This window comes from Theropithecus gelada, chromosome 16 (genome assembly GCF_003255815.1).
Source record: "Theropithecus gelada isolate Dixy chromosome 16, Tgel_1.0, whole genome shotgun sequence".
Classification (NCBI taxonomy): Eukaryota; Metazoa; Chordata; class Mammalia; order Primates; family Cercopithecidae; genus Theropithecus; species Theropithecus gelada.
This window is the reverse complement of record NC_037684.1, coordinates 63,490,753-63,622,894: the sequence shown is the minus strand read 5'-3', so window position 1 is coordinate 63,622,894 and position 132,142 is coordinate 63,490,753. Positions and strand designations below refer to the sequence as shown.

The window sequence follows — 132,142 nt, the reverse complement described above, 5'->3', positions numbered from 1 at the left end:
GAATGCAGTTGGGCACTAGGGAGAGAGGTCACCGTGGACCAGAAGCCCAGAGTTCAGGTGTTGGGCCTGGGGGGTGGGGTGGGTGTATTCTTTACCTGCCTGCCCCTGGGCCGCTTCAGCTTCCCTCATCTTTGCCAGTCGTAGCCTGAAGGGAAGGGAATTAAGACATAAACGACATTATCCTTGGCCGGGCGGGGTGGCTCACGCCTGTAATCCCAACACTTTGGGAGGCCGAGGCAGGTGGATCACGAAGTCAGGAGATCGAGACCGTCCTGGCCAACATGGTGAAACCCTGTCTCTACTAAAAATACAAAAAATTAGCCGGGTGTGGTGGCGGGCGCCTGTAGTCTTAGCTACTCGGGAGGCTGAGGCAGGAGAATCGCTTGAACCCGGGAGGCGGAGGTTGCAGTGAGCCGAGATCGCAACACTGCACTCTAACATGGGCGACAGAGTGAGACTCTGTCTCAAAAAAAAAAGTCGTCTAAAAAAAAAAAAACGACACTATCCTCACCTCCCCCCCCCAACTTCCCATTCTTTGAGCTGGGTTGCGTTCGTTCATCTGCCCACCCGGGGTCACGTCTAGTGCTAAAAAGATGCCTGATGGCAATGTTGATGGGCGAATGACGCCTCTCAGGGTGGGCCAAGCATCCTCGCACCCTGCCCGCCCTCCCGCCTGCCTTCTACTCCACGCCTCAATGCACACTTGGCGCAGCCTTTCTTGAGCCTGGCCCAGGCGCTGGCCCAGCCCTTCCCCAGGCCCCACCGGGCAGGCTCCTGTTTCTGCATCAGCCCCGCCCGCCCGAAAGTGGGCGGGGGGTGGTGGGGCTCCAGCGCCAGCCAGCCCCTCCCCTTCAGGCATTCTCACAGGGTGACGATGTCAGCGTTGGCTGTTTCCATGGCGATGGTCAGAGGGTCCCTGCCTTCAGAGTCTCGAGCCCCCAGATCAGCCCCCCGTTTCAGGAACAGGCAGGCGAGCCTGGAGAGAAGAGCCAGGGTCAGCCGGCCACCCAACTCCTCCCAGCCTTCCTCCCCATGGCTGTCATCCCTACCCTGTGTGGCCAAGAATGGTTGCGTGGTGCAGCGGGCCCCGGCCTGTACTGTCTGCTTGGTTCACATTCGCCCCGTTCTGGAGGAGAAACTCACAGGCCAGAAGAGAATTCTGCATGGAGAAATCGAGAAGGGGGGTTGAGGGTGGCATCCCTAGTGGTGGATTTCAAGATGTCTTAGGATGGCGCCAGTTCAGAGAATGGGAGGGTGGGGTGTGTTAATCAGGAGTGTAGAAGGGGTTATAGCTAACTCAGGCTTGACTCTAGCTCTTTGCATGTATTCACATATAAATCTGTAGTACAAGCTTATGAGGCATGTTACTATTTTACAGATGAGACTGAGATTGTTAAAAGTCTCCTGTAAGGGGTGAGAGCCTGGGTTCAAACTCAGGTTCTCTGCCTCCAAATCACACACTCTTAGCAGCCAGTCTCTGTTGCTGATGTCTCTCTATGGGTGGAGACCCTAGGGAACAGGTGGTGGGAAGAGGAGATAAGGGCAGGGCCTAGAGTCAGGAGTACATGTCAGAGCCCTAGGATGGGGTGGGGAGGTCGGCAGGGCTCTCACAGCAGCTGTGGCCTGGATCAGCGGCGTGGCATTCTCTTGGCCCCCATTGACCCAGTTGACATCAGCTCCGTGGGCAAGGGCATCGGCCATGGTGGGAAGAGATGGAGGATGCCCAGACGCTCGAAACAGCAAGGCCCCGGGGTGCAGGCTTCCCAGGTCCTCAGAGGGGGGCTCTGTTTGGGGGATTTGGTTCTTTTAGGGGGAAGCAGCTCCGAGTCTGGGAAGAAAACCCTCAGCACAGTGCCCGGATGCTGTAACGGCACATGTCTCTTCTAAATGGTGGGGAGCTTGGGACTGTGGAGGGAATAGAGTGTGCAGGCGTGGGTATGTGTAAGTGTGAGTATGCATGTGTACAAGTCCCTAGGGTGTGGGGGAGAGACGGCATCACCACCTCATCCAGTCCAACCACCCCAACTGCTGGGATGACACAGGTGAGCTGACTGCCTGACACTCGGCCTCAGCTCTCAACCCCTGCCGCTCCAGCCTAACCCACCCCCCCTTTTCTCATGCTGCTGGCACCCCTTACCCTACCTGCCCACACCCAGCCCCACATTCCTTCCCATTCTTCATGTCACACTCCACTGTAACCCCTGAAACGACAGTCTGGTCCCTCTGATATTCTCCAGGGGAGGGCCTGGGCTTCACACTCTGTGCCTCCCTGCGGGACCCAGCACGGTGCCAAGTACACAGCAGGTGCTCAGTGAATGCCCAACCAACCCTATACCTGGCTTGGATCTCAAGCTCCCTGGCCGGGGCCTGATGGAAGGCTTTGGGGGCACAGGAGGCTGCCCCCTTGGGGGCCCCCGGCCACCTCTTCGCCCTCGAATCTCAGGCAGCTTGGTCAGGAACTTCTTCTCCACATATTTAGCATGAATCCAGGCCTCCTTCTCCTGCCTGTGGGAGGGGAGAAGCACGCAGTCTTCCCTCCTCTTGCCCCAGGTATCCCTCATTCCCCTGGGAGGCTAAACCCCAAGATTACCGGGAGCAGCTGGGCCCTGGTTTCTTCACTGCCATGGCCTCCACGCGGGCCTCATAGATCTGGTTGATGACGACATTTCCCAGCTCACACATGAGCTTCGGGAGGCCCAGGCAGAGGCAGAGACAGGTAAGGTGGGGGTGAGTGATTCTTCAGGGGTCACGCCCCTGCACCCCCATGTCCTTGCCCTGCCCCAAGTTCTTGTCCCCAATCTTCACAATACCCCAAGTTACCTTCACTAGTTCTGGCTCCCATGAGTCAAGGGTCAGAGACCGGACTTTGGAGAAGTGAACACCAAGGCTCCTGGAGGGCCAGAGGGGAGGGTCAGGCCCTATGCGGGGCAGTGGCCTGGGCAGCTGCTGCTGCTCCTGAAGACACTGGGAGGCAAGGCTGGCATAGGGGCCCATGCGGAGGTGCTGGCCCAGGAAGCAGGGCAGCTGCGGCCATGTAGCCTTGACCTGGCCCTGGCAGGACCCTGCCTCGTCACTGATTCCTTCTTCCTTAGGTTTCATTTCAAGGCTTCAGCCACCTCCCTTCTCTAGTGACACTGTGGCCTGGACAACCTCTCCCATGTCACCTCTCTTCCACCACACTGAGGCGGGGGGCAAGGGCCTTAGACACTTGCTAAGGCCTCATGACTGTTTCTCTGCCCAGTCTTCATTGGCTCCCCCACCCTCAGCAGCCTTGACCCCACACTTCTTCCAACCAAGCCAACAAATTCTGGGTATCCCCCAATTCTGGCCAGACTAGGACACAGAGAGGCCAGGCCCACCTAGGTCCAACTGGCACCCCACAGGCTTGGGCCCAGGCCTGGTACCCAGTGACAAAGCCAGAAGCTAAGAGAGGAAGCCAGGACAGGGAAGGAAGAGGGGCCGGTGTGATGAGCTCTCTAGTGGAGCCGCACTGCGGCCCGAAGGAGTGGGGCTCCCGCCTGGGCCTCATGGAGTAACCTGTGGATACCGGAACACTGAATGCAGAGGGTGACACCAAGGTTGATGCTGGCCCACTCTGGGGCTGGCTCCCGGCAGTCGCAGCACTGGGCATTGCCATCCACACTCTGGACCTGTGCCACCACGTGCCCGGCTCCCCCAGGCTCCCTTCCCCTGGCCATTCCACCGCAGCCCAGGGTGGCAGCAGAGCCTATGGCCAGGTGTCCCGAGCCCTGGAGAAGAGAAGAGAAGAAAGGGTGGCCTAGGGTAAGGGGTGCCCCATCTCCATGGGCAGCCTGGCTCCGCACCCCCAGGTTAATTTACCTGGCCTGGACCCCGGGGGCTGTCATCAAGGCGAGCCTGACTAAAGGCAGAAGCGATGCTGCTCTGCACAGCACTGACCCACAGCTGCAGGAGGCGCTCTGAGTCAGCCTGGAGGAGGCAGGACCTAGGTAGGAGGGTGAGGGAGATGGCAGAGGGGTCTGAGGCCTGGGAAGCAAAGTGGCAGGATGAGCAGGATTCAGCCAGTGTTCAACCAGTTCCAGTTGCATTGAAAGACTTCTGTACCAGTTGGTAATAGTCTCCTGAATATCCCCCATCACCCTGTACCCTCTTCCACAATGGCCCCCCAGTACAGCCACCAAAGGATTAAATTAAGGTCTGGAGCTGCATGGGGGGGCCTCCATTGTCGTGGGCCCTGCCTTTCAGATTGGCAACTGTTTAGATATATTAGAGTATCACCCCTGGGGATTGCACTCACTTGCTGGTGGACACCACTTCAAAGCAGAACCGCCTTTCTGAGTCAGGACAGAGTTTCACTGTGCAAAGACGAAGGTCATCCACCACCACAGTCACAGGGTCCTGGCAGGATAAGGTGATAAGGGGGCAGATGTCCAGCTGCAGGCAAGGGCTGAGTCTCCCTGGGGCCCAGGCATCCAGGACCCAGGCCCACTCACCTTGTACTTCTTCTGGTAAACCAGTTGGTTGCTCTGAATGGTGAACCAGCGTCTGTAAGAGAAGGAAATCATTATAGACATGGGCAGCTTTAGGATGAGGGACGGAAGAGAGGCTGTGCTCTTTGCCCATGAGGATCTTACTGAGAGGAGAGACACCTGGGCTGACTGTTCCACGAGACATTCCAGAGAAGGGTGGACAGTTGTGCAGCCTGGAACATCTAAAGGATGCTATTTAGTCATATCTTGGACAACCTAGATTTCATATAGTTATGAAGACAACTTTCCAGCAGATGGCAGTAAAATTATTTTTCTAATAAAATGTCTATTGCTACAATTTAAAAAATACTATTTAGGCTGGGCTCACACCTGTAGTCCTAGCACTTTGGGAGGCCGATGAGGGCGGTGGATCACCCAAGGTCAGGAGTTTGAGACCACCCTGACCAATATGGTGGAACTCCATCTCTACTAAAATTACAAAAATTAGCCGGGCATGGTGGCAGGCGCCTGTAATCCCACCTACTTGGGAGGCTGAGGCAGGAGAATTGCTTGAACCCAGGAAGCGTAGGTTGCAGTGAGCCGAGATCGCACCACTGCACTCCAGGCTGGGCAACAGAGCCAGGCTCTGTCAAAAAGAAAAGAGAAAAGAAAAGAAAGAATCTTGGGGGCCAGGTACAGTGGCTCACGCCTGTAATCCCAGCAATTTGGGAGGCCAAGGCGGGCGCATTGCTTGATGTCAGGAGTTTGTGACCAGCCTGGGCAACATGCTGAAACCCTGTCTCTATCAAAAATACAAAAATTAGCCAGGCATGGTGGCGCACACCTGTGGTCCCAGCTATTTAGGATGCTGAGGAGGGAGGATCACTTGAACTCAGGGGGCGGAGGTTGCAGTGAGCCAAGACTGCACCACTGCACTCCAGCCTGGGCAACAGAGTGACACCCCATCTCAAAAAACAGAAAAAAAAAAAAGTATCTTGGCCGGGCGCGGTGGCTCAAGCCTGTAATCCCAGCACTTTGGGAGGCCGAGGCGGGTGGATCATGAGGTCAGGAGATCGAGACCATCCTGGCTAACATGGTGAAACCCCGTCTCTACTAAAAAAATACAAAAAACTAGCCGGGCGTGGTGGCGGGCGCCTGTAGTCCCAGCTACTCGGAGGCTGAGGCAGGAGAATGGCGTGAACCTGGGAGGCGGAGCTTGCAGTGAGCCGAGATCGTGCCACTGCACTCCAGCCGGGGTGACACAGCGCGAGACTCCGTCTCAAAAAAAAAAAAAGTGTCTTGGGGAAGCGGCTCCATTCTCTTATGTGCACAGAGATCCCATATGGGCTAGCAGTGGCCCTCGAAGGGGAAGGAGTCAAGTCACAGCATGCTGCCATCCTGTTCCAAACCCTATAGCGGCTCCCAATTGCCCTCAGAGTAGACCCCAAATCCCTACAAAAATCTACATGGCCCTATAATGACTCGTGCCCCCATTAGCTCCAGTTTCATCTCCTACACATCCTCCTCCCTCACTCTGTCCAGACCCAGGGCCACCACCCTGCTCTTCCAACTCCCCAGCTGTCTCAGGGCCTTGACACTGGCTCTTCCTTCTGTCTAGAACTTTCTTCCCCCAGATATCCTTCAAGTCTTTGTTCAAAAGTTACCTTCTCATGAAGCCCACACTGCCCAGATATTTAGAACTGCAACCCCTACCCAGCTCCCCACATTCCTTGCTTTATTATCTTTCTCCTATAGCACTATCACTTTCTAACATAGCCCGTAATTTACTGACTAGGTTTATCGTCTGCCTTTGCTGATGGAATGTAAACTCTACTAAGGCAGGGGGGTTCGTCCGTTTTTCCTTGCAGTGCTTAGCGTGCTATTACCACTCGAAAATACATAATTGGGTGGGGTAGGCTGATTGGGGTGTCCTCTCCTCACCTGCTCCAGGTCTTAAATGCGTTGCTGGCCCGTTTGAAGAGATGTCCTTCCATCACCAGGCCACCGGGCCCCTCTCTTAAGCTTGGTTCTGGCTCCTCCCCACCCAGCTCCTGGAGGCACAAGAGGATCAAAGGGCAACTGAGATGGGCAGAGACCAAGGCCATAGGCATCTGCCTCCTGCCCACAGCCCTAGCCCTCACTTTTTGCTTGTTGAAATATTTTTTAAAATTTATTTTTAGAGACAGGGTCTTGTTCTTTCACCCAGGCTTAAGTGCAGTCGTGTGATCATAGCTACTGCAGTCTTGAACTCTTGGGCTCAAGTGATCCTCCCGCCTCAGCCTCCTGAGTAGCTAGGACTACAGGTGCATGCCACCACACCAGCTAATTTTAAATTTTTCTGTAGAGATGGAGTTTCACTATGATGCCTAGGCTAATCTTGAACTCCAGGCCTCAAGCGATCCTCCCACCTCAGCCTCCCAACATGTTGGGATGACGGTCGTGGGCCACCGCACCTGCCCCCTCACCTTCTGTTTCAGCAGCACGTGTCTCTGCTCCATGTCCCTCTTCTCTCGTGCGGAATTCAAGACCAGCTGGTGCAACTGGGCACAGGAAGGGCATCTCAGATGCCCAAGGCCCCCCAGTTAGGAGTCCCTAAGCTCCCTCCACCACCTGCTGTGCCCTGGGGGCCCCACCTGGGCGCCCAGCTCCTTTCGATACTGGGACAGCCGGCTCAGCTCCTCGTGGCCCTGCTGGAAATGGGTAGCCTGGGCTTCCACCAAACGCAGCACCTGGGGGACAAGGTGGGCAGTGGGTGGGCTGAGGAAGAACCCCTCTCCCCTTTCCCTTGTGCTGGCAGCAGGCTCCTCTCCACCCTGCCCTCACCCCCGCCACAACTCACAAACTCCATGATGTCAAACTTCCTCTTGTCCTCAATCACATTGATCTGAGGACGTAAAAAGACCCCAGGTTAGTCTTGAAAACACAGCACCCCTTCCCACTGCACAGTGGGGACCCCCCAGCCTCGAGGTGACACCTGAGGCTCTGGTACCCCAGGAAGACAGGTTGGGGCAGGCACCTGCAGGGCATAATCCAGAGCCCGTCCCCGGTAGCCAGCTCGCGCCGTCCTCAAAGCAGCTCCTGCCTCTTCTGCCTCCTGGGCCCGGCGCCTGGGAACCTCCGCGTTGTGGGTCAGGGCAGCCTCCAGGCTCTCAGCCCCCCGCCAGAAATCCCGGCGAGCCTCTCGGAAACCCCGAAGACCTCTGAGGATGGGAAGATGACACAGAATCGCAGCTAACACCCACCTGCCCCAGCAGAGCATTCCCAGGGTAAAGCCCTCATGTCCTTTCAGTTAGTCTCTGCATGTGGGAAACCCAAGGAGATCCCTGGGATGGAAGTCAGGACACCAGAAACCCCCAATCTCACAACTCCACCACTGGGGTGGAGCCACCGCGCCCAGCCTAATTTTTGTATTTCTTTTTTTTTTTTTTTTTTTTTTTGAGACGGAGTCTAGCTCTGTCGCCCAGGCTGGAGTGCAGTGGCCGGATCTCAGCTCACTGCAAGCTCCGCCTCCCGGGTTCACGCCATTCTCCTGCCTCAGCCTCCCGAGTAGCTGGGACTACAGGCGCCTACCACCTCGCCCGGCTAGTTTTTTGTATTTTTTAGTGGAGACGGGGTTTCACCATGTTAGCCCATGTTGGGATGGTCTCGATCTCCTGACCTCGTGATCCGCCCGTCTCGGCCTCCCAAAGTGCTGGGATTACAGGCTTGAGCCACCGCGCCCGGCCAATTTTTGTATTTCTTGTGGAGACAGAGTGTCACCATGTTGGCTAGGTTGGTGTCGAACTCCTGGGCTCAAGCAATCCTCCCAAAGTGTTGGGATTACAGGCGTGAGCCACTGCGCCCGGCCCCATCTCACTCTTTGACCAGGGTCTGGATCTGCTGCTGCAGTGTGTGTTGGGTGGCATCTAGAAGCTCCTGAGGGAAGAAGTTGGTAGGTTGGGGTCAGGACCACAGACGACCTGGCCACCACCCCCGCAATCCCTACCTTCCCCTACTTACCGCATGGCTGTCCAGCTTGTGGTTCAGGCTCACGGTGAATTTTTCCAGACACTCCTAGGCAAGCAGAGGCATAGAAAGAGTACCAGGCATGGGGTGGCAGCGCCCTCCCGACTCGAGACCCAGCCTGCTATGGCTATCTAGGATGACAGCCCAGCCCCGCTCTGGCCTGGAACCTGCAGACCCCAGGCCAGCCCTCCTCTTCCACGGCATCACCTCCTCACCCCAGACCCCTTCCCACCCAGATGCAGACCCTCCGTATACCGCCATCATGGGTTCTGGTGGACCCAGGTGGGCCAGGTCACAAATGCCAACAATGAAGGCACGGCTGGCAGCAAGGTAATGGCGCCCACTTTCCAGGAGACCAGTGCCCAGTTTCAGGAGCTGGGAAAGAAGGAGAGTAACAGGGAGCTGTGCAGTCATCCCCACACCAGGTGACGCCCCCACACCTGCCCCACTTCCTCTCCCCTTGCCCAGAGCGGCGCTCCCCTATTCCTGTCTGGCCTCACCATCCTCCAGGCTCATCCAGCTCTCCCTGTATCTAACACACACCTGCTGTGTTCTCATCGCTGCCTCTGCTCCCACTGCCTTGGGCCTGAAACCAAATTCCTGCCCATTCCTCTCAGCCTGTCGCCAACACATCTGTCAGCCTTACCTCCAAAACATCCTTCCCTGTCCCCTCGCACACATCTCTTCCTGCCCTGCCTACCTGCTTAGATCCAGAGCTCCCTGGAGATTCCAGCCTCCTGCATGGTCTGGATGCTCTAAGTGGTTGCTATTAAATTCTACAGTATTGGCCGGGCATGGTGGCTCACACTTGTAATCCCAGCCCTTTGTGGGGCCACGGCAGGCCAGTCGCTTGAGCTCAGGAATTCAAGACCAGCCTGGGCAACATGGTGAAACCCCATCTCTACTAAAAATACAAAAATTAGCCAGTCATGGTGGCACGTGCCTGTAATCCCACGTGCCTGTAATCCCAGCTACTTGGGAGGCTAAGGCAGGAGGACTGCTTGAACCCAGAAAGCTGAGGCTGTAGTGAGCCGAGATGGCACCACGTGCCTGTAATCCCAGTTACCTGGGGAGCTAAGGCAGGAGGACTGCCTGAATCCAGGAGGTCAAGGCTGCAGTGAGCCAAGATGGCACCACTGCACTCCAGCCTGGGTGACAGAGCAAGACTCTGTCTCTAAATAAATAAATAAATAAATAAATAAATAAATAAATAAAATCTATAGTATTTACTGCTAGGAGTTGTCCCATTCTGTGCTCACTGCACGTTCCCTCATAAATATTAATCCGTCATCCAGACCACAGGTCAGGACCAAGAGGAAATGCTGGGGTACTCCTGGGGCTCATCCTATCTGGTCCCTTTGACTGACAAACAAAGAGACTTGATAGTCCAGGTGAGGTGGCTCAGACCTGTAATCCCAACACTTTGGAAGGTTGAGGTGGGTGGATTACCTGAGATCAGGAGTTGGACATCAGCCTGACCAACATAGTGAACCCCATCTCTTTTTATTTTTCTATTTTTGAGACGGAGTTTCACTCTTGTTGCCCAAGCTGGAGTACAGTGGCACGATCTCAGCTCACCACAACCTCCGCCTCCTGGGTTCAAGCAATTCTCCTGCCTCGGCCTCCCGAGTAGCTGGGATTACAGGTGCCTGCCACCACACCCGGCTAATTTTTTGTATTTTTAGTAGAGATGTGGTTTCACCATGTTGACCAGGCTGGTCTCCAACTCCTGACTTCAGGTGATCCACCTGCCTTGGCCTCCCAAAGTGCTGGGATTACAGGTGTGAGTCACCGTACCTGGACTGACCAAGATCAAATCTTACCATATATCACCATGGGTTGTTTGTGACAAGGGACAAGGATGTTCGCAAATCACTGTGTGAATCTGAGGACTCTGTCTAGTTTTTTCCTTACCGTCTCAGCCCCTCCCCCTTAGATGAGTAAGAAACTTTCATAAGACTGGACTAGTGACAAACTGGGACATCTGTACAATAGAACAGTACTCAGCAATAAAAAGGAATGAACTGTTAATACGTGCAACAACTTGGATAAACTTCAAGAGCATTAATCTTTTAAAAAATTCGTATTATTTTTAGAGTTGGGATCTCTGTCGCCCAGGCTGGAGTGCAGTGGTGGGATCACAGCTCACTGCAGCCTTGAACTCCTGGGTTCAAGGGATCCTCCAACCTTAGCTTCCTGAGTAGCTGAGACTACAGGCACACACCACCACACCTGGCTAATTTAAAAACAAAACAAAGCATTTTTTAGAGACAAGGATCTTGCTATGTTGCCCAGGCTGGTCTCAAGCTTCTGGCCTCAAACAACCCTCCTACCTTGACCTCCTGAGTAGTTGGGATGACAGGCATGAGCCACCACACCTGGCAGGAGCATTATTCTGAGTGGGGGAAAAAAGCCAAATCTCAAAGGGTCACATACTGTATGATTCTATTTATGGAACATTCTGGAAATTACAAAAGTAGAGAGATGGAGAACAAATCAGTGGTTGCTACAGATTGAAGCAGTGTGGGAAGGGTATCGGGTATCACTGTAAAGGAATTCTTTGTGTCCATTTGTATGTGGTGATGGTTAAAGGAATCCATACACGTGATAAAGTGCCGTAGAATTATACACAAAAACGCAAAAAAAGAGCATATGCAAAATGTAAAATCGAAGTAGGATCTATAGAGTTTATTTATTTATTTAGAGATAGAGTCTCGCTCTATCGCCCAGGCTGGAGTGCAGTGGCGCGATCTCGGCTCACGGCAACCTCCACCTCCTGGGTTCAAGCAATTCTCCTGCCTCAGCCTCCTAAATTGCTGGGATTACAAGTGCGTGCCACCACACCCGGCTAATTTTTGTATTTTTAGTAGAGATGGGATTTTACCATGTTGGTCAGGCTGGTCTGCAACTCCTGACCTCGTGATCCACCTGCCTCAGCCTCCCAAAGTGCTGGGATTACAGGCGTGAGCCACTGCGCTTGGCTAGAGTTTACTGGGTTTTTTTTGTTTGTTTTTGTTTTTTGAGACGTAGTCTCACTCTGTAGCCCAGGTTGGAGTGTACGATCTCAGCTCACTGCAAGCTCCGCCTCCCGGGTTCATGCCATTCTCCCACTTCAGCCTCCCGAGTAGCTGGGACTACAGGCGCCCACTACCACACCTGGATTATTTTTTGTATTTATAGTAGAGACGGGATTTCACGGCGTTAGCCAAGGATAGTCTCGATCTCCTGACCTCGTGATCCGCCTGCCTCAGCCTCCCAAAGTGCTGGGATTACAGGCATGAGCCACTGCGCCTGGCAGAGTTTATTGTTAATTGTAATGTGACAATATTAATTTCCTGGTTTTAATAATGTACTAAAGATGTCACCACTGGGGAAACTGGGTGATGAGTACATGAGACCTCTCCTTACTAGTCTCCTGAGTCGATGATTTACTCACAATAAAAAATTCACGGCCGGGCGCGGTGGCTCAAGCCTGTAATCCCAGCACTTTGGGAGGCCGAGACGGGCGGATCACGAGGTCAGGAGATCGAGACCATCCTGGCTAACACGGTGAAACCCTGTCTCTACTAAACACATACAAAAAACTAGCCGGGCGAGGTGGCGGGCGCCTGTAGTCCCAGCTACTCGGGAGGCTGAGGCAGGAGAATGGCGGGAACCCGGGAGGCGGAGCTTGCAGTGAGCTGAGACCCGGCCACAGCACTCCAGCCTGGGTGACAGAGCAAGACTCCGTCTCAAAAAAAAAAAAAAAAAAAAAAAAAAAATTCAGGCCAGGTGTGGTGGCTCACACGTGTAATTCTAGCACTTTGGGAGGCTGAGGTGGGAGGATTACTTGAGTCCAGGAGTTCCAGACCAGCCTAGGTAACATAGGGAGACACCATCTCTACAAAAAAATAAAATTTAAAAAAAGCCAGGCATGGTGGCATGTGCCTGTAGCACAGCTACTGGGGAGGTTGAGGAGGGAGGATCACTTGAGCCCAGGAGTTCAAGCATCTGGGACTACAGCTGTGGCCACCCCATCCAGTCCGTTGTTTAATATCATTATTTGTAGACCGGGTGTGGTGGCTCGCGCCTGTAATCCCAGCACTTTGGGAGGCTGAGACAGGTAGATCATTTGAGGTCAGGAGTTCAAGACCAGCTTAGCCAACATGGTGAGACCCCATCTCTACTAAAAATTAAAAAAAAAAAAAAAAATTAGCAGGGTGTGGTGGTGCATGCCTGTAATCCCGGCTGCTTGGGAGGCTGAGGTGGGAGAATCACTTGAACCTGGAAGGCGGAGGTTCCAGTGAGCTGAGATCACACCACTGCACTCCAGCCTGGGCAACAGAGCAAGACTCCGTCTCAAATAAATAAAAATAAAATTATTATTTGTAGAGATGAGGTTTCACCATGTTGTCCATAAAACAATGTTGCCCACCAAATTTGTGACAATTTGGTACACAGCAATAGCAAACTAACGCATAGCATGCAAATACATAATGTGTCAGAGGTAAATGTTGCAGAGAAAAGTAAAGCGAAGTAAGGGGAATGAGAGAGCATTTGTGTGTGTATCTGTGTGAACATGCTGTTTGATACAGTGCTCAGGGGACACCTTACTGTCTTGAATTGAAACATTTCACTGGTTTGTCTTCCAGTCAGCCTTTGGGCTCCATGGGAGCAGAAATGATCTTGCCCTCCCTGAATGCCCAGGGCCTGGCACAATGCAGGAGGAGCTCAAAAGCTGAACAAGGAAGTCCAAAAGTAAGTCTTTTTTTTTTTAAGACAGAGTCTCGCTCTGTCGCCTAGCCTGAAGTGCAGTGGTGCGATCTTGGCTCACTGCAACCTCCGCCTCCCAGGTTCAAGCGATTCCTCTGCCTCAGCCTCCTGAGTAGCTGGAACTACAGATGGGCGCCACCACACCTGGCTGATTTTTGCATTTTTAGTAGAGATGGGGCTTCACCATGTTGGCCAGGCTGGTCTTGAACTCCTGACCTCAGGCGATCCATTCGCCTTGGCTTCCCAAAGGGCTGGGATTACAGGCATGAGCTACCACGCCCAGCCCAGAAGTAAGTCTTGTTTTCCAAGATCCTGAGCTTCTTGAGGGTACAGAACCACCTTTTTTGCTTCTCTGGAGTCTCCAAAATATTTCCCCTACACAGTATTCAATAATCCCTGGAATGCATTCTCTGTCTCCAGCTTTCTCCCTGGCCCTACCCCTCTCAACCTAATCCACTCCAGGGTCACCTCTCCATGTCAGGGTCACCTTTTCCAGACGGGTCTCCAAGTCTGACACGTCGGCTTCCACCATTTCAATAGAGGCTCTGGGAAAGAGGGGGTCATGGGAACAGAGCTTGGGTCGGTCTGGTCTGTCTGCCTCATCAGGCGGGATGGAGCCGCAGGGCGGTGGGTATGGAGGAGAAAGCTGCAGAGTTGAGTGGCTCGCCCCCCACCCGCCCACTTGTGCTCTGCCCGCTCTGCAGTCTGGGAGCTACCACAGCCCAGGCCAGAGCAGGAAGGGTAGAAGGAGGGTGGATGTGGCCAGGGCAGGAAGTTGCTAACCGCCCCAGAGCAGGTGCTGGGGGAAGGGCAGGGGTCCCACTGAGAGGCCAGAGGGAATGCCAGCTCTAGGGCTGAGGGAAACTGCAGAAGCCAGAAGGAGCATGCAGGGCCGGAGAGCATTGGAGTACCCTGCTTTGATAGCTGGGGTACCACTTTGGCCCACAGGCTCGCTCCTGCCTCTTGGAGGCCTGCTCCCTGGAAGGAGATCTGGCCTGGGGAAAGGTGTGTGTGTGCTGGGGGTGTTAGACTTTTCCCTCCTTAGCCCCCAGACCAGTTCACACTTACCGGAAACGGGGTGAGTCCTTGAGACACTCCTCGAAATCCAGCTTGACCGTCATCTCAGCTTGCCTGCTGTGGGGCCAGCGGGCCCTGGAGGCTGGACGCCTGGGGATGCAGGTGGAGGCACTTTCTGTCCCAGGAGGTGGAGATGATGGGGAAGGAGAAGAGGGACCTCCACGGGGAAGGGCCTGGGGGGCACAATTCTTTCCCCAAGGGGAAAGAGGTGTCCTAGGAGGAGCTCTCGCCCCACACTTCCAGGCAGTGCTGGGAGGGGCAGGGGTGGGGCCTGGGCGGAGGATGGGGGCCTGAGATCAGAGAAGCCACAGCCCCGCCCTCAGAGGCGATCTGCCAGCTCCTTCCTCTTGGGGCCCTAGCCTCTGTTTCTTTCTCTCTTCTTGGTTGAGTCTTGGGGGCCTGGCAGATCTAGGTTCAAATCCTGGCTCTGTCACTTAGAGGTTGTGTGCCCCTGGACGAGCTCTCTGATTCCTCAGTTTTCTCATCTGGAAGATGGGAATGATAGCCCCTTCCTCCAGGGCTGTATGAAGTGAGGAAAGTGATAGCAGTAAATTCATGCTGGCCGGGCGCGGTGGCTCAAGCCTGTAATCCCAGCACTTTGGGAGGCCGAGACGGGCGGATCACGAGGTCAGGAGATCGAGACCATCCTGGCTAACACGGTGAAACCCCGTCTCTACTAAAAAATACAAAAAACTAGCCGGGCGAGGTGGCGGGCGCCTGTAGTCCCAGCTACGCGGGAGGCTGAGGCAGGAGAATGGCGGGAACCCAGGAGGCGGAGCTTGCAGTGAGCTGAGATCCGGCCACAGCAGTCCAGCCTGGGCGACAGAGCCAGACTCCGTCTCAAAAAAAAAAAAAATTAATGCTTTACTAGATTGATTAATTGATTAATTAATTAATTATTGAGACGGAGTCTCCCTCCGTCACCCAGGCTGGAGTGCAGTGGCGCGATCTCGGCTCACTGCAACCTCCATCTCCTGGGTTCATGCCATTCTCCTGCCTCAGCCTCCGGAGTAGCTGGGACTACAGGCACCCGCCACCACGCCTGGCTAATTTTTTGTATTTTTAGTAGAGACGGGGTTTCACCGAGTTAGCCAGGATGGTCTCGATCTCCTGACCTTGTGATCCGCCTGCCTCGGCCTCCCAAAGTGCTGGGATTACAGGCGTAAGCCACTGTGCCCAGCTGGTTCACTAAATTAATTGCATCAGTCATTATCATCCTGCAGCAGCTTGGGCCTTCTCGTGATGCTAGGCTCCTGTGGAGTCCAGTGCCCCGGACTGCTCCCAGCTTTCTTCACTCTGCCCTCATATTCATAGCTCCTGTGTGTGAACTCCCCTTCCTCCTCCCCTCTCCTCAACGACTGAGCAGGCCCAGCCTGAGCACCCGATTCACAGCTCCCAGACCCTTGCTCTTCTGCTCTTGATCGTCCACTCATAGGGTGGCCAGGAAGGGAAGGTTGCCCCCACTCTGCCCCAAACCAGCCCGTTTCCATTGTTTGCTTTCTTTTTCTTGAGTCCATCGAAGTCCCAGGGTTTCATCTGGAGAGAAGAGTTTGAGTTCATGGCTTTCTTGCAGCAGGCATGGGATCTTGTTCATGTGACCCTGAATCCCCTAGAACCTCCCCACTCAGCTCCTCTACCTCCCTGGCCAGTGCGAGCATCCCCTTGCCTCTGCCCAGGCTTAGTCTGTCAGGCTGTGCTTGTTCTGGCTTGAGGGGTTGGGTTGCTCCACTCTCCCTTTCTGAACTCCCTGGGCTTTGCCAGCTCAGCCCCCTAGCCACCAGCTGGATACCATTTGAGACTCACTGTCTTGGAAGGACAGAGAAATACTTGGAGTGGGGTGGCGTGGCAGAGAGGAGTTAAGGAGGAGGCATGGAGCCAGTGGGTGGTGCCAAGCTGGAGGGGGTCTCAACCCCTTCTGAGTCTCCCTGGTTCCTCTCCTGTCCAATGTGGACCTTGGACTCGAGGCTGTTCAGGGCCTCTCCTTCCACCTGTTGCCGATGTACTGGCCTCAAATAATTGGAGAGCTGGGAGATGGGAGCTGGCCAAGAGACAGTCCCACAGAGATAGCGGCCTGGTGCCCTCAACAGGCTGCAATGGTGTCACTGTCACCATCAGGGAGCTCTCTGTGGCCTTGTGATCCCTAAAGGGGCCTCCCATGTGGTCCAGTAGGTGGACCTCAGTGCTTACAGCCTTCTCAATCACCTAGGTCAAGCTTGTGGAGCCTAGAATCAGGGATCAAGGCCAGGGTACCTATCAGGTTGTGGGTTCCCAGCCCTCCTGCCCCCTAGGCTGGCCTGCCCAGGCTCTCACCATCCTGATGCTCATCTTCCATGTCCTCCACAAGCTCTGGGTGGGAGCAGGACCTCAGGTATAGTCCTTTGCCATAGTACTCCTTGTGCTGCAGAGCAATCTCCTGCCCCAATATGATGGTGGCCACAGCTGGTGGGGGGAGGCACTGATTTCTGTAGGTGGAGGAATCTGAGGAATCAACCAAATGAATCCAAGTCTTCCGGCCATCTGGTATATCCGTGCCTCCCAGGTGTCTGTCATGGGCCCTCACCACAGGGGAGAAGCTCAGGCCCCAGATCCTCATCTCACTGGCTTCTCTTACCCTTCCCATTTGAGAAAAACTTCAGTGACCGCTCCACCTCCCCGTATGGTTGTCTCGGACTTTTGTTTATTTTTTATTTATTTTTTGAGACAAGATCTTGCTATGTTACTCAGGCTGGAGGGTGGTAGTGCCATCATCGCTCATGGCAGCCTCAAACTCCTGGGCTCAGACTATATTCTCCCACCTTAGCCTCCCCGGTAGTCTGGACTACAGGTGCACGCCACCACGCCTGGCTAGTTAAAAACAATTTTTTTTTTTTTTTTTTGTAGAGACGAGGTCTCCCTATGTTGCCCAGGCTGGTTTTTGAATTCCTGGCCTCGGCTGGGCGCGGTGGCTCAAGCCTGTAATCCCAGCACTTTGGGAGGCCGAGACGGGCGGATCATGAGGTCAGGAGATCGAGACCATCCTGGCTAACACGGTGAAACCCCATCTCTACTAAAATACAAAAAAAATTAGCCGGGCGAGGTGGCGGGCGCCTGTACTCCCAGCTACTAGGGAGGCTGAGGCAGGAGAATGGCGTGAACCCGGGAGGCAGGGCTTGCAGTGAGCTGAGATCCGGCCACTGCACTCCAGCCTGGGCAACAGAGCCAGACTCCGTCTCAAAAAAAAAAAAAAAAAAAAAAAAGAATTCCTGGCCTCAAGCAATCCTCCCAAAGTGCTGGGATTAGGGAAGTGAACCACCCGGCCTGGCCAACAAACCAGCCCCCACTCAGACTTTCTGTTCCTCAACAGCCAATAATCTCGGGGGGCTATCCTGAATGGGGTCCTTTCTCCAGCTGCCCTCTTTCTTCCCTGGGGTCACTTCCCAGCATTACCTCCCTGTCAGGCAGCAGAGTCTTCGGCTGATGGCCACTGAGGAAGACAGACTGTGGTAGAGAAGTGAGGAACGGGCTTCTCTGGAATACAACCCCCTCTAGTCCCTGGAGCCCTCCCGTCGCTAACCCTGAGCTTCAAGGATGTGCTTCTGGGTGACCAGGCCTGGCTCATCTTTGGCTCCTCTGGCTGGTTCTCCTGCCCAGCCTCTCTGCACAGGCCTGGGCTCTGGGTCCAGTATCACACCTTGACTGCCACCGCTGATACTGATACCACCATTGCTGTCCCCTTCATCCTCCAAGGGCCAGTTTTTCTCAGCCTTGAGAAACTTCCCTTTGTCATAGTGTGCCTTGCGGCACTTGTCAAAGTCACTGGAGTCTGTGACCGTGGTGAAAGCCTGGCTTTCCCACCGCACTCTTGCCAAAGACTCGCTCCACCTCCCCCTTTCCATTCAATCCCCAACCCTTCATCTCACGTTGTGGGAGAAGGATTACCTAGGTGCCGAGGCAAGAGGCTGAAGGCACAAACTGTTTCAGTATAATAAAGAAAATAGTTAGAATAAGAATAGTCATAACACAAATTAGATATAGAGATGATCATGGACAATTATCAGTCATTATTATAAACATTATTAATCATTAGCTTTTAATATTACTCTTTGTTGCATTACTAATATAACCTAGGAATAACCGGCGGGTGTAGGGTCAGGTGCTAAAGGGACATTGTGAGAAATGACCTAGAAGGCAAGAGGTGAGCCTTCTGTCACGCCCGCATAAGGGCCGCTTGAGGGCTCCTTGGTCAAGCGGTAATGCCAGTGCCTGGGAAGACACCCATTACTTAGCAGACTGCGAAAGGGAGTGTCCTTTCCTTGGAGGAGTCAGGGAACACTCTGCTCCACCAGCTTCTTGTGGGAGGCTGGATATTATCCAGGCCTGCCCGCAGTCATCCGGAGGCCTAAACCCCTCCCTGTGGTGCTGTGCTTCAATGGTCATGCTCCTTGTCCGCTTTCATGTTCCTCCCGTACTCCTGGTTCCTCTTTGAAGTTTGTAGTAGATAGTGGTAGAAGAAATAGTGGAAGTCTTAAAGTCTTTGATCTTATAAGTGCATAGAAGAAAACGCTGACGTATGTTGCCTTCTCTGTCTCTACTTCGGCTACCTAAAAGGAAGGGCCCCCCCCCCCGTCCTGTGATCACGTGACTTGCTTCACCTTGTCAATCACTTAGAAGATTCACCCTCCTTACCCTGCCTGTAATAAATATCAGCGCGCCCAGCCATTCGGGGCCACTGTTGGTCTCTGCGTCTTGATGGTAGTGGTCCCCCAGGCCCAGCTGCTTTCTCTTTATCTCTTTGTCTTGTGTCTTAATTTATTACAATCTCTCATCTTCGCACACAGGGAGAACACTTGCTAAGCTCCGTAGGGCTGGACCCTACATCATGTGTCTTGGAAAAGTTGTCTGCAGGCCCCGAGCTCCTGTCAGCACAGTCCTGGCAGAACCTGGGGCAGATACTGTGCGTCATGGCAATCCTGAAGGGGTAGGAGACTAGTGGGGGCATTGAGAGAAGAAAATAGCAATGGGGACAGGTGGTAAACGAGGCCAAATTGGCGGACCCCCGCCCCCATCCAGGCCTGATGGAAATTGTAGCAACTCCCATTGTGGGTGTCAAAAAGCAGACCAGCTGCAGACCTGAATTCAGGGCTGAAGGGAGGAAAGAGGCCCCACACCCCGGCTGCTCTCTGGCAGGACTCTCACCTCTCTGCCAGCACTCCAGGATTCACTGAGCAGGAGGAACCAGCAGAGAGGTCCTCAAAACTGTCCTGCAGCCTGCAGAGGAGGGGGAAGCAGCGCTGGGAGGTGGGGGGTCAGGCAGTATCCAGTCCCTAAAGCTCTCTCTGCCTCCTCCACCTGTCCCCTCCTTTAAACAGAGAAGAATCTCTGGACTGAAGGGTTTGGGCTGAGGGCTTAGCCCCTGTGGTAAGGACTGTTGGGCTCATCCACTGTCATAAATCCATAGTCCTTGTCAGCAGGGAGGTAGGTGGCCAGGATATTCATCTAATCCCAATGCTGAGGCTTCCTTCTGGGGCTGGACCTTCTAGTGACCCCCCTCCTTATAGGCCTCCCTCATTTTCCCAGTCATTCAAAACAGTTGTTTGTTTTTTGTTTTTGTTTTTGAGACAGAGTCTCACTCTGTTGACCAGGCTGGAGTGCAGTGGCACAATCACTGCTCACTACAACCTCGGCCTCGTGGGTTCAAGTGATTCTCCTGTCTCAGCCTCCTGAGTAGCTGGGATTACAGGCACACACCACCACGCCTGGCTAATTTTTGTATTTTTAGTAGAAATGGGGTTTCACTATTTGGTCAGGCTGGTCTCGAACTCCTGAGCTTGTGATCTGCCTGCCTCGGCCTCCCAAAGTGCTGGGATTACAGGCGTAAGCTACCGTGCGTGGCCTTCAAAAGAGTTTTTGTTGTTGTTTTTTGAGATGGAGTCTTGCTCTGTCTCCCAGGCTGGAGTGCAATGGTGTGATCTCAGCTCATCGCAACCTCCGCCTCCCCGGTTCAACTCATTCTCCTGCTTTAGCCTTCCAGGTAGCTGGGATTACAGGCGCCTGCCACCACGCCCGGCTAATTTTTGTATTTTTAGTAGGGATGGGGTTTCACCACGTTGGCCAGGCTGGTCTCAAACTCCTGACCTCAGATGATCTGCCCGCCTTGGTCTCCCAAAGTGCTAGGATTACAGGCGTGAGTCACCACACCGGGCCTCAAAACAGTTTTCTTATACCCTCTTTTTTTTTTTTTTTTTTTTTTTAATTTTTATTTTTTTTTTATTTTTTTATTTTTTTTGAGACGGAGTCTCGCGCTGTGTCACCCAGGCTGGAGTGCAGTGGCGCGATCTCGGCTCACTACAAGCTCCGCCTCCCAGGTTCACGCCATTCTCCTGCCTCAGCCTCCGAGTAGCTGGGACTACAGGCGCCCGCCACCTCGCCCGGCTAGTTTTTTGTATTTTTAGTAGAGACGGGGTTTCACCATGTTAGCCAGGATGGTCTCGATCTCCTGACCTCGTGATCCACCCGCCTCGGCCTCCCAAAGTGCTGGGATTACAGGCTTGAGCCACCGCGCCCGGCTTATACCCTCTTGTTGAGGCTGGGGATGGGGTCAGACTTAACGATAATCACAGTCCTGTGCAGCCAGGGTTTATGGGGCACCTGCTCCTCTCCCGAAGGCCTGGAAACTCGGACTTCCGACTCAACTGCCCTCACCTACTCTAACTCTTCGTTCTTAAGGCTCTGCCCCTTTCCTTCCGGCTCTGATCCTCCAGTGTCCTGAACCCTCCCGACTCTGGGCTGCCTGCCCACAGAGCTGGGCTCCTTACTTCTCCACATTGGGGGATTTTTGCATCAAGTTGGAGCTGTTCTTTCGTAGGATGCTCCGGGGCCGGTCCTGTTGGGAGTTTTGGGGGTTCAAGCAAGTTGATCCAGAGGGCGGACTGCACCCGGGACTGTTTACCTCTTGCCCTATAGGCCCCCCAGGCCCAGGGCTGGAAGCCCTGGATACACTGGTTTGAGGCTCGGGGATGTTGAATCCACCAGGGTTTGTGCCAGACCCAAGGCTGTGGCTCGCAACCTCCCCTAGGTGCTGACTGGGCCTGGAACCAAGGACCACTATCCCCCCGGAGGGCCAGCTTGAACCAGTACCGCGAGATACGGAGACCCTGGAGTGCACGCGGGGCCCAGAACCGTGAAACAGGACTACTCCGGAGGGCTGCCCAGCGCCTGCCTCGGCTCCTGTGACCGCTGCGGGAACTCCTGTGGCTACCCCTCCAGGGGCAATCCCGGTTGAGGCCGCCACCCGCCCCTAAGGACTCCAGTTTCTCCATAGCCCCACCTGGGGGCCGCTCTCAGCGATCCTGCCCCGCCTACCGGCTCCACGTAGCCCCGCCCCTGGCCCCGCCCCCACCGCTGCCGGCGGGGGATGCTGGGGCTCAGTCCCGGGTCCACCTCTCCCCTGCTCCCGAGCTGCGGCGAGCGGAATCAAGGCTATATAGAGACTCAGGCTGGGGGTCCCTCCGCTCGCCCCTTTCTTTTGTGTCCCACCCAAAGACTTTCTTTGTCTGGGCAATTTGTTCCCGCCCTTCTCCATCACCACCCTCATCCAAACCAGCCAATCCCAGTGAGGGGACCAGGCCAGGGGGCAAGAAGCCTCGATTGTGACGTCACGGTCCTCAAGCCTGAGCGTGAGCGTCGGGGAGGTGGGCTGGGGGCTTGTGACTAGCTCTAGGGGAGATCTTTTGGGGTCGTCAGCGCTGTCGCTTGAAACTGCCTGTCGGGGCTTCTCTAGACTCTTTGTGGCCTTAACATGGAATAGTTTGGTTGAGTTGGAGTTAAGGCTGGGCTTGACTTAATCATCAACGAGCTTCCCCCATCCCCGCCAGTCGGCTCGCTCAGCCAATCAGGAGAGGTGTGAGGCAAAGTGGAAGGATTGCGGCGCTGTCACAAGACACTTCGGTCTCAGTGGGGTGGCGGGCAGAGACTTTCACTTAGACTTTCACTACCGCTTCTCTGGGTCCTCCAGACTCGGCTCACGCTGCTTTGGAGCGTGCATCCCGAGGGGAGATAACCCCCCCCTCTTGCCGTAAAATGAGTGCTTCAAGGTGCCACCTCCCCCTAGCGAGGGCAGGGTGGTCGGTGCCGCTGTCGCAAAGCAGAAAGTGTTTGGGCTCCTGTACCCCACCGTCGTAAAGATGCCTGCGGTGGGCGTGTCTTCCTCCCACTGTCGCAAAAGCTCCCTGCCCAAGTCTTCGTACCCCTCGGAGCCAGTCCATCACCTCGCTATGCCGTAAAGCGAGGCTCCCGACCCCGTCGTCCTTCTCACCGTGGTGGTCCCCAGCTCCTAGCACGGGCTGCTTCATTGCCCGGCAGTGCCGTAAAGCATACCTGGCCTCAGCCCCTGGTCGTATCCCTCAGAGTGTCTGCCCGCCGCGGTTGCCACGGTGCCGCCAAGCGCGGCTGTCGCGCTGCCCCGGTGTCAGCGGAGATGGCGGCGGGGTCGGGTGGGAGTGGGGGCTCTGGGGGAGGCCCCGGACCGGGGCCGGGCGGGGGTGGGGGACCTAGCGGGAGCGGCTCAGGACCGGGGTCCAACGGGGGTCTGGGCAGCGGCGGGGAGCTGCACCCGCGCACTGGGCGCTTGGTGAGCCTGTCGGCCTGTGGGCGTACAGCGCGGCGGCAGCAGCCGGGCCAGGAGTTTAACCACGGGCTGGTGTTGAGCCGAGAACCCTTGCGCGATGGACGCATCTTCACCGTCCGCATCGACCGCAAGGTGCAGCGCTGGTACCGCGGAACCGAGATGTGGAGGGTGGTGGGAGGGGACTAGAGGGAGACGGGGTAGGACAGCCAGGATAGCCCACATCGCCGGGCACCGAGAGGGAACAGAAAGAACATAGAGCACCAGGGGGCGGACAGGAAGACAGCGTGAAGCAGAAACATTCAGTTTGAAGAAGACATTAAGAGCTTGAGTGTTTTCAAGATCCAGAACCAGGGAAGGGACACGAGGGCTAACCCACTAAAATGGCTGGGAACAGACCTCCTGGTACAATTTCTTGGGCATGGAGGATGGAGAGATGTCAGAGATGTGATGACAAGTGAAGAAAGATACCAAGGAACGAACAAACCTAATCCCAGCTCTTTGGGAGTCCGAGGCAGGCGGATCACTAGAGTCAGGGGTTCGAGACCAGTCTGGCGAACGTGGTGAAACCCCGTCTTTACTAAAAATACAAAAATTAGCCAGGCTTGGTGGCGCGCGCCTGTAATCCCAGCTACTCAGGAGTCTGAGGCAGGAGAATGGCTTGAACCCGAGAGGCAGAGGTTGCAGTGAGCCGAGATCATGCCACTGCACTCCAGCCTGGGCAACAGAGTGAGTGAGACAGTCTAAAAAAAAAAAAAGAACAAACCACTGAATGACACACTCACAGGCTGTGCCAGAAAGATAGGTGAGGAGAAGTAATCCAGGGTGAGGGAGGTGTGTGTGATTCAGTGAAGAGGTCAGGCTCACAGAAAAAGAACTTGGGAGGAGGTTAAATCTGGGTAGAGCCTGATCCTTGGAGAGAATTAGGCCAGGGGAAGGGAATGAATGATACACAAGAGCAAGAAGTGTGGGTATAGGAAGTAGGTGAATTTGGATGGTTGGAGAGCCATAGAGACTAGGGAAGTTAGAGGAGGCAGGAGACTGGAACCAAGGAATTCGTGCTTGGCTTGGAAAGGAGTGGTGTAGTAAACACTGAGTAGAGAGCAGAGTTGCTAAAGGAAAGCCCAAATAATTTCCGAGACAGAGTCCAGAAAATCACTGTCTGTATCTGTGGATTAGTGTTCCAAGAGACAAAAAGCCAGCTAGCTGTCTGAGAGGTGGGAAGATATGGTGGCCTGTGGAATGGAGGGTGGCCCATTCTAAGTCTCTGTCCAATACCCCTATCCCAGGTCAACTCCTGGAGTGGCTCCATTGAGATTGGGGTGACAGCGCTGGACCCCAGTGTGCTGGACTTTCCAAGCAGTGCCACGGGGCTGAAGGGGGGCTCGTGGGTAGTATCGGGCTGCTCTGTGCTGAGAGATGGACGCTCTGTGTTGGAGGAGTATGGTCAGGACCTGGACCAGCTTGGCGAAGGGGACCGCGTGGGTGTGGAGCGCACAGTTGCTGGGGAGCTTCGGCTCTGGGTGAATGGGCGGGATTGCGGTGTGGCCGCCACAGGCCTGCCCCCTCGTGTCTGGGCCGTTGTGGACCTTTATGGCAAGTGCACCCAGATCACCGTGCTACCCCCTGAGCCAGGTTTCAGCCCCCCTACTCCCATCCCCACACCTCCCCTTGAGCCCCTGGCCCCCACTGAAGACTCTGCCTTGGCTGAACAGGGTACCTCTGCTGATGAAGGTGAGAACACGGCTAGGGCAGTGGTGGTGGGGTGGGGACAGAATGGGGGAAATACAGTGACAAGACAGGCTGGGTGTGGGCAGGGCCACCCTGATCCCCAAGTCTGTTGAATGGGAAAGCAGGAGCTAGAGGATGGGGGGGTCTCCTGGCTATGGGCCCTGAAGCAGGGACTGAACCCTTATTCCCCTCCCATCCCACCTGGTCCCCAGCCTTCATGGTGTCCCCAGCGCAGGCCCGGCCGGAGACGTTTCCTAACAGCCTTGAGTCGCATAATGGTGAGGGCTTTGGGAAGGCCCTGGGAAGGGGAGTGGGAAGTGAGGTGGACAAGGGAGGGCCCTCAGGAGAAGGGGCAGGGAGAGAGGCACCTGGTCTGGGGGTATAGAGCCTCATCTCAACTTCCCAGCTTTCTTTTTCCATCCTGCTGCTGTAGACTTTGCCAGCATGGAGCTGTCTGAGGTGGTGAGCAACACCATCCTGTCTGCCTACAATGGAGGGCTTCTGAATGTGAACCTGAGCTCCCCGCCAGCAGGGGAAGGCCTGGGGTCTAGCGGTGCTGCCACCTCGCCCATTCTCACTTCCAACGATGCCCTGCTCTTTCATGAAAAGTGCGGAACCCTCATCAAACTCAGCAACAATAATAAGACGGCTGAGCGCCGGCGGCCCCTGGACGAATTCAACAATGGGGTTGTCATGACCAACCGCCCACTTCGGGACAATGAGATGTTTGAGGTGTGCAAAGTCCTGTGGTCTGGTTGGCGCCTTACCCCTGGGAGCTAAAGATGGAGCTCGACCATTGGCGCTAGGAGGGTGGGCCCTGGGGAAGAACCAAGGGCTGAAGGTCTCTTTCTGCATTTACATTCCCTGCTTCTCCCTTCTGTCCCTCAATGCCAGATCCGTATCGATAAGCTTGTTGATAAGTGGTCAGGCTCCATTGAGATTGGGGTCACCACCCACAACCCCAACAGTTTGGAGTACCCAGCCACCATGACCAACCTCCAGTCAGGTACCAGCCCTGGGCAGGGGCGGGGGTGCAGGCCTGGTGTTGCTGAGGGGAAGGAAGCCCCGTACTTGAACCTGCGTGTCCACCATCACCCAGGCACCATCATGATGAGCGGCTGTGGGATCCTGACCAATGGCAAGGGCACCCGCCGGGAGTACTGCGAATTCAGTCTGGATGAGCTGCAGGTGAGGGTGGCACACAGATCCTTGGACCACTTTCCAGCAGAGCCACAGGTACTCTGTGACCCTGCCAGGGCACCAAGCAGGGTCTCCTGTATGACCTAGAGCCAGTCCCTGTGTCTTCTACCTAAAGGTTCCTTCTGAGAAGGCAGAGTTGCCCAAGAGTTCAGCACTCAGATTTTGGAGTCAGATGGTTGAATTCCTCTTACTGTTTTCCCATTTGTAGTGGCGAACCGAGGCAAGAAGCTTATCCTCTTTCATTGCTCCCCCAGCCCCTGCAATCTCTAAAATGAGCCTACAAGTAGTACTCATTCCATAGGCTGAGACTTGTAGAAGCTGATGTCTGTGAGGTGGTTTAACTCAGTGCCTGACTCACGTGGAGCATTGAGGAAATGTAGAAACTGTCATGTCTGGAAAACAAGGACCCAGGACCTGTCCTCCAGGATGGTCTGAGACTGGCGAATGCCTTCTGGAGTTGTTCCTGTGTGGAGTGGGGTGCTCGGCAGGCCTCGGGACTCCTCTGAACTATTCGTCTTCTTTGAGTAGGAGGGTGACCACATTGGCCTCACAAGGAAGTCCAACTCTGCCCTGCACTTCTTCATTAATGGTATCGATCAGGGTAAGGGTCGCTCAGAGAGGGCCTCTGGGCTGGGGCTTTCGGTGAGGCTGGGACTGGGGGCTGTACTTCATCCTCCTGCTTCTCTTTGGTGCTTGGTCTCCGTGTTTGACTTTCTCCCCTCATTCTCCCTGCCCACTCCCACACCCCCGAACCTTCCTGCAACAGGAGTGGCAACCCCCTTGACGCCCCCAGTGGTGTATGGCGTGGTGGACTTGTACGGGATGGCTGTGAAGGTGACCATCGTCCACAATAACAACCACAGTGACCGTCTCCGCCGCAACAACGCCATCCTGCGGGCACTGTCCCCCGAGGGCGCTCTCCGCCGTGCTGCCCCTGCCGCTCAGGCAGAACCTGAGCGCCTGCTCTTCCACCCCAACTGTGGGCAGAAGGCAGCCATCACCCACGAGGGACGCACTGCCCTGAGGCCCCAGTATGGCCCATGGGGTGGGGAGAAGCCTGAAGAAGGGGTTCTAATGGGAGGGGGGCAGGGCACGGAAGTAGAAGGCAGAGGGAGCCTGGCGGGGGCAGCCTGGCGGCGGGGGAGGTTGAGGTTGAGTTCTTTGGCTTGGGGCCGCGAATGTTGGCAGGCATTGCTGGGCTAAGCCTTGGCACGTTGAGGGCGTGTGTTGGGGATCTGACTCTCCACTTTCTGTTCCCTCAGTGCCACCGATGACTTCAATCACGGCGTGGTGCTGAGCAGCAGAGCCCTGCGGGACGGAGAGGTGTTCCAGGTGCGCATCGACAAGATGGTGGACAAATGGGCTGGCTCCATTGAAATTGGTGTCACCACCCACAACCCTGCCTACCTCCAGTTGCCCTCCACCATGACCAACTTGCGCTCTGGTGAGCTCCCAGGAAGGGCAGGGCCAGGACAGGGTTTTGGGGGGAAGCTGTCCCCAAAGCCCTGGCACTTGTTCTCCAGCTTCTTTTTCACGTGTCACTCTTGTGACCACTCATTCAGTGGCTAGAGAGTGCCCCGTGGGCAGGGCTGTGGCTGTCTTGGAAGCTGCAGAGTTTTCTTGTCCTGCTCAGGGAAGAAAGCTAGTCGTCAAAGAAAAGGCAAGATGGGCTGTGGGCTCAGGAGTTCTGTGGGGGCTGCTATGGAAAGGAGAGGAGCCCTTCCTTTCCCTTCATGTCCTCTACTGCTCCTTGTCCTCCCAGGGACCTGGATGATGACTGGGAATGGGGTGATGCACAATGGGACGACCATCCTGGATGAATACGGGCACAACCTGGACCGCCTCAAGGTGGGAAAGTGGGTGCGCTGCCTGGCGGCCGCAGCAGGCATCACAAACACCACAGGGCTGATGCAGGACCAGCCCCGGCAGGAACTCTGCCTGACTCCTCACTCCAGCACCCCCTTCTTCCAAGGCAGGGGACACGGTGGGCGTGGTACGGCGGGAGGACGGGACTCTCCACTTCTTTGTCAATGGGATGACTCAGGGCCCTGCTGCCTGGAACGTGCCCCCGGGCGTCTATGCTGTCGTCGATCTCTATGGCCAGGCGGCCCAGGCCACCATTGTGGACGACGTGGGTGAGGGCCGGGCTAGGCTGGGGCCGGGGGTTAGGGTGGCCTTGGGAGGTCTGAGAGACACTTAGAGATCTAATGGGTGATGATGTCCACTTTTACAGAGGTGTCTCCAGTTCCTGAATCACTTCCTGAGGGGAATAACCAGGTGTCTCCAAGCTCTCCATCCTCAGGGGCAGGGGGCTCTGACCTGCGCTTCCACCAGCTGCACGGCAGTAACGCAGTCATCACCAATGGGGGCCGCACTGCCCTCCGCCACAACTGTCGCAGCGAGTTTAATGACGCCATCGTCATCTCCAACCGGTCAGTCTCTCAACTTTCATGTCCCCACCTTCCTCCTGCCCAGCCTCAGCCACCCAAGTGGAGCCTCTCTGATCACCAGTCTCCCTGGCAGGGCCCTGCGGGATGGAGAGCTGTTTGAAATTGTCATTCAGAAGATGGTGGACCGCTGGTCAGGCTCCATTGAGGCTGGTGAGGGGCGTCTGTGTGTGTTGGGGGCCGTTGGATGTCTGTGCCTTGGGGGATTGGCCTTGACTTACCTCTGCCTCCTCCCAGGAGTGACTGCTATTCGGCCTGAAGACCTGGAATTCCCCAACACCATGACAGACATTGACTATGACACATGGATGCTGAGGTTGGGCTTCCTGCTTTGGGGGCCAGCTTGGGGCTGGGTGGAGCTGGCTGGGATCAGGGGAGCAAGGTTTTGGCCTATGGTGGCTGTGGGCAGTGACCTAGGGGATCTGCCTGTCCCCTCTCTTGGATTCTGGGAAGCCCTGCTCAGGCCCACAGGGGCTCAGGCCTCCTTCATCTTAGGTAGTTCTTGCTTTTCCCTGAGGGGATCCCAGAGACAAAGGAGATAGGACTGGGCCTTACACCCAGATCAAGACCCCAGCCCAAGGCATTGGAAGGTTCTGACAGGCAGGGAGTGGGCGGGGGCCAATGTGAAGTTGAAGCTGGCAGGCTGACTCACCCCTTCTGCCATCCCCCCAGTGGTACAGCCATCATGCAAGACGGTAACACGATGCGCAACAATTACGGGTGTGACCTGGATGCGCTGGGCACAGGTGCACGCATTGGCATGATGCGAACTGCCAAGGGCGATCTGCACTACTTCATCAATGGCCAGGACCAAGGCGCTGCCTGCTCGGGCCTGCCTCCGGGTAAAGGTGACTATGTGGCTTTCAGCCTGCCACCCTCAGCCCAGACCACCTGGCTGTCAGGCTTCTGACTTTCCCTCTCCTCCCCAGAGGTGTATGCAGTAGTTGACCTCTATGGCCAGTGTGTCCAAGTGTCCATCACCAATGCCACCGGCCCCATGGACAACAGCCTGGCGACCAGCAACACCGCCACCGAGAAGTCCTTCCCACTGCACTCCCCAGGTGTGGCAGCCGGGCGGGGGCTGGATGGGTTCTGCTTGCCTGCTGTGCACCTGAGGAGTAGGGCTTCCAGGTTACAGCAGCTGTGCAAAGACGGTTGGCTGGGGTAGCTGCCGCCTCAAGGGAAGGGACAGCCCACGGTGGCAAGCAGCCAGTAAGGGGGAGGTTACACCTGGTACTTAGAGCCTGGACACTTCCCTGCCACCAAGGGGCCAGGACACCATAAACTGAGCATGCCAGGTTTGGAAATGAGTCTTGCTGTGGTGAAAAGAGGTATCAGGGCTGGGCGCGGTAGCTCATGCCTATAATCCCAGCACTTTGGGAGATCAAGGCGGGTGGATCGCTCCAGCACAAGAGTTTGAAACCAGCCTGGGAAACACGGCGAAACCCCGTCTGTACCAAAAATACAAAATTTAGGCAGTTGTGGCGGCGTGCACCTGTGGTCCCAGCTACTTGGGAGGCTGAGGTGGGAGGATCGCTGGATCCCAGGAAGTCGAGGCTGCAGTGAGCCGTGATTGTGCTACTGCACTCCAGCCTGAGTGACAGAGCGAGACCATGCCTCAAAAAAAAAAAAAAAAATACAATAAAGAGGTGTCAGGAGGCCCTGAGGAGTAATGGCAGATGGCAGATGGGGCGTTGGTGTCCCCATCTTGTTTCATCTGAAAGCTTTGCTCTGTTCCATCTGAAGCTTGCTGCCCCAGTCCTACCCCTTCCTCTGGTGCCATCTTTTCACAGTGGCTGGCGTGGCTCACCGATTCCACAGTACTTGCGGCAAGAATATCACTCTAGAGGAGGATGGCACGAGGGCGGTGCGTGCCGCTGGCTATGCTCATGGCCTTGTCTTCAGTACCAAGGAGCTGAGGGCTGAGGAAGTCTTTGAGGTAGGCCGTAGCGATGTGACAGAGGGGCTGCCAGGCCCATCGCGACAGGGCCAGCTCATCTTGTCTCTGTCTCATAGGTGAAAGTGGAAGAGCTAGATGAGAAGTGGGCAGGTTCCCTGCGGCTGGGACTGACCACACTAGCCCCGGGGGAGATGGGACCCGGAGCAGGTGGCAGTGGCCCAGGGCTGCCTCCTTCCCTGCCAGAGCTCCGGACGAAGACCACTTGGATGGTATCCAGCTGTGAAGTGAGGCGTGATGGGCAGCTCCAGAGGATGAACTATGGCCGGAACCTAGAGAGGCTGGGGGTGAAGTGGCTGGCTCCAGGGACAGGGGAGGGGTTGGGAGTGGCGGTGGCAGGGAGGGGTGGGCTGAGCATCATCTGTCCTTGTCCTGCCTTGGTCCTAGGTGGGGAGCCGTGTGGGTGTTCGTCGGGGGGCAGATGACACGATGCACATCCTGGTGGATGGAGAGGATATGGGGCCTGCAGCCACTGGCATTGCCAAGGTGGACCTGAATGCTTCCTTGGGTTTTGGGAGGATGGTTGAGGTCTTCCGCTGATCTCTGATTTTTCTGGGTCTTGTGTGCCTCCCAGAACGTGTGGGCTGTGTTGGATCTCTACGGGCCAGTCCGCAGCGTGTCGATTGTCAGTTCCACAAGGCTGGAGGAGTCAGAAGGCACCCAGCCTCCTTCCCCCAGTTCAGACACCGGCAGTGAGGGCGAGGAGGATGACGAGGGCGAGGAGCATGGCCTGGGAGTAAGTGGCTGCAGCATGGCCTGCTGTGCACGTGGATGGGCAGTTGCTGGGCCGTTGGATGCCAGGCCTTTTTTGGGTTCTCTGATCGTTGGGTGGAGGCTCACACTCAGGGTCTGTGCAAATTCCAGTGGGGTGGGTCGGTCCTGGCATTGGCAACCCATGCAGCTTAGTCTCTTCCTCCACACCAGGGCCAGAATGAAGTGGGTATTATACCCACCACCCTCGAGTTCCTGGAGAACCACGGGAAGAATATCCTCTTGTCTAATGGGAACCGTACAGCCACACGGGTGGCCAGCTACAATCAGGGCATCGTTGTCATCAACCAGCCTCTGGTGCCCCAGCTGCTGGTCCAGGTGGGCTCTCCCTCCCTGTCCCCAGCTCCTCTCGCTCCACAGTGACCCATGGCCAACCCTCCTGAAGAAAGGCCTTTTTGGGTGGAGAAAAAGAAAGCAAGCCACTTGGATGAGCTTTCTGGGCTTTTATTCATAGCCTGTAATGGGGTTTGTCAGTCAGTTACCACGAAGTCCCTACCTGGCGATCGGTAAGGGAAGCAGTAGGGACAGGCTGGAGGAGTCCAAGGGAAATGCCCGATCCTATATGTGGGAGCAGAGAGGGCTTTCCAGAAGAAGGTGCCTTTTTGCTACAAACTGAAAGATATATCAAAGTTAGCCAGATGAGCCCAGGTACAGTGGCTTATACCTGTAATCCCAGAACTTTTGGAGGCCAAAGCAGGCAGATCACTTGAGTTCACGAGTTTGCGACCAGCCTGGGCAATATAGCGAAACTCTGTCTCTGCAAAAAAATACAAAAATTCGCCAGGCATGGTGGCACGAGCCTATAATCCCAGCTACTCAGGAGGCTGAGGTGGGAAGATCACTTGAACCTGGGAGGCAGAGGTTACAGTGAGCCGAGATCACGCCACCGCACTCTAGCCTGGGAGACAGAGCAAGATCTTGTCTCTAAAAAAAAAGAAAAAAAAAAAAGCTAGCTAGATGAAGGAAGTCCTACGAATAAGAATCCTGACAGATCGTTACAGAGGCAACAGCAAGGTCACAGCTCAAACAGGGTTTTGTTTTGTTTTGTTTTTGAGATGGAGTTGTGCTCTTGTTGCCCAGGCTAGAATGCAGTGGCACGACCTCGTCTCACTGCAACCTCCACCTTCCGGGTTCAAGCGATTCTCCTGCCTCAGCCTCCTGAGTAGCTGGGATTACAGGCATGTGCCACGACGCCTGGCTAATTTTGTATTTTTAGTAGAGACAGGGTTTCGCCATGTTGCTCAGGCTGGTCTCAAACTCCTGACCTCAGGTGATCCACCCGCCTCAGCCTCCCAAAGTGCTGGGATTACAGGTGTGGGCCACCATGCCGGCTGATGGTTCTTTTTTTAATTTTAATAAACAACTAAATTTGCATTTTCTGGTCCTTCCATGCATAAGAAAAGGCAGCATCCCAGGCCACATTCTGGGAGGTGCAGTATTCCCTCCCTGGCGGGGGGTCGAGCCTGGTTCTTCCCAGGAGGCTGTGATTATGGAGTAGTTCCTTCTTCCCCAGGTGCGGATAGATTTCCTAAACCGACAGTGGACATCTTCCCTTGTCCTGGGAGTCATCACCTGCGCGCCTGAGAGGCTCAACTTCCCTGCTTCTGCCTGTGCCCTCAAACGGGCAGCCTGGCTGCTGCGGGGCCGTGGGGTCTTCCACAACGGTCTCAAGGTGAGTAGGAGCCATAGAGAAGGGGCGGGACCAGGCTTGTGTGTAGGGAAGGGCTGGCCAGAAGGGAGAAGTGGGCCCCTAGCCTTGGAGGTAGGACCACAGGTGTAAAAGGGGGACAGTAATGGGCAGGCAAGGGTGAGTGGCATTGCCTGGTCAGTTTTAGGCCTGCTGCTTCCTGCGGTGTCCCTGCCGTTGAGAATGTGCCAGTTTTGGGGAAGAGGAGGGGCTCTAGGTAACTGCAGCGGGAGGAGAGTCTTGGCAGCAGGCAAGCATGGAGGTGAAGCCAAGGCGCTGGCAGCAGGAAGCAGAGCAAAGGGCAGGACGGCTGCTGTGGTGGAGTGTGACCTCTGGAAGACAGCCGGTCTCTCCTCCCAGATCTGTGAGAAGTTTGGGCCGAATCTGGACACATGCCCTGAAGGCACCATCCTGGGACTGCGGCTGGACAGCTCTGGGGGGCTGCATCTCCATGTTAATGGGGTGGACCAGGGGGTAGCTGTGCCAGATGTGCCCCAGCCCTGCCACGCGCTTGTGGACCTCTATGGGCAGTGTGAGCAGGTTAGTGGCAGTGGGGGCAGGGAGGAGAGTGCCTAAGAGTCTGGGCCGTCCAGGACGGGGAAGTCTCTGTTCCAGGATCATCAGGCCCTGGGGTCTGACCAAGCTCTGTCTGACTACCCTCTCCCCTACAGGTGACAATCGTGAACCCTGAGCCAGGGGCTGCCAGTGGGAAAAGTGCTGGAACCCAAGGGGACATGGAGAAAGCAGACATGGTGGACGGTGTGCCAGCCCAAAGGGACCCCGCTCCTGCCCCTACTCCCCTGCCCCTACCCTTCTAGCCTGACTCCTGTGACCTGTGCCCCTCTGCTCCCTCAGGCATCAAAGAGAGTGTGTGCTGGGGCCCACCACCCGCCGCTAGTCCTCTAAAGAGCTGCGAGTACCATGCCCTTTGCTCTCGCTTCCGAGAACTCCTGCTGCTTCCTGGTGAGTCCCGGTCCCCAGAACTGACTTCATCCCCAGGGCCAGGCCCAGAGCCGTGGAGAGCAGCTGAAGGGTGCCAGTGTGGCTGAGATCAAGGGTGGGAGCCACAGCACCAAGCCTGCTACTTACTGTCCCGCAGAAGATTATTTCATGCCTCCGCCAAAGCGAAGCCTGTGCTACTGTGAGTCTTGCCGGAAGCTGCGAGGAGACGAGGCCCACAGGCGCAGAGGGGAGCCTCCCCGGGAATACGCACTGCCCTTTGGCTGGTGCAGGTTCAACCTCAGGTACATACGGGCAGGGTCATGCCTTTCCCCTACTGTTTTCCCCCTGGAGAAATGGAGATCCCAAGAAGGTGCATGGAAGAAGTGATAGAACTTCCTGTCTAAGGAAAAGCCAGGAAGTGCCAGGAACTTCCTGCCTAAGGAAGAGCCTCGTGAAGCTCCTCCACTGGGGAGCCAGTGTCCTTCGTTCTATCTGCCCCGCTTGTCCACCTCATAGAGTGAATCCCCACCTGGAGGCTGGGACACTAACCAAGAAGTGGCACATGGCCTATCATGGGAGCAATGTTGCAGCTGTACGGAGAGTGCTGGACCGAGGGGAGCTGGGAGCAGGTACTGGGGAGCAGGCCCATGCAAGGTGGGCTGAGCCTGGGGGGCTGTGGAGGAATAAAAAGGGCTATCTTGACCCAGTTCTCCTCCCAGGTACTGCTTCCATCCTGAGCTGCCGTCCTTTGAAGGGAGAGCCTGGGGTAGGGTTCGAGGAGCCTGGCGAGAACTGTGCACCTCCTCGGGAGGAGCAGCCCCCTCCTGTGCTGCTTTCCCCCTCCCTTCAATATGCTGGGGCCGAGACCCTGGCCTCCAAAGTGCAGTGAGTACTGGGAGGGGTGGGGAGAGATCTCCAGGGGCTCGGATGAAGAGGGCCTGAGCGCAGCCACTGGGGTCTTCATGATTTGCCCTCCCCTTTTCTCACCTCCTCTTGCTAGCTGCCAGTCTCCAACTCAGCCCTTTTTTCATTCATTGAACAAATACCACTTATATACTCTTCTAGTGGGCAAGAAAAGGAACCTTACTCTTGTGGAACCTCTGCCTTTTCTCTCTATAATGTTCATACATAATAAGTATTTATTATTTATTTATTTATTTTTGAGACGGAGTCCTGCTCTGTCATCCAGGCTGGAGTGCAGTGGCATGATCTCAGCTCATTGCAACCTCCACCTCCCGGGTTCAAGCGATTCTCCTGCCTCAGCCTCCTGAGTAGCTGGGACTACAGGCGTGTGCCACCAAGCCCGGCTAATTTTTCTAGTAGAGATAGGGTTTTGCCATGTTGGCCAGGATGGTCTCGATCTCCTGACCTCGTGAGCCACCCGCCTCGGCCTCCCAAAGCGCTAGGATTACAGGCGTGAGCCACCGTGCCCGGCCAGTATTTAGTATTTTTAAAGGTAATAAGTAAGGACTATGGAAACAAAGAAAGAGTGGGGCGAAGGAGACAGCAGTGTGGCTGGTGTGGGCATCGTAAGAAAGAGTGGGGCGAAGGAGACAGCAGTGTGGTTGGTGTGGGCATCGTAAGAAAGAAGGGGGCGAAGGAGACAGCAGTGTGGCTGGTGTGGGCATCGTAGGAAAGGGGGTGAAGGAGGCAGCAGTGTGGCTGGTGTGGGCATCGTAGGAAAGGGGGTGAAGGAGACAGCAGTGTGGCTGGTGTGGGCATCGTAAGAAGGTGGGAGAGATTCGAGCAAAGGCTTGAAGAAGGAAGTGAAGGGTGTAGCTGAGCAGGCTTTGGGAGGAAGAACATTTCAGGTAGAAAGAACAGCTAGAGTGAAGTTCCTATAAGGCGGGAGTATTTCCTAGGTACAGCAAGGCTTGTGTGGTTGGAACAGACTTTGCAAGGGGGAGGTGATGGGGAGAGAAGCTTCACTCCCTTATTTTTTCCTGTTTGACAGATTCCGGGACCCCAAATCCCAGCGGACGCACCAGGCTCAGGTGGCGTTCCAGGTGTGTGTGCGCCCTGGCTCCTACACCCCGGGACCCCCTTCCGCTGCCCTTGGAGAACCTCCTGACCCTCACTTCAGTCCAGCCGAACTTGAGTGGGTCACTAAGGAGAAGGGGGCCACACTCCTCTATGCCCTGCTGGTACGGGTGGAATGAGGGGTCAGACACAAATACTACAAGCACAGTCGGGCCTCGGGCCCATGGACTCTGGCGACTGCCTCCACCTCATTCCCGTGACTCGTGGCATGCGCAGGTGCTGGAGCTTGGCAGCCGCGCAGGAGCATGTAGGCAGGCTCTCAGATGTAGGTGGCAAGTGGCACAGCTCCATGTCTGGAGGCCCAGCACTCCGTCTGATGGGAGGAGCCATGGGAGCCCAGCTCCAGGCCCTGGTACCCCTCTTCATGCACTGATTTGGGGAACATGACTCCCTTTTACTCCCCTTCCCCACATCACTTAATTTATTTCCGTTTTTGTTTCTGGTTACTGTGAATCCCAGAGGAGTCTCTCCCTGTGCCCACATGAAGCTGCTTTTTCCGGGGCCACCGGGCGGGAGTGGGGAAGGGTGGGCGCACGGAAGATGGGGGCCTCTGTACAGTTGTTACTGACTCTGATTTCTAAGGAGCCAATAAACACCGTCTCAGAGCCTCCGCCTCGGCCTCTCTCTCGCGCGCCCCTCTCCGGAGCCCGCGTCCCCTGGGGTGCCACCAGGTGGGCCCGCGAAATTAAAGAGAGCTGAGGATGCCAAGACCAGTTTACAGCCCTCGTCGCCCGCGTTCCCGGCTACGGGGTTTGGACGCCGCGGGCACCCGTCGCAGCGCGCTTCCGCTTTCTCTCACCCAACCCGTGAGGTCGGCCGCAGACGTGACTCCGGAAGGACTTGGCCGGGCCGCCGGATGTGACGCACGGGCCAGGGCGCGCCGGAGCTGCTGAGAAAGCGCAGAGAAGGCGGGTAGGGAGGGCTGGCGTCCGGGCTGGCTGGGCAGGGAGCGGCAGCACCGAGTCGGGGATCCCGGCACCGCCCGCGCGCGCGGTGGAGCGGGGGCTGCGGGCCCGGCCGGGTGGCGGGCTCCTGGGACACGTGACCGGGGCGGCGAGCGGGTCGGGCGGACGGGCTTCCGCCTGGGCCGGGCGCGGCCCCCTCTGAGCGCCCGCCTCCCCGCAGGCGCCGTCTGAGGTCTGGCAGTCAGAGACAGAGCCGGGCGCCCACGGCCCGAGCGCCCACGGCAGCACCATGCCCGCACTCCTGGAGCGCCCCAAGCTTTCCAACGCCATGGCCAGGGCGCTGCACCGGCACATTATGATGGAGCGGGAGCGCAAGCGGCAGGGTGAGCCGGGGCCATAGCGGGGGGACACACGGCCCAGAATGGCTCCTGTACCTCAGGGTTGGCCTCAACCCAGCGGCCAACCAGTGAGCCCGCTGCCGAGCGCAGAGGAGGGAAGGAATAGCCCCGTTGTGGTGGGATTTAAGCGTCCTGGTCCACGCTCCAGAACCCTTGAGACGGGAAGGACCTTGGAGAGCACCTGATAAAGCCTCTCCGTTCCCTATTGCAGCGATGGGGGAGCTTGTCCCCTCGAGGCAAAGAGCACACAGGCGTGTTGGGATGACTGGGTTTTGCTGGTCTTCAATCTAACGTTGGAACTGTTTTCACTACCCTGCCTCTTCTTCATTCTGCCTGATTCTCCAGAGGAAGAAGAGGTGGATAAGATGATGGAACAGAAAATGAAGGAAGAACAGGAGAGAAGGAAGAAAAAGGAGATGGAAGAGAGAATGTCACTAGAGGAGACCAAGGAACAAGTAAGCAGTCCCTTGAACTCTCCCAGCTTTGATCTCTTCCCTTGACTCTCCCTGCCTTCATCTTCTCTTCCCACTCCCTCCCAGATTCTGAAGTTGGAGGAGAAGCTTTTGGCCCTACAGGAAGAGAAGCATCAGCTTTTCCTGCAGCTCAAGAAAGTTTTACATGAGGAAGAAAAACGGAGGCGAAAGGAACAGAGGTGGGATCAGAGTGCTAAAAACTGAAATGGGGGCCAAGTGGAACTGGGATCAAGTAATAAAAGAACTAGTGTTTAATGGCGAAAGAGAAGGCATCTGTCCTTGGCTTTGACCTGCCTTCCTCTCTCTCCAGTGACCTGACCACCCTGACATCAGCTGCATACCAGCAGAGCCTGACTGTCCACACAGGAACTCATCTCCTCAGCATGCAGGGTGAGGACTAAAGAGACCACCTGATGGAACCGGCCTTCTTACAGGTTGCAGCCTCCCATTTCAGCATCATGAAGCCCTTCTCCCTTTCTAGGGAGCCCTGGAGGACACAATCGCCCAGGCACCCTCATGGCAGCTGACAGAGCCAAACAAATGTTTGGACCCCAAGTGCTTACGGTGAGAGTAGGATTGGATGCCCAGCCCCTATTGCTTCCATCCATGCATCCTTGCCACCAGTATTCAAGTCACAAACATATTAAGCACTTAAGTTTAGGGGGAAATGGGGCATACAGATACACACAAGTCACTGGGTTTCAGCTTTCAGGTTTATAGGCGAATTCTCATTCTCCCTCCTTAGACCCGGCACTATGTGGGCTCAGCAGCTGCTTTTGCGGGGACACCAGAGCATGGACAATTCCAAGGCAGTCCTGGTGGTGCCTATGGGACTGCTCAGCCCCCACCTCACTATGGGCCCACACAGCCAGCTTATAGTCCTAGTCAGCAGCTCAGAGGTGAGTAATAGGAGGGATGGGGCTTGGCCTTCCTCAACGTCAAAGGAGGAATGCCATTGAGTAAAAGGTTTTAATGGCTCTGTCTTTTCCTTTCTCAGCTCCTTCAGCATTCCCTGCAGTGCAGTACCTATCTCAGCCACAGCCACAGCCCTATGCCGTGCACGGCCACTTTCAGCCCACTCAGACAGGTGATAACATCCCATGCAGGAGCTCTAGCTCTCTGGGTCCTCCCCTCCCTGTTTCATTCTCATCTCACATGCTCCTCTTCCCCACGTAGGTTTCCTCCAGCCTGGTGGTGCCCTGTCCTTGCAAAAGCAGATGGAACATGCTAACCAGCAGACTGGCTTCTCCGACTCAGTGAGTATGGCACCTTGGGAGGTCAGGGTTAGGGATATGTTAAAGGGAGCTTCAGTATGCCTCAGGCCCTCTCTTCTCTGCAGTCCTCTCTGCGCCCCATGCACCCCCAGGCTCTGCATCCAGCCCCTGGACTCCTTGCTTCCCCACAGCTCCCTGTGCAGATGCAACCAGCAGGAAAGGTAAGAATGATAATAAAATTTACCTGTCAGAATCCCTACACTAGGGATCCAGAAAAGCAGGATTAGGTAGGACCGGTGGTCCACATCACCTGGTTTTTCTTCCTCTCTGGGGGTGGTTACCAGTAGGGCATTAGGTGGGAGAGTACACCCAGTGACAAAGCCCTCTTTTCATCACCACCGCCAGTCGGGCTTTGCAGCTACCAGCCAACCTGGCCCTCGGCTCCCCTTCATCCAACACAGCCAGAACCCGCGATTCTACCACAAGTGACCATCAGATTGTATCTTCAACATCATGCCCCCTGCCCCACTGTGGGTGAGGGTACCCCCCGTGTGTCCCAGGCCAATAAAATCTACCTGCCACTGACCCTGGCTGCTGCTGTTTGTGTTGCCTCCCACCCAACTGTCTGGAATAGGTCAAGGCTGCTTGGGGGGTGGGGGGATGACTGGCAGGTCCACAGCAAGTCAGTGATAGACAGCGGGTTCCAATGAACTCAGTGGCAGAGTTCAGTCTTTTTGTAGCTTCCAAATATACCCATTTAATTCAAATAAGCAGCTGAGTTGGGGGCTTCATATTAAACTTGTAGTTTTATTCAGGTTTGATTTTAACAAATGTGTCGGGGAGAGAGCCCGCAGGGAAGGGTAAAGCCCACGGGGGCAGGGCCCTCCCAGATGCCTGAGGAGGGGGCAGGTCCCCTCCCCTCTCCTCCTCTTCCCTCCCCATCTAAAGGGGTTTGGGGAGAGACACAGGCAGGGGAGGGGGCTGGTCCCCAGTCTGTTGGGGTGGTGCTCAGGGTAAAGGGCTATGGGCAACAGGGGACCAGACCAGGGCTGAGTGGGGAGGGCACAAGGACCATTTGCCAGAATCCACCACTTTCTGATTCCAGATTGAATTAAAAAAAAAAAAAAAAAAAAAAAAAAAAAAAAAAGACTAAACCACAAGCAGCACCCACCCCCTTCTCCCCCACCAGGGCTGTAGTGTGAGGGGAGAAGAGGAGGGCAGCTTCACCAAGGCCACGGCTTCGCTTGCTCCTGGCCAAGGGAGCTAGGTGAAGGGGAGGGGCTCCCCGACAGATTGAGGGGGTGGGGAAAACCAAAATAAAACGTCAAATAAATTGTGTAGGAGGAGTCCAGCCTACGACCAGGCCAGAGCCGGGCCAGGCTGGGGGAGGGGGCCTCTGCAGGTTCAGAGGATCACTGCTGCCACCACCGCCACCCTAGGTAGGAGAGAGAAATTAGTAAGATAGGATAATACCTTCAACAGGAAGGATAGGGAAGACAGGGCCAGGCTAGGGGCACAAAGTAAGCCTGGAACAATTAAGACTAGAGCAGATCTGCTGAGGACAACAAAATGTGAAGGGGACAGTGAGGGATTTGTCACACTCACCTGGGAGCCAGTTATTTTGCCATGGCCTTGATTGCAACAGCTGCCTCCTCTGTCATGGCAGACAGCACCGTGATCTGGAGGAGCAAGAGAGAGAGCCAGGAGATGTCTGAGCTCAGGAAGAAACGTACAGAACAAAGCTGAGCACAAAAGCAGGGAGGGGGCCGGGCGTGGTGGCTCACGCCTGTAATCCCAGCACTTTGGGAGGCCAAGGTGGACGGATCACGAGGTCAGAAAATCAAGACTATCCTGGCTAACGTGGTGAAACCCTGTCTCTACTAAAAATACAAAAAATTAGCCGCATGTGGTGGCGGGCTCCTGTAGTCCCAGCTACTCAGAAGGCTGAGGCAGGAGAACGGCGAGAACCCGGGAGGCAGAGCTTGCAGTGAGTCGAGATTGCGCCACTGCACTCCAGCCTGGGCAACAGAACAAGACTCCATCTCCAAAAAAAAAAGGAAAGAAAAAGGGAGGCACCATACCAGGATCTCTTCTCCACAGTCGTACTTCTGCTCAATCTCCTTGCCAAGGTCTCCCTCAGGGAGACGAAGGTCCTCTCGTACCTCCCCACTGTCCTGGAGCAGTGATAGGTACCCATCCTGGATGCCAATCAGCTGGGGGCAGATAGGGAAGGAAGCTGAAGGTAGTAGGCCCAGGAGGCCCAGTAAAGGCTCTGATAGACAAACTGGAGTGATAGCAAACTAATACCAAATACCCTCTCCTGCCATTTCCTTCCTCTCCCAGCACAAGCTCTCCTGGTCAGTCCCTATCCCCCAACTTCTCCCTCCACCATGAACGGCTAACCCATCCTCATCCAAACCATCTACATACCTGGAAGTCATTCCTTTTGATGTTGGGGACATCCATGTTATGAGTTGACGGGCAGATATCTTCATATTTTTTCCCAGTGAAGATGTCAATGCCAACCAGGTGGACCTGTATGTGAGCGTCACAAAGAGAAACCCAACCGAACTCTTTAGACGGAGGAAACAAAGGCGCCAAGTGACCTTGCCTGATGAGGGAAGTCAGACTACATTGTTGGGGCAAAGACTGGAGTATTGGAATTGAACCAGTCAACTCAAGAAACAGTAAAGCCTCTTAAAGAAAACAAAACAACAGAGGCTAAAAAACCACCGTTGAAATTGGGGTTGACAGCACAAGAGAAAACTGCATGGCAGGCTTAGAGAAGACGGTTACCTTGATAAAAGATAAGATGCTAGGAGTCTAGGGTAGTGGGAGGAGTCTGGGTAAAAGTTTGGAAGAGTTTTCTGGACACCAGGAGAAGGAGCTGAGAAATTGGGAAATAAGGAAGGTAGAAGGGGAAAGATAAGAAAATAAGAAATGTGAAAGAGCTGAAGAGAAAAAAGGACTTGCAGGGAGATCAAAAATAACTATGTAGCTAGAAAATAAGGAAGCCAGAAGAGCACAGAGAAGGATCCAGACACTAGGGAATAACCCAAGATCAGTGTCAAGTCAAAAGATGGAAAAACTGATTAAGGAAAAACACCACAAGAAACTCAACAAGAACGAACCAAGTTGAACTTCTAGAGACAGGAAAAATCTGAGATGATGAGGGAAGTGCTAGCAAGAATGTTAAAACCCATGACAGCATGGAGGCTCAAGGAACCCAAGGAGAGTGGGATGGGACAGGTAGGGGCAGTTTGATTCTGCATCAGAGTTCCAAAGGGAAAGCTAGAACTGGGGAACGAAGCAGCAAGGTGATCTGAAAGCTCAGAATTAACGCAGGAGTCCCTCCAGGGGAAGGCCACATTCTGGTAGAATTGGAGAAACCCTGGGCAACGTGATGGAAACAACCAGCTACAATGGCTCAAGAGAAGAAAAAGTGAAAACCAATAATAAGGAAGGAGCAACTGAATAGCTAGAGCATAAAGGCCTACCAATTGAAGTTAAGAGACTGGCACAAAGCTGGAGAAACGGAGGGACTACCAGATAATGATGGGGGGACAGAAGGGTAACCACAGAAGAGGCTGAAGACTGGGGAGCAGGTGTAGTTGTCTGAATGGGTATGAAGGCTGAGTGCTAAACAAAAAGAATCAGACAGTAAAAGCAGAGTTAAAGGAAAGTCAGCACTGTTGGCAGCTTGCTGCTGGGAGCGCCAAGGATACTGGAGGCACGGGGAAGGCAAGATGTGGAGGTGAAATTCTAACCTTGGCGTGGCCGTGCTTGCCAGTCTTCGAAGTAGACATCTCGACGATCTTACATGGCCGGCCTTTGAGCACCACAAAGCCATTCTTACGTAATGCTGAGCACTGCATTGGGAAGGTGGCTGAGGCCCCTGCATCTCCTGTCTCGAAGTCCAAATCATCTGCCATTTTAAGAGGCTTCGATTCCAACTAGAGCCAAGAAGAGAACTGAAGTGAATAAGCATGGAGGTTAACAGGACCTCCAATCTATCCCATTTCTCTCTAGAAACATTTTCCCAACTCTTTATTCCATTACCCACCTAAAATAAAGTCAAAGTTCCTGAACTTAAAATACTGACTGGGCTCAAATATACTCAAGAACTGGTGTGTGTATGGGAGGGTGGAATAGCTGGTTTCTCCCGCATAAATCAAAGTTAGAGTGGTGGCTTGGGAAAGGAAGGCTCTAGGGAGCTGGAATGTCAAATCTCAGAGATGAGAAAAGGCCTACTTCCTGGGAGGGGGGAGGACTCAGGTGTTACTTGCCACTGAAACCAACCACCCCTCTTCCCCACACACAGCCAGGGCTATAATTAGGTGAGCAGCTATGATCCAGCAAAAGGGCAGGGCTAATGTGGGGGGGAGGGTGGAGACCGGAGGACAAGGCCCCACCCATCTGTTACACCGCCCCCCCTCCATCCACACACAAACCAGTCACTGCTACAGGAAACCACAAGGCCTCTTTGGGGGATTCCCGCCTCGCCAACATGCACTTGCAACAAGCCAAGGGGGAGAAAGCAAAGTTGTTTCCGAAATGATCCCCCTGCCAAACACCTCGATCTTGGTTCCCAAAGAGAACCCAGGAACCCAGCCTCTCCTGGAAGGCCCTCCCACTTTTCCCAGGATGCATCTGTCCTGTCGGCTTTTCAGGCCGGGCCAGTACAGTCAGTAGAAAGTGGGAGAGGTGGGGGGTGGTGAATGACAATAAAATGAAAGCAAAAGGTTGGTAGTAGTGAGTAGTAGAAAATCATACTAGGCTAGTAGAGTTAAGGACTTCGAAACCGTGGAACTCCCAAACCAGTTACAACGGGAAGACAGTGACAAGGTGAAGAATGCCTATCACGGTGGGAAACTCATCTGCCGGAGACTTGAAGGCGCTGTCCGCCCGGGCCGACAGAAGAGTTGGGCTCCTGTCCAAATGCCCTGTTTCCCCATTTCTCCGGCCTCCCAGCTCGAAGGAGTGCCACTTACACCTGGCTGGCCGCCACACTTCACAGGAGGGTTTTGCAGGAAAGCTCCAGGGGCCCTTGAGGTTGGGAAGCGCTAACATATGCCAGCAGCATGCCCTCCGGGGTGATCAGGACCCGAGCCTCCGGCTTCTCCCACTTCTCAAAATCCCAGGCCCCCTAGGACACCCCGCGAGGGCTAGCTCTCCCCGCGCTAGGGGTTGCCGGCTCCTGCAGACCATGTGGCCGTTCTGGGCTTCCGGTGGCCGGGACCTGGGGGGGAGGGGTCCCCGCGCTGCCATGCGGCCCCGGTCCACGCTCGGCCATGCGGCCTGCGACCCCGAGGGCAGCCTCCCGTGGGGGGCACTTCCGGTGCCGCGGCCGCCCCCTCCTCAGAGACTGCGCCAGGCCGGAGCCACGCCGCCTCCCCTCCCCCCGGCCGTCCGCCAACCCCCCCCATCATGCCCTCTCACCGAATAGCCCCCTCCCCCACCTCACGTGGCCGCGCTGCGCCGGGTCCTCAACGGCCCAGGTACCCTTGCCCCGGTGGGCCGATCTGGCCCCTGGCCCTCGCCCCGGCGTGGCCGCCTGGCGGCCTCTCCCGCGTGGCTGCCTCGCGGCTCGCCGTCCCCCGCCCTGCGTCGCTCCAACGTCACCGGGCCAGCCCCAACCGTCACCCCGCGCGCCAACCGGGGCGCGCGCCCGCGCCTCTCCGCACCTCGCGCCGCTCTCCGGCTGAACCCGTGCGGCGGCGGCCGCCGCTCCCCTCTGCCCCCTCCCCGACCCCCGCGCCGTTCCATCTTCTCCCGGGCCCAAACCAAGGTACCGCGCACGCGCGCCCTGCCCGCTCTCACCTCGCGCGAACGCACTGACTCGACCCCGTCCGCTCGCCGCGAGCCCAACCGCTGCCTCCGAGCCCGCTGCCGCCGCCGCCGCCGCCTCTACCGCCGCCGCCGCTGCTGCACACGGGTCTTAGTACGCAGGCGCCGACTCCCCGCTGACCAACCAAGCAGCCCTATGACAGCCGCGCAAGCGTGCTATCTCTCTCCTCCGCCCTCCACCCCCGCACTGCGCAAGCGCACACACCCTCCCCATCTCCACCCTCCCTCCCACCTACCCGGCCAATGACGCGCATACGTGACCCCGCCCCTCACAAACCCTGAGCGTCTTCAACTAATCTGCAACGCGCAGGCGCCCCCGGTTTTTTAATCTCTTCAACCTCCTCTTCCCTCCCCTTGATAGACCGCTTGTCCTACCGGACAGTCCTTGCGCCTGCGCAATACGGAGCCCTGCACTCCACACCCTCTAAAGGAAACGCCTGGGTCTCAGAACGCATGCGTGTTCGGAATCCTAAACGCCCCTTCCACCTCAGACGTCGTGTGTACGCCGGGCGTTGAAAAGACCACGCCGCTGGATCACTTGTCTCGTCTAGAACGCATGCGTCTCAGGATACGCCCCACTTCGGCTTTAACTGAACTTAAACGACTCACACGTTTCAGAAAACTTGCTCTGGGGGGTGGGCCCCTTGTCTTGGAATCAGTCCCCCCAGTTCCACACATGCGCGGAAGATGTCTTTCCGCCCCACTCTTCCTAGCGCGGTAGTGTGGTCGGGTTCCCACCCATCTCGGCTTCACTTCTCTAAATCGAACGCCTATGCTCTGCCATAGAGTTCACCCGGGAAGATAGAGCGGTGCTGCGGCGGACACCATCTTGTTTAAACCCGCAGTCCGTATTGGTCTCTATGGCATCGGTAGAGGCCATTCCGCTTTGAGGTCCTCAGTAAAGAGACTTAGATGGTATTACTGTGTTTTCCCCAACTGTGCTCTGCGGTTCCCAAAAGAATTGTCTACGAGATCCTTCAGAAAAAATTGTCTATAAAAAAAGAGTGGTGGGCAGGGCGCGGTGGTTGACACCTGTAATCCCAGCACTTTGGGAGGCCGAGGCGGGCGGATCACCTGAGGTCGAGAGTTCGAAACCAGCCTGACCAACGTGGAGAAACCCTATCTCTACTAAAAATACAAAATTAGCCAGGCGTGGCGGCGCATACCTATAATCCCAGCTACTCGGGAGGCTGGGGCAGGAGAATCGCTTGAACTCGGGAGGTGGAGGTTGCCGTGAGCCGAGATTGCGCCATTGCACTCCAACCTGGGCAACAAGAGCGAAACTCAGTCTCAAAAACATAAATAAATAATACATAAGTAAAATAGTGGTAGGCCGGGCGCGGTGGCTCAGGCCTGTAATCTCAGGACTTTGGGAGGCCCAGGCGGGCGGATCACAAGTTCAGGAGTTCAAGACCAGCCTGGCCAACGTAGTGAAACCCCCGTCTCTACTGAAAATACAAAAAAATTAGCCAGGCGTGGTGGCGGGCGCCTGTAATCCCAGCTACTCGGGAGGCAGAGGCAGGAGAATCGCTTGAACCCAGGAGGTGGAGGTTGTAGTGAGCTGAGATCACCCCACTGCACTCCAGCCTGGGCGACACAGCGAGAGTGGTATGTTAAATTACATTGACATTGTCTTAATCATAGGAGACCGTGAGGCTGGAGACGATCTATTTTCCCAACTTTATTTTCTTTGCCCTCCCCCACTCCGCCCCCCATTTCGCTTTTCCCAAAACTTAGCAGTCTTCTTCCAATTCCTGGGTTTCTTGTACTACTTTCTTTTTTTTTTTTTTTTTTTGAGACGGAGTCTTGCTGTGTCGCCCAGGCTGGAGTGCAGTGGCGCCATCTCGGCTCACTGCAAGCTCCGCCTCCCGCTCCCGGGTTCACGCCATTCTCCTGCCTCAGCCTCCGAGTAGCTGGGACTACAGTCTTGCACTACTTTTATGGCTGCCTTGTTGGATAACAAGACTGAAACAAGTGGTCGGGCGCGGTGACTCACACCTGTAATCCCAGCACTTTGGGAGGCCAAGGCGGGCAGACCACTTGAGGTCAGGAGTTCCAGATCAGCCTGACCAACATGGTGAAACCCCATCCCCACTAAAAATACAAACATTAGCCGGGCATGGTGGCGGGCGCCTGTAATCCCAGCTACTCAGGAGGCTGAGGCAGGAGAATCGCTTGAACCCAGAAGACGGAGATTGCAGTGAGCCGAGATCTCGCCAATGCACTCCAGCCTGGGCGACAGAGCAATACTCCATCTCAAAAAAAAAAAAAAACAAGGACGGAAACAAGCGACCAAAGATCTTGGGATCTCATCCTTCTTTTGTGTCTTTTTTTTTTTTTTTTTTTGAGACGGAGTCTCGCTGTGTCGCCCAGGCTGGAGTGCAGTGGCGCGATCTCGGCTCACTGCAAGCTCCGCCTCCCGGGTTCACGCCATTCTCCCGCCTCAGCCTCCGAGTAGCTGGGACTACAGGCGCCCGCCACCTCGCCCGGCTAGTTTTTTGTATTTTTAGTAGAGACGGGGTTTCACCATGTTAGCCAGGATGGTCTCGATCTCCTGACCTCGTGATCCACCCGCCTCGGCCTCCCAAAGTGCTGGGATTACAGGCTTGAGCCACCGCGCCCGGCCCTTCTTTTGTGTCTTTAAGGAATTACTTCAGATAGCTCTGCCTTAATTATTTTCCCATAAAATAAGAATAATTATGCCTGAACTTCCCAATTTTTCAGGACGTTGCAAAAATTCTGCAGCGTGGGCTGGGCATAGTGGCTCATACCTGTAGTCTTAGCTTTTTTCGAGGCGGGGATGGGAGGCTCCCGTGAGGCTAGCAGTCACAGACGACACTGGGCAACATAACAAGGGTCCATCTCTACAAATAAAAAATTAAAAAAACAAAAACAAGAAAAGCTCAGCTCAGTGGCTGGTACCTGTAGACCTAGCTACTCTTCTTTCTTGAGAGGCTGAGGTAGAGGGATAGCTTGAGTCTAGGAGTTCGAGGCTTCGGTGAGCTATAATCCCTACCACTGCACTTGAGCCTGGGCAGCAGCCTTGTTTCTAAAAAAAAAAAAAAAAAAAGTCTTGTGACATGATACATGTGAACTGCAAACACTAGATTGAATTATTACATTTGTGTAGCCTGTTACACTAACCCCTAGCTACTTGCCCTCAATTTTCTGAAATTCATGCCCTTTCCTTTGTAAAAAAAAAAGAAAAGAAAAAAATAAAACTTTGTAAGTACATTGTTCAAAAGTCCAACACCGGCCGGGCGCTGTGGCTCACGCCTGTAATCCCAGCACTTTGGGAGGCCGAGGCGGGCGGATCACAAGGTCAGGAGATCGAGACCACAGTGAAACCCCGTCTCTACTAAAAATACAAAAAAAAATTAGCCGGGCGCGGTGGTGGGCGCCTGTAGTCCCAGCTACTCAGGAGGCTGAGGCAGGAGAATGGCGTGAACCCGGGAGGCGGAGCTTGCAGTGAGCCGAGATTGCGCCACTGCACTCCAGCCTGGGCGACAGCGGGAGACTCCGTCTCAAAAAAAAAAAAAAAAAAAAAAAAGTCCAACACCTGCTTTTCTCAAAGTATTTATTGTTCCCATGACCACTCCAATGTTCCACTCCAACGTATATATACTCCCAATGAATTAAAAACAGGTACTCAGAGCAAATCTGGGCATGTGAGCATTCATAGCACTAGTTATTCACAGTAGCAAAAAAGGTGGAGAGAACCCAAATGTCTTCAATAGATGAATGGTTTTTTAAATGTGGTAGATCTATACAGTGGAATATTATTTAGCCTTAAAAAGAGATGAAGTACATACTATATATAACTGGATGAATATTGGAAAACATTATGCTAAGTGAAAAAAGCCAAGATGCAAAAGGTCGCATATTCTATGATTCCACTGTTAGAAAATATCTAGATTAGCTGGGCGCGGTGGCTCACGCTTGTAATCCCAGCACTTTGGGAGGCTGAGACAGGTGGATCACCTGAGGTCAGGAGTTCGACACCAGCCTGACCAAAATGGAGAAACCTCGTTTCTACTACAAATACAAAATTAACCTGGTGTGGTGGCGCATGCCTGTAATCCCAGCTAATCGCGAGGCTGAGGCAGGAGAATTGCTTGAAGCAGAGGTTGCGATGAGCTGAGATCATGCCATTGCACTCCAGCCTGGGCAACAAGAGCAAAACTCCATCACAGGCCGGGCGCGGTGGCTCAAGCCTGTAATCCCAGCACTTTGGGAGGCCGAGACAGGCGGATCACGAGGTCAGGAGATCAAGACCATCCTGGCTAACATGGTGAAACCCTGTCTCTACTAAACATTACAAAAAACTAGCCGGGCGAGGTGGCGGGTGACACTGTCCAGCCTGGGTGACAGAGCAAGACTCCGTCTCACAAAAAAACAACAACAACAACAAAAACAAACAAACAAAAAAAAACTCCATCACAAAAAAAAATTAAAAAATTAAAAATTAGCCAGGCGTGGTCATATGTATATGTAGTCCCAGCTACTGGGGAGGCTGAAGCGGGAGGATTGCCCGAGCTTAGGAGTTCAAGGCTGTAGTGAGCTGTGATCACACCACTGCACTCCAGCCTGGGTAACAGAGTAAAACCCTGTCTCAGAAAAAAAAAAAAAAAAAGAGAGAGAAATGTTGTACATAAATGTTCAAAGCAGCATTATTACTTTTTTTTTTGAGATAGATTCTTGCCCTATCACTCCAGCTAGAGTGCAGTGGCACGATCTCTGCACACTGCAACCTCCGCCTCCCGGGTTCAAGCAATTCTCCTGCCTCAGCCTCCTAAGTAGCTGGGATTACAGGCACCTGCCACCATGCCCAGCTAATTTTTTATACTTTTAGTAGAGACAAAGTTTCACCATGTTGGCCACACTTGTCTTGAACTCCTGACCTCGTGATTCGCCCGCCTCAGCCTCCCAAACTGCTGGATTTACAGGTGTGAGCCACGGTGCCTGGTCACTTTTATTTATTTATTTTTTGAGACGGAGTCTCACTCTGGAGTGCAATGGTGAGATCTTGGCTCACTGCAACCTCCGCCTCCTGGGTTCAAGCGATTCTCCCACCTCAGCCTCCTGAGTAGCTGGGATTACAGGCACGTGCCACCATGCCCAGCTAATTTTTTGTATTTTTAGTAGAGTCGAGGTTTCACCATGTTGACCAGGCTGGTCTCAAACTCTTGATCTCAGGTGATCCATCTGCCTCCGCCTCCCAAATTGTTGGGATTACAGGCATGAGCCACCACACCCAGCCACTTTTTTTTTTTTTTTTTGAGACAGGGTCTCACTCTGTCATTCAGACTGGAGTGCAGTGTCACCATCATGACTCACTGCAGCCTCTGCCTCCCAGAGTCTGGTGATCCGCCCACCTCAGCCTCCTGAGTAGCTGGAACTACAGGTGCACACCACTGCCTCCGGCTAATTTTTGTAATTTTTGTGGAGATGAGGTTTCATCATGTTGCTCAGGCTGGTCTTGAACTCCTGGGCTCCAGTGATCAAACTGCTGGGATTATAGGCATAAGCCACGGTGCCTGGCCAACAGGCTTTTTTTTTTTTTTTTTTTTTTTTAGACAAGAGTTTTCACTCTAGTGGCACAATCTCAGCTCACTGCAACCTCTGCTTCCTGGGTTCAAGCGATTCTCCTGCCTCAGCCTCCCAAGTGGCTGGGACTACAGGTGTGTGCCACTACACCTGGCTAATCTTTTTTTTTTTTTTTTTGTATTTTTAGTAGAGATGGGGTTTCATCATGTTGGCCAGGCTGGTCTCAAACTCCTGACCTCAGGTGATCTGCCTGCCTCCGCCTCCCAAAGTGTTGGAATTACAGGCGTTAGCCGCTGCGCTCAGCCTGACAGTCTTAACCAGTTCATTTCTCTGAGACATTGACTAAGTGTCTTGACCAAGCTAAGGGTAAGGCAGAAGCTCCATGATATCAAAAAGGGGTTGGGTATTCACAGCCCCCAGGAGCGTCCATTCGATCTAGAAGCATAGATAATCTGGACAGAAGACTGAGGCATATACAGAGAAAAACAAGGGCAAAATATCATGTAGAATTGTGGCATGACAAGATAACCCCTGGGAAGGCCACCAGTGATGTTGTGTCTATGGAATCACCACAGTCCGCGGTAGAGTCTTCAGCTTTGAAAGGTCCACATTTCTTTTTCTTTTCTTTTCTTTTTTTTTTTTTTTTTTGAGATGGAGTCTCGCTCTGTCGCCCAGGCTGGGGTGCAGTGGCCGGATCTTGGCTCACTGCAAGCTCCGCCTCCCGGGTTTACGCCATTCTCCTGCCTCAGCCTCCCGAGTAGCTGGGACTACAGGCGCCCGCCACCTCGCCCGGCTAGTTGTTTTTTTTGTATTTTTTAGTAGAGATGGGGTTTCATCTTGTTAGCCAGGATGGTCTCGATCTCCTGACCTCGTGATCCGCCTGTCTCGGCCTCCCAAAGTGCTGGGATTACAGGCTTAAGCCACCGCGCCCGGCCAAGGTCCACATTTCTTTGGCCAACTCAAGTGACTTCCTCAGGGAATCCTTTCTTGACCTAGCATACTAAGTCAGCTTCCTGTGTTACATGCTGTCACAGCAAATATAGCATTTATTGTTGATATTCATATATTTATATAATTATTTTATTAATGTCTAGTTTTCCTCATTAGAATAAATCTGTATAAGGGATGGGAACCTGTTTGTTTTGTTCACTACCATGTACTCAGCTCCTAGAATTGTGCCTGGCAAATACTTGGTATGTTATAAATATCAATTTAATGTTGAATAAAGATACACCTGACTTAAGCTAACCAGATTCATAATAGACTGACAAAGATATGGCAGTATCAGATTATTTACAAATGAATTGAAATTACCTAAGACAATGGAATATCCATATTGGTTGGTCCATCTGTTCATTCTCTCTCTATTAAAAAAAAAAAAAAAAAAAAATGAGACCAGGTGCGGTGACTCACGCCTGTAATCCCAGCACTTTGGGAGGCTGAGGTGGGCAGATCACCTGAGATCAGGAGTTTGAGACCAGTCTGACCAATGTGGAGAAACACCGTCTCTACTTAAAAAAAAAAAAAAAAAAGAAAAGAAAATGAGCCGGATATGGTAGCGCTTGCCTGTAATCCCAGCTACTCGGGAGGCTGAGGCAGGAGAATCACTTGAACCCGGGAGGTGGAGGTTGCTGTGAGCCGAGATTGTGACATTGCCTCTAGCCTGGGCAACAAGAGTGAAAATTCATCTCGGGGGGCGGAGGAGGGGGAGTGAAAAGACAAAGCTCAAAGAGCCTGGAAATCAAGGCAAGGTAATTAGCTGCACCTCCTTCAGGACTAGTACCATACAACTCTAAGAGCTTAGTACATTTGTCTTTAGTGTAAAAAAGGCCTGTCTTCTCTTCAAGAAGAATCCTGGAATATTAATAACCATGGATCAGGGCTTCTCTGAAAACTGTTGGAGAGCCTCTCTTTGACCTTCTTTTTTTTCTTTTTTTTTTTTTTGTTTGAGATGGAGTCTCGCTACTGGTGCGTGCCACCACCATGCCCGGCTAATTTGTGTATTTTTAGTAGAGACGGGGTTTCATCATCTTGGTTAGGCTGGTCTTAAACTCCTGACCTCATGATGCACCCGTCTCGGCCTCCCAAAGTGCGGGGATTATAGGTGTGAGACACTGCCCCCAACCTGACCTTCTGTCTAATTTACATATTAAGCATTTCTCTTCTGTTCACATAGAAGTTTCCTTCTTGAGCCGGGTGCGGTGGCTCACGCCTGTAATCCCAGCACTTTGGGAGGCCGAGGCAGGCGGATCAGAGGTCAGGAGATCGAGACCATCCTGGCTAACATGGTGAAACCCCCTCTCTACTAAAAATACAAAAAATAAGCCAGGTGTGGTGGCACGCACCAGTAGTTCCAGCTACTCGGGAGGCTGAGGCAGGAGAATCACTTGAACCCAGGAGGCAGAGGTTGCAGCGAGCTGAGATCGGACCACTGCACTCCAGCCTGGGCGACAGAGTGAGACTCTGTCTCAAGGAAAAAAAAAAAAAAAAGTTTCCTCCTTGAGAAATGATTCGGCCAGGCACGGTGGCTCACGCCTATAATCCCAGCACTTTGGGACACCGAGGCAGGTGGATCACGAGGTCAGGAGTTCGAGACCAGCCTGGCCAATATGGTGAAACACTGTCTCTACTTAAAAAAAAAAAAAAAATACACAAGCGGGCATGGTGGCTCAAGCTTGTAATCCTAGCACTTTGGGAGGCCGAGGCGGGCAAATCACTTGAGGTCAGGAGTTCGAGACCAGCCTGGCCAACATGGTGAAACCCCCATCTCTACTAAAAATACAACAATTAGCTGGGTGTGGTGGTGCTCACCTGTAGCCCCAGCTACTCGGGAGGCTGAAGCAGGAGAATGGCTTGAACCCAGGAGGTGGAGGTTGCAGTGAGCTGAGATTGAGCCACTGCACTCCAGCCTGGGTGACACAGCGAGACTCCATCTCCTAAAAAAATTAAAAAAATAAAAATCCAAAAAAATTAGCCAGGTGTGGTGGCACATGCCTATAATCTCAGCTACTCAGGAGGCTCAAAAAAAAAAAAAAAAAAAAAAAGAGAGAGAGAGAAATGATTTGGCCGGGCGCGGTGGCTAACCCCTATAATCCTAGCACTTTGGGAGGTTGAGGTGGGCAGATCACCTGAGGTCAGGAGTTTGAGACCAGCCTGGTCAACGTGGCAAAACCCCGTCTCTACTAAAAGTACAAAAATTAGCCAGGCACGGTGGCACATGCCTGTAATCCCAGCTACTCAGGAAGCTGAGGCAGGAGAATTGCTTGAACCGAGGAGGTGGAGGTTGCAGTAAGCTGAGATTGTGCACTCCAGACTGGGTAACAAGAGAGAAACTCTGTCTCACAAAAAAAAAAAAAAAAAGAAAGAAAAGAAAGAAAGAAAGAAATGGCCTGGTGCTGTGGCTCACTCCTGTAATCCCAGCACTTTGGGAGGCTGAGGCAGGCGGATCACCTGAGGTCAGGAGTTTGAAACCAGCCTGGGCCGGGCGCGGTGGCTCAAGCCTGTTATCCCAGCACTTTGGGAGGCCGAGATGGGCGGATCACGAGGTCAGGAGATCGAGACCATCCTGGCTAACACAGTGAAACCCCATCTCTACTAAAAAAAATACAAAAAAACTAGCCGGGCGACGTGGCGGGCGCCTGTAGTCCCAGCTACTCGGGAGGCTGAGGCAAGAGAATGGCGTAAACCCGGGAGGCGGAGCTTGCAGTGAGCGGAGATCCGGCCATTGCACTCCAGCCTGGGCGACAGAGCCAGACTCCGTCTCAAAAAAAAAAAAAAAAAAAAAAAAAGAGACCAGCCTGGCCAACATGGAGAAACCCCGTCTCTACTAGAAATACAAAATTAGCTGGGCGTGGTGGTGCATGCCTGTAATCCCAACTACTTGGGAGGCTGAGGCAGGAGAATCAACCTGGTAGGTGGAAGTTGCGGTGAGCCAAGATTGCACTCCAACCTGGGCAACAAGAGCAAAACTCCATCAAAAAAAAGAAAGAAAGAAAGAGAAAGAGAGAAGGAAAAAAGAAAATATTCAAATACAATTGTTTGGGTTCTAGCTTGTCTTAATGACATACACATTTATTTCCTACTTCCTTGTGGTTACACCCACTCACCATGATTAGAATTCAGATATTCTTGAAAACTGCCAGGCGTAGTTGCGCATGCCTATAATCTCAGCTACTCTGGAGGCTGAGGCAGGAGGATTGCTTCAGGCCATAAATTCAAGACCAGCCTGGCAACAGGACTTTTGTTCTGTTACCCAGGCTGGAGTGCAGTGGTGCAATCTCGGCTCACTTGCAACCTCCGCCTCCCAGGTTCAAATGATTCTCCTGCCTCAGCCTCCTGAGTAGCTGGGATTTACAGGTGCACGCCACCAAGCCCAGCTAATTTTTGTATTTTTAGTAGTGACAGGGTTTCACCATGTTGGTTAGGCTGGTCTCAAACTCCTGACCTCAGATGATCCACCTGCCTCGGCCTCCCAAAATCCTGGGATTACAGGCGTGAGTCAGTGCTCCCAGCCTGCCACAGGGATCTTGTATGTCTAATTCACTACTGTACCTTAGCACATTTTAGCACCTGGCACACAATAGGTGCTCAATAAATGTTTGTTGAAGAAATAAAGGAATATGCATATTTTATTGTAAACTATGTGAAATATTTTTAGAAGGTGACCCACAGAGTTGCTAACCAGTGCTGAGATATGATGGTTACTGGTGCACTTGTTTCCCAGTCCAGATGGTCAGAGGAAAGCACTCAAGAAATCTCAGGGAAATTAATTCAAATAGGAAACTATCTCTGAAACTTTTAGAACAGAAGATTTAGTATCCTGAGTACTGAGATTTACAGAGATGGTTGAAGGCAGGCATGATGGCTCATGCCTATAATCCTAACATTTTGGGAGGCCAAGGGTGAGGGCATCAGTTGAGCCCGAGAGCTAGACACCAGCCTGGGCAACATGGCGAAATCTGTCTCTACCAAAACTACAAAAATGAACCGGGGGTTGTGATGTGAACCTGTAGTCCCAGCTACTGCGGAGGCTGAGGCGAGAGGATCGTGTGAGCCTGGGAAGGTCAGGGCTGCAGTGAGCCGTGATTGTGCCACTGCACTCCAGCCTGGGCGACAGAATGAGACCCTGTCTCAAAAAAATAAAAGTAAAAAATAGAGTTGGTTGAACAGCAGTGCTGTCTGCTAGGCCTTTCTCTGAGGGTGGACGTGTTCTCTATCCGTGCTAATACAGTATCCATGAACCTCATATGGCTATTGAGCTTGCGAAATGTGGCTGGTGAGACTTAGGAACTGAATTTTAAGTCTTATTTTAGTTAAACTGAAATAGCCACTTGTAGCAATGTCAGGAAGACTGGTCAGGAGGCCGTGCTTGAGACCTGGGTGGGCAGGGTGGCAGTGGATTAGATCTTGGGCCTTTAGAATTAAGCTAAAGGGCTTGAGCTTTCCCTATGAGTTTTCAAGGAGAAGTCACTGGAGAGTTTTAAGCAGGATAGAACATTTCATTCATTCCTCCATTGGCTTGATTTTTTTTCTTTTATAACACCCCCAACCCCATTTACTTCCCTGCTCCTCCACAAGCAATTACAATGTTGCATACGTTTTGTTTTTGATATACTCTGAGAGACATGGTTTGTTGTTTGTGGGAATGATTCTTTTTATGTGTGTCATGTCATTGTGTGTGTGTGTGTGCGTGTGTGTGTATATTTCTTTTTCTTTTTTTTTTTTTTTTACTTTTTATTGAGACAGGGTCTTGCTGTGTCACCCAGGCTGGAGTGCAGTGGCAGGATCATAGCTCACTGTAGCCTTTACCTCCCAGGCCCAAGCAATCTTCCCACCTCAGCCCCTCCCAAGTAGCTGGGACTACAGGTGTGTGCCACCATGCCTGGCTAATTTTTTAAATTATTTGTTCAGATGGAGTTTCCCTATGTGGCCCAGGCTGGTCTCAAACTCCTGGCTGCAAACAATCATCCCACCTCAGCCTCTCAAAGTGCTGGGATTATAGGCGTGAGCCACTGCCCCCCACCTGTTGTATATGTCTCATCTTATTTCTCGCCCTTTTTCTCTAAGCAATGTGTTTTTAAGATGCATCCTGGCAGCCGGGCGCACTGGCTCACACCTGTAATCCCAGCACTTTGGGAGGCCAAGGTGGGCGGATCACAAGGTCAGGAGTTCAAGACCAGCTTGGCCAGCACGGTGAAACCCCATCTGTACTAAAAACACACACAAAAAATTGGCCAGGTGTGGTGGTGGGTGCCTGTAATCCCAGCTACTCAGGAGGCTGAGGCAGGAGAATCACTTGAACCCGGGAGGTGGAGGTTGCAGTGAGCCGAGATCACGTCATTGCACTCCAGCCTGGGCGACAAGAGCAAGACTCTGTCTTAAGAAAAAAAAAAAAAAATCCATCCATGTTGTCATGTGTACACCTAACCTGGTACTTCTGATTGCTGCATGACACTCCACAGTATATACCCACATTTCACCCTCACACTCTCAGAGACGGATGCCCAGGTCGCCTCTAACTTCCCAGCTTCATTCTCATGGAGGTCTTTTTTTTTGAGACAGAGTCTCGCTCCATTGCCCAGGTTGGAGTGCAGTGGGATGATCTTGGCTCCCCGCCACCTCCACCTTCCGAGTTCAAGCGATTCTCCTCCCTCAGCCTCCCTAGTAGCCAGGATTACAGGCGCCTGCCACCACGTCCTGCTAATTTTTTTGTATTTTTAGTAGAGACGGGGTTTCACCATGTTGGCCATGCTGGTCTTGAACTCCTGACCTCAGGTGATCCGCCCACCTCGGCCTCCCAAAGTACAGGGATTACAGGCATGAGCCACTGCACCCAGCCTCATGTATGTCTTCTGTAAAAGAATCTCTTCAGGTCACGTGCCCCAGAGGATGAATTGCCTGATCATAGGGAATGTAAATATTTAACGTGAGGAAGTATTGCTAGAAAAAGAAATGCATTTTAGACAAACCTTTCTGCCTTCATTCATTCAGCCATATATTCACTGGTCACTTACTAGGTGCCAGGTACTGTTTCAGGAGCTGATAATATAGCAGTGAACAAGACAGATAAGATTCCAAGCTTACAAATTATAAACAAGAAAATACAAACAAGAAAATATCAAGTAATAGCTGGGCACAGTGGCATGTGCCTGTAATCCCAGTTGCTTGGGAGGTTGAGATAGGAGGATCACTTGAGCCCAGCCTGGGCAACATAGCAAGATCGTGTCTCTGCAAATAAAAAATTAAAAAATTAGGCTGGCCACGGTGGTTCACACCTGTAATCCCAGCACTTTGGGAAGGTGAGGCGGATGGATCATGAGGTCAGGAGATTGAGACCATCCTGGCTAACACAGTGAAACCCCGTCTCTACTAAAAACACAAAAAATTAGCCGGGTGTGGTGGTGGACACCTGTAGTCCCAGCTACTCGGGAGGCTGAGGCAAGAGAATCGCTTGAACCCAGGAGGCAGAAGTTGCAGTAGCCAAGATGTGCCACTGTACTCCAGCCTGGGCAACAAGAGCAAAACTCTGTCTCAATGAACCCGGGAGGTGGAGCTTGCAGTGAGCCGAGATAGCGCCACTGCACTCCAGCCTGGGTGACAGAGCGAAACGCTGTCTCAAAAAAAATAAAATAAAATAAAATAAAATAAAATAAAATAAAATAAAATTAAAAAGTTAGCCGGGTGCAGTGGCTCACGCCTGTAATCCCAGCACTTTGGGAAGCCGAGACAGGTGGATTGCTTGAGGTCAGGAGTTTGAGACCAGCCTGGCCAACATGGTGAAACCCTGTCTCTACTAAAAATACAAAAATTAGCCAGGCGTGGTGGCATGCACCTGCAATCCTAGCTACTCAGGAGGCTAAGGCATGAGAATTGCTTGAACCTGGGAGGCGGAGGTTGCAGTGAGCCAAGATCATGCCACTTCACTCCAATCTGAACAACAGAGCAAGACTCCATTTCAAACAAAAAATTAAAAATTAGTCAGGCGTGGTGGCATGCACTTGTAGTCGGATCACTTGAGGTCAGGAGGCTGAGGTGGGAGGATCACTTGAGTACAGGAGGTCAAGACTGGAGTGACCTGTGGTCATGCCACTGCACCCCAGCTGGGATGACAGAGCAAGACCATGTCTGGGAAAAAAAAAAAAAAGTTCACTGCTATATGATTTGTTGTGGTTGAGAATTGGAGGTGCCATGGGTGCTCTTCAGTGGAAATGTGAGCAGGTAAAATGTGGCACAACTCATACTGCAGAGCATGGTGCAGCAATAGCTTTGATTGTCATAGAGCACGGGTGGATTTTAACAACACAGTACTAATTGCAAATAAGATCAGAACAAAATCTATAGCAAGATGTTATTTAGAGAAACTGAAAATGCACACAAAAAGATACAGCAGATAAGACAAGGAGGTAAAGGCTAGAGAAAATGTAAAGGCTTTGACAGAGTGCTAGCTGAGCCTGCAAAGAGAGAATGACAGTGGAAAGAGCAGCTAAAGAATAAACGTGTGGCCAGGCGCAGTGGCTCACGCCTGTAATCCCAGCTACTTGCGAGGCTGAGGCAAGAGAATTGCTTGAACCCAGGAGGCAGAGGTTGCAGTGAGCCAAGATGTGCCACTGTACTGCAGCCTGGGCAACAAGAGCAAAACTCTGTCTCAATCAGTCAATGGGAGAGGATAAGATGGACACTGTGGGTATGAAACACTGTAGCTGTTGGGAAATAAGAGAGCAGTTATTAGGAGAGAGAAGAGGTAAACTCTGATTGGGCTGCAACAAAAAAGTTGGAGTGAAAAGTTTCTGGGAGTAGATGGCACCAGGGGATAGAGGTGACATCATCTTTTCTTTTCTTTTTTTTTGAGCCAGGGTCTCACTCTGTTGCCCAGACTACAGTGCAGTGGTGTGAACAGGGCCCACCACAGCTTGGACTTCCCATGCTCAAGTGATCCTCCTAACTCAGCCTCCTGAGTAGCTAGAGTGCACCACCATGTCCAGCTAATTTTTTTTTTAAGTTTTTGTAGAGACAGGGTCTTGCTATGTTGCCCAGGCTAATCTCAAACTCCTGGGCTCACGCATTCCTCCCACCTGGGCCTCCAAAAGTCTTGGGATTACAGGCATGAGCCACCAGGCTCAGCTGACACCATTTTTTCAATTGTTCAAATATTATCTCAATTTGATCACACAAATCTTCACCTTTATTGTGCTAAACCTGGGCCTCCAGGAAGACTGTTCTACGCAAAACGACTGTGGATAAGTGGTGATGACCTAAACTCAGTGAGGTGGGAGAACGCAGGGAGGAAAAAGAGGAGCTTAGACTTGGACTCATCAAGTTTCCAGAAGCCTTAGGAGCTGTTGGCTAGAGACTACCTGACGTGGGGGTCTGGTAGCAGGTGGGAGGGACTCAGGAGTAGAGACACAAGTTTGAGAGCCATCAGAAAGTGGTCACTGAAGCCAGGGAAATGGATAGAACAACCTAAAGAAGGGCTGTCCGGGCGCAGTGGCTCACGTCTGTAATCCCGGCACTTTGGGAGGCCGAGGTAAGTGATCACTTGAGGTCAGGAGTTCGAGACCACCCTGGCCATCATAGTGAAACTCTATCTCTACTAAAAATACAAAAACTAGTTGGACGTGCCTGAAATCCCAGCTACTCTACTCAGGAGGCTGAGGCAGGAAATTCACTTGAACCCGGGAGGCAGAGGTTGCAGTGGGCTGAGATCATGCTACTGCACTCCAGCCTGGGTGACAGAATGAGACTCCATCTCAAAAAAAAAAAAAAAAAAAAAAAGAAGAAGAAGAAGGAGATGACAGGAAAACACAGCCTAGGAAACACTGGGGTTGGAGAAGGAGAAAACAAGCATAACAGGAGAGGTGTGAGGTGACAGGGAAGGTTGGGTTGTGGAAGCTGTGGCAGGAATACTTCATTTGACGGTGTCCAAAGGGAACCAAAGCCATCCACTGCATGTCTCAACTGAGAAGGGACAGCGGGGCATTGCTGAAGCTGTCGCAGTGCAGTGATGGGGCAGAAACCAGGTTTGGGTTGGTGGGGTGTGGAAGAAAGTTGAAGTAAACACAGCAAAGACTGGTTTCAGGAAATTTGGTGTTCAAATAATGGAGATGTACAGGGCAATAGTTGAGAAAGCAGGAGTTTGTTTTGTTTTGTTTTTTGAGACGCAATTTCGCTCTCATTACCCAGGCTAGTGCAATGGCACGATCTCGGCTCACTGCAACCTCTGCCTCCTGGGTTCAAGCAATTCTCCTGCCTCAGCCTCTGGAGTAGCTGGGATTACAGGCATGTGCCACCATGCCCAGCTACATTTGTGTATTTTTATTAGAGACAGGGTTTCACCATGTTGGTCAGGCTGGTTTTGAACTCCTGACCTCAAGTGATCCTCCCACCTTGGCCTCCCAAAATGCTGGGATTACAGGTGTGAGCCATCATGCCCAGCCTGTTTTACATTTTGTTTTACTTTTTGAGATAGGGTCTCACTCTGTCACTCAGCTAAACTGCAGGGACACAGTCACCACTCACTGCAGCCCTGACCTCCTAGGCTCAAGCAATCCTCCCACCTCAGCCTCCCAGGTAGCTGGGGCTACAGGTGCGCGTCACGAACTTCGGTTAATTTTTGTATTTTTCGTAGAGACGGGGTCTCATTATGTTGCCCAGGTTGGTCTTGAACTCGTGAGCTCAAGCAATTCTCCTGCCTTGGCCTCCCAAAGTGCTGGGATTAAAAACATGAGCCACTGCACCCAGCCTGTTTTTGTTTTTAAGTAATGAATAAAACAGGTAGAGGACACTTCAGGTGAGCAGCAACTAATGGAAAGGAAGTGACAGAAAAAGAAGGAAGCCGTTTCACTAGAATGCCTGGAGTCCTTGTTATCTATAGTACTTAAAAATATTTAAATAACCAGAAAATTATGGCCAGGCTTGGTGGCTCTCACCTGTAATCCAAGCACTTTGGAAGACCAAGGTGGGCAATGGCTTGAGCCCAGGAGTTCACCCAGGGTGAAACCCCCTCTCTATAAAAAGTCCAAAAAAATTATCTGGGCGTGGTGGCACATGCCTGTAGTTCCAGCTCAGGAGTGGGCCAGTTAACTACAGGGGAGAGGTTGAGATGGGAGGATCACTTGAGCCTTCAAGGTGGAGGCTGTAATGAACTGAGATGGTGCCACTGCACTCCAGCCTGGGTGACAGAGTGAGACCCTGTCTCAAAAAAGAAAAAGGCCAGGTGCAGTGGCTCACGCCTGTAATCCCAGCACTTTGGGAGGCCGAGGCAGGCAGATCACACGTCAGGAGATCGAGACCGTCCTGTCTAGCACGGTGAAACCCTGTCTCTACTAAAAATACAAAAAATTAGCTGGGCGTGGTGGCAGTGGGCGCCTGTAGTCCCAGCTACTCGGGAGGTTGAGGCAGGAGAATGGCATGAACTTGGGAGTCGGAGCTTGCAGTGAGATGAGATCGTGCCATTGCATTCCAGCCTGGGCAACAGGGCGAGACGCCATCTCAAAAAAAAAAAAAAGAAAAGAAAAAGAAAATTACATGCACAAATCCTTCAACTGAAGAGGACAATGAGCTGCATCTCTCCGTGGTATCTGCGAATTCTCCTTCATGGGGATGGAGAGCACACAGCTGTTGAGCTGTTGCCAGTGTAGCTGTTGTTACAGCCAGGAGTACATTTCCCTGCAACACTCCCACCTCTGGTCTCCTCATATCCTCACATTTTCTTTTCTTTTCTTTTTCTTTCTTTATTTTTTTTTTCAGACGGAGTCTCACCTTGTCGCCCAGGCTGGAGTGCAGTGGTGTGATCTCCGCTCACTGCAAGCTCCGCCTCCCGGGTTCACGCCATTCTCCTGCCTCAGCCTCCGGAGTAGCTGGGACTCCAGGCGCCTGCCACTAAGCCTGGCTAATTTTTTGTATTTTTAGTAGACACGGGGATTCACCATGTTAGTCAGGATGGTCTCGACCTCCTGACCTCGTGAGTCACACACCTCGGCCTCTGAAAGTGCTGGGATTACAGGCGTGAGCCACCGCGCCCGGCCACTTTTTTTTTTTTTTTTGACAGAGTCTCACTCTGTCGCCCAGCCTGGAGTGCAGTGGCGTGATCTCAGATCTCTGAAATCACTGCAACCTTTGCCTACCGGGCTCAAGCGATTCTCCTGCCTTAGCCTCCCGAGTAGCTGGGATTACAGGCGCACACCACCATGCTGGTTTTTTGTTGTTGTTGTTGTTGTTGTTGTTATTTTTGACACAGTCTCCCTCTGTCACCCAGGCTGGAGTGCAGTGGCACGATCTCGGCTCACTGCAAGCTCCACCTCCCCAGCTCAAGCAATTCTCCTGCCTCAGCCTCCCAAGTAGCTGGGACTACAGTCACCCGCCACACCACCAGGCTAATTTTTTGGGTTTTTTGTTTGTTTGTTTGTTTGTTTGTTTTTAGTAGAGACAGGGTTTCACCGTGTTAGGCTGGTCTGGATCTCCTGACCTCGTGATCTGCCCGTCTCGGCCTCCCAAAGTGCTGGGATTACAGGCGTGAGCCACCGCACCTGGCCAATTTTTTTGTATTTTTCAGTAGAGATGGGGTTTCACCATATTACCTAGACTGGTCTCGAACTCCTGACCTTGTGATCCACTCGCTTCAGCCTCCCAAAGTGCTGGGATTACAGGCGTGAGCCACCGCGCCTAGCCAGTTTTTGGTTTTTTAGTAGATATGGGGATTTCACCATGTTGGCCAGGCCTGTTTCGAAGTCCTGACCACAGGTGACACACCAGCCTCCTCATTCCAGAGTGCTGGGATTACAGGCGTGAACCACCGCGCCCTGTCCATTTTCTTAATCTTACTCCAAAAAGAGTTCAGCTTCCCTTCCTATGTCCTCTCTTCTCACCCTCCAGCCTATAGCTAACTGGCCGGCTCCTGAGCTCCATCTGTGCCTTCCATGGGATTCTTTTGCTGCAGCGGTCATTACTGAGGATTCTTGCTGGCCTTCCCCAGCCTTGGTCTTAGGCTTCTCCAATTCCTTGAGCTCAGAGCTAGGGACAGGTAAGTCGGTCCTTAACAGTCTAAGGCCAGTGGTCATTCTTGTATGCTTCACGGCCTCATCTTGCGACTTAATTGTTTTCTCGTCTCTTCTCTTTTTCTGTCCACTGAGCCCGATGCCCCGGAAATCAGAATCTTCAACTCTGAAAGGGCGGGAGGGGTGCAGCAGGCGACATAGCAAGTGGAGGGTCAGCGAGGAAGCGGAATCCGGCGGCCTCCGGGAGCGGCCGGCAGAGGGCGCGCCGGGACCGGGAGAGGCGACTGCAGCTGCTGCGGGCCGCTGGCCCCGAAGGGGACGCGGAGGACGCCAGCCCTTGGGAAGCGCACTTGGGACTGGCCCAGCAGCGCCTGGGGGCACGTGTGCTGCCCCGGGGCGCGCTGCCCTGGCTAAAAATACATCGCGCATCCGCGTCCTCCCTGGTGGGGGAGGCGGCCCTAGGGAGGAGATACTGCTGGAGCCTCGTTTTTCTGGGATTACAGGCGTGAGCCACCGCGCCCGGCCCATTTTCTTAATCTTCCCAGGCTCCCGAGAAACCTGGTACAAGCCTCTCACTGCCCCTCAGTCCTCTCATCTGTGCAATGGGGGCTGTTCATGTATTCGATAAATATTGAACGTGTACGTTGTACCAGGCACTGCTGCAGGCGTCCGGCTTAACTACAAGGCTCTTACTGCTGTGGAGTTTACAGCCCACCGTGTGCAGGGAAATAAAATAAGCAAATGGTCAGAATCGTGTCATATTTTCAAAAATGCCATCAGAAAAAGAAGGAATGGTGCGATCGCGAAGAGTCGTATGTAAGCTGCTACTTGAAGAGAGCCACCCTGGGACACGAAGGCGTGTTCTCGGCAGAGGAAACTGCATGTGCAAAAGGCCTCGAGTCCGCTGGAGCTTGACGCCTGACCGGAGACCACAGCCCCCGGCAGGCAGATGTGAGAGACCCCAAAGCCAGTCTAGGGCGGTAGACATCAGAGCTGCAGCAGTCGGCATGGGCCACATAGGTGGACACATTGATCAAAACTCAGGAAGTCTAGGCGCAGTGACTCACGCCTGTCATCCCAACACTTTGGGAGGCTGAGGCGGGTGGGTCACCGGTCAGGAATTCGAGACCAGCTTGACCAATATGGTGAAACCCCATCTCTACTAAAAATACAAAAATTAGCCGGGCTGTGGTGGCGCACGCCTGTCATTCCAGGTACTCAGGAGGCTGAGGAGGGAGAATCGCTTGAATCCGGGAGGCGGAGGCTGCAGTGAGCCCAGATCACGCACTGAGCTCCAGCCTGGGCGACAGAGGGAGACTTTGTGTCAAAACAAACAAACAAACACACCCAACTCAGCGAAGAGTTGCACATTGTACTACTTGTAAACTTTGTTTCCAATACAGACATAGGTAGAGGCAGGCCAGGAGCCACTTTGAGGTGGCTCAAGGCAGGAGAATCGCTTGAATCCGGGAGACGGAGGTTGTAGAGAGCTGAGATCGCGCCACTGCACTCTAGTCTGGGCGACAGAGCGAGACCCTGTCTCAAAAAAAAAAAAAAAAGAAAGAAAGAAAAGAGTGGGGGGTCCTGGCTTATGGGAGCAAGTGTGAGCCGGGAAATCCATTCTGCTGCGCTTTCCAGCCTATCCGGCGGCGGACCCCGCAGCCCCAGGGTGTGCAGGGCCGTCTTGTGGGGAGAGGGTGCCAAGGGCAGCGGTGGCCGGAAGGCGTCTGCACCTGGCAGCATACGGGCAAGGTCGGTCTCGAGGTTGGAGGCGAGCAGTGCTACTCACTGCCAGAACCGAGGCTGCAGACTCCCGCCCCTCGCTCAGGTCGTCACGGGCAACCTTGGCGCCGTGGCCACGGCCCCGCCCTTCGCGCAGAGGCCAGGTGGCAGTTGGGGCGCGACCGGCCCGTTTGATTTCCCGCGGCCGGTGGAAAGGGGCGGAGGGGGGAGGGGAAAGGGGCCGCCGGCCAATGGGTCGGGCCGGGGGTGGTCACGTGGCGGCCAGGGGGCGGGGCCCAGGTGTACTTACTGGGCAGCCGGCGGGGGCCGGGGCCGCGGTGCGAAGTCCGGGAGGCGGGGTCGGCGTGCCGGCTGGGGGCTGCTGGGCTGGGATTGGCCCGTGGTCGGGAGGCGGGGTCTGCGCGAGCGGCGGCAGCGGGCTGCGATTGGCCTCGGCTCTGTGCCCGCTGCCGGCGTGCGGGCGAGGCTCGGGGCGCGAGGACCGAGCAGGGCGGCGGGTTAGCGAGCCGGGGGGAGGGGCCGGGGCGGTGGCGGCGGCGGCGGCGGCGGAGGAGGCGGTGGCGGCGGGGGCCGGTACTGGACCCGGCGGGATGAGCGAGGTGGAGGCGGCAGCGGTGGCTACAGCGGTCCCCGCGGCGACGGTGCCCGCGACGGCGGCAGGGGTGGTAGCGGTGGTGGTACCGGTGCCCGCAGGGGAGCTGCAGAAAGCAGGCGGCGGGGCGGGCGGCGGGGGCGGAGCCGCCTCGGGCCCCGCTGCTGGGACCCCCTTGGCGCCGGGCCCCCGCACCCCTGGCAACCCGGCGACGGCGGCCTCGGGAACCCCCGCCCCCCCGGCCCGGAGTCAGGCGGACAAGCCGGTGCTGGGTGAGGGGGGGGGCGCGCACAGGGAGGCTCTGAGGGGTCGGCGGGCTGGGGGAGGGGCAGTGTGGAGCCTGGCAGGATCCGGAAAACCAAAGGCGGCCTGGCCCGGAGGTCCAGAGCACTAACTGGGCTGGGAGCTGCGCACCAAACAAAGTGGATTCCCCTGGTGGGAAATCCTGCCGTGCCTTCCTGGGCAGGAGGGCGGGGCGGGCAGGTTCAGCTAAGGTCTTGGGGTGGAGAATAAAGCCCCAGGGTCCGGCCACGCCCCCGGGCGGGACACAGTGCCTAGTTAACTGGGTTAGAACTAGGCAAACCTCTGAGCCCGGCAAGCAGGTGCACTGGGGACCCTTGCATTGGGAGGGCTAGAAAAACCCTCAGTTATGACCTGGGGGCGGCACTTTGCAGACCAGGTGAGTACCCAGTTCTAGGTGAAGGGTCTGGATTTGTAGGATGTGGGGAACATGCCTTAGAGTTGGAAGGCTTTTTGAAAGCCTGAATCCCCTGTGTGGGTGATTTCATTTAATGGAATAGGGTAAGAATACCTTGAAGCTACTAGTGAAACCTGATTGGCTTGAAGGCAAGCTTAATAGGTTATAAGGCAGTAGGCTAGATTTTTTTTTTTTTTTTTTGGAGTGTCTCAAAACTGAGTTCAACTCCATCTCTTCCCCCCGTCTCACTGTCCCCACTGCATCTCTGCCTGGCAGCAATCCGAGTCCTGGGCACTGTCAAATGGTTCAACGTCCGGAATGGTTACGGATTCATCAACAGGTATCCAAGGAACCCAGGGCGGGGGTGGAATGGGTGTCTTCCGAACTGGCCTGTGGGACTGGACACCCGCCCAACCTCATCTCGACCCCTGCGGAGGCACGTGGTTGCAATGTCCAGCTGATGCTGGTTGAAAGCCTTTAACCGCAGCTCAAATGTGTGCTTAGTGACAAGAGGAAGGCTCCTCCACATCTTCAAGGGCAGCGGAGGATTAATGATTCAGGAACTTGGCAAACCTGGCTCTGACCCTGCCAGCTTCTCATCTCACCTTCTGGAATTGCTTCATTACTTTTACTCTGACATGCCTTTGGGGCAGAATGTATTATAGGGTTCTCTGTGCCTCAGGGTCCCCGGCTGGAATCCTCACTGATTTGCTGTTATGGCAGCACTCACAACTCAACTCCCTTAAAGAGCTCTGGCTCATTCGAGCCCCCCACCTGTTGGGACTGAGGCTGACAGTGGGGGGCAGGAGGAAGGAGCCAGAGGCTGCTGCTTTCCTTCAGTAGGCAGCCCCACCCCTCAGCACTGGGAGAAGCTGTGGCGGTGGATTCTGAGCAGAGCCGGGTCTCCCCCAGTGGGCCCTTCCCCAGCCCAGGCATCCTGCCCGGCCTGGCCCTCCTGGGAGGCCCTAGTTCACTCTTAGCATGCTGACCTTTGTGCAGATCCATGTGCTTTAAAGCTAAAACGTTTGTTCTGGGGAATGGTCTCTGTCTGATTCTGGAAATGGCAGACTGGGTGGGGGGCAGAGCACCTCCAGGAAAACTTTTCCTTTCTCCCCTCCCCCCACCCACTGGGGTTCTTGTGATAGAGAATGGGTGAATGTTTTCTTGTCTCTCACCCTTGCACCCACGCGTGTTGAGAGTGGGCCTGACCCTGGGATTCACGTCCAGGCTGAGGATGAGAATAAAGTTTGGTGGCTGTTTGGAGCAAGTTCCTGACACGTTGTTCCCTTCTCAAACTTGTTCTGCGCCTCTGGCCCCCTCTGCACTTTCTGCCTCCTTGACTATAGAAGGAAGAAGACTGGAATTTTCCAAGCCTGATGGGGGTTGGGGGAGGGGTGTTGGCCAGGGACAGTTGCACCCAGCGCTGGCAGGTTGTAAGGCTAGCCTGGGGTGGAAGGTGGAGCCCAGGCAAGGGCAGAGCTGTCTCAGGTCCCTCAAGGTGCCTTTGCCTCCCCAGCCTGCCCTTTCCTTGTGAAGTCCAGGTTTGGCACTGAGGTTTTAAGTATACCTCTCTCTACACCAGCTTCTGGAGGTCCTGCTGGCTCTCCCTCCCACTCCCCGGGCCCTGTCTACCCCTAACTGGAATGCTGGAGAGGACGGGCCTACTGAGCTTAGACTGGGCAGCTAGGGGGGCCTCAGTGAGGAGCTGAGGGCTTTGTTAAAGTCCCCTCCTTAACGACCCATCCTGTTCTGCAGGAATGACACCAAGGAAGATGTCTTTGTTCACCAGGTAAGAGCTAGGTTGGCTTTCTGAGGGGAAGAACCGGCCCTCTTTGAAGGCCTTTGCCGTAATCCTTAGCAGTGCGCTCCACCATGTTTCTCCGGCTCTTCTTCACAACGGCCCGTCTGCCAGGGAATAGCTCCCCCCCATCTGCCTCGGGTGCCTGTGTCAACCACCATTAGCCGCACTTGTGTTGGGTTACTAAACGCCTGTCAGAATTGAGCATGTCGCCCCTGGGCATGGCACGCTTACTACCTCCTGGGACCTGTTAACACTCCAGGAAGCACTGAGGCAATTTTCAGAGGGAGAAGGTACTTGGGTGCAGTGGTTCTCAAAGCGTGGCCTCTGCACCAGCGGCAGCAGCATCACCTGACATCCAAATTCTCAGGCCCCAGCCCAGACCTGGTGAATCAGAGCTGGGCCTGGGGCTCCGCAATCGGTTTAACGAGCTCTCCAGGTGATTCTGATGCACGCTACAGCTTGAGAACCACTGCTTGGTGGAAAGAGCTCTCATTGGGACTGAGGTAAGAAGCACAGTGCATTTTACCCACTTTGCAACTGAAGACTGTCCCTGCCTTTTGCTTTGGAGTTCATATTTCTTGCCTCCCTTTTTGAAATCCCGAGGGGTAAAGCGGGGGCGGGGGAGGGGGAAGAGTGTGTCCTGGGGATGGTGGTAACTGCACAGTCATTGCTGAGGCCCTGAGTTCAGGACTTTTCCCCTGCTAAACTTTGACCACCTCCTTGCTCCACCCTCCAGCTCTAGACCCCAAGTCAAATGTTGAATGAAATTGGGTGGTGGCCCCAGCAGGGGTGGCAGAGACTCCTATCTTGCTGTCTCACTTTTCACATGGCCTTTTCCCCAATCAGACAGCTATTAAAAGAAACAACCCCAGGAAGTTTCTGCGCAGCGTTGGAGATGGGGAGACTGTGGAATTTGATGTCGTGGAAGGAGAGAAGGTTTGGGGACTGCTATGGGGTATAGAGTTGATTAGGCGTATGGGAGGGTGGCCTGGAGGTCATCGCAGGCTAAGACTCTCCTGGGGCCAGCTCTGACCCATTCTGCAGGAATGGGACTGTGTTCTCTCACCCTGATATCCTCTTCCTTAACGCTCAGGCTAAGGGATGTCCTAAATATGTCCCTGTTACCGGTTGGCAGTGTCTGGGTTTCTTCTCTGTAGTTCACCAAGCACTTCGACGTCTTTTCTCCACGTGGGGCCCTGTTCTAGACTTTCCAAGTCCGCCTCTGTAGTAAAAAGGTGGATGCTGGCTGCCAGGCCTTTCTCCACCCAGTCGTATACTCAGGAGGGTGCAGTAGCAATTATTTCAAAAGGACACGTTGCTCCTTCCCAGATGGGTGCAAATGCACTCCACTGCCACTCCAGGGTGGGTAGAAAGAAGTTAGAGGAGCTAAAGGAAAGCTGGAGAGGGGTCTTCCCCTGGAAGAAGGGGAAGCAAGTTGGGAAATGCACATTGGCTGTTGGAGCGGATTCTGACTATTCCCTCACCACCTTCCCAGGGCGCAGAAGCTGCTAATGTAACTGGGCCCGGGGGGGTGCCCGTGAAGGGCAGCCGTTATGCCCCCAACCGACGTAGGTTCCGCCGATTCATCCCCCGGCCTCCCTCAGTTGTCCCACCACCCATGGTGGCAGAGATCCCCTCCGGGGGGACAGGACCTGGCAGCGAAGGGGAGCGGGCTGAAGACTCTGGGCAGCGGCCCAGACGACGGCGCCCCCCACCCTTCTTCTACCGACGGCGGTTTGTGCGAGGCCCCCGGCCCCCCAACCAGCAGCAGCCTATAGAGGTGAGGGGAAGCTGGAATATGGGAGCCACTTCCTCAAGTTCAGGAGAAGAGTGGGAATTAGGATAGAGACCATGGGTCCCCAAAGGAGGAGGAACTGAGGGTTGGGCAGAGCTGTGGATAACCTGACTCCGGAGCAGCTGCTGTCCCCACAGCTCACCGGGGCCTTTGCCTGTTCCCAGAGCACTGACGGGGTAGAACCCAAAGAGACAGCCCCATTGGAGGGGCACCAACAGCAGGGAGATGAGCGGGTCCCCCCGCCCAGATTCCGGCCCAGGTACCGAAGGTAAGACTCCCCTGCTAGGGCTTGGTCTTCCCCTTCCAGTGTTGGCTCCTTGGGGAAAGGGACAGGAGGATGGAAGGGCGAAGCTCTAGGCAGAGCCTGGGCTTCTGGTGAGAGGTGCCTTGCGGGGAGGCGGTGCTCATGGGCTGGAAGCCTGGCTCCTGGAGGTGGGGTGGGGCAGCTGGGTGAGCCCTGGGGAGGCAGTGGTCTGTCCAGGGTGTTCCCTGGTCCCCTCAGAGCCCTGCTCCTTTCCCTAGGCCTTTCCGCCCCAGGCCACCCCAGCAGCCTACCACAGAAGGTGGGGACGGTGAGACCAAGCCCAGCCAAGGTCCCACTGATGGTTCCCGGCCTGAGCCCCAGCGCCCACGAAACCGCCCCTACTTCCAGCGGAGACGGCAGCAGGCCCCTGGCCCCCGGCAGCCCGCAGCCCCTGAGGTGAGGACTTCAGCTGTGGGATGAAAGAAAAGGCTGAGACCAGCTCCACCCCACCCCTTCCTTTTTTCTTTTTCTTTCCTACTCCATCCCTTGGTTCCTTCCCTCACCTGCCCTGGCCCTGCCACCACCCTCTTCCATGCAGCCTGCTGGGTCCACCCCTGGCAGGTGTCCCCTCCCACCAGGAAGCCCCAGCAGAGGCAATTAAGCCCATGTCATGCCCCTACCCCCTCCACCCGCCCCCAGTGCTTCCTGGAGCCATCGCACCAGCTTGTGGATGTGAACTGAGGGGTGTGATTGAGGGTATTAATGGGAAGGGAAAACGTGAAAGAGGGTTGAAGTTTGGGGCTCTAAAGAACAAGTCTCAGCCTGGCGCGATAGCTCACGCCTGTAATTCCAGCACTTTGGGAGGCAGAAACAGGCGATCACTTGAGGTTGGAAGTTCGAAACCAGCCTGACCAACTTGGAGAAACCCCGGCTCTACTAAAGATACAAAAATTAGCCCGGCATGGTAGCGCGTGCCTGCAATCCCAGCTACTTGGGAGGCTGAGGCAGGAGAATTGCTTGAACCAGGAGGGGGAGGTTGCAGTGAGCCAAGATCTCGGCACTGCACTCCATCCAACCTGGAGTGAGACTCTGTCTCAAAAAAAAAAAAAAGAACAAGTCTCAATTGGCCACCACTGTTCTTTAGACCTCAGCCCCTGTCAACAGTGGGGACCCCAGCACCACCATCCTGGAGTGATTCCAACTCAAAGGACACCCAGAGCTGCCATCTGGTGAGTGGCTGGTGCAGTTGGGCAGGTGGCCAGGAAGGCGGAGGACTGGGTGGCAATAAGTCGCTGTTGTTCACAATCTGTCCATTTCCTTTTCTCTCTCAGGTATCTGCCAGTTTTTCCAACTGACCTGTACCCTACCCAGTACCCTGCTCCCCCTTTCCCATAATTCATGGCATCAAAACACCAGCTTTTCACCTTTTCCTTGAGACTCAGGAGGGCCAAAGCAACAGCCTTTTTCTTTTTCTTTTTTCTTCCCTCCCTTTATCAAGGGTTGAAGGAAGGGAGCCATCCTTACTGTTCAGAGACACCAACTCCCTCCTGTAACTCAGGCTGAGAAGGGACCAGCCAGCTCTTACCGCCTCCTGGTTATTTTTCTTCCCGCCTCACCCCCCAAGTTTATTTTTGTTTTCCCCCGGCCCCCTACCTCTGAAGCCATTTTATGACCTGTCATTTGCCACCTGAGCCTCCAGTAAAAACAAAAACAGGCTTTCCTGTGGTCTTGGTCTCTGTCTCTTCTGTTTTGGAGAATCGCTAGTAACTCACTGTTGAAGGTGGGGAGGAGGGGATGTGGGGCCGTGGGCAGGGCCTGGCATCCTTGCTCCCGTGTCTCCAGCTGTGCCCCTAGTGAACAGTGCCCTCATCAGGGGGATTCACTGCCCCTGTGACATGGGCTGACACCTCCTCGCAGAGTGAGTATTCTGCAGATGCCAAGAGCAGTGCCCGGCACTGGCAGCTACAATTTATTGAGCATTTACTATTAATAAAGCAATGAGTAGAAATGTGAGTAGGGGCATGAGCAATGGCATCCAGAAGATTCTGAGGCCTTGAGCTGAGGCAGGACAGAGGGAGGAAGAGGGGTGAAGAGTTATGGTCCCTGTCTCAGCCCGTCCTCAAGTCCCTCCACGACAGGATGCTTGTCTTCAGCAGTCACTTTATAGAAGTATCTATATATATACATTTAGTACAACTGACCTTTGGTTTCTTCTCTCAACCCCCTTTTCAAACGTATATAAAAATATCCAAAGGCTCCTCCCAGCCCAGTGTTTCCAGGCAGCTTTTCAAATCCCCTCTTTGCCTTAGTTGGTCAAAAGCCTGTTGGTGCAGCACCCTTCCAGGAAGGGAGAGGAGGAAAGCTAGCTAGGGCTCCTTCTTGGCAGCCTTGGGGAACAATCGGGGCAGAGCCCCAAGCCTAGAGGCGGGAGCCTGCTGTCCTTCCGTCCTGCCACACATGGGCACATACTCTCCTGTTCCCTCTTGCCCTGGAAGGCTGAGCCTGCAGTGAGGGAGGTGAGTCCTTTTCCCTGGAGGGGTCAAGAGAGAACCCCCTTCGCCCAGAGTCTGTGTGGGAAGAATTCAGTGAAAGTCCCAGATTATGGGAGGAGTCCAAGGTGGTGGGAAACTGGATTTCTTGTTCCCCTTCCTGCTCTCTGCTCTGGTTTGTCCCACTGAGAAAGTCTAGACCTGTCCTCCCTCCAATCCCCCTTCTCTAGCAGGGAACAAGGGATTCTGGAGCTGAGCCTGCGGGGGTGGGGAGGAAAGGGGAAGGGGGGAAGAAGAGGGAGGGGAGAGTGGCCCACCCTGATGGCCACGGCCTAACCACAACACATAAGTAATCCAAAAGAGTCACACGAGGGGAATGAGGGGGTGCTCAGACCACCCTTCCCCCAGCTTCCCAATTCTCCCAGGCTGCAGGGCTGCTTTTCCACCGGGAAGTAATAGGGAAGAGAGGGTTGAAGTGCTGCAGAGGAAAGGAAGGGGCCTCTGGGGTGGGTGGAGAGAGCTGGCTCTCCCCGCCCTGCCTGGCCCCTCAGTCGTTCTCATCTGGCCCTAAGTACTCAAGTTCTGTGCTGGGTTTCACCTCCTGCTCTAAAAGAGAGGGTGTCCGGTGGAAGGCAGCTGAGATCTGGTCAAACGTCCGGCCTCGAGTTTCAGGTACTCTTAAGAAGGTGAAGATGAAGAAGCCCAGCAGGAGGACCGCAAATAGAAGGAAGACGTAGGGCCCCATAGCCTCCTGGGACAGGTGGAGAAAGAGGTGTTGACAGAGTGAGGTGGGGAGGGAAGGGGTGGTTTCAGGCAACCAGGAGCTAAAGGCCTTCATAGGGAGCTGGGGAGACGACAGACAGCAGCTGCCTCCTCCAGGGACAAGGAAAATGATCAGGAATAAGAATTTACACGGAAAAGAGGATTCTCTGAACCCCGAACACTCTTTTAGTTTTCGCCCCCTTCACCATCCTCAGTTACTGCACTCAGAGGAGAGTCCCAGCTGTTTGTAGCATTCATGCAAAGCATATCATTTTATTCTTGGACTAAGGTAAGTTATGTCACTGGTGCATTTTGGACATCTCAGTTGCTATCCAGTCTGGGTCAGCTCCCTTCCTTGCTTTATTCTGTGTAGCAGGTGGTCCACCAAAGTGACCCAAAGACCCATGGTCTGTGGCTGGAGGAGTCCCTGACTGGGAAGCAGGTGGGCTAGCTGTGTGATGCCCACCTCTGGCCTACAGTGTGGGAGGCTGGGGTGGGAGGACCTACCGCAACATACTGGAAACCCATGCCAATGATGAAGTTGCTCGTCCAGTTGGAGAAACTAGCCACAGCCATGGCTGCCGGGCGGGGTCCCTGGCTGAAGAGCTCGGCCACGATGAACCAAGGAATGGGGCCAGGACCAATCTCAAAAAATGCCACAAAGCCAAAGATGGCCACAATGGAGACGTAGCTCATGGCTGGAACTCGCTCCTAGGAGCCAGAGAGGGAGGGTGGAGAATCCAGTTGAGGCCTTTCTGGATCCTCCCTTGCCCTCAACCCAGAGAAGTGAAATCTATCCCCCTCCCCAGCAGCTTGCGGGGGGGCTGCCGTCCCAGGTTAGAGCAGGCCCTTGAGTCTTTCTGAGCACTGGCGTTCTGCTGGCTATCCCAAGTGTGTTCAAGGCAGGGGAAATGTTACGGCCTCTCAGTTCTTATGACTGTCAGCTCTCCCTGGGCTCTAGAGCTGGGTCTTTAGGAATGATGGTTCCTGAGGCTTGACAGGGGCTCTCCCTCCTGGCTGCCAGAGTTGTGCCACAGCTGCCTCACAGTGCAGCCTAAATCCCTCAGGAGCAGACCACAGTCCCAGCAGATTCTGGAGCCAGTCACCCACAGTCCTGGTCCAGAGCTGGCACCAGGATTGAAAGTGTGTGTGTGAAGAAGGGGACCTGGCTGGTCACAGAGACTCTCAGGACCATTCCCATGGGCTGGGCTGCTAGCCCCTCCTAGCCTCCAGGCCTTACCAGCAGGAGCAGAGCCACAGTCATCAGGATGGCACAGCCACACATGCCCGCCAGGCCCAGAAGATGGAGCGTCCGGCGCCCTGCCCGCTCCACCAACAACACCTGTGGGGAGAGTCAGAGCTTGACCGGAGCCTTTCAGGCACGGGACGTAGGAGGGGCTGCGTGGGTGAGGGCAACCAAGAGCAGGACCTCCGGGACACCCAGGGATGTGAAGCCAGTGACTCGGGCCATTCCGGAGGTGAGCAGTTACCGAGACCAAGGTGAAGACTGTGTTGACCACACCCGCTCCTATGGTGGCATAGGCAGGCTGGCCTACCCCTGCTGTCTCGAAGATGCTGGTCGAATAATAGAAAACCTAGAGGTGGGGGAGAAGAAGAAGTGATGGCAGGGATGTCCCTTCCTCTACTCCAGCCACAACAGGCTGAGTGTTGGTGGAGGGGGTTTGCTCCCAGCTCCTGTCTCCCCTCCCTGGGCTGTGCCCTGCCTGGAGGCTGCTCCACACATACAGCATTGATGCCAGAGAGCTGCTGGCTCAGCTGCAGCACGACCGCAATGATCAGGGGCTGCCGGTGGGTATGACTGCCCAGGAGCTGGAGCAGGGACAATGGCCGCTCACGCTCCAGCTTCCGCTTCTCATCCTTCAGCTCAGCCAGCACTCCAGAAACATCAGCCCAGCCTGTCAGGCGCTTCAGACCTGGAGGAGGGAGGGTCAGGCCTGAAGGGACCTGAGAGGAAGCCAGGTGCTAGCAAGACAAAGTGGAGGCATGGGCCTGGGTCAGGCTGCAGCAGGAGAGCTTACTCTTTCTGGCAGGTCCCTCGAGATTCCGGATGATATAGAGGTAGCGGGGGCTCTCGGGACAGAAGGGGAGCAGGACCAGCTGCAGGAGGGCAGGTAGCACTGTGAGGCCCAAGAGCAGTGGCCACAGGCTGGCAGTGCCCAGCAGGGACTCCAACCCCAGCACCTGTGGGAGAAGGTTGGGAAAGAAGGCAGGTCACTCTGCCCTCCCGCCTTACCTCAGAAGCACACCGTATTCTCCACAGCTCCACCCCAACCACTGCCCAGGCGCCCATGAGGCCCGTCCCGGTTACCTGGGCGATCAGAATGCCAGTGACGATGGCCAGTTGGTTGAGCGTCCCCAGGGCACCCCGCAGGTGAGTGGGAGCAATCTCCCCTACATACATGGGCACCAGTCCTGATGTCAGCCCTAGGCGAGGGAAGAAGAGAGGGCTGAGGGCAGGTGTCCATTCCCATCTGAAAGCCCAGGTGTGGTGGAAGACAGCAGGGCGCTAGGCAGGGCTGTGGTGCCCGTGAGTACCTGAGTAGGCACCAATGAGGAACCGTCCAAGGATGAGCATTTCATAGGAGGCAGCAGCATTGGCCAGGCCCATGAGGCTGCCCCCCAGCACCGCCAGGACATTGTTGACCAGCATGGCCCTTTTCCTGGCAGGCAGACAGAGTGAGGCTGTGAGGGTGAGGGCACCCAGCGGTGGCTCCCTTCCTGTTTCCCCCACCCCTGCCCTCCAGCTCCGAACCTTCCAAGCCACTGAGAGATGATACCAATGAGGAAGGAGGAAATCATGCCGCCCACGGAAAAGATGGCCACAGAGAGGGCCCAAAGGGTGGTGAGAGTGCCTGGCGGGATGGAGCTGGGTCCCTCAGGCCCCTGCCTCCCCAGCCACGTCTCATTGTAGCTCTGTTCAATCACCTGGGAGACAGCAGAGGACAGATTTACTGCAGACCCTCACCTTTCCACCACCCCTGAGACACCTGTCCTCCTCGTTTGGGTACCCCCACCCTGCCAGCAGCAGGCCCTCACCTTCTGAGGGGCATTGATGACTCCAATGTTGTAGCCAAACTGCAGGGAGCCAAGCACAGCAGAGAACACAGCAAGGACCAGGGTCCCAGTCACTCGCTGCTGCGGGGGTTCCCCATCCTGGACAGGCAGACACAAAGACACAGCATGTCACATGGAACCATGATTTTTTTTCCTTCGCTAGCGGCCCGGGCCCAGCTGGAGCCTGAAGATACTGGGCTCCATCCAACACGTTGGGTGAGGGAAACTGGGCCATATTAGGAATTGCACAAAGATCTCAATGTAAACAGGAGCTCAACTTCAACCTGGGCATAAAGGAGAAACTGAATGTTTGAGTCCATAAGGCAGAGAAATGTTTGAGAACTTGTCTCAAAATTCTTCTGTGACCTTGAGACAGGCTTGGCCTTAAGAGCTGAGATTTGTGTGACCTTGGCCAAGTCACTTCCCTGCCCCGAACCTGAGTGTCCTCTGTGAGATGTGGGTGATGTTTCTTGCCTTGCCTACCTATCTGTGAGAGTGTTGTGAAAATCAACGTCACATGTTAACAGTATCCGTGACAGTGCTGGTTTCATAAATTGACAAGTGCATTATTTGCATTATTATCATCAGCCACTGTCCTCTTCCCTCCCCTCTGGGGGTTCTGTCAGCCAGCTCCAGGAGGACCCCAACAGGACCAAGAAGTGCTGCTCCAGAAAGGACATCCCGGTCATCTAGGGGTGGCCTTCTCTATCTGTGTCGCAGCCTGCCCTCCCCCTGTAAACTGCGTGCAGGGAGGGCCGTCCAGGAGTTCTGCCTGGGAGAGCCATGCCCAGGGGAGGAGGGCAGGAAGGTGGTGTGAGGGGCGGTGGCAGTGGTGGCCGCTCGCTGGCGGCACAGACTGTCTCCAAGCGGAAACCTGAGCTGGGGGAGGGGGGGCTGACAGTCCCCTCTGCCCCTCCACCAACCGTGGGGCCAAGGGAAAGTTCAGCGTCTTGGAGGGCGGCCAGGAGTGGGGGTGGGGGCCCACGGAGAGCCTCCAGTCCTCGAAACACTGCCCGCGAGCGGAGACGGACGGACAGCTCCCGGAGGGCAAGACCCGCCTGGATCTGCTTTCCCAAGTCGGAACGAGGGCAGAGTGTCCCCAATTCCGGAGCGCCGCGCCGCCTATTAGGCAAGGGGGTGAACCCTGGCTCGCAGAATCCACTTGCTGCCTGTGCCCCGAAAGGCCCTCCAGACCCACTCTGCCTCTTGGTAGGATTGGAATCTCACAGTCACGGGTTGTCCAGGCCGGGTATAAATAGCCAGCCCCCCACCTTCACCCCCTGCGCCTGCGCATGAACCACCCCCAGCTGACCCCAACCGCGACCCCCAGCCCAAGAAAAGCGCTACCCCTGCCCCCCGCCCCGCCCCTCATGATGAATCCTACTTCAGAGCCTATCTGTTGGAAGCCCGACGGCATCTCGTCGTAGAAGAGCTGGACGCGTAGGGGCGGCGAAGATGAAAGAACAGATCCGGGAGTCTCTGGCCCCGGCCTGGCGCGCAGAAGCTGCGGGGGCCGTGGGGGTCCCGGAGTGACGAGCGCAGGCGGGCCCAATGGGACCCACAGCCACAAGCCAAGGTGTCAGAGAGCAGTGGGGCTCCCGCGGATCTGACGGAGCCGGGCTGGGGGAAAAGACGCGAGGAGCCCCCTCCACCTCGCTTCTGCCCCCGCGGGCCACGCCCTTCACAGCACCCATTGGCCAGGAGCCCGCACACCCCAGAAGGCCACGCCCCCTCCGCCTGGGGTTTAAAGTTTGGCTGGAGTTGGTGGGGCCGGCCAGTAAGGCCACGCCCCTCCGCGTGGCTGGAGAGTCACGCCTCTCGGGTTCCCGCCAACATCCGACTGAGAAGTTTTGAGAAGAGTCCCCGGAACAAAAGGCCCCGCCCACCCACGTGTTAGGACTCCGCCCACCAGCTAGGATGCCGGGCTGCAGAAGCATCTTAAACTCTGCGGGTCTGGACTGTGGGGTCGGAGAGGAGAGGACAGGCCAGGTATACTTGCCGCGGGGAAACTCCAGCGGCCTGAGACGGCTCGCGAGCCGGCTCGCGGGTTGAGAGAGGAGCAATGCCCCAAAGTAACCCGGGGCGGCTATTTTTAGCTCCCATGTTGGGAGCCTCCAAATGTCAGGTCCCGGGCGTCCCAGCCTGTCCCAGGCGGGGGCGGAGAGACAGGGAGATGGAGCCTTAAAGGGTCCGCGACATGCTTCCCACGCGAGTGTGGCCCTGGGGGCCAGAAAATTCCGTTCCCAGAGCGGGTCTGGTGGCCGGGCTGCTTGGTCCTGTCTTTCAGTGCCTCCCTGCCCCGGGCGCTGCCTATCCCGTCCTTCCCCTACACACATTCCCCAGGTTGGTTCCTGGAGCCGGTCCGAGGGACAAATGGTCACACCGACCACACCACCAGCCCTAAGGTCTCTGAGCCTCTGAGGTCTCTGAGCATATGCTGGCCGCGTGGACGACACGCTCTCTGGAGGCTGCTCCGGGTTTGGATCCTCGGCCAAATTCTGCCAGGCAGGAAGTGCGCGACCTAGGGTCGGCGCGTGGGGAGAGATAACCGAGATACCCAGAGCGTGGAGTGTCTGGCTCAGAAAACGGGCTTCGGAAGCGCAGGGCTGTGGTGCCACCTGGAGGGCGAGCGAGGAGCCGTAGTGGATTGCACTTGGAATCTCAACCCCACTCTCTCTTGCCTTTCCGTCACCCTAAGGCTTCAGGGACATGTAACCCAGGCCCTTCTCTGGAGCTGCAAATCCAGGTGTTCGTTACCGCCTGGATGTGGCAGCTCTAGTGATCAGCATGTCCAAACCTGCTCCTCCTCCTAACTTCCTTATTTCAGTGAATTACCTGCCCAGTCACCCCTATGGTAGAAGTCATGCGCGATTCCTCCTGTCGTGCGCCGCTCTCCCGGTTTATCCAGTTAGTTTCCAACGTTGGTGCTTTGACCTCCAAAATTCTCTCATATTCATCCGATATTCCCTGTGGCGGCTGCCACTTCAGTCCAGATCACCATCACCCTCACTGATCTTCTTGCTCTTCTTTCCTTTATGACGAGGGCAGAGAACAATTTTCAAAGGTCCAATCTCATCTCTCATGCAAGAAGTCACTGTCTCTATTGCCCCAACTGTCAAGTTCAAATCCCTTTTCAGAGTGAACTCCTGTCTCTCTTCTCCGATCTCTGGCTTAACCTATCTCTCCTGCCTCTCCTTCTATCTCCTTCGCCTCCTGTTCTGGGCAATGCCTAAGTCCTTATTGTACCCAGAACACGCTGTGCCGTTACACCCCTTCTTGATCCCTTTGCTGCACTAATCCCCTGCAAAATATGGAATGCCGGCTGGGCGCGGTGGCTCACACCTGTAATCCCAGCACTTTGGGAGGCGGAGGAAGGCGGATCACCTGAGGTCAGGAGTTTGAAACCAGCCCGGCCAACATGGAGAAACCCCATCTCTGCTAAAGATACAAAAATTAGCCAGGCGTGGTTATGCACACCTGTAATCCCAGCTACTCAGGAGGCTGAGGCAGGAGAATGGCTTGAACCCGGGAGGTGGAGGTTGCAGTGAGCCGAGATCGTGCCCCTGCACTCCAGCCTGGCGACAGAGTGAGACTCCGTCTCAAGAAAAAAAAAAAAAAAAAATCCGGAATGCCAAAGGACTCCTCTTCTTCCTTCAGAGAAAGCTTCCCCACCCAGCTCCTGCTCCACAGGTTCACTTCATTTCCGGCTTCTGGGGACCTTGATCCCTGAGTTCCAGCACAGAAGACTGAACAAATGACACAGTTCTTATCACACTGTCTTCACTGATCTATTTCTCATTTTTATTTTTGTTTTTGTTTGTTTTGAGACGGAGTTTCGCTCTTGTTACCCAGGCTGGAGCTCAATCAAGCGACCCTTGGCTCACTGCAACCTCCGCCTCCTGGGTTCAAGCCATTCTCCTGCCTCAGCCTCCGGAATAGCTGAGATTATAGGCATGCGCCACTAGGCCTGGCTAATTTTGTATTTTTAGTAGAGATGGGGGATTTCACCATGTTGGTCAGGCTTGTTTCCAACTCCCGACCTCAGGTGATCCACTTGCCTCGGGCTCCCAAAGTGTTGGGATTACTGGCGTGAGCCACCACGCCGGGCAATTTTATTGGTTTTCAGTTGAGGTCTCTGTTGCTCAGGCTCGAGTGAGAGGCACAGTCACGGATCACTGCAGCCTACACTTTCTGGGCTCAAGCAGCCCTCTCACCTCAGCCTCCCAGGTAGCTGAGACTACAGGCTTGAATCACCACACCCAAATGCTTATTTTTTTTTTTAATTATCTATTTCCATATCCATTTCTCATTTTTCCTCCTTCAAAAGTCAATTATTCCAGGCTGGGTGTGGTGACTCACACCTGTAATCCCACTGTTATCCTAGCAGATTAGGAGGCTGAGACAGGAGGATCACTTGAGTGAGACCGTCTCACAAGAAAAAAAAAAAAAAAGTAGATTATTGCAATGCATTAAATGTTCATTTGTTTTTCTTTGTGCTCTTACAAAATATACATCATTTTGTGTGCAAAGCTTTTTTTTCCTTCTTTTTTATGAGACACAGTCTCACTCTGTCACCCAGGCTGGAGTGCAGTGGGGTGATCTCCATTCACTGCAGCCTCTGCTTCGCAGGTTCAAGTGATTCTCCTGCCTCAGCCTCCCGAGTAGCTGGGATTACAGGCTCGCACCACTGTGCCTGGCTAATTTTTGTATTTTAAGTAGAGATGGGGTTTCACCATGTTGGCCAGGCTGGTCTTCAACACCTGACCTCAAGTGATCTGCCCACCTCAGCCTCCCAAAGTGCTGAGATTACAGGTGTGAGTCATCACGCCCGGCCCAAACATTTTAAATTTCTGTAAATAGCATCTTGTTATATATTTCACTCTGATCTTATTTTCAGTAACCACAATGTTTTTAAAATCCACTTGTGTTGTATGATGATCAAAGCTATGGCTGCACGATACTTTACAGTATGAGTTGCATCACACTTTACCTGCTCACAGTCCCACTGAGGAGCACCCATTGCGCCTCCAGTTCTCAACCACAACAAATAATATGGCACTGGCGGGGCGCGGTGGCTCATGCCTGTAATCCCAGCACTTTGGGAGGCTGAGGCTGGCAGATCACCTGAGGTCAGGGGTTCAAGATCAGCCTGGCCAACATAGTGAAACCCTGCCTCTACTAAAAATACAAAAATCAGCCAGGCGTCACCAGGCGCGGTGACAGGTGCCTGTAATTCCAGCTACTAGGGAGGCTAAGGCAAGAGAACCATCTGAACCCGGGTGGTGGAGGTTGCAGTGAGACGAGATCATGCCACTGCACTCCAGCCTGGGTGACAGAGCGAGGATCCCTCTCAAACAAACAAACAAAAAATGAGATCAGGCTGGGCACAGTGGCTCACGCCTGTAATCCCAGCACTTTGGGAGGCTAAGGTGGGCTGATCACCTGAGGTCAGGAGTTTGAGACTAGCTGACCAACATGGAGAAACCCTGTCTCCACTAAAAATACAAATTTAGCCTAGCGTGGTGGTGCACGCCTGTAATCCCAGCTACTCAGGAGGCTGAGGCAAGAGAATCACTTGAACCAGGGAGGCAGAAGTTGCAGTGAGCCGAGATCGCACCATTGCACTCCAGCCTGGGCAACAAGAGCGAAACTTCGTCTCAAAAAAAAAAAAAAAAAAAAAAAAGAGAGAGAGAGATCAGTTACTTGTCAGATTTAGGCATTGCAAATACCTTCTCCTTTTCTATTATCTCTATATTAATTTTTCCTTTGTGAACTTCATGAAATAGATTTATTTATTTTTTTCTTTTTTTCAGATGGAATCTGGCTCTGTCACCCAGGCTGGAGTGCAGTGGCGCAATCTTGGCTCACCGCAACCTCTGCCCACTGGGTTCAAGTGATTTTCTTGCCTTAGCCTCCTGAGTAGCTGGGATTACAGGTGTGAGCTAGCACATGCAGCTAATTTTTGTATTTTTAGTAGAGACAGTGTTTCGCCATGTTGGTGAGGTGGGTCTGGAGCTCCTGACCTCAGGTGACCCACCCACCTCGGCCTCCCAGAGTGCTAGGATTATAGGTGTGAGCCATCGCTCCTGGCCAGAATAGAAATTCTTAATTTTTTTTTTTTTTTTGAGACGGAGTCTCGCTCTGTCACCCAGGCTGGAGTGCAGTGGCCGGATCTCAGCTCACTGCAAGCTCCGCCTCCCAGGTTTACGCCATTCTCCGGCCTCAGCCTCCCGAGTAGCTGGGACTACAGGCACCCGCCACCTCGCCCGGCTAGTTTTTTGTATTTCTTAATAGAGACGGGGTTTCACCGTGTTAGCCAGGATGGTCTCGATCTCCTGACCTCGTGATCCGTCCGTCTCGGCCTCCCAAAGTGCTGGGATTACAGGCTTGAGCCACCGCGCCCGGCCAGAAATTCTTAATTTAAGTGCAATGAAAATGACCATTTTTTTCTCCTTATGGTTTGTGATTGCTGATCATTTGTATATATTCTTTCCCAACTCTGCACCACAGATGTATTCTTTTACATTTTCTTCCAGTAACTTTCCAGTTTTACTTTTCACATTTAGGTCTTCTTGATTCTTCTGGAATTCATCCTTGTTTTAGGTGTTAGGGATCCAATTTATTTTTCTCTTTAGTGAACCACTTTTATCATATATCAAATTCTGATGTATGATGTAAGGGTCTGTCTCTGAATTTGTATTCTGTTCCATTGATGTATTTGTCTGTTCTTGCACAAGTTGATTTTTATGATACTTTGTAGCAAGTTTAAATTTCCGGGAAAGGCAAGAGATTTCTTGTTACTCTTTCTTTCTTTCTTTTTTTTGAGACAGAGTTTTCTCTTGTTGCCCAGGCTGGATTGCAATAGCCTGATCTCGACTCACTGCAACCTCTGTCTCCTGGGTTCAAGGGATTCCTCTGCCTCAGCCTCCTGAGTAGCTGGGGTTACAGGTGCCCACCACCATGCCTGGCTAATTGTTTTGTATTTTTAGTAGAGACTGGGTTTCACCATGTTGGCCAGGCTGGTCTTGAACTCCTGTCCTCAAGTGATCCGCCCGCCTCAGCCTCCCAAAGTGCTGGATTACAAGTGTGAGCCACCGTGCCCGGCTGTTACTCTTTCTTTTCGCTATAGACTTAATATTTGTTGTTTTTTTATTGCTCTGTACAAATTTGGGGATACACTTAACAAGATCCTTTAAAAAAAAAACTTGCTTACATAAATTTAATGTTTTTAAAAAGAAAAAACTAAAACAACAGTTGGATTTTTTTTTTTTTGAGATGGAGTTTCGCTCTTTTTGCCCAGGCTGGAGTGCAATGGCGCCATCTCGGCTCACTGCAACCTCCGTCTCCTGAGTTCGAGCGATTCTCCTGCCTCAGCCTCCCAAGTAGCTGGGATTACAGGCGCCTGCCACCACACCAGGCTAATTTTGTGCATTTTTAGTAGAGATAGGGTTTCACCATGTTGGCCAGGATGGTCTCGATCTCTTGACCTCATGATCTGCCCGCCTTGGCCTCCCAAAGTGCTGGGATTCCAGGCATAAGCCACTGCGCCCAGCCTATCTTTTCTTTTTTGAGATGGAATGTCGATCTTGTCACCCAGGCTGGAGTGCAATGGCGCGATCTCAGCTCACTGCAACATCTGCCTCCCGGGTTCAAGATATTCTCCTGCCTTGGCCTCCCAAGTAGCTGGGATTATGGCATAAGCCACCACTATGGGCTAATTTTTGTATTTTTAGTAGAGATGGAGTTTCACCATGTTGGTCAGGCTGGTCTTGAACTCCTGACCTCAGGTGATCCACCTGCTTCGGCCTCCCAAAGTGCTAGAATTACCGGCATGAGCCACCACACCTGGCTGCCAGTTGGGTTTTTATTGGTAGCATTTAATTATAAGTTATTCTAAGGACAGTCGATATCTTTATAATATTAAGTCATCCCATTCGAAAGCATGGACTATTGATTTATATATTCTGGCTGTCATCTATGTATTTTATGAGAATTAAAAAACATTTTTCCACTAAAGTTTTAGGAATTCTTGGTTAGTTCCTAGATGCCTTATAATTTTGTCACTGATGCAAATTGAATGTTATTTATTTATTTATTTATTTATTTTTGAGACATAGTCTCACCCTGTTGCCCAGGTTGGAGTGCAATGGTGAGATCTTGGCTCACTGCAACCTCCACCTCACTGGTTCAAGCAATTCTCCTGCCTCACCTTCCCGAGTATCTGGGACTACAGGCATGTGCCACTACGCCTGGCTAATTTTTTGTATTTTTAGCAGAAACGGGCTTTCGCCATGTTGGACGGACAGGCTGGTCTCCAACTCCTGACCTTGTGATCCATCCGCCTCGGCCTCCCAAAGTGCTGAGATTACAAGTGTGAGCCACCGGGCCTGGCCATTGAATGTTATTTTTTTTTAATTTTAATTTTTATTTTTTTTGAGACGGAGTCTCGCTGTGTCTCCCAGGCTGGAGTGCAGTGGCGCGATCTCGGCTCACTGCAAGCTCCGCCTCCCAGGTTTACGCCATTCTCCTGCCTCAGCCTCCCAAGTAGCTGGGACTACAGGCGCCCGCCACCACGCCCGGCTAATTTTTTGTATTTTTAGTAGAGACGGGGTTTCACCATGTTAGCCAGGATAGTCTCGATCTCCTGACCTCGTGATCCACCCGCCTCAGCCTCCCAAAGTGCTGGGATTACAGGCTTGAGCCACCACGCCTGGCCAAATATTATTTTTATTATTCTTTTTCTTTCTTCTTCTTTTTTTTTTTTTGAAACAGAGTGCCACTCTGTTGTCCTGGCTGGAGTAGAGTGGTGCAATCACAGCTCACTGCAGTCTTGACCTCCTGGGCTCAAGAAATCCTCCCACTTCAGCCTCCCAAGTACCTGGGACTACAGGCACATACCACCACACCCAGCAAATTTTTGTATTTTTTTTTTTTGTAGAGATAGGGTTTCCCTGTGTTGCCCAGGCCGTCCTAAAACTCTTGGGCTCAAGTATCCACCCATCTTGGCCTCCCAGAGTGCTGAGATTACAGCCATGAGCCACTGTGCCTGGCCTTGTTTTTTCTTTTTTTTTTTCTTAACATTTTCTGGTTGGTTATTTCTGGTGCAGTAAAATACTGGTGGTTTTTTTGTTTATTTGTTTTATAGGTTAATTTTGTACACAACAACCTTTATGAATACCCTTGTTGGTTCTACAGTCTTTCTATTGATTTTATTGTATTTATTTATTTTAAGACGGAGTTTCAATCATTACCCAGGCTAGGGTGCAATGGCGCTATCTCAGCTCACTGCAACCTCTGCCTCCGGGGTTCAAGCAATTCTCCTGTCTCAATCTCCTGAGTAACTGGGATTACAGGCATGCACCACCATTCCTGGCTAATTTTGTATTTTTAGTAGAGGTGGGGTTTCTTCAAGTTGGTTAGGCTGGTCTCGAACTCCAGACATCAGGTGATCCACCTGCCTTAGCCTCCCAAAGTGCTGGGATTACAGGCGTGAGCTACTGCGACTGGTGATTTTATTGGTTTTTCTAAGTAGATGATTATACTACCTGCAAATAATCAGGGTTTTTGTTTTGTTTTGTTTTGTTTTGTTTTTTTGTTTTTTTGAGACAGAGTCTTGCTCTGTTGCCCAGGCTGGAGTACAGTGGCATGATCTTGGCTCACTGTGACCTCTACCTTCCAGGTTCAAGTGATTCTTCTGCCTCAGCCTCGCAAGCAGCTGGGATTACAGGTGTGAGCTACCACCTGCAGCTAATTTTTGTATTTTTAGTAGAGATGGGTTCACCACGTTGGCCAGGCTGGTCTCGAACTCCTCACCTGTTGATCTACCCACCTCGGCCTCCCAAAGTGCTGGGATTAGCCATGAGCTACTGCGTCCGGCAAATAATCAGTTTTATGTTTTCCTTTCCTATCTTTGCACTACTTGTTTCTTTTATTTTCTTGTAGTACTGCTCAAGACCTCCAGGATTTTGTAAAATAAGGGTGGTAACAGTGGACATCTTTGTTTTTTTCCTCAATAATAAAAGAGATCAGTCTAATATTATTCCTTAAGTATAAGAATTTCCTGCCTAAACTTTGTGTGCTAAGGGTTTTTATGATAAGCAGATATTGAACCTCATCAAATCCCCTTTAAAATTCTCATTTGAAATAGCCATATGATTTTTTTTCTTTTTTTCTTTTTTCTGCTTTTTTGGTTTTTTTTTTTGAGATGAAGTCTCACTCTGTCACCCAGGCTGGAGTGCAGTGGCGTGATCTCGGCTCACTGCAAGCTCCGTCTCCTGGGTTCAAGTGTTTCTTCTGCCTCAGCCTCCCAAGTAGCTGGGACTACAGGTGTGTGCCACCACCCCTGGCTAATTTTTTGTATTTTTAGTAGAGATGGGGTTTCGCCATGTTAGCCAGGATGGTCTCAATCTCCTGACCTCATGATTCACCCACCTTGGCCTCCCAAAGTGCTGGGATTACAGGCAAGAGCTACTGTGTCCTGCTGATTTTTTTTCCTTTAGTCTATTATTTGATAAACTACATTGATGGATTTTGTAATTTTTTTGTTTTGTTTTTTTTAGACAGAATCTTGCTGTGTCACCCAGGCTGGGGTGCAGTGGCACCATCTCGCCTCACTGCAACCTCTGCGTCTCAGGTTCAAGCGATTCTCCCGTCTCAGCCTCCTGAATAGCTGGGACTACAGGCGTGCGTCACCACGCCTGGGTAATTTTTTTTTTTTTTGTGAGACATAGTCTCGCTCTTTCGCCCAGGCTGGAGTGCAGTGGTGCTATCTCGGCTCACTGCAAGCTCTGCCTCCCAGTTTCATGCCATTCTCCTGCCTCAGCCTCCCGAGTAGCTGGGACTACAGGCGCCCGCCACCACACCTAGCTAATTTTTTGTATTTTTAGTAGAGACAGGGTTTCATCGTGTTAGCCAGGATGGTCTCGATCTCCTGACCTCGTGATCCACCTGCCTTGGCCTCCCAAAGTGCTGGGATTACAGGCGTGAGCCACCATGCCCGGCTGAATTTTTTGGTATTTTTAGTAGAGGCGGGGTTTCACCATGTTGGTCAGGCTGGTTTTGAACTCCTGGCCTCATGTGTTCTGCCCATCTCAGCCTCCCAAAGTGCTGGGATTGCAGGTGTGAGCCACTGCTCCCAGCCTAGTTAAGTAATATTTTATTAAAGACTTTTGGGTCTATATTCATAGATTAAACGGGCCTAAAATTCATTTTTTATATTATTCCTAACTGATTTCAGGGGCAAGATTACCCTAGCCTCATAAATGAGTTGGTCACTTTTTCACTTCTTTTCCAAATCTGTATCTCAAATATTTACTCCAGAATGAACCGTAGTGGAACACTTAGCCCAGCCTCTTGTTTCCCAAGTAGGCAAAAACATTATCACTCCTATTCGATAGATGAGATGGTCAAAGCCCAAGGATGAAGTCCTGAAGGAAGCAGAATTAGAACCTGGAATATTCCATCTGCCTTAAATCTAATCAGTGACCAATTACTTTATAAATAATGCTGCAAGTTTCCAAAGTTAATTTATGTATCAGTTTTCAGAACTCAGAACATTTTCCTGTAGAAACAAACAAGTTGGTTGGGTTTTCATACGAGGTTGCTTAACTCATAATGTCATCATCTACCATCCCATACTATAGTGTATATCCCCTAATATCACCCAATCTTCCAACCAGACTTGACTTTTCAAACTTTTCCATTGTTACCTCTGGACTCAATGTCTGTCATCATCCTTGTAAGTCCATCCTCTTCTCTGAACCTCCCTTTCCTAGACCTTACTGGAACCTGGCGTCTGGAGGGCACACTTCCCTGGCAACCCTCTTTACAGAGACTTGTTCATCGGTCTTTGCATACTGCAGAGTCAAGTATGAGTATTGCTCCCTAGTGCTGCGTCTAGACCCTTTTTTTTTCTTTGATTTTTGAGATGGAGTCTCGCTCTGTCACCCTGGCTGGAGTACAGTAGTGCAATCTTGGCTCACTGCAACCTCCGCCTCCCGGGTTCAAATGATTCTCCTGCCTCAGCCTCCTGAGTAGCTAGGATTACAAACGTGCACGACCACGCCCAGCTAATTTTTGTATTTTTAGTAGAGACGGGGTTTCACCATGTTGGTCAGGCTGGTCTCGAACTCCTGACCTCATGATCTGCCTGCCTCGGCCTCCCAAAGTGCTGGGATTATAGGCGTGAGCCACTGCGCCCGGCCTTAGACCCTTATTCTTTCTTAATCTTTCAAAATCCTCTGCTCTTTGAAATTAATGTCTCAAACTATATGATCTGCTGCCTCTACTTGTTGCGAGGGTCTTCAAACCTGGTTGTTCAGCCACATTCACTGATAATGTTAGCACCTGGCTCATCCTCTTCCTCTTTTCACCTATTTTCCTCACATCATCGTTGATAACTTCAGAATCCATCAGGGCAATCCATCGTGGCCTCTCCGCTCCTCAGTCTCTTCTCCAGTGACCTTCCTCTTCAGCCCATCCTCAGACCTCTACCCTAGGCTTTGTTATCTCTACAAACAAACTCTCCCAATTTTTTTTTTTTTGAGATGGAGTCTCACTCTGTTGCCCAGGCTGGAGTGCAATGGCACCATCTCGGCTTACTGCAACCTCTGCCTCCCGGGTTCAAGCGAATCTCCTGCCTCAACCTCCTGAGTAGCTGGGATTACAGGTGTGCACCACCATGCCCGGCTAATTTTTGTGTTTTTAGTAGAGACAGGGTTTCACCATGTTGGCCAGTTTGGTCACGAACCCCGGAACTCAAGTGATCCGCCAACCTCGGCCTTCTAAAGTGTTGGGAATTCCTCTCTTGTTGCTCAGGCTAGAGTGCGGTGGCATGATCTCGGCTCACTGCAACCTCTGCCTCTGGGGTTCAAGCGATTCTCAGTCTCCCGAGTAGCGGAGATTATAGGCACCCACCACCATGCCTGGCTAATTTTTTTATTTTTAGCAGAGATAGGTTTCACCATGTTGCCCAGGCTGGTCTCGAATTCCTGACCTCAAGCTATCTGTCGGCCTTGGCCTCCCAAAATGCTGGGATTACGGGCATGAGCTGCCATGCCTAGCAACAATTTTTTTCTTTTGTTTTGAGACAGAGTCTTGCTGTGTTGCCCAGGCAGGAGTGCACTGGTGTGATCTCAGTTCACTGCAATTTCTGCTTCCTGGATTCAAGCAGTTCTCATGGCTCAACCTCCCAAGAAGCTGGGATTACGCCTGGCTTTTTTTTTGAAACTGAGTCTTGCTCTGTCACCCAAGCTGGAGTGCAGTAGCGTGATCTCGGCTCTCTGCAGGCCTCCGACACCTGGCCAATTTTTGTATTTTTAGTAGAGATGGGGTTTTGCCATGTTAACAAGTCAGGCTGGTCTCAAGCCTCAAGCAATCTGCTTGGCCTCAAGTGATCTGCTTGCTTCGGCCTCCCAAAGTGCTAGGATTATAGGCATGAGCCACTGTGCCTGGCCTGCTTCCAATTTTTTAGATTCAAGCCAGGAATGTTTCATAATCATTTCTGGCCTTCTAGTTCATTTACTCACATATTCTCACTTCTTTTTATTTTTTATTTTTTTGCTTTTTAAAAAATTTTATTTATTTATTTATTGAGACAGAGTTTCACTCTGTTGCCCAGTGGCGCAATCTCTGCTCACTGCAAGCTCCGCCTCCCGGGTTCACGCCATTCTCCTGCCTCAGCCTCCCGAGTAGCTGGGACTACAGGAACCTGCCACCATGCCCGGCTAATTTTCTTTGTATTTTTAGTAGAGACAGGGTTTCACCATGTTAGCCAGGATGGTCTTGATCTCCTGACCTCGTGATCTGTCCGCCTCAGCCTCCCAAAGTGCTGGGATTACAGGCATGAGCCACCACGCCCAGCCCTTTCTCTCTCTCCCTATTTTTTCTTTCTTTCTTTTTTTTTTTTTTTGTGAGACGGAGTCTCGCTCTGTCACCCAGGCTGGAGTGCAGTGGCCGGATCTCAGCTCACTGCAAGCTCCGCCTCCCGGGTTTACGCCATTCTCCTGCCTCAGCCTCCCAAGTAACTGGGACTACAGGCGCCCGCCATCTCGCCCGGCTAGTTTTTTGTATTTTTTAGTAGAGACGGGGTTTCACCGTGTTCGCCAGGATGGTCTCGATCTTCTGACCTCGTGATCCACCCGTCTCGGCCTCCCAAAGTGCTGGGATTACAGGCTTGAGCCACCGCGCCCGGCCTTTTTTTTTTTTTTTGAGACGCAGTCTTGCTCTGTCGCCCGGGCTGGAGTGCAGTGGCGCCATCTTGGCTCACTGCAAGCTCTGCCTCCCGGGTTCATGCCATTCTCCTGCCTCAGCCTCCCAAGTAGCTGGGATTACAGGTGCCCACCACCATGCCCGGCTAATTTTTTTTGTATTTTTAGTATAGATGGGGTTTCACCGTGTTAGCCAGGATGGTCTTGATCTCCTGACCTTGTGATCTGCCCGCCTCGGCCTCTCAAAGTGCTGGATTACAGGCTTGAGCCACCGCACCCGGTCCTTTCTTTTCTGTTTTTGAGACAGGGTCTCCCTCTGTTGCCCAGGCTGGAGTGCAGTGGTATGATCATGGCTCACAGTAGCCTCGACCTCCCAGGCTTCAGTGATCCTCCCACCGCAGCCTCTCAAGTGAGTAGCTAGGACTACAGGTGCCAGCACCATGCCTGGGTAACTTTTTGCTATTGTATTTTTTTGGTAGAGATGAGGTTTTGCCATGTTGCCGAGGCTGGTCTCCAACTCCTGAGCTCAAGTGATCCACCTACCTCAGCCTCCCTAAATGTTGGGATTACAGACATGAGCCACCATGCCCAGCCTCATGTATCCTCACTTCCTTCACCTCAGGGGACCTCTAAACCATTGACCCTACCAGTTTTTCACTATCCATCAACTCTTTTGTGTTTGCTCTCCCTCTTACCCAATTTATATATATAATCTAACACAATCACTCTCATGAAAATATTATAAAACTCCTTCTTCCTCTTTTTAGTAACACCCAACTCTAGTTAATTTCAACTATTCATCTACTTGGATCCTTTTTTTTTACTTTTTTTTTTTTTTGACGGAGTTTCAGTCTTGTTGCCCAGGCTGGAGTGCAATGGTGAGACCTCGTCTCACTGTAACCTCTGCCTCCCAGGTTCAAGCGATTCTCCTGCTTCAGCCTCCCGAGTAGCTGGGATTGCAGGAATGCGTCAACACGCCCGGTTAATTTTGTATTCCTAGTAGAGACAGGGTTTCTCCATGTTGGTCAGGCTGGTCTCAAATTCCTGACCTCAGGTGATCCGCCCGCCTCAGCCTCCCAAAGTGCTGGGATTACAGGCGTGAACCACCGCGTCTGGTCCCTACTTGGATCCTGTTATCCAACTACTTACTTCAAGGCCATTAGAGGAAAAAAATCCACAATGATGCTCACCAGTCACACTTTACTGGGACCCATTTTGCTCCTTTCCTCCCTGGGACATTTGGCAATATCTGGAGACATTTTTGTCACACTTAGGTGCAGGGGAGGGTGTATCTAATTGATAGAAGTCAGAGATGCTCCTAAATATCCTATAATATGCAGGACAACAAAAAATTAGCCCAAAATGGCAATAGAGATAGCAGGGAGAAAAAATGTTGACAGTGTCAAAGTTGAGAAATTCTGCTTTAAATTAATTAGTATGAGTCTCAAAGGGGCAATCCATACAAGGCCTTTGCACTTGCTGTTCCTTCTGCCTATAATATGGTTCCCTCGTGGCTTACTATTATTATTTTTTGTTTTTTTGAGATGGAGTTTTGCTCTTGTCACCCAGGTTGGAGTGCAATGGCATGATCTCGGCTCACTGCAACCTCTGCCTCCCAGGTTCAAGCGATTCTCCTGCCTCAGCCTCCTGAGTAGCTGGGATTACAGGCACACACCATCATGCCTGGCTAATTTTTAAAAATATTTTTAGTAGAGATGGGTTTTCACCATGTTGGCCAGGCTGGTCTTGAACTCCTGACCTCAGGTGAACCACCTGCCTCAGCCTCCCAAAGTGCTGGGATTACAGGCATGTGCCATTGCGCCCAGCCGCTGGCTTATTATTTAACAGTCATTTCCTCAAAAAGTTCTCCCTGACCTCATCCTAGAGTAGATTGAACCTCATCACATTACACTGCTTTATTGCTTTCAAAACATGCACTGTTTTGTTTATGTCTTTATTGTCTGCTTCTTCCTTCTAGAAAATAAGTTGCATGAGTTCAGTATCCTTATCTGTTTTGTTTCCTGCTGTATTGCCAGGGTCAACTATAGTGACTGATCTTTTTTTTTTTTTTTTTCAGATGAAGTCTTGCTCTTGTCCCCCAGGCTAGAGTGCAATGGCGCAATCTTGGCTCATTGCAACATCTGCCTCCCGGGTTCAAGCAATTCTCCTGCTTTAGCCTCTCAGGTAGCTAGGATTACAGGCGCCCACCACCATGCCTGGCTAAATTTTGTATTTTAAGTAGAGACGGGGTTTCACCATGTTGGCCAGGCTGGTCTTGAACTCCTGACCTCCCAAAGTGCTGGGATTACAGGCATGAGCCACTGCACCTGGCTTTTTTTTTTTTTTTTTTTTTTAATCGAGACAGAGTCTTGCTGTTGTCCAGGCTGGAGTGCAATGGCGCGATCTCGGCTCACTGCAACCTTGCAACCTCCACCTCCTGGGTTCAAGCAATTATCTTGCCTCAGTCTCCAGAGTAGCTGGGACTACAGGCACGTGTCACCACGACCAGCTAATTTTTTGTATCTTTAGTGAGAGGGGGTTTCACCATGTTGGCCAGGCTGTTCTCGCACTGCTGACCTCGTGATCTGCCCGCCTCAGCCTCCCAAAATGCTGGGATTACAGGTGTGAGCCACCTTGCCTGGCCCCCACCCCTTTTTTTTGAGATGGAGTCTCGCTCTGTTGCCCAGGCTGGAGTGCAGTGATGTGGTCTCAGCTCACTGCAACCTGTGCCTCCCAGGTTCAAGTGATTCTCCTGCTTCAGCCTCCTGAGTAGCTGCGATTACAGGCCCCTGCCACCAGCTAATTTTTTGTATTTCTAGTAGATAGGGTTTCACAATGTTGGCTAGGCTGGTCTCTAACTCCTGACCTCGTGATCTTCCTGCCTCTGCCTCCCAAAGCGCTGGGATTACAGGCATGAGCCACCATGCCTGGCCACACCTTTTTTTTTTTTTAGAGATAGAATCTCCCTCTGTTGCCCAGGCTGGGGTGTGCAGTGGCATGATCACGGCTCACTGCAGCCTCGAACTTATAGGCTTAAGCGATCTTCTCACCTCAGCTTCCTGGGTAGCTGGGACTACAGACATAACCACTGTGCCTGGCCATGTTTGGCACATTATAGACACTTAGGAAATATTTGTTGAGGGTTGGGTGCGGTAGCTCACGCCTGTAGTCCCAGCTATTTTCCCTCCTAGAATTTTGGGAGGCCAAGGTGGGCGGATCACCTGAGGTCAGGAGTCTGAGAACAGCCTGGCCAACATGGTGAAACCCCATCTCTACTAAAAATATTTTAAAAATTAGCTGGACATGGTGGTGCATGCCTGTAATCCCAGCTACTTGGGAAGCTGAGGCACAAGAATTGCTTGAACCTGAGAGGCAGAGGTTGTGATGAGCCAAGATCGCCACTGCGTTCCAGCCTGGGTGACAGAGCAAGACTGTCTCAAAAAAAAAAAAGAAAGAAAGAAAGAAAAAAGAAAAAAGAGGCCGGGCACGGTGGCTCACGCCTGTAATCCCAGCACTTTGGGAGGCCGAGGTGGGTGGATCACGAGGTCAGGAGATCGAGACCATCCTGGCTAACACGGTGAAACCCCGTCTCTACTAAAAATACAAAAAATTAGCCGGGAGTGGTGGCGGGCACCTGTAGTCCCAGCTGCTCGGGAGGCTGAGGCAGGAGAATGGCGTGAACCCGGGAGGCGGAGCTTGCAGTGAGCCGAGATCGCGCCACCGCACTCCAGCCTGGGCGACAAAGTGAGACTCCGTCTCAAAAAAAAAAAAATAGAAAGAAAAAAGAAAATATTTGTTGAACAGTGAATGAAAATATTATTTATTTGCAATTTATTCATTCATCAAATATTTATTGGTGATAAAACCCAGACAAATCTCTACCCTCTTGGACCGTACAGTACAGTGGGGATATTGATACTGAATAAATAAGCACATAAAGTAAATATAGTATTTTCCAACTGTGAAAAGAGCTTTGAAAGCAAAGTACTGGTAGCCGTGAGAGTACTATGCAGATGATCTGACTCAGTTTGGGGTGGGGTGGTCAGGCCAGGCTTTCTAAAAGAAGTGATATTTGAGGGATAGCTGAAGGATGAGTTGGTTAGCTGGATAGAGGAAGGTGGGTGGGAGTGGATGGAGAAGAGCTTCCAGACCCAGAGACCAGACTGTACAAAGGCAATTCAGTTGGCAGGAACACAGAGAAGTGTGGTTGAGGCCGTCAGGTCAGCCATGGTGTGGCACTTACTGGCGAGAACACGAGTGTCAGTGAAAGATTTTAAACAGGAAATGACAAAGCTCTGAGTGGGTAAGAAGCGGTCACTCCAGAGAATAGAGTTTAAAAGGATCAGTGTGGAAGCAGGGAGATTAGTTTGGAGGCAGTTGCCGTGTCCAGCCTTGGGCTGGTGTAGGGTGGCAGCAGTGAGTTTGGAGAGAAGCCGCGTATAGTGATGACAAACATTTTCCTTAGAGCTCAAAGGAAAATGTTCAAGAAAATCTCAGCTGGTCTGAAGGTAGTGAATTATTTCAATTGATTGTTCACAATCAGTTACAGATGGAACTTCTTTTTCTACTCTCGTCCCCTTCTCACTACTGCACCTGACTAGTCTTTTAAAATTAAAAAAAAAAAAAAAAAAAAAAAAGGGCTGGGTGTGGTGGCTCACACATGTAATCCCAGCACTTTGGGAGACTGAGATGGGCAGATCACGAGGTCAGGAGATCAAGACCATCCTGGCTAACATGGTGAAACCCCGTCTCCACTAAAAAAATACAAAAAAATTAGCCGGGTGTGGTGGCGGGTACCTGTAATCCCAGCTACTCAGGAGGCTGAGGCAGGAGAATGGCGTGAACTCAGGAGGCGGAGCTTGCAGTGAGCCAAGATGGAGCCATTGCACTCCAGCCTAGGGGACAGAGTAAGACTCCATCTCAAAAAAAAAAAAAAAGGAAAGTCGGTTGCGGTAGCTCATGCCTGTAGTCCCAGCACTCTGGAGGCTGAGGCAGACAGATCACTTGAGGTCAGGAATTTGAGACCAGCCTGACCAACATGGTGAAACCTCGTCTCTACTAAAAATACAAAAAATTAGCTGGGCGTGGTGATGCGCGCGTGTAATCCCAGCTACTCGGGAGGGTGAGGCAGGAGAATTGCTTGAATCCCAGAGGCAGAGGTTGCAGTGAACCAAGATCGCACCACTGCACTCCAGCTTGGGTGACAGAGCAAGACTGTTTCAAAAAACAAACAATGCCAGAACAATGATGACACACGGCTGTAACTGCAGCTATTTGTTGGCGGGGGGCGGGGGGAACATTCTTTGAGCCCAGGAGTTCAAGGCTGCAGTGAGCTGTAATTGCACCACTGCACTCTAGCCTGGGCGACTGAGTGAGACCCTGTCTCTAAGGGTACATTAATCCAGAAAAGTCCATTAATCCAAAAATACAACAATAAAAATGAATAACAAAGAGTTCATGGCTGGGAGTGGTGGCTCACGCCTGTAATTCCAGCACTTTGGGAGGTCGAGGTGGGTTGGGATCACCTGATGTCAGGAATTCGAGATTGGCCTGACCAACATGGTGAAACCCCGTCTCTACTAAAAATACAAAAACTGGCTGGGCTCGGTGGCTCACGCCTGTAATCCCAACATTTTGGGAGGCCGAGGCAGGTGGATCACAAGATCAGGAGATCGAGACCATCCTGGCTAACACAGTGAAACCCCGTCTCTACTAAAAACACAAAAAATTAGCCGGGCATGCTGGCAGGCGCCTGTAGTCCCAGCTACTCGGGAGGCTGAGGCAGGAGAATGGCGTGAACCTGGGAGGCGGAGATTGCAGTGAGCCAAGTTAGCGCCACTGCACTCCAGCGTGGGAGACAGCGAGACTCCGTGTCAAAAAAAAAAAAAAAAATTAGCCGGGCATGGTGGTGGGCACCTGTACCCCCCCCAGCTACTTGGGAGGCTGAGGCAGGAGAATCACTTGAACCCAAGAGGTGGAGGTTGCAGTGAGCCGAGATCACGCCATTGCACTCCTGCCTGGGTGACAAGAGCAAAACTCTGTCTCAAAAAAAAAAAAAAAAAAAAGAGTTCATGAAAGTCTTCATTTTATACAAAAGCAGGTCAATTAGCTTAGCATAAGGGAGCCTTTAATATGTTTAGCGAATAAATGAAGGAAGGAGAGAAATGTTTGAGAGGGCAAAAAAAGATAAAAAAACGTGAGAGAGTTGAGGTAAAAAAACGGAGAGAGGAAAATGAAATGAGACAGAGCCAGAATAAACAGGGTATGTGAGAATCTGAGAAGTATGAGGAGGTTGGAGGGTAGTAGGAAGATTGGGAGGAAACTGGGCAGGGTGGGTGGGGAAAGTGCAGTGTGCACCTAAGAAGGGGAAAGAAAGAGTAATTGCTGATGCTGGGTTCCAAGGAGACTGGAGACAAGGCGCAAAGGTAAACGAAAAGACAAGGAGTGGTCTGGGTGCGGTGGCTCATGCCTGTAATCCTGCACTTTAGGAGGCGGGGGTAGGGGGATTGCTTGAGTTCAGGTGTTCGAGAGCAGCCTGAGCAACACGGTGAAACCCCTTCTCCACCAAAAATACAAAAACTTTAGCTGGGCGTGGTGGTGTGCACCTGCGGTCCCAGCTACTGGGGACGCTGAGGCGAGGTGATCGCTTGAGCCCGGGAGGCGAGGCTGTAGTGAGCTGAGATTTGCACCTCTGCACTCCAGCCTGGGTAACACAGACCCCTCCCCTCTCAAACAAACAAACAAACAAAAAAGACAAGGAGTAAAATAGGGAGCTCCAAAGCAGGAAAGGCAGGAAGGGGAGATGACCAAAGATGAAGGAGGAAGGAGCAAAAGGCTGGAAGGGGTGCCAGGAGGAAGGAGGGAGCAACGCTTTGGGGAGACAGAGCAAAACTGCAGGGTGAGGGACCATGGACGACCACCTTAGAGAGCCAGATTACAGGGAGGACGGAACAGTGAGGGCGTGAGGGTGTGCACAGCAATAGGCAGTGCTCGGGAGGGAAAGAGAAACGGGCGAGTGTGGGGGAGGGATGGGAAAGGTGGAGGATAGGTCTGAAAAGACTTTAAGGGAGGGGAACGATGGGTGTGGCCAAGACTCTGACCTAGCCGTCACCCCGCTCCCCACCCTCGGCCGGCTTTCGGTCCCAGCGGTTTCTTCCTCCAGTTAGGATCCTTGATGCCGGAGGGGCTAGTGGTAGGTGGGGAGGTTGAGTGCAAAGGGTTCAGGCTGTAAGTCATGTCGGGTTGGAATGGGGGCACAGGCAGGTGGGGCTGTTGGGGAGCCACGCTCAGAAGCCGGGTGTCTGTAGCAGAGCCAGAGAACCGGGACCGTGAAGCGGGTGCTGAAGGGGGCGACTCTCAGGGATCGGGCCAGGGTCCCCGAAGGTGGGATCGACTAGGGTAGGAGACAGAAAAAAAAGGAGAGCAGCGGGTGAGGGCGAAAGCAGGGCCGGGGAGAGAGCACTTTGGACAGAACCCGGCCGGAAAAGGGCGGCGCCGAGGCTGGTCAGGGGCGCCCCGCAGCGTCCCAGGCGCACCTGTTGGGAAGAAGGGAAGGGGCATCCCGGTGTTCGAGGGAAATCCAGTCCGGAGGGGCTGATTCGGAGCTTGGGACTCCCGGGGAGCCACCGCCTCCTCCCCAGCGGCGGTCAAAACCGGGCAAGCGAAGGGGCGTGACCCTGGTGCTCAGGTTTCTTCCTCCTCACCTGGGCAAGGAGGGGTGGGGGCCACGACTTCCGGTTCAGGTGAGTGTCCCTTCGGTGACGTCAGGTCACCCTCGGCCGCCCCTCCGGTCCCGCCTTCCCCTCCCGCGCTCCCGGGGCCCGCGGGCCGCGCCCCCGACGCCCTACATATACTCAGGTGCGCCCCACCTGTCCGCCCGCACCTGCTGGCTCACCTCCGAACCACCTCTGCTGCGCACCGCAGCCTCGGACTAACAGCCCAGGATACTTTGGGACTTGCCGGCGCCCAGAACCGCGCCCAGACGGCCCCTCCACCTTTTGTTTGGCTAGGGTCGCCGAGAGCGCCGGAGGGAACCGCCTGGCCTTCGGGGACCGCTTTTGTCTGGAACCACCCTCCCGGCGGATCCTATTCCCTCTGCTGCGAGGCCTTCGCTTCACTGGAGGGGTCGATTTGTGTGTACTTCGGTGACAAGATTTGCATTCACCTGACCCAAACTCTTTTTGTCTCTTTGGGTGACCGGAAAACTCTACCTCAAGTTTTCTTTCGTGGGGCTGCCCCCCAAGTGTCGTTTGTTTTACTGTAGGGGCCCGGCGCCCCCAGTGTTTTCTGAGGGCGGAAATGGCCAATTCGGGCCTGCAGTTGCTGGGCTTCTCCATGGCCCTGCTGGGCTGGGTGGGTCTGGTGGCCTGCACCGCCATCCCGCAGTGGCAGATGAGCTCCTATGCGGGCGACAACATCATCACGGCCCAGGCCATGTACAAGGGGCTGTGGATGGACTGCGTCACGCAAAGCACGGGGATGATGAGCTGCAAAATGTACGACTCGGTGCTCGCCCTGCCCGGTAAGGCCGCGGGACCGACGGGGCGGACGCGCCCCGGACCGAGGTGGCGGGGTGGCGCGCGTGGGAGAGCCGAAGCCCCACGCTGGGCGCCCTGGGTTGCCGGGGAGCTGCAGGACGAGGAAGTGGTCGGGTGGGGGCGGCGAGGCTGGGCGGGGGCGGGCCGGGGTTCTGGCGGCTGCACGTGGGCGCGCACCTCGGTCGCCCACGGTCCTCTTCCGCCCCCCAACCCAGCCTAGTCCCTGGCTCCGAGCAGCGGTTCTTAGGCCGGAGCCGTCCCCTCCCCAATCCCTGGGCAGGCCACGGCCTCCGTCATCTTCCGCCCTTTTCTCAGACAGAAACGACCCCGGGGCGCGGGGCACCGGGCGCGCCGAGGGCCGAAGGGCGGTGCGGCTGGTCACAGTGGGCCGCCGCCTGCGGCCTCTAATCTTATCGGCCGATTAGCCGAAGCCACAAACCCGGTGGCCTCGATAGCGGCTCAGAGCAGGGCCGCCGGCTGGCATGTGCGCCGCGCGGGGCTCGGGCCACCGTCTCGGCTTCCTTTCGTTGCCCCTTTCACCCTTCCCCCTATACAGGGCAGTTTCACCGAAACCCCGGCGCCCCGGGCGGATCCTTGAGCGGAGAGGGCGGGGCGGGAGCAGGAAGGCCGCGCTGTTGGGAGGGGCGGGGACCTGCCCGTTTGGCCCAGGCCTCGGACACCTGGGCACCCCTGGCCCGCGGCAGAACACGGCGCCGGACAGACGGGGTCCAGGGGTTAGTGGGCGCGGCCGGCTGCACGAAGGCTGGAGCCACCTGCATTTCCAGCAATGACGGCGCCCTTTCCCCTCGCCCGCAGCGGCTATGCAGGCCACTCGAGCCCTAATGGTGGTCTCCCTGGTGCTGGGCTTCCTGGCCATGTTTGTGGCCACGATGGGCATGAAGTGCACACGCTGTGGGGAAGACGACAAAGTGAAGAAGGCCCGTATAGCCATGGGTGGAGGCATAATTTTCATCGTGGCAGGTGAGCCCCAGGGTTCTCCCATCTGGGAGGAGCGAGGCTGGGCAAGGTGCCCGTTTGGGGTCCCACTATACCGAAACCCTCATTCTCTCTCCAGGTCTTGCCGCCTTGATAGCTTGCTCCTGGTATGGCCATCAGATTGTCACAGACTTTTATAACCCCTTGATCCCTACCAACATGAAGTAAGTCTGGGAACCCTGCCTCCTAAGGGGACAGGTCTGGGGTCCCGGGATAGGGAGGAGGGCAGAGGCAGGTCAGGGTTTCTAACCACCCCTTTCTCTTCACAGGTATGAGTTTGGTCCTGCCATCTTTATTGGCTGGGCAGGGTCTGCCCTAGTCATCCTGGGAGGTGCACTGCTCTCCTGTTCCTGTCCTAGGAATGAGAGCAAGGCTGGGTACCATGCACCCCGCTCTTACCCTAAGTCCAACTCTTCCAAGGAGTATGTGTGACCTGGAATCTCCTGGCCCCAGCCTGACAGGCTGTGGGCGTGTCTAGATGCCTGAAAGGGCCTGGGGCTGAGCTCAGCCTGTGGGCAGGGTGCGGGACAAAGGCCTCCTGGTCACTCTGTCCCTGCACTCCATGTATAGTCCTCTTGGGTGGGGGGTGGGGGGTGTTGGTGGGAGAGACAAAAAGAGGGAGTGTGTGCTTTTTGTACAGTAATAAAAAGTAAGTTTTGGGAAGCAGGCTTTTTTCCCTTCAGGGCCTCTGCTTTCCTCCCGTCTGGATCCTCGCAGGGAGCTTGGAACCTTACTGCACCTACTTCAGTTCAGAACACTTAGCGCCCCAGTGGCCTGCACACCATTCCTGGCCCCCAGACTCCATTGACAATAGACTAAAAGATGCAGGTGCTTGTATCTTGACATCCATTCCCACCCCCCTTATTTAAATAGCTACCAAAGTATTTCTTTTTTAATAAAAAAATAAAGATTTTATTAGGTACGGGGTTCTACTCTCACATTATCCCATGTCTTCATCCTACCTTCTGTCCTGATGAGACGCTGCTTCCTAGCTCACAGAGCAGGGATCCATAGACAAGGGGAACCAAGGTGGGGTAGGGACAGGGTAAGGCTAACACAAACAAGAGAAAGATGGTTCTGGGCCCAAAGTCTTCCTGCGCCCCCTCCAATTACAATCTAATCAAATCTGACCAGTCAAATATCTAGGTCGTCATCTGGGTCTTCTTGGTCCAGGTCATCATAAGCATCTGGCTCATAGAAGATGTGGCTGGTAGCCTGGCCTGGCCTAGGCCGCAGGAGAGCCTGCTGTCTGAGAAGGGAAGATTTGGTGCTGGTGAGGGTAGCTGACAGGTTGGGTCTGGATACTTTCTTCCAGGTGACTGTGACTCTCATTCAGGCAACCTGTTAGGCCTCCATGTCATTTTCTTGGTCCAAGTCCCTTTCTCTCACCTCCATGTTAGAGCTGAAGCACCATTTGGTACTGGAATAGATACCCTTGTACTGCTCTCCTAATAAAACCGTAAGTTCCTAGCAGCTTGGGGGCAAGGATCTTGTAGTCTTGCTTCATCCACCCACACACTGGGCACAGAACAGCAGGCATGCACTAAACCCTTGTTAACCAGCCTTTGCCACGCCCATATAGCCTTCTGTCCTCCTAGCACCACTGCCTAGGGATAGGGCCACCTCCCAAGGGTCTGGTCTGGCTCAGCCCAGGCCCAGGGTGCTCTGGGGACAACTGGAGCTGTGACCCAAGGGTCTAAGGGAGAGAAAAGAGACATAAAGGCCCTCGGCCATTGTAGGGGGAATGGGTGGATCAAGAACTTGGACTTGTCTCTGGAGGTGGACTTCAGCCCCTATAAAGTCAGGTTAGTCAATAGCCTGCTGTTGCCCCACCTCTCCGTGGCCCAGATGCTGGGCTCTACTCAGGGATCCACGTACCCAGGTCCCGACCTTACTTTTCAGAGCTGAACTGGAAGGGCAGGATCAGGCTATCTCTGGCTTCTCTCTCTTTCTTGGACAGGTGAAGGTTAAAGGTCAAATGAGTTGTGGGATCCACCTGTAGGTACAAAGGATGCTGCCACTCTGCCCCATCCCTAGAATCCCTGACCCCACCCCCAACCTCTGCAGCTTTTATTCTCTCCCCTTTGACCAGACCCTAAACTACATTTCCTTGTTCTGGCCCTGGCATTCTTAGATACCGGGGGTATATGAGGATCAGAGCAGGGCTGGGACTCTACAGAGGGTCCCTCTTGGAGATCCAGGCTGAAGTCTGGAAGTATGGAGAACCACTGAGTCTGGAGAGAAAAAAGAAAAGAGTTTTTTTCATCTTACTGAAGAAACTAGAGAGACTCTAGGACCTCACATCCTCAGCCCCCAATCACCTATTTCACTGCTTTCAGCCCCTGCCCTCAACTTTTAATTTTTTTTTGAGACAGGGTCTGGCTTTGTTGCCCAGGCTGGAGTACAGTGGCGTGATCTTGGCTCACTGCAACCTCCACCTCCCAGGTTCAAGTGATTCTCCTGCCTCAGCCTCTCGAGTAGCTGGGATTACAGGCGCGTACTACCACGCCCAGCTAACTTGAATTTTTAGTAGAGATGGGGTTTCTCTGTGTTGGCCAGGCTGGTCTCGAACCACTAATCTCAGGTGATCTGCCCACCTCGGCCTCCCAAAATGTGGGGATTACAGGTGTAAGCCACTGTGCCCAGCCTCTATTTTATTTTCAAAAGTGAAAGCAAGTTTATTAAGGAAGTAAAGGAATAAAAGGATGGCTACTCCTTAGGCAGAGCAGCCCCACTTACTCTTTTTTTGAGACAGAGTCTCACTCTGTTGCCTAGGCTGGAGTGCAGTGGCATGTTCCTGGCTCACCTCCACCTCCGCCTCCCAGGTTCAAGTGATTCTCCCGCCTCAGCCTCCCGAGTAGCTGGGACTACAGGCACCCACCACTATGCCCAGCTAATTTTTGTATTTTTAGTACAGACGGGGTTTCATCATGTTGGCCAGGTTGGTCTTGAACTCCTGACCTCAGGTGATCTGCCCACCTCTGCTTCCCAAAGTGCCGGGATTACAGGCGTGAGCCACCTTGCCCAGCCCCACTTACATTTTTTTTTTTTTTTTTTGAGGAGTCTCACTCTGTTGCCCAGGCTGGAGTGCAGCGGCATGATCTTGGCTCACTGCAGCCTCTGCCTCCCGGGTTCAAGTGATTCTCTTGCCTTAGCCTCCAGAGTAGCTGGGACTACAGGTGTGCGCACCATGCCCGGCTAATTTTTGTATTTTTAGTATAGATGGGATTTCACCATGTTGGCCAGATTGGTCTCAAACTCCTGACCTCACGCAATCTGCCTACCTTGGCCCCCCAAAGTGCTGGGATTACGGGCGTGAGCCACCTTGCCTGGGCCCCACTTACACTTTATAATCTTGGTAAGTGACTTAAATTTAAACCTCCCTGGGCCGCGTGCAGTGGCTCACACCTGTAATCCCAGCACTTTGGGAGACCAAGGCCAGAGGATGGCTTGACCCCAGTAATTCAAGACCAGCCTGGGCAACAGGGTGAGATCCCACCTATATAAAAAACTAACAAGCTGGCTGGCTGTGGTGCTACGTGCCTGTGTTCCCAGCTCCAGCTACACCAGAGGCTGAGGCAGGAGGATCACTTGAGCATGGGAGGTCAAAGCTGCCATGAGCTATGATTGCACTACAGCACACCAGCCCGGGCCACAGAGTGAGACCTTGTCCAAAAAAAAAAAAGAAAAGAAACAAGGAAAAAAAACCCCTCCCTGTACTGGCTTTCCCACCTGAAAAACTGTGATAATAAAACAATCTACCTTACACCATAGCTGAGAAGATTAAATGAGGTAAGTGATGGAAAACAGAGAGAGATACCCAATCAGCTTTTTTTTAAAAAAGGTCTCCCTGAGGGCCGGGCACACTCACTCACATCTGTAATCCTAGCACTTTGGAGGCTGAGGTGGGAGGATCACTTGAGCCCAGGAGTTTGAGACCACCCTGACCAACACAGTGAAACCCCATCTCTAAAAAAACTTTGTTTTTAAAGTCTCCTTGAAATAATCAGCATTTTCATTGTTCTTCCCATTGTGCCACTCCTTTCTCTGCCCCCAATTTCCAGTCCTTCCCTGTTGGTTCTTCTGACCTGGTCAGTTGGGCGCTGTCGGGGCCTCCGACACAGGATGTGGGCCGAGGCCTGGCCCTTTGTACCGCCCAGGGTCACCTCAGTCTGCGCAAGGCTGCTGAGAGCTCCCACAGGGCCTGGTCCGTGAAGCTCTTCATGTAGCAAGCCCAGCACACTCACTTTCCCCACCGGGGAGCTGTCACCTAGAGACGGACAAGAAATGTAGGATAGTAGGGAGCATTCAGGTTGGTGGCCTGGGAGCAAACAGTGAAGAGAAAAGGAGAGAGCCCCACAATTCCATCACAGTGCTGCCAAAATCCTGACTTCCCTTGGCCAATCTCACTACTGTGCTCTGAGCCTCCTCCAGCCCATACCTTAATCTCCTCTATTATCCCCGTGTAAAGCTGATCAAGGCACCGCTCTAACTTCTATCCTTCAGCAGCTCCTCCGCCTTCAGGATGGAATGAACACTTCTAGCAGGTGGTGTCCACTTACTTTCTGGCCTCATCTCTTACACACGGAAGTACTTGTAGTTTCTGGAACTTCCCAAGATCTCAGTCAGTGCCTTTAGAGAGTGTCAGGCACTATGCTAAACACTTTAACACAATGTTGGAATCCTTACAAAGGTCAGCATTTTTAGGTTAAACCATATGAAATCACTGACATTTAACAACTTTTTTCTTTTTTTTTTGAGACGGAGTCTTGCTGTCACCCAGGCTAGAGTGCAGTGGCGCAATCTTGGCTCACTGCAACCTCTGCCACCCGGGTTCAGCAATTCTGCCTCAGTCTCCCGAGTAGCTGGACTACAGGTGTGTGCCACCATGCCTGGCGAATTTTTGTATTTTTAGTAGAGACGGGGTTTCAGCATCTTGGCCAGGCTTGTCTTGAACTCCTGACCTCATGATCCACCTGTCTCGGCCTCCCAAAGTGCTGGGATTACAGGCGTGAGCCACCATGCCTGGACTGTTTTTAGTTTTTATTTTTTGAGATGAAGTATTTCTCTGTCACCCAGGCTGAAGTACAGTGGTGTGATCTCAGGTCACTGCAACCTCTGCCTCCTGGGTTCAAGTGATTCTCCTGCCTCAGCCTCCCGAGTAGCTGGGATTACAAAAGTGCGCCACCACACCCAGCTAATTTTTTGTATTTTTAGTAGAGACAGGGTTTTACCATGTTGGCCATGCTGGTCTCCAACTCCTGACCTCAGCTGATCCACCTACCTTGGCCTCCCAAAGTGCTGGGATTACAGGTGTGAGCCACCGTGCCCAGCCAATATTTAACAATTTTTGATCTAAGAAATGGCAATATAGTGGTTTATCCTAATACTTCCCTTGTACCTTCCCCCATATACAGCGGAAAGTGAAGCAAGTGAAAGTCAAGCACCTTAATACAAAGCTGAGCGTCTGACTCCTAAGTCCATTCGAGTACCCACAGTGCACTTCAGGGCTAGTCCCAGTGCCCCTGCCCGGCCAAATCTGCCTGGCTGACCGCTTGCTCTTCAAGAGTGCCTTTATTTTTTGACACGGACTCTCGCTGTATCACCCAGGCTGGAGTGCAGTGGCGCGATCTCGGCTCACTGAAAGTTCCGCCTCCCAGGTTCATGCCATTCTCCTGCCTCAGCCTCCCAAGTAGCTGGGACTACAGTCGCCCGCCACCAGGCCCAGCTAATTTTTTTTGTATTTTTAGTAGAGATGGGGTTGCACCGTGTTAGCCAGGATGGTCTCGATCTCCTGACCTTGTGATCTGCCCACCTCGGCCTCCCAAAGTGCTGGGATTACAGGTGTGAGCCACCGCGCCCAGCCGAGAGTGCCCTTCTTTAAGGTACCCTGTGCATGTCCTATATCATCATGGCCTTTATCAGACCATCTTGTAACTGCCTGTTTACTTATCTCCATCTTTTATGGGACTTCGAGCTCCTGGAAGGCAAGGACCCAGCTACAGTCAGTCTGTATTTTGCCATTATCTAGAATTGTACCTGACATATTATATGTATTTACTATTGATTTGTTAAATAAATGAATGAGTGAAACAAATGAGTAAAAAATAACTTGGAGGAAAAAAAGCAAATGGTAGATGGCATTAAGGGGAAGTAAAAAAAAAAAAAAAAAAAACCAGACAAAAAGTTCAAAAAAATGAAAAAAGGTCTGACTGGAGAACCCAGATGTTTCTTCTAGGGTAGAAAGGAAAAGGGGCACACTCCTTGGCAGAGGGAGATATATGAGGGGAAATAATGAAGGAGGGGTCTCACCAGGACAGGAGTCCTGATGGCTCACAGCATGCAGGGCCTGGCAGAGTGTGGTGCAGGGAAGGTGAAGCAGCAGCCAGCTGAGTGAATCGAGAGCAATGGTGACAGGACCAGGATCTGTCCTCTTGCATATGGCTCTCAAGGCTCCCAGCGGCCCCCCAGGAAGGGCCTCCTCAGTTTTTGACCAGTTGAGAGGGTCTCTGAAGAAGTCATGGTAAACCAGCCTGCAAAGGGAAAACACGACACAATATAACATTGCTCCTTCCCCCCAGAGGATCACAAAGTTCATCCTCTGATCTTTGTGGCTCTGTTTTCTCAATTTTCATGAATATCCTAAATATTAGTGAAAGAATATTACTGAGAGATAGCAATGATTGAGAGCACAGACTTTGGTGTCTGACAGCCTGACCTCCAAGCTTGGCTTTGCGACTTGTTGCCCAAAGTCAGCTAAATGATAAATTATCTCCAAGACTCAGTTGCTTCATTGGTGAAATGAGATGCCAACCTCTAAGCACTCAGCACAGTGCTTGACACATAGTGTATGCCTCATAAATGTTAGTTATCACCATTATCACATATTTCCTGAGTGTGGCACCTAAAGTTTATCACTCTGGATAAAAAATGAGAAAGCAGAGGACATGAGACTTGGTTCCTGCCTGTAGAACAGCTTAAAGAAAGTAAAAAATTAAGTCATGGAGTACCAACTACAGAAAAAAATAACAGCTCAGGAAAGGTAGACCAGCAAAGGTAGCAGAACTTTTTTTCCCCCCAGATATCTCTTTTTTATCTTCTGGTTCTCTTGTGGAATGCCCTTTTTTTTTTTTTTTTTTTTGAGACAGAGTTTTGCTCTTGTTGCCTGGGCTGGAATGCAATGGCACGATCTCTGCTCACCACAACCTCTGCCTCCCGGGTTCAAGCGATTCTCCTGCCTCAGCCTCCCCAGTAGCTGGAATTACAGGCATGTGCCACCATGCCCAGCTAATTTTTTGTATTTTTAGTAGAGATGGGGTTTCTCCACGTTGGTCAGGCTGGTCTCGAACTCCCGACCTCAGGTGATCCACCCCCCTCAGCCTCCCAAAGTGCTGGGATTAAAGGCGTGAACCACCACGCCTGGCCATGGAATGCCATCTTAACATACACCACCACCTCTATCACAACAATGGCTGATGTAAAATTAGAGGCTCAACAGATAAGATGTAAACTACTATCACCATCCACTGAGTTGCCCGGACTAGGAAGTAGAAAGCATCCTACTAATGGTTCTTAATGTCTCCTGATCAGGCACGTGGCTGGGTTTAGGGACTTCCTTATTTCAATACTGTCTTCTCCCCCACATTAGTCAATAAATCCTGGAAATGCTACCCACTAAAGTCCTTTACATGTGTTCTAAACTTTCCATCTTTACTGCCACTGCCTTAAACCAGGCCTCTATCACTTTCTACCATTATTCCCTAAAATTCATTAGGCCAGGAACAGGTCTGTCTCATTCACTGCCAGCTCCAGTATCTTGCACAGCACCGGGTTTATAGTTGGTGCTCGGTACATATGCACCTTAATGGCGAACCTGGATTAACAGATTACCGCAATACCCTTCCCACATGTTCTCCCTATCTCCAGGCTATTTCTCTCTCAACTTCTATGATCTTTGCTTTGGATTCCCCAAATACTCATCACTCCTCATTACTCCTCTTACTAAGTCTTGCCTCCTGAAAGACCCATATCCAATTCTTCAATGAATATTTAAGGAACTGCTACTATATACCAGGTTCTGCGCTTGTTATAAATAAATGTCCTTAGCAATAGACGTCTCCAATTTAATCAAATCTTTTCCAACTGGTACTTACCGATTGTTGATATTAGAGTCAAAACCTTCACGAAACTCTTCCTCGCTCACTTCACAGCCCAGGATATGCACTTGCTCCCCACTAAGGCAGAGATGAGGGGGGACTGTCAAAGAGTGGGCACAGGTTCCCTATCCAGGGTAGGCTGAGGAGACACCGTGGGATACTCACCACAGTGCAGATTTCTTGACAAGCGCCTTCAAGAGACTGCGCCCCTCCCACTCCACGGAATCTGCACAGCGAGGGACGGATCGAGTGTGAGGGCGCTAGGATTACCACCTTCGCGAACCCGTCGCGATCTCCACACCTAGCCTGTGACCCATGGCCCTTCCTCTCCACTTCCGTCCCCTCAGCCAGACCCGAACCCCCCTGTGCCGCTGGCTCTCACCCCGAAGCAGCACCAGGCCGCCCAAGGATAACAGCGAGTCCAACATCCCCAACTCGCGTCCGGTCCCTGCTCTGGCGCCCTCTGATAGCGTCACGACCCACTGTCCCGCCCCCTCGGGGTGAAACGGGCGGGGCACTCGAGCGTCCTCCCACCATTAAGACCTAACATAGTCTGGAATGAGAGGTGATTATGTTCACTATTCCCAGGGGGGCGCTCACGAGGAGGGCGCACCTCCCCGAGCCCTGGCGCACAGTCGTACGGACAATGACCCCTTCTACATTTTCACTGTGACCGGGACGGGAAGAGCAGTTGGGGCAGTTGTCAGTGGGAGGGGGAAGAGGACCCACAAACCCCCCGCGAGGGTCCTAACTGCGGGGACAAGTGACGGCTTCCGCCCCGCCCACGCAGTTTGAGGCGGGGCCTGCTTCGCCTCAGGCCCCGCCCCGCGGCCACCTTCTGCGCGTGCGCAATACTGCAGCCTCGTTCGGAGTGCTTCTGACTCCTTATACCTACCCCCATAGACCGCGCAGGGGGAACTTAGTCCCGGTGAAGCGAATACACGTCACCACCGGAAGCAGTGTCAAAGGGGAAGAGAGGGGGAAAGACAGGAGGAGGGAGTCCTTTGGGCGGTAAAATGGCGCCTGTCAGAGTGGGAAACCCAGCTGCAGAGGCTGCAGCCCCGCTCCCCAGCGGCTAAAGGACCCCCGAGCTCGGGGAGGGGGAGGCCGCTCCGGCCCAGTGCTCCGCGCCCTTCGGCTCCCCCTCCCCCTCCTTCCCTGCTCCTTCGCTCTGCAGGGCCGTTCTCCGCTGCCGCGGCCCTTTGCGCGCCACTGCCCCCGCCCTCCCCGTTCCTGCGGGCAGCCCCCTAGCGCGCCTGCGCAGCGGGCCACTCTCCGCTTTCCCCCTTCCCCTCCCCCTCCCTTTTCCCTTCCTCCCTTTTCCCTAGCCCCCCTCCCCCACTGCCCCCTCCCCCAATTATCCTTCCCCTTCCCTCCTGGTCTCGGAGGACCCCATCCTAGCCCGACCTGTCTCGGCCCGCAACCTCCCCGAAGCCGTCGGTGCCACTCCCAGCCCATGTGGGCCCCCGCGGGCTGCCCACGCCTGTCCCCCAGCTCCCCGTTCCGCTGGGCTTTCCCCTCGCCAGGGGTGGCTTTCTGAGCCGCCCGCTCCGTGCCCCTCTCTGCAGCCTCTCCTGCCACTCGGGGCCCCCGTTCCCCCTCCCGGCGGCGGGGGGCTGCCCCCGGGGGGCTGGCGGAGCTGGGCCGCGGGGGCCCCGGGGCCGGCGGTGCCGGGGTCATCGGGATGATGCGGACGCAGTGTCTGCTGGGGCTGCGCACGTTCGTGGCCTTCGCCGCCAAGCTCTGGAGCTTCTTCATTTACCTTTTGCGGAGGCAGATCCGCACGGTGAGCCAGGGTGGGCGCTGGCGGTGTTGGGGACGTCTGTCCGTGGTGGTCAGGGGTTTTCGGAGTGTCGGGCCTCTGTTTGGGCCTAGGAAGGGAGTCCTGGCTGGGGCTTTTCTCGCTAGAGAATTGGGCACCCTAAGCGGGGCTTGGGCTGGGGAGGACGGAGACCCTTGTAATAGAACCTAGACCTTGGGGGTTTTGATGGGGCTAGATGGGTCAGGATTTGGTAACTCTTGGGGGCTAAGGTGGTGGGTGGGGCGCTCTTTTAAGAAAGCTGGAGTTGTTGCTAAAGAAACCGAGAGGCGGGGAACACCTGTTTGATGACAGCCAGATCTGTTGATGTGGGCTTGTGAAAGACCCTATTTGGAACCTCGGTGTTTGGTCCCATAACAAGGGACAGACAGACTTGTGTGTCAAGGGTGGAGGTGGGTGGGAGGGCTTGTTACAAACAAGGACTGGAACTTGGCTCTGGGTGTGAAGGAGAAACCCCTGAGGTTCCCATTAGGGGAACTCTTCCAAAAAGACTGAAAATGTATTTCATAGTGTGAGTGTAGGTATCTAGATTTCTAGAGAACTAAAGCAGATGCTTTTATGATGGGCCTCTTTAATTGTGGGAGGAAGTTCAAGGTGGGTGCTGTGCCCACCATTAAAGTTTGGGTGTCCCTGTCAGAGGACAGCGCTGGTCAGTTGTAAGGCTTGAATCTGAGGACATGTTTGCTTCTCCAGGAGAGCCTAGCATTCTGAGGGATACTGTCTGGATGGACCCAAGCATCTCTGGGTCCCCTCCCCCTTAGCTTTTCTCCAAGGTCAGAGCTCCTTCAGCTAACAGCACTTTTAAATGAATGTGCTCTTGTGGTCTCACCACCACCAGGGAGAATCCTCGGAAGGAGTCTGGGGAGAATTTAGTAAGCAGAGACAAAGGTTCTGGGTCTGTACTCTGGTCTGTATCCCTTAGCATACCTCAATACAGTTTGAAAGAATAAACCCAGGTTGGGGTGACCTGGGGTCCAGGGAATTTTCCAGAAAGCCCTCAGTGGTAGTGGTGGTTGACTTAACTGATTTGGGAGAATCGGTCTGGTCTTGGATTCATTCTCTCCTTTACCAGTCTGCTTCCACTTCCTGATTTAGGGCGTGAACAGTACAGGATGGTTGTGGCTCTAGGTTGTGGCCCAGAGACAAGAGCTAGGAGCCAAGAAAAATTTAGAGTCAGAGATGCTGGGATATATGTGGGGCTATCTCCTGGGGTTTTCTTTTCTTTTCTGAGACAGTCTTGCTCTGTCGCCCAGGCTGGAGTGCAGTGGCGCGATCTTGGCTCACTGCAACCTCCACCTCCTGGGTTCAAGCGATTCTCCTGCTTCAGCCTTGAATAGCTGGAATTACAGGCACCCACCACCACACCTGGCTAATTCTTGTAATTTTAGTAGAGATGGGTTTTCACCATGTTGGCCAGGCTGGTCTCAAACTCCTGACCTCAAGTGATCTGCCCGCCTTGGCCTCCCAAAGTGCTGGGATCGAGCCACTGCGCCCGGCCTCTTGGGGTTTTCTTTATGGGTTGACTGCCATCTTCTCTGATGTTGTCGCTCTAACACATCAGTTTTCTGGGTATGGGGAGTGGTGCTTCAGCTCATCCACAGGTTACTTCCAAAATTGCTCTCCTTTGGGCAGCACTGACCCCACAGTCTTTTGTCCTCCCTTCCCTTCCAATCTGGTTTCTTTCCCCACCCCCTTTCTGGCAGATGCTTGGAGCATTCCCTACATGCCCAGCATATGCAACCCGAGATAGCAAGGCTGGACACCGGAGCTGTTTCGGACCTCATCATGGCCCAGAGAGAAAAGAATGGCAGATCTTGATTAGGGGGACAGAGCCCTTTGGGTTTACAAGGGAGAGCCTGGTTCTGGTGTGGCTTGGGGCCTAGGTATGCACTGAAGAGGCTTTGTGCCTTTGAAGAAAAGTGTGGAGGAGGGAATTGCCAGGCTTTGCATAGGGAGATGTGCATATCAGGAAATAGGAACCCCTAGAGAAGGCTTGGAGAAGCAGAGCTGGAAGGATGAGGTGGTGACGTCCTTGTCCCTTATTCACCTCTCACTTACGGCCCTGACTTCACTCTGGCCTTCTCCAAACCCTGCCAGTCAGCCTGGCAGGGGCTTTCCAGTGTTCCTTGCCTCACCCTGGGTACCAGGATAAGGGGACTGTTCAGAGGGCTGAGGTTCTCTGAACTTGTGACTTGGCTAGAAGAGACAGAAGTGGACAGGTGGCTGGTTAAAATAGGCCTGGTGGCTTCTAGCCAGAGGAACTTAGCTGACCTGACAACCTCTGGATTCCCTTATTCTATATTCCCATTAAGGACCCAGGAATCTCCTCCTGACTCCTACTCCCTGTGCACTAGCGAATCTGAGGCTCTCAGTTCCCAATATGAGATGATGGTAGTTGCTACAAATAATTCTTGGGGTGAAGGTTGCACATTTCTTTGTTCAGTATAGCAGGATAGTATCATAGTTAAGAGGGCAGGTTCGGCCGGGCTGGGGGTTCACGCCTGTAATCCCAACACTTTGGGAGGCCAAGGCAGGTGGATCATGAGGTCAGGAGTTCGAGACCAGCCTGGCCAATATGGTGAAACCCCGTCTCTACTAAAAATACAAAAATTAGCCGGGTGTGGTACACGCACCTGTAGTCCCAGCTGCTTACGAGGCTGAGGCAGAATTGCTTGAACCTGGGAGGTGGAGGTTGCAGTGAGCCAAGATCATGCCACTGCACTCCAGCCTGGGCAACAGAGCGAGACTTATCCAAAAAAAAAAGAGAAAAAAGAGGGCAGGTTCTGGGATTGAACTACATTGGTATAATCCTGGCTCTATCACTTCATTGATTCTACTATTTTTTTTTTTTTTTTTGAGATGGAGTCTCACTCTGTCAACAGGCTGGATGGAGTACAGTGGCTTGATCTCGGCTCACTACAACCTGTGCCTCCTGGGTTCAAGCCATTCTCCTGCCTCAGCCTCCTGAGTAGCTGGAGCTACAGGCACGCACCACCACGTCCAGCTAATTTTTGTATTTTTAGCAGAGACGGGGTTTCACCATGTTGGCCAGGATGGTCTCCAGCTCTTGACCTTGTGATCCGCCCGCCTTGGTCTCCCAAAGTGATGAGCCACCATGCCCGGCTGATTCTACTAATATTAACTGACCACTTTTGCTATAGTGGTCTGGGAACTGGGAATACAGCCATGATCTAGACAAAATCATATTCTCATGGAGTTTTCATTTTAATTAGGGAGAGAAACAAGATAATTCCTAGCTGTGTGGCCTCAGTTTCAACCTTAAAACAAGAATAACAGTAGTATTAGGGTTGTTTTGAGGATTACATGAAAAAGGCCAGGCGTGGTGGCTCGTTCCTGTAATCGTAGCACTTTGGGAGGCCAAGGCAGGAGGATCACAAGATCAGGAGGATCACAAGGCAGGAGGATCACAAGACCAGCCAGGCCAATATGGTGAAACCTCATCTCTACTAGAAATACAAAAATGAGCCAGGCGTGGTGGCGGGCACCTGTAGTCCCAGCTACTAGGGAGGCTGAGGCAGGAGAATTGCTTGAACCCGGGTGACGGAGGTTGCAGTGAGCCGAGATCGCGCCACTGCACTCCAGCCTGGGCAACAGAGCGAGACTCCATCTCAAAAAAAAAAAAAAAGAAATAATCCTAAATTACATACACAGTACCTGTGGTAAATGTTCAGTATGTGCTCCTTGTTACTGTTACTGGGGAAGACTTCCTTATAAAGGGTTTCAATCCTCTTTTGTGCTATTTGTAGGTAATTCAGTACCAAACTGTTCGATATGATATCCTCCCCTTATCTCCTGTGTCCCGGAATCGGCTAGGTAAGTATGTGGTGGGAAGCCTCCTTTAGGGTGAAGTAGGGGCCAGCTTTGGGCCAGAGGTTGGTCAATATTATTCTTCCCCACTGTGGTTCAGCCCAGGTGAAGAGGAAGATCCTGGTGCTGGATCTGGATGAGACACTTATTCACTCCCACCATGATGGGGTCCTGAGGCCCACAGTCCGGCCTGGTACGCCTCCTGACTTCATCCTCAAGGTGTGTGGTGGTGGGGAGTGATGAAATGGTTCCATCTGTTCCTCTGCCCAGACCTGGACTCCCTTTCCCAGTCCCAGAGCATCTGTCTCCATCCACTGGCACCAGTGTCAGCCTGGAGGAGGGAAGCAGGTGGGTGGGGCATTTTCTAGGCCTGGGTTGTGGTGGTCATGACTTTCCCCCAGCCCATCTGTTCTTCTATAGGTGGTAATAGACAAACATCCTGTCCGGTTTTTTGTACATAAGAGGCCCCATGTGGATTTCTTCCTGGAAGTGGTGAGTTTTGGAGAGCTAAAGGGAGCTCTGTAATGAAGGGATGGTTTTAGGGCTCTGGGGATTCGGAGGATTTGGAGGAAGGGGTGAGGAGAAATAGGTAAGAGCAGTTTTTGAGAGGCGAGGATGCGGAATGGTGGGGAAGTGGCTTTCAGTACTTGGGGTTCATCTGTTGTGCTGATGTAATTCTTTTCTGCCAGCATCTTTCTCTTTTGCTTGCATTTCTGAATCTTAAGAGTGTAGGATGCCTAACACTGAGTTTGGAGGTTTGGGCTGGGGGTTCAAAATTTCATGTCCTCTGAGACATCTGATGTTGATGGAAGGCCTGAAGGACTATGCTGTTGCCCTTCTGAAAGATAACTATGTGTAAAGGAATCATCACCTTGTATGGCATCGCCCTCTCCCCCAATCTGTTTCAGGTGAGCCAGTGGTACGAGCTGGTGGTGTTTACAGCAAGCATGGAGATCTATGGCTCTGCTGTGGCAGATAAACTGGACAACAGCAGAAGCATTCTTAAGAGGAGATACTACAGACAGGTAAGCTAGAATCCCAGTCTAAGAGTGTGACTTGGGAGGGAGGCCACCAGGGAGGGATCTGGGTTTGAGGAAAGAATCCTGGAGAGAGGCCTACTACATAATCCCCTGCCTTCCAGCACTGCACTTTGGAGTTGGGCAGCTACATCAAGGACCTCTCTGTGGTCCACAGTGACCTCTCCAGCATTGTGATCCTGGATAACTCCCCAGGGGCTTACAGGAGCCATCCAGGTACGGGGGAAGGTGGTAAGGCTGGCAGGACCAGAACATGGTTCTGAGAAGGTATTTTTCCAGGAGACCTGGGCTTTGGTCCTTGAGAGCTGGGATTGCCTAGATCATCCCTAGTTTGCGAAAAGTCCAAATGCAAGTTATTTTTCTGTTTCAAGTGAGATACCATATATGTCCATTTCATAAGTCAGATTTCTTATATCATTTTTTTCTTTTTTAAAATTTATTTTTGGCCGGGCACTGTGGCTCATGCCCGTAATCCCAGCACTTTGGGAAGCCAAGGCAGGTGGATCACCAGGTCAGAAGTTCGAGACCAGCGTGACAAACATGGTGAAAGCCCATCTCTACTAAAAATAGAAAAAACTAGCCAGGCGTGGTGGCATGTGCCTATAATCCCAGCTACTGGAGAGGCTGAGGCAGGAGAATCGCTTGCACCCGGGAGGTGGAGGTTGCAGTGAGCCGAGATCGCACCATTGCACTCCAGCCTGAGTGACAGAGCGAGACTCCATCTCAAAAAAAAAACTAAAAAATAAATTTTTTTATTTTTGAGATAGGGTCTCACTCTGTCGGCCAGGCTGCAGTGCAGCGTCATGATCATAGCTCACTGCAGTCTCAATCTCCCAGGCTCAAGTGATCCTTTTGCCTCAGTCTCCGCAGTAGTTGGAACTATAGGCGTGCACCACCATGCCCAGCTTTATTTATTTATTTATTTATTTATGAGATGGAGTCTTGCACTGTCGCCTGGGCTGGAATGCAGTGGCGTGATCTCGGCTTACTGCAACCTCCGACTCCCAGGTTCAAGCAATTCTCCTGCCTCAGCCTCCCACGTAGCTGGGACTACAGGCACCTGCCACCACGCACAGCTAATTTTTTGTATTTTTAGTAGCGACGGAGTTTCACCATGTTGGCCAGGCTGGTCTTGAACTCCTGACCTTGTGATTCGCCCGCCTTGGCCTCCCAAAGTGCTGAGATTACAGGCGTAAGCCACCGCCCCTGGCCAATTTTTTGATTTTTAGTAGAGAAGGGATCTCGTTGTGTTGCCCAGGCTGGACTCAAACTCCTGAGCTCAAGTGATCCTCCCACCTCGGCCTCTCAAAGTGTTGGGATAACAGCTGTGAGCCACTGCGCCTGGCCAAGTGTGTTTCTAGTGAGGCACAATGGCAGTTAGTTTGACTAGAAGCATCAATAAGTATGAGACCTGGTGATTAAAACTTAATATTGGAGCATAAATCAGGAAAGTTTTACTTAGGTTGTTGACTTCCAGTAGTGGGAAGTATATGTTTTTAATAATAATTCCTCCTTCCCTCCAAGAAGATAAAAACACCCAGTCTCTTGAATTCTGTTTCTCCTCATCTGCATTTTCACCCACCCTAGACAATGCCATCCCCATCAAATCGTGGTTCAGTGACCCCAGCGACACAGCCCTTCTCAACCTGCTCCCGATGCTGGATGCCCTCAGGTAAGGGAAGTGGGCTCTGGACACTTGGATATCTGAAGAAAGGAGGAGGTGGGGGATCCTCAGAGGGAATAAAAAACGTTTGTCCTGTTTTAACTCTCTTCCCTTAACAATTTAACATTTGGAACCAGGTCTTCTTACTTAAAAGCTCATCACTTTAGCGAGTAGGCTGTGGGCAAATTGAACCTATGTAATCATGAATATGGTGATAATTTAGGTCCCACATCTCCAGTGATGCCGCCTTACATGAGTGTTGTGAGGGTATCAACTATAAGGTACTCTACCAATGCAAGTTATTGTCACCCCAGGTTCACCGCTGATGTTCGTTCCGTGCTGAGCCGAAACCTTCACCAGCATCGGCTCTGGTGACAGCTGCTCCCCCTCCACCTGAGTTGGGGTGGGGGGGAAAGGGAGGACGAGCCCTTGGGATGCCGTCTGATGCCCTGTCCAATGTGAGGACTGCCTGGGCAGGGTCTGCCCCTCCCACCCCTCTCTGCCCTGGGAGCCCTACACTCCACTTGGAGTCTGGATGGACACATGGGCCGGGGGCTCTGAAGCAGCCTCACTCTTAACTTCGTGTTCACACTCCTTGGAAACCCCAGACTGGGATACAGGCGGAAGCCTAGGAGACCGAATCAGTGTGTGTGAAGAGGCAGGACTGGCCAGAGTGACAGACATACGGTGATCCAGGAGGCTCAAAGAGAAGCCAAGTCAGCTTTGTTGTGATTGGATTTTTTTTTAAAACTCTTGTACAAAACTGATCTAATTCTTCACTCCTGCTCCAAGGGCTGGGCTGTGGGTGGGATACTGGGATTTTGGGCCACTGGATTTTCCCTAAATTTGTCCCCCCTTTCCTCTCCTTCTATTTTTCTCTCCTTAGACTCCCTCAGACCTGTAACCAGCTTTGTGTCTTTTTTTCCTTTCCTCTCTTTTAAACCATGCATTATAACTTTGAAACCAAAACGGCCCTAGGTCCTTCTCTGGGGTTTTGGGAAGTGAAGGGAGGGAACTTTGTTTACATGCACCCTGTGCCCCGAGCAGAGGGGGAAGAGACTGCTGTTGGACTCAAGGGGCAGGGGGAAAGGTGGTGGTGAGTATCGGGATACAATAATGAATGTGGCCACCAGATGCTTTGGCGGGAAGGGCCGAGGATGTGCGCGCTGGTGGGGAGTGGAAGGATACCTTCGGAGCAGCAGGCTAGAAACCAAGAAAGGAGAAACCTGGACGGCCAAAGGGCGTAGAGCTGGAGAAACGTCGGGCTTCGTCCGGGGTACTGACGTGGACAGACTAAGCAGGCGCTGGCCCCAGGCGGCTGGCGCCCCGACCTCCGCAGTCCGGGGAGGCGTCGGTCCCCACTCGCAGCCGTCGCCCAGCCGGCCCCGCCTCCCCGGCGCCCTCTCAAGCCGGCCCTACTTCGCGCACCCGCCACGTGACGCTCCGCCCTCTTTGAGATCACATGATTTCACTCAAAACCTGCGGTGTTCCTCCGCGCTGGCGTAGTCCCTACCCCTCCAACCTCCTCTCCAGTCCCTATTGGTCTACTCATTCTTGGCACTTAAGCGTTCTGTACATCTCTCCAAACATCTGTTTTCTTTTTGACCTCTTACTTCTGGAGATCATCTCCGCCACTTGGGTACTACTTTGTTTTGGTGTCAACGGCCGCCTTCAGCGTAGCAATACGGTTCGTGAATAGCTAACCTTGTAATTGTCTCTGCTGTTCCTCTACGTTGTTTCCGAAAGGAACTTGGAGAAGCAAGTCATGTTTGCTGATTACCATATCTTACTCCTCTTCAGCCCCAGCTTCGTTGAGGGGAAGGTTGGGGAACAGATTTAGAGTTATTTTCCATGACCAAAAGCCAACCGTCTTTGCTATGTCGCCTGCGTAGCCCACAAATTGATTCCAAAGCGATTACGCTAATGGCGTGAGGGGGCAGGTCAGTGGGTGGTGCTACGCTAGCAGCGTTAGCACCGCTGAGGTAGTGGCGTATCTTAGTGGGGGGGCCGTCCCCGATAGTCGGGGGCGGGGTTGGTGAATAGGGAAGTGGCGCAAATTCGTGGATCGCTCCGCTGAATCCGCCCGCGCGTCGCCGCCGTCGCCGCCGCCCCCCGTCCCGGCCCCCCCGGGTTCCCTCAGCCCAGCCCGGTCCAGCCCGGTTCCCGGGAGGATGAAGTTCGTGTACAAAGAAGAGCATCCGTTCGAGAAGCGCCGCTCTGAGGGCGAGAAAATCCGAAAGAAATACCCGGACCGGGTGCCGGTGAGGACAGAAGCCAGGGCCGAGGGCGCGGGACGCTTACGCTGACGCCACAGCCTGGCCTTGGATCTGGGACGGGCAGCGCAGGGATCAGGCTGCTGGCTGTGTTGGGGTTGGGAGCGAGCCTGAAACTGCTGTCCTTGGGACCGAGGATGAAAGGAGTGGGGTAGTGGTGGACGTGGGGTTGAGAGGGATGTGGACAGGAGAGAGAAACCTTAGCATTTGTGTGAGTGGAGGCCTTAGAGAGTTTGACAGCCTGAGCCTCAAATGGCCATACCCCCAACTAGCTAAGGTTGCGAGATGGAATCACTAGTGGACCCAGACAAGTCATCTCCGTCTGATTAAGATAGTTGTTTATGGTGACGCCCTATTCGGTGGATGGATCCTGGATATTTAAATAAGCTCCAGTCAGTGAGGTCAGGATCTCTGGGACTCAGTGCTGCACCGCGTGTACAAAGACAAAGAGATGAGTCTGGGGTAGATTTAGGTACTAGGAATATTGTTACTTGAGTTCCTGACAGGTGCAGCTTTGGCGCTGCATTCCTTCTGTCTGCTAATTTTCCTCTCTTTATCAGGTGATAGTAGAAAAGGCTCCCAAAGCTCGGATAGGAGACCTGGACAAAAAGAAATACCTGGTGCCTTCTGATCTCACAGGTGGGAACCTGACCCAAGGCTCAGGCTTGCTTCCCGTGGGTGGGAGTGCAGTCTCTGCGGGAGAAGGCTCCACCTAGCAGCTGTTCTTTTGAGGGCATTTTTGACCTCTGTGACTTTCTTGCACCTTGTATCTTTTGCAGTTGGTCAGTTCTACTTCTTGATCCGGAAGCGAATTCATCTCCGAGCTGAGGATGCCTTGTTTTTCTTTGTCAACAATGTCATTCCACCCACCAGTGCCACAATGGGTCAGCTCTACCAGGTATGGTGACCGGGAAGTGGTGGAGGCTTTGGAGAGGAATCTTGGAAGAGCGTGAGGGGAAGAAAGTGTTGTTACATCAGTATTTTGGACTAGCTTCCTCGCTTGCCTTAACATTTCATAATAGCCGTGGTTTGGGGGTTGGGACAGAACAGTAGGAGTAGAGAGAAGGAAAGAGAACAGTGAACTAGAGAAACTGTTCGGGACTCTTCCCAGTCTTCCTCCCCATTCCAAAGCAGCAGAAAACAGTTTGAGGCCTTTTTTGCCCAGGACTGCAGAGATTATATTGCTCGTGTGCTAGGCCTTGGAGTCAGTGAAGGAGTCGGGCACTGGTTTCTGGTTCTAGAAGAAAGTGTCTGGGTCGTGGTTGGTTGAAGTAACTGGAGTCCAGTTGCTGAACAGTTTTCTGCCTTCATCCCAGGAACACCATGAAGAAGACTTCTTTCTCTACATTGCCTACAGTGACGAAAGTGTCTACGGTCTGTGAAGCTGCTGTCCCTGAGCTGGAGGGGGGTCTCATTCTACAAAGAGAGAGGTGGCCCCCTTTTCTTGACCTCCTCCTCCTTCAAGCTCAAACACCACCTCCCTTATTCAGGACCGGCACTTCTTTCTCCAGCCTCTCTTAGGAGGGGTAATGGTAGAGTTGGCATCTTGTACCTCTCCTTTCTCCTTTCTTCCCCTTTCTCTGCCTGCCTTTCCCATCCTGCTTTAGACTTCTTGATTGTCAGTCTCTGTCACATCCAGTGATTGTTTTGGTTTCTGTTCCCTTTCTGACTGCCCAAGGGGCTCAGAACCCCAGCAATCCCTTCCTTTCACTACCTTCTTTTTTGGGGGTAGTTGGAAGGGACTGAAATTGTGGGGGGAAAGGTAGGAGGCACATCAATAAAGAGGAAACCACCAAGCTGAACTGAATTTTGCCTTGTGTTGCTCCCCTCGTCCCGCTGATTTTTAGTCTTTCCCAGGTGTCAGTGGGTTTCAGTGGTGGGGAAAGGAGTATTGGGTACAAGCTGGAGGAATAGAAGTATATTTTGGTTTATTCTGTCCATGTTGGGCTTTTCCCTGTCTGCAAAAAGAGGGTGCTTTTTTGTGATGGAATGGAATACTGAGGATCATTTCATGAAACTTTAGTTTTATGACATGTATGTGAAACTGAATGTTAAAAATGCTCAGGTAAAACGTTTTGTTTTTTTTTTAACTGTGGGTTCCTGTGGAGAAAGTTCCAAAGTACCTGCTTTAGGTGAACATCCACATTTGCTAGAACATTCTAATTAAGGAAGATATTTTCATGTGTGTAAGCTAGTAAAACGGCTGTTCTCAGTTGCATGTCACTTGGCTAGACTTTTGCCGGTGTGTGGGATTCGGCAGAGTGGAATCAGGGAGGGAGATGACTGGGAGGGGGAGCCATTATCGCCAGGAATACTTCATCTCCCAGCAATCATTTCTCCGGCAGGCCGGAAGTGGGGCGGTCCCTCGGGGGAGAAAGAAGCTGCAGAACGAGGCAGTATGGTGGCCGAGAGTTCTAATCCCTTCTTCCTCTTCTTTCTTGGTCCCGCCCAGCCTACATCTCCCAGGGGCCTGCGCGCGCACTTCCGCTCTCCCCTCTGGCTCCCGGTCTCCCCGCCACTCCCCGGGGGAGGGGAGCGGCTTAGTGCGCCTGCGCCAGCCTGTGGCTTTCTGGGAATCAAAGTTCCGGAGGCTCATGCGGTCCCTTTTCCGCTGTCCCCGGACGGACTACAAAACCCTTGGTGCACTGCGCCTCGGCGCCGGCGGAGGGAGGAGGGAGAAAAGAGGAGGGAGGGAGGAGGGAGGAGGAGGAGGAGGAGGAGGGAGCAGGCGGCCGGCGGCGCGGGGGGAGGGGGCCCGGTCCGGGAGTGCGGGAGGCAGTGGTAGAGGGAGGTGGCGGCAGCGGCTAGCGGACTCGAGTCTCAACCGGGCTGAGGCGGACACTTCTGTGGAGCGAAGCAGTGGGAGCATCGAGCACTAGAGGCGGCACCGGGATCCCCGGCTCCGGGGAGGGGGGCGCCGGACCGGGAGGAGGGGAGGGGGCGATGCTGGAAGCCATGGCGGAACCCAGTCCCGAAGGTGAGCTTTCGACCGGCGCGGAGCGCTGAGCCGGCGGGGGGGCGGACGAGGAATCAATTGGCAAACTTGGAGGTCGAGCCCCGAAGCCCAGCGGGGGAGTTCGGGGAGGGGGTCGGGAGGCTGGCCCTGGAGGTGGGAGAGCGACGAGTTGAGAGACCTTGGAGAAAGAGGAGTGGGAGACTGGGCTGGGGTAGCTGGAGATCAGACGGTGTGGGGGTGCGGGGGATAGGAGCTTGAAATCCGGAGCCTCGGGGGTTAGGGCCCGAAAGGGCCACCAGCAGATTGGGGCCCTGGAACTGGAAGGTTGGGGAAATCCAGTGGCCGGGAGTTGCTCAGGAGGGAGGACGTAGAAGAGGCTGAGTGAGGGGCCCGGTAGTTCGCCGAGGTGGGGTAGTTTGTGGCGGTGGTACGGGAGCTCCGAATAGTTGCCGCCGGAGAATGCCCGGTGATTGTCGGAGGGGTGGGCAGGTAGTTGTGGGGAGAAGAGGGGGTCTGGGTATTGTCTACGGCAGACGGACCTGTACCGGGGGGTAGTTGTGGAGAGAGCGAGCCAGGAAGCGAGGCGAGCTGGGTAGTTGTAGGGGGTGGGGGGGCGGGGTGGGGGGGTTAAGACCGGCGACTTGCGGGGGGGTTAGGGTTGGTCCGCGAGGGTTAGAGCCTGGGAGTTGCTGAGGGTGAGGGGGGCATCGGTGGCAGCAGCGGTGGCTGCTGTGGAGAGAGACTGGCTGGTTGGGGGGAAGGGGCTGGAGTTGAGGGGTCCATAGCCTAGTGACTGGGTGGTGAGTACGGGGGCGGAGGGGGGGCGGCGGCGGCCGGAGAGGGCTCGGAACAGGGCCGGGGGGCCCGGCGGGGAGCCCGGGGAGCTCGAAACGAGGAGGGGCCAAAGCCCCGGATGGGGGCGGAGGGACGGCGAAATTGTGGGGAGCGCGGTATGGCGGGGGGGCAGGTGGGGCCGCGTCCGGGTTAGAGCTCCCGGGTCTGTCCCGGCCGTGAAGTAGCGTTGGATGCGTGTGCCTGTGTGTGTTTGGGGTGGGGGTGAGGGGCGCGCCGGGCCGCGTGCTCGAGTAGAAGGGGCCGGAGGGCGGGGAGCGGTTCGGCGTGGTCATCCTGGACCCTGGGGGCCGGCGGGCGGCGTGTGCGGTCTCGGAGGGCCTGAGGCGGTGGAGCGCGGTCGGGTAGGAACTCGGGGCTCTGGACGCATGTGAAGGACGGGGGCGGCGGGCGGCGGCCCGGACGCGGACCCGGGAGCGGTAAGGTGGGGTGGGGCGCTGAGGGATCCGAGTAGACTGGAGTCGAGAGAGACCGTGAGTTGGGGGGGGCGGGGCGCCGGGCCTCCGGTTGGGGGAAGGGGAGCGCTATAGCGAGGCCTCAGAGGGCGCCGCGCCCAGGCTCCGCCCCTGGCGGGGCGGAAGGGGGAGCAGGGGCGGATCCAACACAGCTGGGGGCCTGCTGGCCTGGCAGAGGGACCTGGGAGAGCCGGGGGTTCACTTAGGAACAACAGGGTTTAGAGGAGGAATTTTACACAGACTGTTTCGTAGTGTCTTGACTCAGCTTTTATTGCTTTTCCAGATCCACCTCCGACCCTAAAGCCAGAGACTCAGGTGAGATTTCCCTGATCTTTGCAGCCTAGTAGCCCTGCCTGACAACGCCCCCGCCCCCCTTTTCTAGACGCCTCACTTAGGGACTGTCTCTCTGGGAATGCCCTTCTTAAACTGTGTGGCTGTCCATGTGATCCATGTCTCCTTCCTTTCAGCCACCAGAGAAACGGCGGAGAACAATTGAGGATTTCAACAAATTCTGCAGTTTTGTTTTGGCATATGCTGGTTACATCCCTCCTAGCAAAGAGGTAGGGGCAAGAGAATTACTGACTTGAGGCTGGTGTCATGGGACTAGAGAGTGGCTGTTGTTCAAATAGAACTGTATTGCTTTATAGGAGGAAGCCCCTAGAAATATGTAAGACTAGAGGGAAGTTGGAGATTCTTAGGACTGTGGTAGGAAAGCTGGTATGCAGGGAGTGGATGGCAGGGCTAGCTAGCTTGAACAGCAGTGAAAAGCAAGGGGGATCTGGAGTTGCTGGTCGAGATTTTGGCAGTCTTGAGGTGCTGTGAATAGAAGGTGTTTGTGGATAAATTTTAGGGAGATGAAAATGGTAACAAATGAGGCTACACAGAAAAGAGCTAAGGACATACGGCTCTGGTCTGGGGGACACCATGTTCCACAGGCCCTGGGCGGGGCAGCGGTGAGGTATCAAGACTCCAAGGTGGAGGTAACACGGAGTGGTCACGAGGACATGCTGATGGGAATTGGGGTGGGGAGAAGTTTTGGGAGTACAGTGGGATTTAGTGGTTGAGGTAGAGGACATTTTGGGGTAAATTTAGTCACTCCTTTTCAAGCTGGGTTTGTGGAGGGGCTGAGATGACACTGGGGTTCTGCTGACCCTGGTCTCTTTCCGCTTTTAAGGAAAGTGACTGGCCTGCCTCTGGCTCCAGCTCTCCATTGCGAGGAGAGAGTGCGGCCGACAGTGATGGCTGGGACTCGGCCCCCTCAGATCTTCGAACCATCCAGACTTTTGTTAAGAAAGCAAAGTCATCCAAGAGAAGGGCAGCCCAAGCAGGTCCCACCCAGCCAGGACCCCCAAGGTCCACTTTCTCTCGTCTGCAGGCCCCCGACAGTGCTACCTTGCTTGAGAAGATGAAGCTCAAGGACTCTCTCTTTGATCTCGATGGGCCCAAGGTGGCATCTCCTTTGTCCCCCACATCCCTGACACATACCTCCCGGCCTCCTGCTGCTCTTACCCCCGTGCCCCTTTCCCAGGGGGACCTCTCCCATCCTCCTCGAAAGAAGGACCGAAAGAACCGAAAGTTGGGGCCAGGAGCTGGGGCTGGCTTTGGGGTGCTTCGGAGGCCTCGGCCAACTCCTGGGGATGGGGAAAAGAGATCTCGAATCAAGAAGAGCAAGAAGCGGAAGTTAAAAAAGGCAGAACGGGGGGATAGACTCCCACCTCCTGGGCCTCCCCAGGCACCCCCCAGTGATACAGACTCTGAAGAGGAGGAGGAAGAAGAGGAAGAGGAAGAAGAGGAAGAGATGGCAACAGTGGTAGGGGGTGAAGCCCCAGCCCCTGTGCTCCCAACACCCCCCGAGGCTCCTAGGCCCCCTGCCACAGTGCACCCTGAAGGAGTCCCTCCTACTGACAGTGAAAGCAAGGAGGTGGGCAGCACTGAAACAAGCCAAGATGGAGATGCCAGCTCCAGTGAAGGCGAGATGCGGGTCATGGATGAGGACATCATGGTAGAATCAGGTGAGAGGTTTGGGCTGGGGTGAGGGGTTTGAGGGTGTTGTGGATCCAACAACTGCTCAGGCAGAATACCAAACAAACCTTTTTTCCCCAGGTGATGACTCATGGGATCTGATCACGTGTTACTGTCGAAAGCCCTTTGCAGGGCGGCCCATGATTGAGTGCAGCCTGTGTGGGACGTGGATCCACCTCTCCTGTGCTAAGATTAAGAAGACCAACGTCCCTGACTTCTTTTATTGCCAGAAATGCAAGGAACTGAGGCCAGAGGCCCGGCGGTTAGGGGGGCCTCCCAAATCTGGAGAGCCCTGACGGCACCAACTTTAGCCTGGAACTTCCAAATGATAACATGATTTGGGAACTGAGCCTCAGGGTCCTCAGCCTACCCCCTGGAGCTTGGATACTGTCCGCACTTCAAGGCAGGAATTCCCAAGGGAGACTTGTTTGAAAATGAGTGTCTCACTTTCCTACCCTATCCGTCCTCGCCACTCTGAACTTGAAATTGAACCCATTACGGTTGCGGGTGGGAGGCTGTCTGTGTCTCTAGACACATAATCTCTGTCTCTTGGACCTGCCACCATCACTTTCTGGGTCAGGATTGGAATTGGGATGGAATGGGACAGTTGTCTATAAAACTCTAGTGTAAATATTAGCACTCCCCTCCCTCATCTTTTCTTCTATTTCACTCCCCATTTATTTTCTTCTACACCGGTTGTATTTTTAATTTTGGACTTCCCCTACTGGGCATGGCAGCTCAAAGGTGGAGTACTAGAGCCTGGCCAAGCAAGGGAGGAAAGCAGAAAGGTGACGATTCTCACTCACCTCTTTTGTTTTTAATAATATTGGCCGCTGTTTGTACAGACAGCCTGCGTGTTGTAAATAAAGCAGAGTGGGCTCTTTTGTGTTTATAGCCCTCACTGTCCTGCTTGGGAGGGAGGCTTTGGTGGCTGAAGACTAGCTGGACGTGGTGCTGAAAGCCACCTCTCACAGTCCAGTCTGAAGATGGCACAGCACTGGGCCTCTCCCACCCCAAAATACTTGAGTAAGCCACCTCAGAGCTTTCATTGTATTTGGCCCTCCCCACTCGAGTCTAGGAACCCCCACAATCCCCACCTTCACTCCCTGCACGCACACTCCTGAGGGTCAGAGTTGCTTCGCGCTCCCTCCGGTGTAGGGTAAAGCCGGGTGGGAGCCGACTGTCCGCTTCCTGAGGGCACAGGCCAGCTTATCCTGGGTGCTCGGAGGACCTCGGCTGGGGTACACCTTTGGGGGCTGGGAGGCCGTTGCTGAAGGCAGCGATCACGTGGCGGGGGCACTAGGAGGAGTCACGCGGTCACGTGGCTGGGAGGGGTCACGTGACGGGGGCGGCTGAAGAGCGCGGGGTGGGCGGGCTTAGGTCACGTGACATGAGGAGAGGTGGGCGGGGACCTGGAGGACGCTCGCGTTGTCGGTGGCGGTGGCGCGCGGCGGCCGCTGAGACCGCGGCTTTGAGTCGCACCTCGCGGCCCGCCCCCCGCCGCCACCCTTGCCGACCCCTGCTTTTTCCCTTTGCTTCTCTCCAGTACTGGGTCCGTCCTGTCCGGGCTCGCGCGTCGGTTTGCGGGTGTGCGCAGGCGCGGCAGGGGCCATTAGCCCCTTGGGTGGGCGGTGGAGCCCGGGAGTGCGCGGGCGAGACCATGGCGGGCAGCAGCGCTGGGGGCGGTGGGGTTGGGGAGACGAAGGTGATTTACCACCTGGATGAGGAAGAGACTCCATACCTGGTGAAGATCCCTGTCCCCGCCGAGCGCATCACCCTCGGCGATTTCAAGAGCGTCCTGCAGCGGCCCGCGGGCGCCAAGTACTTTTTCAAGTCTATGGATCAGGATTTCGGGTGAGCGCAAGGCCTAGATAGGACCGACGGGGGCTTTGCTAGAGTGGATTGGGCGACGTGGAGGGGCACACATCTACTTCGGGCCACACTAGGATTTTCTGGCCTGTGGTGGAGCAGATTGTACCATGCTGAGGTAGGTTGACTCTCCCAGGATGGACAAGGTTATGCTTGGATAGATTGAGGCACACGGACAGACTAGAATATCCTAAACCAGATTAGAGACGATTAGGCTCTACTGGAATAGGTGGGGGCATACTGGTTTATTTTGGAGTGTTCTAGACTGTACTGAGTAAATTCATCTATCGTCTGGTCGTTTAGTACGTTCTCAGGAGTCCTGTAACGCCTGTAATCTCAGCACTTTGGGAGGCCGAGGCGGGCGGATCACGAAGTCAGGAGATCGAGACTATCCTGGCTAACACGGTGAAACCCCATCTGTACTAACTAAAAATACAAAAAATTAGCCGGGCATGGTGGCGGGCGCCTGTAGTCCCAGCTGCTTGGGAGGCTGAAGCAGGGAGAATCGCTTGAACCTGGGAGGCGGAGGAGGCAGTGAGCCGAGATCGCGCCACTGCACTCCAGCCTGGACGACAGTGCGAGACTCCATCTCCAAAAACAAAAACCAAAAAACAAAACAAAACAAACTTGGGCCATTATGGACTCTACTGGGCTGTATTGGTTAATCCTGGTTTCTCTTGGGGCAAGACATGGTTTTATTGGAGCACTGAGTATGGGGGCAGACAAGGCTGTTGGTGCCCATGCTAGTACAGGTAGCTGTATTGGGGTATTCTAGTCTATGTTGGTGCAGACAGCTGCGTGTGGGGACATTGTAGGCTGTGCTAGAATAGATTGGGCTATCCTAGGGTAATTTGGACATTCAGGGCTATCTTGGACTAGATTGGCATGTAAATAATGCAGAGAAAGCCCTTTTGTGTTTATGGTCTTTGGGGCTGAGCCCTCTCTCGGTCCTCAACCTCTGCTTTTTTTTTTTTTTTTTTTTGAGACGGAGTCTCGCTCTGTCGCCCAGGCTGGAGTGCAGTGGTCGGATCTCAGCTCACTGCAAGCTCCGCCTCCCGGGTTTACACCATTCTCCTGCCTCAGCCTCCCGAGTAGCTGGGACTACAGGCGCCCGCCACCTCGCCCGGCTAGTTTTTTGTATTTTTAGTAGAGACGGGGTTTCACCATGTTAGCCAGGATGGTCTCGATCTCCTGACCTTGTGATCCGCCCCTCTCGGCCTCCCAAAGTGCTGGGGTTACAGGCTTGAGCCACCGCGCCCGGCCTTTTTTTTTTTTTTTTTTAAAGACCGAGTCTCGCTCTGTCGCCCAGGCTGGAGTGCAGTGACTGATTCTGGGCTCACTGCAAGCTCCGCCTCCCGGGTTCACGCCATTCTCCTGCCTCAGCCTCCCCAGTAGCTGGGACTACAGGCGCCCACCACCACACCCGGCTAATTTTTTGTATTTTTTAGTAGAGACGGAGTTTCACCGTGTTAGCCAGGATGGTCTCGATCTACTGACCTCATGATTGGACCGCCTTGGCCTCCCAAAGTGCTGGGATTACAGGCGTGAGCCACTGCGCCCAGTCCAACCTCTCCTTTTTTGAAGGCAGGCTGGATTAAGTTGAGATAGCATGGGTTTTAGAAGAACTGAACAAACTGGACTCTAGCTAGAAAGATTGTTTGACATGGGAAGGGTGATACTATCTTGGGAGTTATCTTGGCTTTAAGTCAAGGTTCTTCTAGTTGTCAACAGTGCAATCTTGGACAATTAATTTAAATTTTGTGTCTTGATCTCGTCTGTGACATGGAGAAAATCACAGAATGAAATGGTTAGTTCAGGTGTGTGGTACATGGTAAATTCTTGGTGAATGGTAATTGTCATTAGTATTGAGGCTGACTACTCTATAAAGGTTATGGTGATACAGAGTAATTTGTCTTAAGAGTGGACTGAGCTATGCTGAGATTGTGTTATGTTGGGAAGAATCCTACATGATGCTGAGACAGATTGGTAGTGACTGGGCTGTGTTGTCACATTGACAGCAAATGGATTAAGTTGATATATATCCTGGCTCTTATGACCATATTAGGCTAACGGGTTAATTAGACAAGGTGTCCTAATTTGGCGGCAAGGGTGTGTGTGGAAAGAGAGAAAGAAACAACCAGGGCAGAGAGTCTGATGCTTTATCCGTTTATTCATTTAGTTGACAGTATTTGTTAATGCCTAAGTGTCAGTGTGTGGTGTGTGGCCAGGACATGGTATTGATCAGAGTAAGTGTTCATGGTTTGATGTCGTGGTCAAGAAGAAGGGGCAAGTCCAGTCCACCACAGGGAACCCATTGGAGAGATGACCCCAAGGCTGGGCTTTGGGATCTGTCAGGCTGAGCAGATTGCTTCGTGCTGAATTTTGTGCCAGATGAGGCACAGGGGAATGGGAGCGCCAGCTTGCTCTCTCCTTGGGAGCTTTCAGTCTAATGAGGAGCTTCCATTGTTTGTTTGATCTAATGGGTGGTTTTGTTTTTTGTTGTTTTTTGTTTGTTTGAGGTGGAGTCTCACTCTGTCGCCCAGGCTGGAGTGCAGTGGCGCAATCTCGGCTCACTGCAACCTCCGCCTCCTCGGTTCAAGCGATTCTCCTACTTCAGCTTCCGGAGTAGTTGGGATTATAGTGTGCACCACCGTGCCCGGCTAATTTTTGTATTTTTAGGAGAGACAGGGTTTCATCATGTTGGCCAGCTCCTGGCCTCAGGTAATCCACCCACTTTGGCCTCTCAAAGTGCTGGGATTACAGGTGTGAGCCACTATGCCTGGCCTCTAATGGGTGTTTTTACTCAAGAAAGGACAGTCTTCTGGAAATGAATTAGTGAAAACTAAAGGAAAGTATAAAAGTAGAGACTTGGTTGAGGACCGAAGCCTTTTTTTGGAAGGTTTTTTTTTTTTTTTTTGAGACAGATTCTTGCTCAGCCGCCCAGGCTAGAGTGCAGTGGCACAGTCTTGGTTCACTGCAACCACTGTCTCCTGGGTTCAAGCGACTCTCCCGTCTCTGTCTCCTGAGTAGCTGGGATTATAGGCACCCACCATCATGTCTGGCTAATTTTTGTATTTTAGTAGAGACGAGGTTTCACCATGTTGGCCAGGCTGGTCTTGAACTCCTGACCTCAGGTGATCCGCCCACCTCAGCCTCCCAAAGTGCTGGGATTACAGGCATAAGCCACCGTGCCCGGCCTTTTTGGAAGGTTTGTAAGGAACAGGGATGGGGTTGAGAGGAGGCTACCAGCCAGTCTCATTAGATAGGTATCTTAGGCAGCTGCATCAGCATAGGGGATTGCCTTTGAAATTGTACTGAGAGGTTTGAATCAGACTCAATCAAGTCTTTGGAGCAGCACTACGCCCCTGAGGGTGCGTCAGAGAGAGGAGAAGTAAGGAAAGGGGATTGAGTTTGGAGATTTCTTAGGAGTCAGAGTGAGTTCTTTCAATGTAAGAGAAGACCTGAACAGGGCGGGAGAAAGTCAGCATCCTGGAGCCAGGTGAAGATTGGGAGGAACTTTGATGGGGGTGGGGGTGGGGGTGGTTGGTCCAGCTCACTGACCTCCACCTTGTCTCTTGGCAGAGTGGTGAAGGAAGAAATTTCAGATGACAACGCCCGCCTCCCCTGCTTCAACGGAAGGGTGGTATCCTGGGTAAGAGGTGCACACGCTGAGGGCTGGGTCCCCTCTGCATTGCCAAGCTTCTGCAGGCCTCAGTCTGTTTCTGTAGCCCTCTTCCAGGCCAGGTATGAGCAGCCCTGGCTCTTTACCTCCTATCTGTTTGGAGAGCCAGCGAGAGGCCCTCAGCCTTCTCCTTCTGGAGTCTCTAATACTTGCTAGGTTATTTTGCTCTTCTCCAGCTCTCTGAGACCCTTTCTCGTTCTTTCACTTACTGCAACCTGTCACACCCCGACTCCCAGGTGAGCCACTGTTTATTGTTTGCACCCTTCTAGCTGGTGTCCTCAGATAGTCCCCAACCCGAGATGGCTCCTCCAGCCCACGAGCCTCGGGCAGAACTGGCGCCTCCAGCCCCACCTTTACCCCCTTTGCCACCCGAGAGGACCAGCGGCATTGGGGACTCAAGGCCTCCATCCTTTCAGTGAGTCCTTCTGATTCTTGACTTCGAGGGAGGGAGGTGAGGAGGGAACCCAGGCCTTTTGGTAGGGTACGCCTGGGATCCGGAACCCTGTTCTCCTGATGTGGATTGGAAACCATCTCTGCCTGTCCAGCCCTAATGTGTCCAGCAGCCATGAGAATCTGGAGCCTGAGACAGAAACCGAGTCAGTAGTGTCACTGAGGCGGGAGCGGCCTCGCAGGAGAGACAGCAGTGAGCATGGCGGTGAGGGGCAGGCCTGGGGGCCGGGAAGGGCTGGGCCAGACCCCAGCCTTGGTGGGGTGAGCAGGGGGAAGTTTGGTTCCTGAGCTTCCTGTCCATATGCAGCTGGGGGCCACAGGACTGGTGGCCCCTCAAGGCTGGAGCGTCACCTGGCGGGATATGAGAGCTCCTCTACCCTCATGACCAGTGAGCTGGAGAGTACCAGCCTGGGGGACTCTGACGAGGAGGACACCATGAGCAGGTGTGGCTCCATACAGCTCTCTCCAGCATGCCCAGCCCCCTTTCTTCTCCTCCAGTCAATCCTCTGGTTCTTTCTCTTGGCCCCATGACCACTTTGGCCTACGTTTGCTCTGCTTCCAACCTCCTGGCAGGTTCAGCAGCTCCACGGAGCAGAGCAGTGCCTCCCGCCTCCTTAAGCGCCACCGACGGCGGAGGAAGCAGCGGCCACCCCGCCTGGAGAGGGTGAGGGGTTCCCACGGGAAGGCTGGTGCTGGGAGAAGGTGGGGCATAAGCTTTGGTTTGGGTGGTGCCTGGACACTGGCAGCACCCCAGGGTTGACCGTGGGTTATTGAAGGGCACTCTAGCTCCTTCTTTTCCCACCACAGACATCGTCCTTCAGCAGCGTCACAGATTCCACCATGTCTCTCAATATCATCACAGTCACGCTAAACATGGGTATGGGGAGAGCCTGTGGCTAGGGCGTGGGGAGGGCCTGGTCTCTAGGGTTCCAAGGGTCCTGCGGCTGGGGCTCCTCTCCTCACATGGCCTCTCTCTTTAGGGTTCTGGGGGTCCTGCCGCGGGGGCCTCCTCTCCTCACATGGCCTCTCTCCACAGAGAAGTACAACTTCCTGGGTATCTCCATTGTGGGCCAAAGCAATGAGCGGGGAGACGGAGGCATCTACATT

At 53.4% G+C, this 132,142-nt stretch overlaps 12 protein-coding genes across 29 annotated transcripts in view; 8 read left to right on the top strand and 4 right to left on the bottom strand.

Moving 5' to 3' along the window:
• Positions 1-14,537, bottom strand: part of ACAP1 (ArfGAP with coiled-coil, ankyrin repeat and PH domains 1) — a 14,920-nt gene extending 383 nt beyond the window's left edge. The window contains exons 1-21 of the mRNA XM_025363200.1: positions 14,274-14,537; positions 13,693-13,750; positions 8,709-8,828; positions 8,448-8,501; positions 8,305-8,363; positions 7,465-7,648; positions 7,288-7,332; positions 7,082-7,177; positions 6,914-6,988; positions 6,390-6,499; positions 4,473-4,524; positions 4,277-4,377; positions 3,841-3,964; positions 3,538-3,749; positions 2,821-2,890; positions 2,591-2,685; positions 2,336-2,505; positions 1,612-1,784; positions 1,050-1,159; positions 866-976; positions 96-145 (exon numbers count right to left, since the gene is read on the bottom strand). Of these exons, the coding sequence (XP_025218985.1) occupies positions 96-145; positions 866-976; positions 1,050-1,159; positions 1,612-1,784; positions 2,336-2,505; positions 2,591-2,685; positions 2,821-2,890; positions 3,538-3,749; positions 3,841-3,964; positions 4,277-4,377; positions 4,473-4,524; positions 6,390-6,499; positions 6,914-6,988; positions 7,082-7,177; positions 7,288-7,332; positions 7,465-7,648; positions 8,305-8,363; positions 8,448-8,501; positions 8,709-8,828; positions 13,693-13,750; positions 14,274-14,326 (2,122 nt within the window). The 5' untranslated portion in view covers positions 14,327-14,537. The remainder of the gene's footprint in view (positions 1-95; positions 146-865; positions 977-1,049; positions 1,160-1,611; positions 1,785-2,335; positions 2,506-2,590; positions 2,686-2,820; positions 2,891-3,537; positions 3,750-3,840; positions 3,965-4,276; positions 4,378-4,472; positions 4,525-6,389; positions 6,500-6,913; positions 6,989-7,081; positions 7,178-7,287; positions 7,333-7,464; positions 7,649-8,304; positions 8,364-8,447; positions 8,502-8,708; positions 8,829-13,692; positions 13,751-14,273) is intronic.
• Positions 14,538-22,639: 8,102 nt separating this feature from the next.
• NEURL4 (neuralized E3 ubiquitin protein ligase 4) lies at positions 22,640-36,269 on the top strand. Of its 2 annotated transcripts, none has more exons than XM_025363714.1 (29): positions 22,640-23,019; positions 24,174-24,618; positions 24,828-24,893; positions 25,049-25,347; positions 25,510-25,621; positions 25,715-25,803; positions 26,344-26,416; positions 26,582-26,846; positions 27,078-27,259; positions 27,578-27,663; positions 27,788-27,950; positions 28,049-28,247; positions 28,339-28,415; positions 28,500-28,578; positions 28,935-29,104; positions 29,192-29,323; positions 30,056-30,201; positions 30,279-30,506; positions 30,607-30,705; positions 30,794-30,955; positions 31,144-31,308; positions 32,504-32,662; positions 33,038-33,217; positions 33,349-33,436; positions 33,533-33,640; positions 33,777-33,921; positions 34,136-34,248; positions 34,339-34,504; positions 35,574-36,269. In XM_025363714.1, exons 1-29 carry the CDS (start codon positions 22,738-22,740, stop codon positions 35,776-35,778), a joined length of 4,683 nt encoding a protein of 1,560 aa, XP_025219499.1. In that variant the 5' UTR covers positions 22,640-22,737; the 3' UTR covers positions 35,779-36,269. The 2 variants fall into 2 exon arrangements, with proteins under 2 accessions (XP_025219499.1, XP_025219498.1); XM_025363713.1 differs by having other exon boundaries at positions 28,935-29,110.
• Positions 36,270-36,332: 63 nt separating this feature from the next.
• GPS2 (G protein pathway suppressor 2) lies at positions 36,333-39,234 on the top strand. Of its 2 annotated transcripts, XM_025362299.1 has the most exons (11): positions 36,333-36,571; positions 36,785-36,947; positions 37,308-37,417; positions 37,502-37,614; positions 37,746-37,825; positions 37,917-37,999; positions 38,181-38,334; positions 38,433-38,522; positions 38,612-38,691; positions 38,775-38,870; positions 39,055-39,234. In XM_025362299.1, exons 2-11 carry the CDS (start codon positions 36,854-36,856, stop codon positions 39,136-39,138), a joined length of 984 nt encoding a protein of 327 aa, XP_025218084.1. In that variant the 5' UTR covers positions 36,333-36,571; positions 36,785-36,853; the 3' UTR covers positions 39,139-39,234. The 2 variants fall into 2 exon arrangements, with proteins under 2 accessions (XP_025218084.1, XP_025218083.1); XM_025362298.1 differs by having other exon boundaries at positions 36,515-36,571; positions 38,612-39,233.
• A 202-nt stretch (positions 39,235-39,436) lies between these two features.
• On the bottom strand, positions 39,437-47,072 carry EIF5A (eukaryotic translation initiation factor 5A). 6 transcript variants are annotated; one of them, XM_025361779.1, is made up of 7 exons: positions 47,068-47,072; positions 44,470-44,520; positions 42,417-42,602; positions 41,080-41,184; positions 40,731-40,862; positions 40,255-40,328; positions 39,437-40,084 (listed from the first exon to the last, which is right to left on the bottom strand). In XM_025361779.1, the coding sequence occupies exons 3-6, from the start codon at positions 42,579-42,581 to the stop codon at positions 40,266-40,268; spliced, it is 465 nt and encodes a 154-aa protein (XP_025217564.1). In that variant the 5' UTR covers positions 42,582-42,602; positions 44,470-44,520; positions 47,068-47,072; the 3' UTR covers positions 39,437-40,084; positions 40,255-40,265. The 6 variants fall into 6 exon arrangements, with proteins under 6 accessions (XP_025217564.1, XP_025217560.1, XP_025217561.1 ...); XM_025361775.1 differs by lacking the exons at positions 44,470-44,520; positions 47,068-47,072 and adding an exon at positions 45,106-45,217; XM_025361776.1 differs by lacking the exon at positions 47,068-47,072 and having other exon boundaries at positions 40,249-40,328; positions 44,470-44,843.
• Positions 47,073-65,119: 18,047 nt separating this feature from the next.
• On the top strand, positions 65,120-71,634 carry YBX2 (Y-box binding protein 2). 2 transcript variants are annotated; one of them, XM_025363109.1, is made up of 10 exons: positions 65,120-65,302; positions 65,333-65,642; positions 66,344-66,407; positions 67,823-67,856; positions 68,715-68,804; positions 69,364-69,648; positions 69,828-69,931; positions 70,186-70,363; positions 71,052-71,136; positions 71,239-71,634. In XM_025363109.1, the coding sequence occupies exons 2-9, from the start codon at positions 65,369-65,371 to the stop codon at positions 71,100-71,102; spliced, it is 1,080 nt and encodes a 359-aa protein (XP_025218894.1). In that variant the 5' UTR covers positions 65,120-65,302; positions 65,333-65,368; the 3' UTR covers positions 71,103-71,136; positions 71,239-71,634. The 2 variants fall into 2 exon arrangements, with proteins under 2 accessions (XP_025218894.1, XP_025218893.1); XM_025363108.1 differs by lacking the exon at positions 65,120-65,302 and having other exon boundaries at positions 65,317-65,642.
• Positions 71,629-77,918, bottom strand: SLC2A4 (solute carrier family 2 member 4). Its single transcript, XM_025363106.1, has 11 exons — positions 77,618-77,918; positions 76,216-76,332; positions 75,932-76,104; positions 75,715-75,839; positions 75,488-75,603; positions 75,198-75,360; positions 74,905-75,092; positions 74,649-74,753; positions 74,399-74,500; positions 73,666-73,869; positions 71,629-73,147 (listed from the first exon to the last, which is right to left on the bottom strand). The coding sequence occupies exons 1-11, from the start codon at positions 77,648-77,650 to the stop codon at positions 72,944-72,946; spliced, it is 1,530 nt and encodes a 509-aa protein (XP_025218891.1). The 5' UTR covers positions 77,651-77,918; the 3' UTR covers positions 71,629-72,943.
• A 19,660-nt stretch (positions 77,919-97,578) lies between these two features.
• On the top strand, positions 97,579-100,640 carry CLDN7 (claudin 7). 3 transcript variants are annotated; one of them, XM_025361191.1, is made up of 5 exons: positions 97,579-97,632; positions 98,450-98,961; positions 99,794-99,958; positions 100,053-100,137; positions 100,243-100,640. In XM_025361191.1, the coding sequence occupies exons 2-5, from the start codon at positions 98,739-98,741 to the stop codon at positions 100,403-100,405; spliced, it is 636 nt and encodes a 211-aa protein (XP_025216976.1). In that variant the 5' UTR covers positions 97,579-97,632; positions 98,450-98,738; the 3' UTR covers positions 100,406-100,640. The 3 variants fall into 3 exon arrangements, with proteins under 3 accessions (XP_025216976.1, XP_025216977.1, XP_025216979.1); XM_025361192.1 differs by having other exon boundaries at positions 97,597-97,632; positions 98,704-98,961; XM_025361194.1 differs by lacking the exon at positions 100,053-100,137 and having other exon boundaries at positions 97,598-98,961; positions 100,243-100,637.
• A 221-nt stretch (positions 100,641-100,861) lies between these two features.
• On the bottom strand, positions 100,862-109,367 carry ELP5 (elongator acetyltransferase complex subunit 5). 3 transcript variants are annotated; one of them, XM_025361187.1, is made up of 9 exons: positions 109,025-109,367; positions 108,512-108,682; positions 108,295-108,355; positions 108,127-108,207; positions 106,286-106,506; positions 104,062-104,243; positions 102,112-102,207; positions 101,869-101,969; positions 100,862-101,222 (listed from the first exon to the last, which is right to left on the bottom strand). In XM_025361187.1, exons 2-9 carry the CDS (start codon positions 108,555-108,557, stop codon positions 101,108-101,110), a joined length of 903 nt encoding a protein of 300 aa, XP_025216972.1. In that variant the 5' UTR covers positions 108,558-108,682; positions 109,025-109,367; the 3' UTR covers positions 100,862-101,107. The 3 variants fall into 3 exon arrangements, with proteins under 3 accessions (XP_025216972.1, XP_025216973.1, XP_025216974.1); XM_025361188.1 differs by lacking the exon at positions 109,025-109,367 and adding an exon at positions 108,771-108,898; XM_025361189.1 differs by having other exon boundaries at positions 100,862-101,969.
• Positions 109,368-109,811: 444 nt separating this feature from the next.
• CTDNEP1 (CTD nuclear envelope phosphatase 1) lies at positions 109,812-117,445 on the top strand. Its single transcript, XM_025361190.1, has 8 exons — positions 109,812-109,915; positions 113,716-113,782; positions 113,877-113,995; positions 114,197-114,268; positions 114,685-114,801; positions 114,918-115,029; positions 116,401-116,485; positions 116,791-117,445. The coding sequence occupies exons 1-8, from the start codon at positions 109,814-109,816 to the stop codon at positions 116,849-116,851; spliced, it is 735 nt and encodes a 244-aa protein (XP_025216975.1). The 5' UTR covers positions 109,812-109,813; the 3' UTR covers positions 116,852-117,445.
• Positions 117,446-118,213: 768 nt separating this feature from the next.
• Positions 118,214-120,556, top strand: GABARAP (GABA type A receptor-associated protein). 2 transcript variants are annotated; one of them, XM_025361195.1, is made up of 4 exons: positions 118,214-118,737; positions 119,310-119,388; positions 119,529-119,647; positions 120,066-120,556. In XM_025361195.1, exons 1-4 carry the CDS (start codon positions 118,648-118,650, stop codon positions 120,129-120,131), a joined length of 354 nt encoding a protein of 117 aa, XP_025216980.1. In that variant the 5' UTR covers positions 118,214-118,647; the 3' UTR covers positions 120,132-120,556. The 2 variants fall into 2 exon arrangements, with proteins under 2 accessions (XP_025216980.1, XP_025216981.1); XM_025361196.1 differs by having other exon boundaries at positions 118,426-118,731.
• A 909-nt stretch (positions 120,557-121,465) lies between these two features.
• Positions 121,466-125,926, top strand: PHF23 (PHD finger protein 23). 3 transcript variants are annotated; one of them, XM_025361186.1, is made up of 5 exons: positions 121,466-121,726; positions 123,296-123,327; positions 123,480-123,572; positions 124,388-125,024; positions 125,116-125,926. In XM_025361186.1, exons 1-5 carry the CDS (start codon positions 121,693-121,695, stop codon positions 125,328-125,330), a joined length of 1,011 nt encoding a protein of 336 aa, XP_025216971.1. In that variant the 5' UTR covers positions 121,466-121,692; the 3' UTR covers positions 125,331-125,926. The 3 variants fall into 3 exon arrangements, with proteins under 3 accessions (XP_025216971.1, XP_025216968.1, XP_025216970.1); XM_025361183.1 differs by having other exon boundaries at positions 124,187-125,024; positions 125,116-125,918; XM_025361185.1 differs by lacking the exon at positions 121,466-121,726 and adding an exon at positions 122,043-122,186 and having other exon boundaries at positions 124,187-125,024.
• Positions 125,927-126,182: 256 nt separating this feature from the next.
• Positions 126,183-132,142, top strand: part of DVL2 (dishevelled segment polarity protein 2) — a 9,811-nt gene continuing 3,851 nt past the window's right edge. The window contains exons 1-8 of one of the 3 annotated variants that reach the window (XM_025361172.1): positions 126,183-126,888; positions 130,486-130,555; positions 130,855-131,000; positions 131,149-131,240; positions 131,343-131,478; positions 131,609-131,699; positions 131,843-131,912; positions 132,072-132,142. The exon at positions 132,072-132,142 is cut by the window's right edge and continues 69 nt beyond it. In XM_025361172.1, coding sequence (XP_025216957.1) covers positions 126,425-126,888; positions 130,486-130,555; positions 130,855-131,000; positions 131,149-131,240; positions 131,343-131,478; positions 131,609-131,699; positions 131,843-131,912; positions 132,072-132,142 — 1,140 coding nt within the window. In that variant the 5' untranslated portion in view covers positions 126,183-126,424. Of the gene's footprint in view, positions 126,889-130,485; positions 130,556-130,854; positions 131,001-131,130; positions 131,270-131,342; positions 131,479-131,608; positions 131,700-131,842; positions 131,913-132,071 lie in introns of all 3 variants that reach the window. The other 2 variants (XM_025361171.1, XM_025361173.1) reach the window with 2 other exon arrangements.

Coding starts and splice junctions, on each gene's coding strand:
- ELP5 (XM_025361187.1), bottom strand. CDS start 108,557: ATGTTGGACTCGCTGTTATCCTTGGGCGGCCTGGTGCTGCTTCGGG. Junction 106,507..108,126: donor GACTCTAATATCAACAATCG/GTAAGTACCAGT, acceptor TTCCCTTTGCAG/GCTGGTTTACCATGACTTCT. Junction 102,208..104,061: donor GACAGCGCCCAACTGACCAG/GTCAGAAGAACC, acceptor TTTTCTCTCCAG/ACTCAGTGGTTCTCCATACT.
- CLDN7 (XM_025361191.1), top strand. CDS start 98,739: ATGGCCAATTCGGGCCTGCAGTTGCTGGGCTTCTCCATGGCCCTGCTG. Junction 98,962..99,793: donor CTCGGTGCTCGCCCTGCCCG/GTAAGGCCGCGG, acceptor CCTCGCCCGCAG/CGGCTATGCAGGCCACTCGA. Junction 100,138..100,242: donor TTGATCCCTACCAACATGAA/GTAAGTCTGGGA, acceptor TTCTCTTCACAG/GTATGAGTTTGGTCCTGCCA.
- NEURL4 (XM_025363713.1), top strand. CDS start 22,738: ATGGCGGCGGGGTCGGGTGGGAGTGGGGGCTCTGGGGGAGGCCCCGGA. Junction 27,664..27,787: donor ACAACCTGGACCGCCTCAAG/GTGGGAAAGTGG, acceptor CCTTCTTCCAAG/GCAGGGGACACGGTGGGCGT. Junction 28,248..28,338: donor GCCATCGTCATCTCCAACCG/GTCAGTCTCTCA, acceptor TCTCCCTGGCAG/GGCCCTGCGGGATGGAGAGC.
- YBX2 (XM_025363109.1), top strand. CDS start 65,369: ATGAGCGAGGTGGAGGCGGCAGCGGTGGCTACAGCGGTCCCCGCGGCG. Junction 68,805..69,363: donor ATGTCGTGGAAGGAGAGAAG/GTTTGGGGACTG, acceptor CCACCTTCCCAG/GGCGCAGAAGCTGCTAATGT. Junction 70,364..71,051: donor GGCAGCCCGCAGCCCCTGAG/GTGAGGACTTCA, acceptor ACTGTTCTTTAG/ACCTCAGCCCCTGTCAACAG.
- EIF5A (XM_025361775.1), bottom strand. CDS start 45,174: ATGTGTGGAACTGGGGGGACTGATTCCAAGACAAGGGGCCCACCCCCC. Junction 41,185..42,416: donor GCAAGCACGGCCACGCCAAG/GTTAGAATTTCA, acceptor GCTCACATACAG/GTCCACCTGGTTGGCATTGA. Junction 40,329..40,730: donor ACTGTGGAGAAGAGATCCTG/GTATGGTGCCTC, acceptor TTGCTCCTCCAG/ATCACGGTGCTGTCTGCCAT.
- GPS2 (XM_025362298.1), top strand. CDS start 36,854: ATGCCCGCACTCCTGGAGCGCCCCAAGCTTTCCAACGCCATGGCCAGG. Junction 36,948..37,307: donor GCGGGAGCGCAAGCGGCAGG/GTGAGCCGGGGC, acceptor CTGATTCTCCAG/AGGAAGAAGAGGTGGATAAG. Junction 38,000..38,180: donor TTGGACCCCAAGTGCTTACG/GTGAGAGTAGGA, acceptor CTCCCTCCTTAG/ACCCGGCACTATGTGGGCTC.
- GABARAP (XM_025361195.1), top strand. CDS start 118,648: ATGAAGTTCGTGTACAAAGAAGAGCATCCGTTCGAGAAGCGCCGCTCT. Junction 118,738..119,309: donor AATACCCGGACCGGGTGCCG/GTGAGGACAGAA, acceptor TCTCTTTATCAG/GTGATAGTAGAAAAGGCTCC. Junction 119,389..119,528: donor GGTGCCTTCTGATCTCACAG/GTGGGAACCTGA, acceptor TATCTTTTGCAG/TTGGTCAGTTCTACTTCTTG.
- CTDNEP1 (XM_025361190.1), top strand. CDS start 109,814: ATGATGCGGACGCAGTGTCTGCTGGGGCTGCGCACGTTCGTGGCCTTC. Junction 113,783..113,876: donor TGTGTCCCGGAATCGGCTAG/GTAAGTATGTGG, acceptor ACTGTGGTTCAG/CCCAGGTGAAGAGGAAGATC. Junction 116,486..116,790: donor CCGATGCTGGATGCCCTCAG/GTAAGGGAAGTG, acceptor TTGTCACCCCAG/GTTCACCGCTGATGTTCGTT.
- PHF23 (XM_025361183.1), top strand. CDS start 121,693: ATGCTGGAAGCCATGGCGGAACCCAGTCCCGAAG. Junction 121,727..123,295: donor GGCGGAACCCAGTCCCGAAG/GTGAGCTTTCGA, acceptor TTGCTTTTCCAG/ATCCACCTCCGACCCTAAAG. Junction 123,328..123,479: donor CCCTAAAGCCAGAGACTCAG/GTGAGATTTCCC, acceptor CCTTCCTTTCAG/CCACCAGAGAAACGGCGGAG.
- SLC2A4 (XM_025363106.1), bottom strand. CDS start 77,650: ATGCCGTCGGGCTTCCAACAGATAGGCTCTGAA. Junction 75,361..75,487: donor CTGGCATTCTGATCGCCCAG/GTAACCGGGACG, acceptor CTTCTCCCACAG/GTGCTGGGGTTGGAGTCCCT. Junction 74,501..74,648: donor CAGTCTTCACCTTGGTCTCG/GTAACTGCTCAC, acceptor CTCTCCCCACAG/GTGTTGTTGGTGGAGCGGGC.